The 122,504-nt window shown below is 37.6% G+C and overlaps 1 protein-coding gene across 16 annotated transcripts; it reads right to left on the bottom strand.

The window, feature by feature from the left end:
- Positions 1 to 1,878: 1,878 nt before the first annotated feature.
- Positions 1,879 to 102,763, bottom strand: AFDN (afadin, adherens junction formation factor). 16 transcript variants are annotated; one of them, XM_081940888.1, is made up of 35 exons: positions 102,244 to 102,763; positions 84,843 to 85,038; positions 73,095 to 73,210; positions 69,849 to 70,006; positions 68,891 to 69,051; positions 68,605 to 68,762; positions 67,607 to 67,718; positions 66,331 to 66,489; positions 61,080 to 61,124; positions 51,085 to 51,179; positions 49,152 to 49,411; positions 47,498 to 47,567; positions 46,939 to 47,051; positions 45,426 to 45,481; positions 43,234 to 43,439; positions 40,529 to 40,549; positions 39,666 to 39,811; positions 37,410 to 37,504; positions 36,114 to 36,379; positions 35,260 to 35,403; positions 33,562 to 33,760; positions 31,917 to 32,020; positions 31,530 to 31,616; positions 21,098 to 21,163; positions 20,893 to 20,966; positions 18,457 to 18,575; positions 17,330 to 17,524; positions 16,746 to 16,837; positions 16,462 to 16,650; positions 14,190 to 15,212; positions 12,863 to 12,898; positions 10,837 to 10,971; positions 7,953 to 8,466; positions 4,551 to 4,632; positions 1,879 to 4,060 (listed from the first exon to the last, which is right to left on the bottom strand). In XM_081940888.1, exons 1-35 carry the CDS (start codon positions 102,373 to 102,375, stop codon positions 3,916 to 3,918), a joined length of 5,769 nt encoding a protein of 1,922 aa, XP_081797014.1. In that variant the 5' UTR covers positions 102,376 to 102,763; the 3' UTR covers positions 1,879 to 3,915. The 16 variants fall into 16 exon arrangements, with proteins under 16 accessions (XP_081797014.1, XP_081797016.1, XP_081797005.1 ...); XM_081940890.1 differs by having other exon boundaries at positions 73,095 to 73,207; XM_081940879.1 differs by having other exon boundaries at positions 69,849 to 70,009; positions 102,244 to 102,762.
- Positions 102,764 to 122,504: the final 19,741 nt, after the last annotated feature.

Below are 122,504 nucleotides of genomic sequence, written 5' to 3'. Positions count from 1 at the left end.
GGGAAATAGCCATTAAATTGCAATTAAATGTATTACTACTCTACAGGGGGAAGTTATTTTAATTTTTTTGTCATACAGTATGCCTTATTTTAATTGTGATGCTTCTGACATGAATAAGCAAACAAACTCTACAGGTGGGATACACAAAGGTTTTTGCATTAAGTGCTGCACTTTGAGGGTAAACTTCCCCAAATAGATGAGGCTAGAACAACCTCCATATTTAACATCTAATTTAACGCCATGCATACAGTTACTCATACGCACACCCACATACGCACACACTATAGTTCTATATATTTAATATTTTTTCTGCTTTGGTACATAAAAATTACTTGCCAATTTGTTTGAGAGCCAGAGCTGCTCTTAAAAGACTTTCACATGCCTGAAGAAGCTGATTACAAGCATTTTGTTACAATCTCCCCTCCCCCCACTTCCCACCCCCTCCATCATCTTCTCGGAGGGCTGACTTGGAAAATACCTCTGAATAATTTCTGTAATATCACAAAGGACTTTATAGCAATAGAAATATGTGATTTCTTGTTTCCTCTAAGCAAATCACTAAAAGGTCAAGCAACTTTATTTAAGGTTACAGTACAAGCTGATTTTTCTCATGTCTGAACACAGCCAAACATGCACATATACACCACAAAATTCAAGTTGGGAAATTTAAAGAGAAGACATTATTTGGCACCTGCTGTTTGTAACGACTTTAGTAAGGTTTGTATTGTGTATATAAAATATTGGTTGTGGTAAAGAAGCAAGTAGTAATCACTATCAGAAATGTAAATAAAACAAACATTAAATTTGAAGCTAGAAACAGAATGGTTAGACAAAGTTTTGAACTTTTTAAAATAGGCATAAAATTATGAACATTTTACAATGTGGAGGAAGGTGTGTACTCTATAATAGGAGGGTTTACTAATTTAAGAAATTAAGAAAAGTTGATATTCATTACTTGTATTAAACTAAGTGTACTAAATGAAGTATATTAGAAACACAACTCCATTTCTTTTCTGTTTCCAACTGTTCTTTTTTACATTATTTTATCTTAATTTTCTATCCTATCACAAGTGATTATAGTCGGAAGCATGAAAACTGAAAATCCTATTTAAGAAGCCGGAGATATGTAGACTATTTTCCTATGCTGAAGAAATACATAGTGCATGAATGCCAGAGCTTATAAAATTCGGTTTGATAAGATTAGTAACTTATGCATCAGATATTAATTACTGTAAGGAGAGCTATCGTGCAGAAGCACTGAGACACACATTCTGGAAACTGAAGAAGCTTTTTTCCACCTTCCCAGAAATTAAGCATGATTTAAAATATGTAGTCATACATTATATTGCTGATTGTTAAATTGGTTTTAACAAGTATTGGTTTTTTGGTTTTTAATTTTAATTCATTGCCAGTAGCTATTAAATGTTATGAAACAGCTATATTTGAACTACTGAAACATTATTAGTTATTCAAGTTCAGTACATTATGTAGAATACTACATGAGAAGTATATACTTTGGATTGCCTTACAGGTCTTTAAATTGTTAGTTTTAATTTAACTTTAAATTAAAGTTTAAAGGCTTCATAGTGATTTACTTTTTTTATATTTGGCCATATTTTGTGTCTAGATGGAAGAAGATTAAATAAGGAAATAAGTTCTAATAAAGACTGTGCATTGGAAATCAAATATTTCATAAAATCTTTAGCTAAAAAAATAGTTTGTCATTTTAATTATCCATAGAATAACCAATAGCTTCAATTAAACACTGGGGTTTAATTCTCCCAGATTATAATTCCTAGCAAGTGTTAATATTGCAACAGAAAATATGTCTGAATAATATGAACAAATACTCCTGGTCAGACATTATACAGTGCAAAGTTAAATACAATACAAAGTTTATTAAAAATAGGTTGCAAGTGAAATACAGTAGAAATGGGAAACCACAGCAGTTCTTATGTTGTTTTCTCCATAATGCACCAATAGTTATGAAAAGCATTTTTATTCATATTCACATGGCTTGAATGCCCAATAAGCAGAGGTGGACAACTATGGCAACTTTACGACCTATGGACTTCAGCTCCCAGAATTCCTGGCTCAGGAATTCTGGGAGTTGAAATCCACAGGTCGTAAAGTTGCCATAGTTGCCCGCCCCAGCCCAATAGTGTTCAAATCCACTCCACAGTAAATTAATATTTTTTTCCTCAAATTCTAGCAGCAACAGTATTCCAGCCACAGAATATCTAGTGTTCTCAAGATAAATTGGGGGACACCTCCTTTTTCCCTGAATAACAGACATAACAAGCATGCGATCCTTCATTAACACTTTCAACCAATTTAATCTCCTACTTCATATTTAACAGGTGAACATTAAAAGAACACTTTCAAATAAGAAACCTGAACTATGTAAAAAAAATATTTACACTCCAATTTTATCATTAACTTGCATTTATTTTTTTATCATACAACTCTTATTAAAAGTGATTTCTAAGGCAGTAAAGTCTACCCTCTGCATTTGGAAGTGTGCATAATTCCCTAAATATATATTTATAAGAGAACATATTATACAGAAAAATCATCTAAAACCCAATTAAGGACTTTATCAAATAGAAAATTTGTTTAGAATCACAATATATTGTTTTAAGCATCACACAATGCGAAAACAAACTAAGATGAGGTCTTTATTCTTAACATCAGCTATACATATAGCTGAAAGATCAGCGGGTGAAACAGATTTCAACCATTTAAAAATTAAATAATCCTGCAACATAGTATGTAAAATAGCTTGAACTGCCAACATCTTCTACAATTCTACAATATAAAGAAAAAGAATAATAGCTAACTAGAGGTACCTTGACCAGCACTTTTCTATACAAATGTCTGACATGCCATCAGAATATTGCCAGGTTCCCTCAAAGGAAATTCTTAATGAAAGGCAATTTTTCTTTCCTTTTGCAGCTACAAGTAACCACATTTCCCCTGCGTGTAGTGCTTAATTTCCTGCTACTGATAATTGACATATTTAGTCCATTTGTGAATATTTAACTTTGGTTTTATCTTGGCTATAATGGAGCTACCACTTGAAGTTTATTCCATATTGCTAGTGTAACATTTCAGAATAGCTTTAAAACAATACATACGCACACACGCACACACCACCATACCCAGTGTCCAATATTACTTATTTTTTAAATTCTTATCAATGTTTCAAAACTCAAGTTTTAGAAGTGATTAATACTTCAGTGTAAGATAAGACAGTGGGAAAAATAGGACGCATATCTTGTTACATTGCTGGACTGCCATCAAAACCAGTCAAGTATTTAATGTCCCAAATCTAGGTGTACATAGAATACTCTATGTGGCTTAGTATGGACATGATAATGGAGCCCTTTTACTTCTAATAATCAAGTGTGTTTATAGCAAGGGTTTATCTATAGAAATTGGACCCCTAATACTAGTGTTCTCTATTATGCTACTAATCTGAAAGACTAGCTCCCAAGATCTCTTAAAAGTTTGTAATACCTTACACTTGTATCAAACCCACAGTGCAACAAGCAATGGTAGTTAGGCAGTTCAAGCTACATCCACTCTTTCTGCTTAACAGATGTTTACATGTTTTGTAAAAGACTAGGAAGCAACAATTCCAGACAGTTCCAAAAGCAGCTGAAGGACAATGATGTGGAAAAGGACATGACATTTGATTTATTTAATTAAAATATATTTTACAGTGCCTCAATTGTATAAACCACAAGCACTTGGCAAATAATTGATTTTCTTGCTATTGCAACATATAGTTTTGAAAGAAATAGTCCAGATGGAAAAGAATGATCTCATTTGGTATGAGATTCTTCTCCTCCTTGAACTGCCCAACTCTGGTTCCATAGAGATTTTCTGATTTTTTGATATGGTGACGTTATCCTACTTTGTATTTAATTCATTTTCCAATTCTGTTAATTTCCTAGATGCCTTTACTTTGTTAGACACATCTTGACCCTGTGAAAAGAGTCTTTGTCGCTCCCGGAAAGTCAAGTTCTCTGGTGCACCAGGTATATCTGTATCTTGACTGCAGGAAATATAAAAAATATTCAATGTTATGAAAATACCTTATATTTTAAGTGCAGCTATTCTGTTTTTCTCATTAGCTTTGGTCTATAACATTCACATCCTTTTATTTAAAATCAGATATATTAATTACTAAATAAACATTAAAAATGGACAAATAAACAAATAGCAATTTTTCATCATTAAATAGTTCATATAATTAGAGCATTTGTTAAACATTAGTGTAGCTATTAGGAAACCTAAAATATTTTATATAGGGTGGATTCACATTCCAGATGATTCCAATGCCCTGCTTCTGGAGTTCTACATATAAACTATCATTACTCTAAAATATTTCAATATTTTCTAAACATTCTTACTGGATGCATTGCTATGTTTCAAAATATTTTAGATCCTTAAAAACCTTTAATTACTAAACATCAACCAGGAGTATATGTTAATATCTCCTACAAATAGAGCAGTATTTAAAAGCAAAGTTATTTCCATTTTACCATTTCAATTTCTTCTCTCTTGAGTCTGAATAAGGTTCCTGTAAACCTGCAAGTGCTCCAGTAGATCCAGTGTAGTTTGAGCCTTTGTAAAAAGAAAGTAAAATAACAATAACCATTTTTTTTTCTCAAAAGGTGCAGTGCTTAAAATGGATCTAACACTATACTTTCAGGTCAAATCTCCTAACACTACCAGCTCCCTTATAAGAAAGGGAAAATTATTGAAAACTGAATATAACGGCAAATATTTCTATCAAATGACAACTTTTCATCATGGACAATATAAATGAAATCAAATGCATATGAAATAAATATCTAAACTTGCCAAATCTTGCATATACAGATTGCCAAAATTCCAGTGATTTAAATGAAATTTAAGCAGCTTGCATGAATAATTGCAAAATAAGCTTTAGCCTTCCTGTTTATAAGACTGGATGAAAACATCCAGTAACATCAGGAACTATTGCCTTTATATTTCCCAAATTATAGATTATAAGATATTAAGAATGTGCAGAACTTGAATATATATGTAGTTTTATGACAACTTTCCAATATATTCTTTTAACTGCAGAGTCCACAATGAATCTTTAACTCTACAATGCCTATTTAGAAATGCTATTTTTAAAATGTCTATTTTGTATACATTTTGCAGCACTGCACCTTTATACATTGCTCTCATATGAACAAACACAATAGCAAAAACAGCAAACCCTTTACACTACCAATGAATCTTCCCCAAAGGCCACAAGATTAAACACATCATTTGCATTTGAAATAGCAACTCATCCCCCACATTTCATAGATTCTCACTTCTGCTGTTTGTACTGGTTAAGTAAAACCATCTCTTCTGCCCACAAAACATCTGCGTTTTCAAGTAATATTTTTCAAGTAATATTTTTAGTTTTTAAATACTGCATGTGTTTTTCTTGTATGCCTTGTTCACAAAAGCAGATTATATATATATTCCTTCCATTAGTAGTCTTCATTTAGTTATTCAACTTAAATATTTTACAGATTTCAGCTGTATAAAGCTGTATTTAATATCAGACTGGTGCCCAACAATTAGTTAAAGAGAACTTAATGCATAGATACTTCTAAGACATCTCAACTGAATTTAGTGAGCTTATGAATTTAGTGAATTAAGTGTGAAACTGAATTAATGAGGTAAACATCTAGGGAAACACTAGGAATCTACTCGGAATATTAATAATATGTTAGTTAGAAATTCATTTTGCTTTATGTCCAATTTTAAGATTATCTTCTTTATGTTGAAAAGTTTATCTAAACATAGAACCTCATCCACATTAGTATTAGTTATAGTTGCTCACATTTTATTCCCAAATTGAGGAGTGCCAGTCTTCTAAAGTAATCCCAACAATCTAATGGAAGGAGCTGGGAAAGTTTAATTTCGCAGAAGCAGAGTTTGCCATACATTTGTTTAAGGACAGCAATATGAGCGTTAATGAGATGAAGAGAGAAGCTGCGTAGTGATTTTGCATTATGTGCAAAGAGCTTTTTACTTTAGGCAGACATCCTTCACAGAAGAGTGAAAGTTCAAATGGAATATGTGACCTGTTTATAAACTTAAATTTTTTTAAATAGTTATAATGGGATGTTATAGACTGTATACTGAGGACAGATGAAACATCAAATTATATGGCATTTTTGAATAACAACCCTTAGCTTGTTTATATATCTTAATAAGGATTATTAGGTACAGAAGCACAGAATCATAGTAGGAAGAGACTTTGGGGACAATCTAGTACAATGCTTTGCCCAGTGCACGATGTGATAGATAACCATTTATTTTCTAGTTGAAGACCTCTGGTGAAGGTCTTCATCTAGTAGCCCATTCCACTAACTGACAGCTTGTACAAATGTGCCTTGCATTTTTCCTACTGAAAGGGATTTTTTAAATTTCTCTGTCAAATTCCATCTACTCATTTCAGCAAAATGCTCAATCTTTCTAGACCATTTTTAAAAATGTTTTCAACTATATCTAAAGTATTAGATGCTTCTCATCGCTTTGTGTCATCATCAAAAAAATTTAAGAGTCTCCTCAGCATCCTCATCCAAGCCACTATTCAAAGTGTTGGTCATGATGGGGCCCAGGACAGAGTCTGCCATTCAAATACTTCCAAGCTGAAGTGGAGCAACAAATAAGCACTTCTGGGTGCATTCAGCTGTTGGTTTATTTAACAGTGATGATGTCATATTGCACTGTTTTATACACATATTTATAATATAGCATTTCCAAAATATAAAGATTGGCAAAATCTGGGGAGACATTATATTTAGGAAGTGAATGTTAATTCTGAAGTTTCTCATCTTAACTATAATAACAACAGCATTATTATCTGCTTTGTTTTATTATAGAAAGAGCAATTGTCTGCTATAACCCATTTTAGATTACAGCCTTTTTCCATGATTCCTTGACTACCTTTAGAAGGAACTGATCAAACAGGGAAATCCTATAGCTGTTTGTGGAACTTCCTTTAAGCCAGGATCAAACTAGGGTCCATTTTGAGAATTTTTGATTATTACTGAACTTTTTTTTTGCTTAAGTGTCTACTTCTATACAGGAAAACAAAACAAGCAGCTGAAAAATAGCAAGCTTCCCAAAACTCACTAATGCTCCACCTTCTTCCAAAAATGTGTCAAAGTATAAACCAGCTATGACCTAAAGCTTTGTAATTCTTTGACATCAGAGTTCTAGTGGATCTACTTGTGGCCAATGTTATTCAGTTACATATTTTATGATGAAGGGAAAAGAAGAAAGTGAGGCATGTAAATACGATAAAGCAAAACAACATGAATAATGGAGAGAAAGTTACTTCAGTACTGAGCAATGTGTAGTAGAAACCTCACAAAAAAGTATACTATATCTATCTGCTGTTTGCTTTTTCTAAAACATACAGGTAGCATTTCACTTCAAATGTAATTGTTGGTTTATATACTTTCAAAGCCTTTTGCACACTGCTTACATGGCAAGTAATAAGCAAAAGCCCATTGCTTCCCACAGTGAATAAATATCCTTATTGCAGGAAACATGTACCTCAGGAATGTGAAAGCACCATGGACCAATGAATAATAGTAATTTAAAAAATGGTGAATGAAAGAGGTGTAGATCAAAAGCCAAACCCAACAGTACTTTTAGTGAAATTTTGAGAATCATTTGCTTTCAGTATATGAAAGTAAGAATGATAGAATTTGATAAAGAAATGGAAAGACCACAGGTTTAAAATAAAATTTATAGCAACAAATCAGATTGAGAGTTGGATCACCACGCCCAAGATTGTGATTCAAGTAAGAAAAAATCATGAGAGTGATTTTGTTCAGAAGAGTACTTCAGTGGGAAATTTGTAGAGTTTTCAGAGAGATTGTAAATTAAAATATTCCGTCTACCTTTTGTGTTGCTGGGATTGATGAAACTTGGCTTGTGTGGCGGGGGAGGGGGTTGGCTCATTTTGTTAGCAGTACTGTTGGCATTGACAGCGGAGGGCTGACATGAGTTGGACAGACAGAGGCCATCTGAGACTGGGCGTGGCTGGCGGGAGGGCTGCTGTGGCTTAGGGGGGACAGGAGGAAGGTCACTGCAAGACTTTCTTGTACTGGTGTACTTATCCTGACCTGTTGCTAGACAGGAGTCCTCCTCCTCCTCATCATTGTATGCAACAAACTTGGCAGTATAAATCGTGTCAGGAGAGAGGACCTGAGTTTTGAGGTAAGAAGTGTTTCGTTGAGGTGGGGGAGGAGGAGCATTAGATGAAAGGGGTGGGGAGGGGAATTCATATTCCCGTGGAAGCGGAGGTCTGTACAGACCAGGCTCATCAGGCTCCAGCAATTGCCGTTCTGCTTCATCATGCTGGCGGCGTCTCTCTGCTTCCAAGCGATTATAATATTCTTCCTCCTGTCGCCTCTGTTGAACCAAAGGGAATAAAAGGATGTCAGCAAATGTCAAATACCAAACGCACAAATGGAAATTTCCACACTAGAAAAGATTTGGTTAACTTTTTCTTTTTATCTAGGAAGAAAATCACACTTCCTGCTCTAAAATACTGGTTAACTTCTGAACTTTGGGTGATGTAGACTTTGAGAGCAAGAGTGGGACAGAATGGAAGAAATCAAGCAGAACCCTTCCTGTTTTGATGTCAGCACAGCCATCTTTAGAAGAGAATATTTCTGGCTCAGGTTGAATTGGGGGTTCAGGGTTGAAATACAGCATCAAGGAAACCACAAAATTATTTTTGGATTCTTGTTCAGTGATAAGGTACATATTTACACTGAAAAAGGTAAACTTGCAATAAATTATTAAAGTTTCAAGGAATATCAAGAAGAAAGTGAAAAGAAAGAACGAAATGTGAAATTCAAACTTGCAAATGAAATACAGGACTTATGACAAATGAACCCAACATTTCTGTTGTTAAGGGAGCCATTTGTTAAGTGAGTTTTGCCCCATTTTATGACTTTTCTTGCCTCTGTTGAAAAGTTAGTAACTTGGTTGTTAAGTGTATCTGGCTTCCCCACTGACTGCTTGTCAGGTCACAAAAAGTGATCATATGATCTTGGGACACAGCAACTGTCATAAATATGAATTAGTTGCCAAGCATTTAAAATTTTGATCACGTGATGCTGCAAAGGTTGTAACTGAAAAATGGTCAATCACTTTTTTCAGTGTCATTGTAACTTTGAACAGTCCACTAAATGAACTGTTATAAATCAAAGATTACCTGTATGCTGCTATTAAAACAAGGGATATTCAATACCAACAACTTCATAAACTTTCTTGTACTGAATGCCAGGATGCATTAAACTCTCAATTACAGTTTAATGTCTGAAATTACATGAATGTACATCCATCTCCCTCTTAGCATTATAAATACAATGCAGAAAGGGTTGCACAGAGAAAGAATATAGTCAGGCTTAGCTCAGCTTTTATATGTAATTTTACCCAACATGCAGAGCAGAGATAATGACAATCGTTTTGTTGTTGTTTTGCTTTCCTTAAAAGGGACATAGGAGTTTATGCACAGACAGACACCACTGAAGGATCACTCCTATAGAATGATTCTTAAACCATGTCTTGACTTATATCCAATTTTTTCCCTAAAAGGGGGCTAGGCATTTTTTAAGCCATAAAGCATATTTACAATAGCAACCACCCTAAAAAAATTGAAGCTATGGTGCCCATTACTAGACATAGGATGTCAATTTACTAAAACGATGAAGCTGTACTCCATCACTACCTCTAAGGGGAGAAAAAAAAACATTTTTCAACCCTGCTTACCTTTGCTTTTCTTGGTAGCCAGTAGTCTATTTCCATACAAAACACAAGCAATTCCATTTTTTATTTTCAAGCAATGCCATTTCTTCACTTTTCTTTAAATTAAAAGAATACTGGTAGGGACTCTGAAGGATAGTGAAGTTCAGTATGTTGCCTAACCATAGTTTCATTCATTAATATTAACCTTTTATTTTTTTTTCAAAAATTTATCATTTGGAACAAATGGATGAGATTTCAATCATTAGAATGGTATCACACAATATCATATATTTTTGAAATGGGAGGGACATGGAAAATTAACAATGGTATTGGTAGGAAGATGAACTACAATCAATATTATATGTTAATATTTTTCTTGGGATTCCTTCATGTTTAAAATTTTTCCTAACAACCAAAACATCTCATGATCAGACTATCCATTCCCCTCTGTTTGTTTAATGAACAGAGGGGATTTTTAAATTATTATTTAAACCCACTTAGTGCCATTGCTTAATTGGATATGGTTTCTTCTTAATTAAGTTCTTAATGGTTCTAAATCTGATAGCTTTTCTTTCTACCTTTTTTAAAATAGGATTTCAAAACTTATTCTTATTGCTTTAAAAATAATTTTATCCCTTTAGACTTAATTCCTGGAGGGGATTTCATTTTGAATTTTTTTCATTATGCTTAATATCTGAGGTCTTTATATTTTTCTTGTACTCTCCCAGCTTCATATAAACTTTCATTTTATTTGGATTTCATTTACTAGTTTATATACTGCTGCTTCTCAAAGCCTCTTGAAGAATAATGAAATATATTTTTCTTTTCCTTAAATTGCAAATCTACAAATAGGGTCAGCTTGGCTTTTTATTTTAAGTAGTGTACAGAATCCCATACAGTACATGTTAAGAGCCACAAAACCCACTGTAGACAATTCTATCCCTCCCTTTGTTGAAGACTTAGTAATACCAGCGGGTCAAACCAATTTAAATGAAGTATACAAAGTTATAGAAGACTGAGTGAAACCTTTTGCTCAGCCTCTCGCTTTGTCCGCTCCTCCTCTTGGCGACAACGCTCTTCTTCTTGCCTGGCCCTATCTTCTGCTTCCCGTTTGCGCATTTCCTCCAATTGCTGCTGCCGTCTACGCTCCTCATCCTGTAACTAATGAAGATTTTCTTGTGTTTTATCTCAGATCCTTTCGAAGACAGAAATAATATTTCATGAAGAAAAATACCCATTACTGTTCAAAAGAGACTTTTAAAAAAAGTTTGGTTTTTTTGCCTTTTGGGGGGAAAAAATCTTATAAAGAAAATTAAAAAAAGAAATGTATTTTCCCCTGAAGAAATGCTATTTATCAGGGCTGTCCAATCCGTGGTCCATGGGCTGAATGCAGACCTGAACAGCTAGTAATGTGGCCCCACAAGATTGTAAATTTTAACCTTATGTGATTTATATGCATTAACTATATTGTATATTTTATATGCAGCCAAGACCATTCCTCTTCACTCAATACAGCCCAGGCAAGCTAAAAAGTTGGATACCCATGCTATAGATTTTGTAGTAATTTCTGTTCTGAGACATTGTTTTTATAGTTCAAACTCTTATGTTTTACCATTGTTCTTCTGGGAAGATGCACAAACTATGGCCAATGATAAGCTTCTATTCTTTTCCCACTAGATAACATTTCTCTGATCTTGACAGTAAACCCAACATATCAGTTATTTAAGCTGCCCATGATTTCTTTTTTTCATATAGTAATGTTTTTTTTTACTGCAAAGGAGCATTTGGAATCTCTGTAAAATAGGAAAAGTAATGAAAATCCATGCTTCAAAGTGCAAATATTTAATCACATTAAATAAGGATCTCTAGCTGCTTCAAATAATCTTAAATTATCAAACATCTTAAACAGTTCCAGAAAAGTGTTCCTCAAAAAATGACTATCATCTCCTTTAAACACCTGTGAGAAGAAGTGTTACAAAAGAATAAAGGAGAACTACTGGACTCTGTCCCACATTTTTTAAAACAGCTAAAATTATACTGTAATTCCAAACATTGCACCAAGTGGTGTTATTTTAAAGGGGGGGAAATCTAAATTAGTATTTTTTATAAAAGGGAAGGAGGTAAAATCTTTAATTATAATCCCATTTGATAGGTTTCTTGTGTCATGATTCAACTGCACTTTTAAATATATTGAGTTCAGTAAGTATGAATTAGACACTGAAAACTTTACGTTGTTGAATTGTAATATCTATGGTTTGCAGTTTAATACTCAAAATGATTAGTTTTAAGAAAGGGAAATTGAATATTGCACTATTTACTCAGATCTGATTCCTTTAACATCTGTCATAATAATAATAGATTAATAAAACTTATAAGTACATCTTATTTTGAGTTAATAAAATAGCTAAAACATATGAAATTATTATAAAACTATTCATATATATATTTATGCTTTTAGTGTAACATACAGTTTTACTCTTCCATCAATATAGGTAACAGCAATGAGTGTGAAATAATTTTTTTTGTAAAAATATTTTAAATCATCTAAGTTCAAAGGTTTAACCCTAAAGTTCTATTCCAAAAACTAAATCATTAAAACTAACTATAAATGTCAAATTATCACAAGCTTAAATAAGAAGAAAAGTAATATATTAGAATGCTAAAATACATTAAAATATATGATTTAGAGAAATCTTTTTTTTTTAAAAAAAGCATGGGGAAATGAACAATGGAAACTCACCTGTACAAAATGTTTTCAAATTACTGATATATGTTAAATTGTTAATATATGGTTCATTTAATTAGTAGTTCACAAGTAAAATATGCAAACAGAATACAACTTTAAAACAAAAGTAGGAGAAAAAAATTAGGAGCATTTCTCAAGCATTAGGTAAGTGTCTCTTGCTTACCACTAATTTAATATATTAGTTCTTGCCCTAAAGCACTCTAAAGATAAACAAATATCCAATGCACATTGGATTATCATTAATTAAAAAGAAAAAGAAAAAAAGTATTAAGGAAAGGCATCGAAGAGAAAGAAATAAGAACATACCAAATCTAGAACAGAGATTGCTGGCAAAGCAGTCTGCTGCAGGTAATAAGAGAAGGAAAAAGAAAGATGCACAGTGAAAATAAGGATAAATTTAGGTTGCACTATGCCAAAATCATTTTCTTTGATTCGTTACTACAACTGAATAAAAATAAAAGTCAGTGTGACAGTCTAATATGCTAGCAAATCTCTCTAAATCAGAAAAGGAGATTTTTAAAAAATATATTTTCTGTACACTCTGTTAATTCATCTATTTTTGCTTAAAGATTTACATGATATCAAGAGAACAGAGTATTGTGGAAAAATGGCCAACTGGTTGTATTATTTTAAATTATCAGTAATAAGGAGCAGATCTAATGGGAGTTCTAAAACTCTGCAAAACAAATACAAACTATATTTTGCAACTATTTAGAAAAAGTTTAACAAAGCATATGGTGCAAATTTGATAATAGTAATGTCAAGCTGCTCAATAATGAAGATAACATGTTTTAAAATTATACGGTATGTAGATTTTTATCCATACAGTTAGGTTAAAAAGCTGAATGGCAACATTAGAACTAGCAACAATTTCATGGATAGTTGTTACATTCATTTTATCTATCTAATTTTCAGTATAGAAAAGAAAAGAAATAAATAAAAACAAAACTGCATTTAGCAAGAAAATGTGTTAAAAGCAGCAATGGAAAGTAAAGCTTTTAAAAACAGGAAAAGAAGCATAACGTAGAAAGTAACATTGTTGTAAAAAACAACACCCAAGTTGCTGAAGTCAAGTTGCTGTTATAATTTGATCATTTATCAATGTTATTTATATAGCCCCTGATACTTTTTTTTTAAAAAAAGTATTGGATTGTTTTTGAAGCTGTATTCTTAAAAGCAGATTTGAAAGCTATTTTTCCTGATACAGACAACATTATTACTCTTGGAATGAAAATTCCAAATCCTATTATGCTATGGACTAACAGATGAAACGTAAATTTAAAACAGCTTTTAGTGGTCAAAGATTTAAAAAGCTACACTAATGTTCTGGAATATTACATATGCATCACACAAATTAAGATTATAAAAAAATAAGAATAGGGATTTTGTTTTTGAAAAAAAGGGAACTTGAAAGCTGGTTACCTCCCCTTAGCAATTTCTATGTAATAGCTTGCAACACCACTTATTTGACAAATCAGAGTAGTCAACTTCATTATATGCAATGAAAGACAGGGACATTATGAGAGTCCAGTCCTCCTTTATCCTATAAAGAGAACTAATTTATATTTTTGCTAGCAATATGCAGGAATTTTAGCCAATAAAATGCATTTTTAAACGGATTCTCTCGTTTTACCCTCACTCTTCTCTCAGCTTCTAGTCGTTGCATAATCAGCATAGTATCAATGTCATCATCTTCTTCCTCATCTTCATCCTCATCTTTTTGCTTTGACTCTTGAAGTCGTTTCTGGAATTGCCACTCCAGCATGAGCTTGCGCAGGCGGTCATTTTCTTCGCCTGTTCGATCTGGCTTATTTTGAAGTTCTTGAATCTCTTTGCTTAGCATATCCACAATATGCATCTGCTGCTGCTTCTCCAGCTTCTCCTTAGCATCTCTTTTCCAGGGATCAGGAGACAGACTATCACTAGAGGACAGCTCTTCTTTGCTTATGGTGATATATTGGAGATCTCTTCGTTCAATGGTTCGGGGTTGTTGTTGGGGCTGCAATTCTCTAATGACTGTCTCATGAGACCTCTGCAGTGTTGAAGGCTTCTCCGGTTTCCCCTGCTGAAGAGGAGGAAGCAATGATTGAGCTGGCATTACTGGCTGAGCACGCATTTGCCCCAGTTTTCTTTCCTGCTCTCGACGTTTTCTATCTCGTTCTTCCTCCAAGCGTGCTTTTTCTTTTTCATACCATCTCTGATGTTCTTCTCTCTTTTTGCGCTCTGCAGCAGCAGCAACCTGAGACGACTGTGGCCCCAACTGATTTGCAGGTGGAGGTGGTGGTGGGAGAGGTAAATCCATTTGCAGTCCGTCAAAGTCAGCTACATAGTGCATTGGTGGGGGAGGGGGAGGGGGAGGTAGGTCTGTCCTTGTGGACTGAGAAACTGCCAGCAACATTGGTTGAGTAATTATAGGTGTTTTCCAACGGCCAGGTCCACTTTTGGTTAAAGAAGATCCAGAGGGGATACATTTAGAGGAACTGTTTAGATGCTCCTGGCTTGATGTGCTAGAATCCACAGAAGAATTCATCCATGGATCGCTATCTGATTTTCTATCAATATACCCCATATCTTTTTGCATGGCAACTTCTAATTGATTCCTTTCTGCCTGATAAATGTTATCATCCCGTAGTTCCTCTTGAGAACGGGTTACACGCTTTAAAAAAATAAAGAATATAACATTAGTTTCCACATATTAATAGGCCATACAGCAAGAACCAAATGGCAGCTTATTACTTTTGAACAATGATTATGAAATGTTGATTCATTTGTTTCTAAAATCAGCATTTTAACAAGTGGTAATACATTACAAGTTTGAAGCCTTACATTCAGCTTTTCTTTCCAATCAAGTTAAACAAACTCTATAACAGCCTGAGACAAGATTTTGAAACTATCTTGGCATATGTTCAACATAAGCAGAATCTATGCTGTATACTTTTCCTCAGAATAAGGCCAAGCTATTATCATTTTTACATCTTGTGCTCCCAGAAATATTTAGGTCTAAGAGCTTACATAAATAACTAACATGTCATTCCTCCCACTGCTTTGGCAACTTTTATTAAAATTATAGACACACACCAATATTGCAAAGAAAAAGGAACTATTTGTTCATACACACACACATTTGTTGTTAATTTCCTGTTCATTTTTTTACCTTCTGCAATGCTGAAAGTTATTTAAATGAAGCACAAATTCCTTATTAAATGCTCCAATGCCAAAAATACTATGCTGCTAACTTCAAAGATTCTGCAGTACTAAATACAAAATAAAACTGCTGTATAGAAATGTAATAATAATATACCACATACCTGAAAATTTCTAATCTGTTTATAAGCTTTGCAAACTTTGCTGTGTACTTCCACAATTATTTTAAATACAAAACAGACCCAATAGAAGAGCTGGCAGCTATGAACAAAAGCAACATGTCTCTACTTCTCTTTCAAAGACCTTAATTATGACCTAAAATGCTTTGTTTTCAATGAATGCATTTATTATGCTCTATTAGTCCAAAAGCACTGAATACAATGCACATATTAAAATTCATTGACAGATTAGTGATGTCTTACACATTTAAAATAAAATAAAAATAAACCAGGCATTCTATATTTTGTAAAGCTCTAAATGTGATTTTTTTTAAAAAAAAATCAGACATGCATTTCAACCATCAACTCCAAATATAAATTGACAGCTTTTCAAACACAATACAAGCAAGCTGCAGATTTCAAATACAATATAAATGAGTGCAGGATTGTAGTCTAGAAGCTGGCCAAATATTTTAGGTATAGCAAAATATAATAAAATATGAAGGTATTTTTATAACAAAATACTTGACCAGTCCTAGTTATAATTCTTATTCTATTTACAATCTCCAAACTACTAATATGATGAAGCAAATTATTTCTAACCTGATTTGCATTATTGATGTAGTGATTATTTTCAGTGGGAATTTGGGGCTTTTCTTCATAACTTGCCCATTGATTCTGAACGGGACCCATTCGATCCTGAGACCTGGAGGCTGGGAATGTGAAATACTCTCTGGTATAAGTTTGTGTTGGAATTGGATATGCTTCAGGTCTAGCTGGTAGTACCTGTTCCTGTGTAAATATGGAAAGATCAGTTATACATGTCAAAAATAATATCAAACATTTTTATAAATATTGACAGGTATTTTTTTTTTACTACTTCTAACCTCTGTGCAAAGGTTTCCAGTAGACACTGAAGTTATCTTATTTGTAGTTCCTCCAGTATAAGCCTTTTTGGTCCCTGGACTCGGAGGCTGATCTATTGAGAGCAAGGAGATTTAAATGTTAACAAATGCAAAATCAACATTCAAATAAGGAAAACAAGACACACGGGATTTACTAGCTCTTTTTTAGCGATGTTTTCCACTGTGGTGCCAACCCTTTGGAACAGTCTCCCCAATAAGATGTAGCTGACCCTCCCCCTGTCAGTCTTCAGAAGGGCAGTAAAATTTAGATTTTTTTCCCCTTGGGCTTTGAGCTCCTGTGTGTTTGTTTGTGGGAGGGTGGTATGAATGTAATTACTCATCTAAATTTGTTCCCAAGTCTAGTATATTGGGAATACCGATGTACTAGCCAGGGTCAGTGTTTGAGTGCTGCATATATAAATATAGATTATTTAAATAATTAATAAGAAAATAAATTTCATTTTTACTAATTTAATTTATATGATAATTAGCTATATAAATTCCAATGTTTAGACTTATTTCAGGTGTAAATTCACAGAAACAGTTGTAAGCCGGTGCTTGCTTACTTGCTACATTGGGACTAGATCGGTGATCGGCTCGATTCTTCAGCAGTCTATCATCCCCTGGTAATTTCTTTGGTTCATTATATTCTGTCCAAGGCAGCTGAGGGCTTTCAGGTGATCCATTCTGAGCAGAATTGTTATATAGCTCAAAACCTTCACTCTTTGGTCGGGGTTTACCTGAGCCACGACGATCTGAAACTGAACAATAATGTGTGTGAGAGAGAGAGAGAAAAAAAGGGGGGGGGGAGAGACAAAGACATAACAATTCTTCTGGTCTGCAATGAAGAGGCAAAAAAAAAATAGTTGCAAATTTGCTTGCATTTCCTGGTCCTATAGAACTCAAATGGAATGCTCTTGACTTTCTCCCGTCTATACTACGTACATAATGCTCCAGATTATATTCATAGTTTCTCTACTAAAATTACAACCATGTTCTATAGTTGAAAAATATCATTGCTTGAGAGTTTCAAGAACAGCTAAAATTCACTAACAGTAGCATATTACGCAGATTGTCTTCAGATGGATTTTACACAGGCCAAATAATATCATTAGAAAAAACAGACCTCTTAACATTCAAATTGCTTTACAACACAAATCTCTGCTTTTTCATCAGATCATTATAATGAGAAAGAAGTGTTGATATTATTCTGAGGATATAAATCCCACTCAGTTAAGAGGGCAATCCTACATGGAATGCTAAATATCCCATTGAATTAAGACTAAGCATCCCATTGAACTCAGTAAGATTTTAAGAGTAAACAATAAGATGCTTGCATAGTAATACTTGCAAGTCCTGCCATGGATACTCAAAAGCAGGTACTAGCAGGTTAATCCTGAAAAAGCTTTCCAGGATTAAAACTTGTTTGTATCAAATGCAGACCACTGGAAAATTCTACAGCAGTACACTAATATGGAATGTTGAAAAAACATCTTAGAGAAAAGGAAGCGGCAAGCCAATTCAATGTTATTGCTTAGAGCAGAACCTAACTGGTTCTTTACATTTTAGCCTTCTTGAGGGAGAGAGCAATTAGCATATCACATCACATATATAGGTACTTGAATATCCCTTATTTTTATACTAATTTTTAATGTAGATTTTATATGTGGACAAATGTATTTTAGTTGTTTACCTCTTTGCATCATTGGAGATGGTTGATTTAACAATGTTGCTAAACCATGGTAAATTGCTCCTTGTTTTGCCACTTCTAATGTGACTACTGTTCCTGTTCTTGTCATCAGTTCTGCGGCTCTGAGTAAAATTTGGAAATACAATGATGAGTTTGCAAGAACTAGTAATAAGAAACTATTATAGAGCACATTCAAAGCATTTAGTCAGTAGGAAAATATACACAATGAATATAAATAAACTATTTATGAGAATCCAATAGAACCATTTACAAAATAGAAAAGAAATACAAGAAACACATCAAATCCTTGAAACTATTTTTGTAATTTTAGCAAATAATTTCTATCTGGCTAAGTTTAGCAGGAAAAAACATCAGAATGTTTTTGTTGCTTTGGCTGAAGTAAAACATTCAAGGACCCTGGAATAATTTTGGCAAGTAAGTACAAAGCATACTTTCTCTCACTTCTGTTGCTTAGATTATTACACTAGCCTGTGCATCTCTTGATCTTCCCTCTCTTTCTTGTCTCCCTCTCTTTCCTGTCTGCCTTCAGCTATAGTTACTGATGCCTTTGGCATTTTTCTGTTCCCTTCCCTTCGGCCTCAAAAATTCTGCCTGAAACAATTGCAGTTTGGTCTACAATTGAAACAAAAAGCCCTGTTCCATTCCATATCTAAATAAAATATTGTAATATTTGATTTAGGTACAAACCACCTGAAATCAAATGTTACTTTTTTGTTTATTTCCCATAATTATGTGCATAAGACTCATTTATAAACAATGATATTTGCATATTAGGAACAAGAACTGATTTTTTTTGGCACTGTTTGAGTTCTAGTGAGGCCCTTTGGATTCTATAAGGAATATCATAATAAAAAAAACAAGTGGATTATGCCATATCTTTTTCACAACCCAGCAAAAATAATTTAATTATATACTACTAAAATATCTGTTGTATCTGTTTTGTAACTTTGAACTGGGCTACATGCTCTTTGGAAGGGAAGGGAAAGTTCTGATGCTTATTGCCAGCTTCCCACAAGGAATATCAATGGGGACGTCGACAGGAAGTCAGAAGTTGATCCCATTCTGTATTTTTGCCCACATGTGGTCATTCTGTCCTCTTTGTTAGGTAAGAAAATGAAACAATGATCCAGTAAGTTACAAGTTGTTTAATTCTCCTTAAAATTCAAATAGTGGTACTAAATTCTGCAATACAATGCTCAAGTATACTACTCAATTATATTATCTCTTACTCAAAAGATGGACAGAGATGAGAGGTAGTTATGGATATGCTTCACACATTTTATAACTTCCAGAAATACTGGAAGCTACAATAATGCTTAAAACGTTTGTGTACCCTTTTGCTATTTATTTCTTCATAAATATGACCTCTGACCTTGTGTTCCCACTCAAGTCCTAAGAGTCACCATCAGAAGAACACTGGACAACAATAGTGTGCATGGCAGTGCTGCAAGGGTGTTACTGTTCTAAAAAAGGAACACTGCTACTTGCCTACAGTTTGTGAAAGACAAGAAAAGCTATGGATGGATGAGATCAAAACATAACTTTTTGGCTTAAATAAAAAGCATCATGTTTGGCAAAAGATAGACATAGTATTCCAGCATAAGAAATTTAACTCCATGTGTAAAACATAGTGGCAGTATCAAAGCAGTTTATGCCTGCTTTGCTACCCCTGGGCAGGGATGGCTTGCCATCATTGATGGGATATAAATTTTGAAATGTACCAGCAAATTCTATTGGAATCTTAATGTAGTGATTAAGGTGATTAAAAGACACTGGAGGCAATAAGCTGCTGCCCACATACTTTTGCCAGACACAAATATGTAACTTTGGACCATTTTCCATAATGAATAAATGAAGAAGTATAATTTGAAAAATCAAAAGAGTTAACTAACTTTTAAGGACTACCATATATGGAATGGGACAATTCACTGCAGCCATTTCACGGCCATCTCACTGTGGCCAAATCACCACAGGATAACTCGCTGCAGGAAATTCCACATGAGATAACTCGCTACCATAAATGTTATCCTCCATTGTTTTTTTGACATTATTTCCATGGAAATAATGTCAAAGGAACAGTGGTGGATAACATTTATGGCATTGAGTTATCCCACATGGAATTTGCTGTGGCGAATTGTCACGTAGTGAGTTGGCCATAGCAAGATGGGCACAACAAAATGGATGCGGCAAGTTGTCCTAGGCCCCACCATATATTTATCTATATATCTATACTAAAAAAGGTCTGGGTGAAAATGATGCATTTCAGCCTTTATGGTATGTGCAATAATAAATTGAGCTATGATGGAGAAACATAAAATAGGTAGGAAGAAAAAATACAGAAAACAAACAAGGCACACCTGTTTTACATAATGCTATGTAAATATCTGCTATGTTTACAATTTCCAGAGTATGATATACCTTTCTTGAGAAAGTCCAACCAAACTGCGCCCATCCACACTAAGCAACTGATCCCCTGCAGCCAATCGACCATCCTAGTTACATATTTGACAAAGTAATAGTTTTATTATTTCACAAAAGATGAAAATAGATTTCATGCAGTTTAAAAATATTTGAAATTAAAACACAAAATATTTTTTTTACAATAATTATAAATAATACTAACCACATCTGCAGCACCACCTTTTACCACAGATTTGACATAAATGCCAAGTTTATCTTGACCAGCACCCTAAAAAAATATAAAGCAATTTTTCTTTTAAAAAATGCTAAGGCTATAATCATAAGGACATTTTATAAGAGAGTGGTCTAACTGATTTAGATCCCCTTATTTACAAATATCCATACAATGGCTCACAATGTAAGTTTTTAAAGAGTTGTAGCAGTCTTAGGAAATATATTTAACTATAAATATATTGTAGAATATAATGCATTTACTGTAATACACTACAGAAGACAACACAGTTTTAGCAACAAAATAAAATAAGTAGCATTGCTTAATAATGAGAGATGGTGGGAATTCAAGCTAGCAACCTCTGGAGAGTTTATTCCTTCCAGCAATATTTTACACACTTCTATGAAATTTACCATCATCTTATGCATCACCTCAGTGTCAGTAATAAAGCCATCTCAACTATCATATGTATAAAACATTTTACAGACTTTTAAGAATTCTAACAAGGATAGCCACTACTGCTGTTTTTGTATTTCAGACTGGAATGGAAGAAATTGCATATCTGGAAGTCAGTCTATAAAGTTGAAGGTAAATTGTTCCTAAAAGAAAAGGTAAAGGTTTCCCCTGTCCAGTCATGTTCAACTCTAGGAGGCAGTGTTTACTTCCATTTCTTAGCTGAGGGAGCCAACGTTGTCCAAGACATTACCATGATCATGTAGCCAACAGGACTATCTGCTCTTAATTCAGACCGTCGGCAACTAACTGTACTATAATTTTTTATTGTTTTGGTTATGGATATCAATTATGAGAAATTTCCTTTACAGAAACTGGGGTGCAAGTAGTAGCATTTGCAATAGTTGCTTCTTGCTCCAGTAGAAGCCAATGCAAACACTTAATTCCTGTACAGTCTAAGGAACTTTTTGACAATTTATGTACGTTTTCAACAATGTTCCTAAGTAAAAAAAACTCTGAATGCATTTAGTCTAAAAATGGTATACGTTGTCTGTGATGATTGTCTTTTTCCACTGATTATATAGCTTGGGGAAAGACACAGGTGCAATGGTAGAGAAGAAAGGGAGCAGGTAAATCACCTGAACCAACTCTGATGATAAATGGGTTGACCATTTTCACAGAGAAATTGCTCACAGCCACTAAATTAATGTATCATTAAAGGTTTCCTAACAGCTGTTACCACTGGAATATATCAACTCCCATCATGATTTGTAGATTCACATTTCATTTAAAATAATGTTCAGTAAGAATATGATTCTGCTTTCCTTAAATATTTTGACATTTCAAGTGAGTACAATAAAAAGATGATTCTTCAGAATTACACAACACTCTGTATTTAATAAGCATTTAAGGGGAAAAGAGTTCCCTCTAGCACTGAAGATCAGTGAAGAACATCTCTGCAATACATTAGAAATAGGTAGCGTTTTGTATTTGAACAGTGGTGTATCACAACAATCCTGGTAAAGCTCACAGTACTTTAAAGAGTTGCTGATAAGGCAAGTACACAAGCACCTCTGCACGCTACAAAATGATTTTTGTCATCAAATCCGAAGTACAATACTGCACAAGCTTAGCATGCAACAGCCATATCCCTTTCATTGGAAATATTGCAAGGTAAACTTTGATTAACTCAGTTGCAGTGGAATGGTCAGAGTAGAACAAGATTTCATAAGTAGAAATCTGATGTGTAACATTTGAGATGAATTCCAACTAGCTTGTAGGTTAATAGCCAGAGGAATGTTTTAATATTGCAATGAAAAAAAAATCATGAACACTCAGCAATTCAAGTGACAGAAAAATCAGTTCAAAGGATTTTTAAAAATTACTCCCTCCAGAACTAAACTAGAAAAAGATATAACTCCGCTACTTTTATAAGGCCTTATGTATCCCAAAACATAATAAAGTATGAAGATTCCTAATAGCTCCTTATAAATGGTAAAGATTCTTCTATTAGATGTCATTTGATTAATTTCCCAATTTCCTCCTAAAAATCTGTACAGTAGAAGTAGTTTTCAGATGATGCAAGGGAGTACAGAGGAAGCAATTCCAGTGAAAATGGCCTGCCTCCTCTCTCTGGTGAGCGGTTGTTACAAATTTTAAGGAAAACCTTATTTCTCTCTAATGAATTTATCTGCTTTCCCCAAGTGTGTGTACAATGGTTACTTATCTGAGTTAAAAACCAAGTGATTAAATACTAATTTCCAGCTTCTATATATTATTTGAGAGAGGATAATAAACAGAATGCAATATTAACTGAAAATTTTAAGTTAAGACAAGTTGAAAGGAAAAGTAAGACAAATCTCAGGATTAAAAAAAAATCAAATGTGATCAAGAACTTTAAAAAGAGGGAAGGTTTACAAGTTAAGTGCAATTGTATCTTTCTTATGAATTGGAATAAAAATAGGGTTTCAGCTGTAAGTATTAAACACAATTATTGTGGATATACATACACATGCCTACAAATAAGCATGCCTAACATTATGCTGTTTCCTAGTTATGCTGTTCCATACATAAAAATACACATGGAGACAGATAGACATCTGCACACACATACATACACTCACACACATATAACATAGATAAGGTCTTTTTGAGATTATTTAATATAAAATATTTTTCAAGTTTCCCACTGAATTTTCCCCCTGGTTTTCTTTACAATTTCAATCATTTTAAACTGATTTTTCTTTTTTCTTCACTTTCTTTGTAAAAGCAACTGAAAACAAAGAATAGCAAATGTGATCAGATAAAATTGGTTGTTGTCAATCTATTAAATAACCTGTTAAGACATTTTAAAATAATTTGGTTGTCTAACATCAGAATCAAATGATGCCAACATTTATTTTACTTAGATGAAAATTTATGAAATGGGAACGTTTGCAAAGTCTGTTAATTATTTTGCTTATTAATGTCAAATTATTCAAATTTTGTATGTCCAGGATTTAAATGTACTTCCATTTTATCAAGTAACATGAAAAGTGCTTAAATTAGACCTGGTTTTTCAACACTTAATACAATAATAGTTACTTACAAATTATAGAAATTAAACCCTGCAACTGTACTTTTCATTTAATATCAAATAATAGGAACAAGCTTTATATTCAATTCATTTGCTTTTTTAATGCCATAGCTTCAAATAGATAGTAATGTTATAAAAGCAGTGCTCCAAATTCATTTGCCAAACAATTTTGGATTAAATGGAAGATTAGCAGGAATATTAAAACTATAAATTTATAAGGAAACTTTCCCTGTAGAGACTTACCAAGGATTCTGTTCTTCCAACGACTGAAAACCACATTGTAACTCCAGAAAATATAACTCCTCACTTGTTTCTTAGACTTTAACCACAACTTTCAGTCTGCTAGATTTTCCAAAACACCCAGCAGGATAATTTGGCCAGGAACTGATGCTGCATAACATCTATCAACACTAGCTACGATCGATATAATAGTCCAACTCATACACAGCTTTGCTACTCTGATTTTCATTTAAAAGCTTTATTAAAAAGATACTGCCTAGAAAAAAAATCAATCACTCTATTGTACAAGATATAGAAAATCCAAATTAAACAGGAAGTAAAGTGCTGGCTCTTAGATTTGAAGAAATCAAATGCTAGCTCCTCCCCTCCCTCCCTCCTCCTCCAAGTGATATATTTCTAAAGTAAACTGCATGCAAACACTGCTTCCAACTCATCTGGATTTCATAAAATGTAACCATAGTGTGGTTGGAAGTTAAGCAGCATTTAACATCAAAACATATTTTAGACATAATACTACTAAATTTTGGCCTCACTCTCAGAGCATTATTATCCCTGAACCCCAAATAAGAAAATTTCTGCCACCCAAAATGTGCTTCTTGGTACTATTATGGGTAAGCAACCATCTATGTGTCAGCATCTAGTTTGCCGCTGGAAATCATCACAGCAACAGTAGGAAATCACTCAGAACACACTGGAATTAAAGCTATTGCCCTTCAGCTCAGAATGGCTATACTCATATAGAATGCCAATGTTGTAAACAATATCCTAACATAAACATAGTTGTCCTTTTAGACATTTGATCCAATACCACATCCTTGTCATTCGCTATAAATGACAGTTTTAGTTAATCCCCTGTTAACTGAAAAGTGATCGGATATTGTAGTTATTATTTCAGGCATATTATGAATTAGAAGTATAGTCTTCTTTAGCAGTAAAGTCAGTGGAATCTCACTATTCCAAACATGAAAGTGATGTAGTGATTGAATTGATTTAAAGTTGGTTAGTTCAGAAATTAGTTTTAAAGAGCAGACAACAATTTGCACGAAGTCAACAATTTCAAATTGCCAGATATTTCTGAATTGCTAAAATGCCATTACAGAATATATTAAGACCAATGACATCCCTTTGCAATTTTCTCCTTCTTTAATTTTAGATAATAGCACCTAAAAGTACCATCTCTTTAGCAGAAAGTCTGATATTTATCAACTCTTTATTACAGACATTTAAGAGGCATTTAAAATACTTAAGATGGTTATACATTAATCCCATTAAAATTATAAAAATGTACTTCTCGTCTACTAAGGCTACTTTAACTAAGTTTTAATTCTCTACTAGAGGAATTTTGCCTACAAGAGAAAAACAGTCCTGGTTCCCTGTTGATACTTTCCCAAAACCTGCTTCTTAATAAATAAACAAAAATGTATCAATGTGATCAGATTAATAGAAATTTTAGGAGCCTAGAACAGAATAATATATCAAACTTATAAAACGGTAGTGAAAATGTTCACTTGTTAATAAATTATTCTAGGAACTCTTCAAAACCAAACACTTCTAGAAGTCAGAGATAACCTTACAATGTATTCTGTTTGCATCTTAATGCAAAATGTTCAGTGAGTTAATAGTTTTTGAGACGAAAAACAGCAAATTCATTTCAGTGGTGCAATATTACTGCCAGAATAACATTTAGAAATTAGTTACATACTATTTAAGAGAAATAAATATCAGACCAACATCCATGTGAACTCTTCTTTGAAAATCAATAACAAGAAATTTCATTTGTTCATTTGCTATTTATGTATTTCTTTCCTTATTAGATTTATATCCCATCTTTCCTCTGAGTGCTAAACATTGTATACATAAAACTTAGGATATAGTTCCATAAATAAAAATACATTTACAGAATAATCTAAAAACACCAAGTTTCAAACAGTATGTTGCATTAGGGGGTGCTTTATTTTTAGTTACATGAATTTAGTATTTTTCAATTCTGGAGCAGTGCACCATCTGCTGGGTGAAAACTGTTGAGTCAAGGATTTACTTTAGATTACACTCAGGTTGCTACAAATTTGAAAATCAATAAGCAAGTTTTTCTTGCTTGGACAATATAGATGTATAGCCAATGAAATATTTTAAAAGTAAAGCCTCTAATAATCTGAATACAACCTGATGATTTCATGAACATATTCATATAGTTTTCTTGACAACAATATGTAACTAGTTTGTTGTTGTATTCTTCCTGATTTTTGGGTGTGTGTGTGTGTGTGTGTGTGTGTGTGGAGTTTCTAATCTATAACCATCCATATTTTAGCTAAATTGACCAGGATTTCAACTTCTAGCTGTGACATCAGCAAAAACTGTCTCTAATTCAAAAGCTAGGGGCAGTGGAAAGAAGAAAGACAAAACAGATATTTGTCTGTGAGAAAAGTGTTGATCTTAACCAAGTGTCCAAACAATCCTGTTGTGTTGAGTTTAGACACCTGGAATCTTGGGAAGCCCAAGTATGTGCCCATTCACCTGAACAGCGATTTTGCATATTTAACTGATTTTCAGCTTTTGGGATTCTACCTTTAGTCATCTGTGAGGTAAAGAATGACAGTTGGTCTTACCTGAACTGTTGTTTTAGGAGGTTTTGCAGGATTAGCCAGGATTGGGTATTGTTATGTCCAATTGGCCTCGAGACAGAGTTAATTTGAAGCCACACCTCTGTGCTCCTTGCTTCTGGTTCCCAGTTTCAATGAGTCAAGCCCACTGCAAAACACCTGAAAACAAGTCATAAGGGAACACACCCTACTCAGATTTGTGGCAAACAGGTCTACCTCCGGATGGCCGAACCTGGAGCAGATGGCCTGGAACAGTTTCAGAGAAAGGCTCCGCTCCCCATGGTCAACTGTGGCCCAACTGAGCCAGTGGGCTTGATGGTTGTCCACTCCTGTGATGTGCTCCGCCCTGAGCGATTGAAGATGCCTCTCTGCCCAGGCGCCAAGTGCCATCGCCTCAGTTCGAAGAGCCCTGGAGTGTGTGCTGCCCTGTTGGTTGACGTGGGCCTTTGCCGCCACGTTGTCAGGCAGCACCAAGACGTCTCGATCCTGAACCAGAAGTGCCGCAATGCCAAGTGAATCACTCGCAGTTCCAGCCAATTTATATTGTGTTGGAGGTCCAACCAGGTCCAAAGCCCCTGCGCCATCTGGGAGTTCAAGAGAGCTCCCCACCAGAGCAAGCTGGTATCTGTTGTCAGGATGAGGTGCTCGGCTCCCTGAACTCGCAGCCCTCGTGTAGCGCTGGGGAGAGCCACCACCTCAATGAACAACTGCATCTGTGGTGTCACTGGAACCTTTTCCTCGGAATTGCTGGAGTTTGACCTCTGATGTGGCAGGAGACGCCATTGGAGCGGCTTCGTGTGTAGACGAGCCCAAGGCACCACGTCTATGCAAGAAATGAATTTCCCCAGCAAGCTGGAGAGCACTACTACAGGAACAAAACATTGACTTCTAACTTGTCTAACTAAGGCTAACAAACTAACTTTACGGTCATGGGACAGGAACACCTTCCCCAGCTTAGAGTCTATCATGGTCCCCAGGTGATGAATCCTGTTGGCGGGAGCAAGGGAACTCTTATCTAGGTTAACCGAAAAACCTAACTGCTGTAGTGTGGATACCACCAACGAAATATCCTCCCTCGCCCCCTCAAACGATGCTGCTTGGACTAAGATGTCAAGATAGCATTGGACCCTGACAGAGCGCTCGCGGAGGTAAGCCGCCACTATGGCTAGGACCTTAGTGAAGGCCTGTGGCGCCGACACCAAGCCAAATGGTAGGGCCCTATACTGTAGTGGCTACCTAAATAGGAGAACCTGAGATACTTACGATGGCCAGGGAAGACGGGGATATAGAGGTAAGCCTCCGTCAGGTCGATGGAGGCCATGAAGTCATTGCGCCTGACCCCCGCCAAGATGGATTTAAGCGATGCCATCTTGAATCTTCTATAGACTAAGTGAAAATTTAGCAGTTTAAGATCCAGAATCGCCCTCCATCCCCCCGAACTCTTCGGAACGACAAAGCGGTTGGAATAGAAACCTGACCCCACTTGGTCCGATGGAACTGGTTCCACCGCCCTAATCTCTAGGAGGTGTCAGATCGCCTGCCTCATGAGAAAGCATTTATCTTTACTCTTGGCAACCGAAACGTCTAAAAGTGGTTTAGCGGAATGGAGAGAAACTCTAGGCACAGGCCAAATCTGATGGTATTCAGAACCCAAGCGTCAGTGGTAATCTCAGCCCAGGCGTCGGCAAACAGAAGCAGTCTGCCGCCTATGGGTGGGGTCGCTATTGACCTATCTGCCCCAGCGGTAGGGACGGCCACCTCCCCCTGAAAGAGCCTCTTCCCCTGGGGTTGGAACCTAGGCCTATCCCTCGTGTAGTGCTTATCCGACTGCCTATCTGATCTCGGAAAATACCTGCTGTGCTGTGCCTCCTGATCTGACTGACAATAGGACTGCTTCCAAAAGTAAGGCACAGATTTTTGCTCTGACTTCTTTGCGAGCATAGGCATGACCTTTTTATTCTTGTCCTCAACAAGGATTGGGTCCAATGGGGTACTGAAAAGGGGTCCCCCGGAATAAGACGATGATGGCAGGTGCCACTTTGCCTTGTTCTCCGCTTGCCACCCCCTCAGCCACAGGAGACGTTGGGAGGTCACCGAGGCTGCCATTGCCCGTGAGGCATACTTCATAGCATGCAGAGTGGCGTCCGCAGAGAATTGTGCAACAGCAACCAGCTTGTTGAGATCTTGATGAGTACGCATCTCCTCAGGCGGAATCCGTTCCTGCATCTCTTGTAGCCAAAGGATAGCCGTGCGGCTGAAGAATGACGCAGAGGCAGCTGCCTTGATGGCCCACGTAGATGACCTCAGCTCCACCTTCTTATCCTCGGCCTTCAAGTAATCAGCCACATCACCAGACACTACCGTTGACGTGGATGCCAGTGCCACCACTGGAGGGTCCACTGTGGGCACCTGCAACGCCTCAGAGAAACTAGGTTCCATGTTAAAGAACCTCCTATCACTGCTGCTGGGGTTGGGAAATGTTCCTGGCTTTTCCCACTGCTTTTGAACTACCTTTAGGAACAACTTAGGGGCAGGGATGTCTTCCTTCGCTGGAGGAGTAAACTCGATCCTCTGGCTTTTTCTCCAGACCACACTCCTTGGCACCCGACTTGGCACCTTCCGTCTCACCCAGTTGCGCTGTGGCCCTAGCCTTGTGCAACAATGACTTGAACAAATCCGGAGGAAACAGACCAGAGAATGCTGGTGCCTCAGGTTTTGAGGGATCCTCATCATCAGACATATCTACCTCTCAATGAACCTGATCCCCCGCCATGGAACCCTCGCTAGCCAGATAAGGAGAAACAGGCGGGCACACCTCCAAGGAGATAGGCCTCAGCCTGCCTGAGCAGAGGCACCTCCCCCAGGGACCTTTGCTACCATTGCGGGTCGCACAGACCCCTTCTGTTATCCAGCAGAAATTCCATGTGAAATTGCAGAGGAAATAAACCTCTGAATGCTTGCTAGAAGCTGCTCCATGTCTCTAACGAAGGAATCCTCCTCCTCCTCTTGTGCACAGCCTTCAAACTGTGCAGCCAACGATGACCTGATGGGACTATCCCTCCTGCCCCCCCTGCACTGAAAAGGATCCCTTAGATAGGGGCCCTGTTCCACCATGGAGAGTGGGGTGGGGGAAAGGTGAAAAGTCCCTGAGATACACTGGGGAAGCCCTCCTGTGAGGAGACCTAGACCTGGATCTAATGGGCGATCTAGACCTCAAGTGAGAACTAGGCTTACCCCTCTGTTCAGCCCTGGACACCTGCTTTTCCAGGGCCCTGTGCCTCCTTTCCTCATCCTTCTGCAAGGCCTTGGAGAATTTTCCAGCTGCTGCAATTTTTCACAGTCTCACAGAGGCTGTGGGCCTCATTCAGGCCCCACTGGAGGTCCCCTCCCCAGGGGACAATGGGGGGAGGGGATTCCAGCCTCTCCTCTGCATCAGCCATGGCACCAGGTCAGGGCTCCACCAGGCTCAGCCCATCAGAAACAGCAGCGACCAAAAAACAGCTTCCCCCAATCACTCACGGCCTCCATGCGACAAAATCAGCCTCTGGTAGACCTTTCCTGCCCCTTTTGCAAGCCGCGCGGCTGTCGGCAGCACCATGCGGACCTCGCTGTCCCGGGCCGCTCCAGGCCGTTTGCTGTCGATCTGGGCCTGCAGGGCCTTGCCGCTGCTGTAGAAAGGATGGCCACCCAGGAAGGCAGGGATGAAAATGAGGCTTCATAGTACCCTCTGCCCCAGCCCATGCGGCCCACAGGAATTGAGCCCCCAAAATGGCCGTCATAATGGCATCCTGCCTCTAAAGCCCCAAAAAGCAACTTTTAAATCCCTTACTGGCGGCCGGGAGCAAGCCACACCAAGGGGAGGATTCCAGGTATCAGATGGAGGCAAGGGGAAGAAGGCAGGGAGAAGGAATTTGGAGGATGGCACTGGATTGTGTTTGGAAGAATCAGGAACCAAAAGCAACCTGTCTTTCTTCAGCCAGCCAGAGTTGAAACTGGGAACCAGAAGCAAGGAGCAGAGGTGTGGGTTCAAATTAACTCTGTCTCGAGGCCAATTGGACATCACAATACCCAATCCTGGCTAATCCTGCAAAATTCCTCTAGAAAACCAGTTGGTCTGCAAGTGTCTCAGGATTAAGAAAGGCTATTTTCATGTAGAAAAAAATATGCCATACAATATATGGCACTTATTTTTTCCACATGGGAAATGCCGTTTCTCTCATACTAACAGATTTCAGTTACATCTAACAGAAAAATCTACTGAGATTGCATTGCCTTTTATCTTTAAAAAGCAAGAAATATCATGATGGACATCACCATCTGCTCCCATATCATCCAGCCTCCTTATTAAGATAAAGTAGAGACACCTCTTGTGTCTCATCTGTGGAGAAAGCAGCTGCCCAAAAAATGAAATATTTTTTTAAAAACTAATCAAATAAGTTTTTTAAACTTTCTGTTACTCTTATGACTGCTTCCAATATTTATTCACATTAAGCTACACATGATCTGTTGTTATCACTTCAAATAATAAGTTTCATATCAATAAATAATTTAGTACCTTAGCAGCAACTATGCTTAGTCCCATCCCGTTTTGTTTCTTAAGTGTTACAGTAATTATTTCAGGTTCTTTCCTCAGTGGCTGAGCCTGATGAAACAAAATAAAGAGAAAATATTGAAAACCGGCTAGAGCACTTCCTGAGAAATACCTTCCTGATTTTTTTAAAAAAACGTTGTTATCCTGCCATCTTAATTATTCCAATACTAAAGGGTAATAAAAAAGCAACGATGACTTATTAGGGAAATGCTTTTTTTTCCACTATAAGAAAAAGTTGGGGAATCCTACATTCTAATGTTTAAATATTTTCACATTAGTACAAATGTCATATTTAATAGCATAGTTTAATGTATCTATTTCTGTTGTCTTTCCTGTAATATGAATACTTGCCAAATCTGCATTGTCTTGTAACAGATGGCTCTCATAATCTGCACCTTCAAAATATATTGTCCAAGTTCCTGGTGAGCGTGGATGAGATGTTAACCTGCAAAAAGCTAAATGAAAATGTTAATGGATAACAAGATTTTTCTTTATGCTCAAATAAGTTAAATAGAACACTAGAGAGACCTCCAAAAAGTTACTCCATAAAAGATTCATTAATAAAAAAATATTGGCCATCACTTTGATAAATACATGTATTTAAAATGCAGTTATTATAACCTACACCAGTAATGGCAAACCTTTTTTGGCTGCTGTGCCAAAAGTGGGGGGAGCACAGGGGGGTCGTGCACTGGCGTGCCACACACATAATGATGTGCGCGCATGCCCACCAGCGTACGAGCACGATCAGTGACACACACCCCCGCTTTTGCTGCAGTTTTTTCGCCTTCCCCAGGCTCCAGAGACTTTCTAGGAGCCTGGGGAGGGTGAAAACAGCTTTCCCCCTCCCCCCCGATTCCCTCCAGAGGCCTCAGGAGCTTCCCTAAAGCTTCTGGAGGGCAAAAAATGGACCTACGGGGAACCTGGAAGTTCAGGAATGATGACTTCCGGTTTGTCCATAGGGCCAGTTTTTGCTCTCTGGAGCCTTCAGGGAAGCTTCCTGAAGGCCCCTGAAGGCTCCAGAGATCAAAAATTCGTCCTACGGACAAACTGGGAGTCACAATTCCCAAACTTCCGGGTTCCCCATAGGGCTGATTTTCGACCTCCGGAGTCTTCATGGGCCTTCAGGAGGCTTCCCTGAAGGCTCCAGAGGATAAAAAATGGCCCTACGAGCAAACCAGAAGTGACTTCCAGTTTGTCCGTAGGGCCGTTTTTCGACCTCCGGAGCCTTCCCTGAAAGCTCTGGAGGGTGAAAAACGGTCCTATGAGCAAACCAGAAGTCCGTTCCCGAACTTTCAGTTTGCCCATAGGGCTGGTTTTTCATGCTTTGGAGGCTTCAGGGAAGCCTCCGGAGTGCGAAAAACAGCCTCAAAAGAAGGCTGAAGTCAGCTGACCAGCGTGTGCATGCTTGCTGGCCAGCTGACAGGGCAACGCCTTACGCGCCCTGACAAATGGCTCCGAATGCCACTTGTGGCACGTGTGCCATAGGTTTGCCATCACAGACCTACACCAAACCATAGATTCTGGATCGTGTACATCAGCGTAATAAGAATATTGGACAAAACAGAAACTAAAAGTATAAACAAATTACTTTATTGTGGCCATTTAGCAGCACAAGAAACTAAAACTGTATAAAGATGGGCCTCAAAATGACATAAAACAATCATTGCACTAAAGCAGATTGGGTAATGGAATGTGTGGATGACTGAGGAGGACGAAATAAAGAGATGCTACCTAGGAAACATTCAGACAAAAGGGGAAGGAGCCTGCAATTGTTTAATGGTCAGTGAAAGAAACTTAGGAAGAACCTGCCCTAATTGATCAGACTATTAAAAGTGATGGTGGAAAGTTTGTAGCTTTAGACTAGCAAGGTTCTGTTAGTGTAGCTTTTAAAGAAAGTAGATTTAGCTCTCATCTAGTCATGTTACCTGTCTAGTTTACCTGGGAGGGCTGACATGTAATTTCTACATAAATGCAAGCTTTAAAAAAAGCTAACCTCTTTGGCAGAGTGGATCTAAAAATTCCTGTAATCCATTTGGAATGTTTCGGACAACATCACATGAGTAACCATCTTCTGGGAGAAGAAAAGGAAGCTGAAGATCAGGGTCCTCTTCTAACTGTACTTCTCTACCATCACTACGAGCTAGTTCGTCAGCAGTATTTTCTGCAACAGCTACCACATTTTCTATTAATTCCTGGTGGAAAGAAGAAAAATATGCAGCATTATACATGGAAATCAAGGCAAGGGAATTCTACATTTTTGCTGTCTGGAGTTAGTCATATTATTAATTGATTCAGAGACCAATGCAGATATTCATTGTTTGGTTAAGAAGAATAATTCATTTGGTAAGATATATTTAAGGAATATTAAATATCAGGAAGAAAATATTTAGGCTATAATCACTGTTCCAGTGATTGTTCAAGGAAACGGATAAGCTAAATACAGATAGTCTGTGCTTAATGACCCTTGGGATCAGAATTTTCATTGTTATTAAAGCAGTTGTTAGGCAAAATATCAGGTGACTGTATAACTTAGTGATGGCAATTCCAGTAGCCTGGCTGCGGTTGTTATGCCAGAACTGCACTGTGTCCAGTGAGGACCCCACACATCTTCTGGCAGTAATCCTGTGATCACAGGGGCAGGGCAATGGCTTTAACTTTGAGGACTTTGTGATCAGTTTGTTCAATTTGTTCGATGCCATTGCAACTTCAAACAACAGCTGAACAAATGGTTAAGTGAGGATATCAGTGTCAGGAAATACAAGCCAAAAAATATGCATTGGATCGTTACGTAAGAGATAAAATCACAAATCTGAGAACCATAAGATCTTCTGAAGAGAGAATAGCCATCTAATCAACAAAAGCTAGCAGAACTAGAATAATAAATAACAGGACTATGGAGAAATCTTTATTTAGCACAGAATACACATTCAAGTTGGATGTAACAGATGCTCTAGAACATCTCCCCAAATAGCTCTAAATTTTGTACATATTTAAAAGGTTTCTGACCTTGTTAAATGTATCATGGTGAATAATAATTCAGAGACAAGCATTTAGATTTATTTTACGGGTAGTCTTCATTTACTGACCACCTGTTCAGTGCCTGTTCAAAGCTACAACAGTAAAAAGGTAGACTTATGACTTGCCCTTATGACTTGAATGCTGTGGCCACTGTAGCATCCCTGAGGTCATGTGATTGCTATTTGGACAATTGGCAAGCCATCCACATTTACTATGTTTGCAGCATCCTTCAATCACACGATTACCATTTGTGACCTTCACAGCCGGCTCCCAACAAACAAAGTCAGTGGGGAAGTCGGCAGGAAGTCACAACTTGTGATCAGATGGCAGTGCACTTAAGGACCCATGGTGATTGGCTTAATGACAGCAGCTGGAATGGATGTTTTAAGTCAGTGACATCTCATGACATTTCATTTAACATCTCCACTACTTAGTGACAGAATTGCCAACCCCAATTGCAATGAGACCTACCGATATATTCTTTGTAAAAAGTACCATGCACACAATAAAAAACCTCACTAATTTAAAACTATGTTTTCAACTTTAGTATTAGCTTCCTTAAGTAAAAACGTTTTCATTCACTGCCATATAATTTCCACTGTTTTACATAAACTTATATTGATCATCAATCACCCAGCCACCCACCTCAAATTTAAAAATAAGATTAACTTACTGGTGGAATAAATGGCTCATCTGGGGCACAGTGATAGTTTTGTAGCAATGCATGCAGTTGTAAAGAATTGAGTTTAAAACAGGTACTATTAATATTAGGAATGTCTTCAGGAGAATACTTATCCATAGTAAGTAATGTAGTTGCCTGGGGGAGGAAAGATGATTATAAGTAGATCCACTTTGATATGAACATACATAGCAGTGAACACTGTAACATAGATAAATGCTTCTGATTTAGTACTACTTAAGTTCATCAGAAAATACTGAAACAGTGCAATTTTCATTTTTGAGTATGTTTTGTCTCATTCTTTTTCTTCAATCAATCAGGATACCATAATCACTGGACAAACTTAAAATATAGCTTGATTTTGTCTTGTCATGGATTGGTTTAACATTACACATTACAAACCTAATCACCAAAAATGCTAGAGTTTTGTTTGTTCCCCACCATTTGCGTTTGTTTAGGAATGAACTGCAAGATATACATTATATATTCATTTCAAGCTAAATTCAAATAGTGTATCACCATATTTCTATGGGAAGTTTCCAGGCAAATTTATACTGAAAACTGTTTTAAGGAAATTTTTATAAACCAAGTAACTCCAACTTTGCACGTAGTTCACATTTATGCTTTAAAAAAATCTCTTTTCATCCAAAGGCTAGTTAATGAAAGTAAAACAGATTATGGTACAGAAACTGGGTCAATACTATGGCAGAACTGAACAAAAATTATGGTGATTTCCTAATTTCCTAAAACTGTTTATTAAAATGTATTAAATACTGCTTTATACAACTCGATGTAGGTGCCTCAAAAACTGTGAATTTATTTATTTTCTAATATACTCAAATACCTACTTGTACGATCCGACTGAGATGACAATCAGCAGCCAGCTCCAAGCCCTGTTTTTCTGCCCAGGCTTCTATATGACCCAACTGTTGACGAATAATAGCTCCCCAATAATGTGAACACAGTCCTGAATCTGGATCTGTAACCAATCTGTTAAAAAGCCACATGTTGATAAAATGAAATAGCTGGGAGAAGAGCTGTATTGTCAGTGCTGCATTCACTCTACATCGTCGCAACAGGGACATGGCTCCAGTTAATGTATGTAAGACATCATCTACAAGAAAAAAGTTGCACATGACATTTTACTCAGCAATAAATTCTAAATTGAACTATGCATCTATTTTAAAATCAAAAGCTAAAGTCTAAATGGAAATCTTTATTACAGAAAGATAACTCTGAACACCTTACATTACTTTATAATATATCACATTATATTGTAAACTTTTAATATTAATGTAATATATAATTAATATAAATATATGGATATGGATAAAAATAAGTTTTTTTTATTATTTTAATCCTTTACTGTTTTCCCTGCCTCTCTCCCTCTTTGACTCTCAGAAACAAAAACAAGCAGTTGGCTATTACTATTATATTATTGGCAAGCTGCCAAATCGGTTACCTTAGTTGTAACATAAACAGCATGTAAACATGGGGACAGCAGTCTTTTTCTTATTTGCAGCTACAATCTATAATAAATTAAAGGCCACATGTTTCCCCATTTAAGCCACAAACAAGATAATTAAGGAATCCACTGGTGATTTATAGTTATTACTTCCCAATACAGTTTTATTGTTGGGTATTCCAAAACTGTACTTTTTGGGCATTCCATCCTGTCAATCTTTGGCTGAATTTCTTCTAAATGTTACACATTTTTTTAGTAATGCTACCATCTAAATCCTACTCAATAGTATTTTAGTATTCCACTATTACAGTTTCAGTAAAATAATATAAACCATTGAGGTTTATGTAAAGTTTATTTTCTCCACAATGAAGTTACATATGACTTTACCATAAGACTCTATTAGAGCATAATTTAATATTCATTTACACCTCCACAGGTATGTATTTACATTAACAAGTACATTCTAATATCACACAAACAGTACTATAATGGATAACTTGGTTTTCAGTAAGTGACCAGGTTTCTTCAATAAATAAATGTCTTTATTTGTAGGTAAATAAAATATTTATTATTGCATGTGAATATACTCATCAGGGTTTCCTAGCATATGCCCGTTATGCTATCACAGTCTTGTTAAGATAACATACATTGTAATTAATATAATGTAAAATATTCTAACCTATTTTAGGTCTTTGAGGATTATTCTCTTCTGGATCATCAAGGAATGCAGGCATGTAGTTATTAAGCTCTGACTGAAGACAGTGGACCAGGTATCTGAAAAAGTAAATTGTGTGAAACTAGTGAATAGTAGGCAAATAAGTTCAAGCTTGTAGTACTATGAAAAATAATTTCATTACAAACACAGAAAATGTAGATCTCCCAGATGTTCCCTTTATGTACCAACTCAAAAATAAGTCCCGTTGTTCTGTGGTGTTTATTTTCAAACAAATATACTAGTAGGCTACAAATCATATACATGCATACATATACATACATACATACATACATACATACATACATACATACAAAATGTGTGTGTGTGGGTAGCCTACACATACATACAGCATACATGTTCACAAGGTGAGCGGTATCTGCTATATTATTTCCAAGAAATAGAAATATTCTGGCACTAAAATTTAATCAAAATATAAAAATTTGGCCATCACAAACTTATAAAAATTTAACCAGTATCTCAAATTACCGTATATACTTGAGTATAAGCCGACTCAAGTATAAGCCGAGACCCCTAATTTTACCCCAAAAAACTGGAAAAAGTTATTGACTCGAGTATAAGCCGAGGCTGGGAAATGCAGCAGCTCACGGTAAATTTCAAAAATAAAAATACAGGTAGATAACAATAAAATTGCTAAAAGTGTGTGTGTGTGTGTGAGTGAGACAGACAGACAGAGGAACAGAGAGAGGGAGAGAGAGAGGGAATCAGAGAGAGACTGACAGAGACGAATCAGAGACGTACTTTTAACTACCTGGCAGCGGCGTTTTGCCTTGGGGGGCTCCTCAGAACATCCCAAGACTTCGGAGGGAAGTTTACAGCCCTCCCTCAGAACGCTTCGGAGGGAAGCTTCTGCAAAGGCGAGTGACAACAAGTCTCCCAGGCTTTAATTTGCCGAGCTGTGCGCACGCGCCTGTTTTCCACGGCGTGGAGCAGCGGCGAGATTCTGCGCGGTGAGCGATGATTCCAGGGGCCATCCGGGAAGATGAGGAACGCGAGAGGAGACCCTGCCCCCCCACTGATGGCCCCCGGAATCATCGCTCGCCGTGCAGAATCTCGCCGCTGCTCCACGCTGTGGAAAACAGGCGCGCGCGTACAGCTCGGCAAATTACAGCCTGGGAGACTTGTCACTCGCCGGGGTTATGCAGAAGCTTCCCTCCGAAGCCCGAGAGGAGGGAGGGGAGCGGGCGCTCTTTACACATTTTAATGCGGCTCTTCAGTGTGCCGGGCGCCCGCTCCCCTCCCTCCTCTCGGGCTTCGGAGGGAAGCTTCTGCAAAAGCCGAGTGACAAGTCTCCCAGGCTGTAATTTTCCGAGCTGTGCGCACGCGCCTGTTTTCCACAGCGTGGAGCAGCGGCGAGATTCTGCGCGGCGAGCGATGATTCCAGGGGCCATCCGGGAAGATGAGGAACGCGAGAGGAGACCCTGCCCCCCACTGATGGCCCCCGGAATCATCGCTCGCCGCGCAGAATCTCGCCGCTGCTCCACGCCGTGGAAAACAGGCGCGCGCATACAGCTCGGCAAATTACAGCCTGGGAGACTTGTCACTCGCCGGGGTTATGCAGAAGCTTCCCTCCGAAGCCCAAGAGGAGGGAGGGAAGCGGGCGCCCGGCACACAGAAGAGCCGCATTAAAATGTTTAAAGAGCCACATTTTTTTTTTGTTCACTGGAGTATAAGCCGAAGTGGATTTTTCAGCCCAAAAAGTGGGCTGAAAAATTCGGCTTATACTCAAGTATATATGGTACTTATTTTATGGCACTACTATTTTTCTGGAGGGACTCACTGATTGGTTTCCCTACTTAACAAATTAGGAAAGGTGGACAGTGTATAGGAATTTCATATATTTAACATTTTTTTCTGATTTTTATTTTTGGGAGATGGGAAGGGATCTTAAATTTCAGGTTGTCTTTGGGGTTGGGGGGCTATCTTAATTTTAAAATACAGTGCTAATCCAATATTCCTAAATACTCCTTAGAGCTCCATACTGAATGTTTCTTTTATAACCATAGAATAATTTAGTTTTTCAGAATAAATATAGTAACTGTCATATATATATTACTATATTTTAAAAAATAGAAGAATACACCTACTTTTAGAAACACATATTACTTTGTTTCCAAACAGATTTAGAATTCAATCAAAATAAACAACTGCTCATTAAGAAAAACTAAAACGGATCCCCAAGCATAAATTAGTTTTCCTTACTTAAATGCCATCTGAACTAGGTGTGCCAAAACATCTTGCGCATCTAATGTGATTCGGCTTAAGTCTCGATCCTGCTTAATAAAGTTTAGCAACTCAGATGCATTTGCCATCCAAAAAGCAAGTGCCCCAGCAATATTCTTCTGTTTCTGCAAATATTGAAAAATGGCTGTAAACATCAACATAAATTCATCCTGTATTTCAGCTTTCATTCTGTCAAAGGCTCTGTTAGATAGACCAGTACCAACTAATAACCAAACATATCTCAGTTACCAGATACTTGCAAAGAATTTATATGAAACTGCAAATAATATATAGTGCGTGTTACAACTGCTTTAAATTGTAAGTTGAATGATAAAATATTAAATTTTCCAAATGCTGTTAATGAAATGGACTTAGCATGTTGTCATGAAATGCTGAAAGCTTAGATGTATGCATTATCTGGTAATCTGTATGTGTGTGAGCACACATTCATTAATACACACTGTCACCCAGATACTGCCTAGTCACTGGCTTTGAAACCAAGCAGTATCAAGTACTGATCTATCTCACCCTTTCCCGACCACAAATGCTAGGCCAGGCAACCTCAGATGAGATCCAAAGAACAGAACCACAGACAAAATAAACAAAAAAGGAAGGAAAAGAACTTTTGTCATTACATCTCTGTACTGAAGTGCGTTAAGCAGAAATTATGAAATGCTGATAGGCTGCGCAGTCAAAAAAGGATTTTAGTACTGCATGTTCCAGTTGCTGAATGAGTGTTATGTTCAATCCAGCTGTAGAAATATTGTATTTTACATGGAAGCAGCATGAGAAACTGAGCTAAGCCAACATAGCTAGGATCAGTTCCCAGCAATATATCCTACCTGATCAACCTGGTCTACCTCCTGGAGAAAAACGAAGGAAATCAAACAGAAGAAAGAAACTTGTGAACAATCATGACAATTTTAGAAATGAAACACTAAAATATGAAAGCACAAGACTTATGCTCTGTCACATTAAAACATTTCACTGGGGGAACATGATATAACTGAGAAATTAAAAGATATATAGATATATATACACATGAGAAACGTTTTAGAGGAAGTCCAAATTTTCCTCTAGACAATCTATATATATGCATTAATACCAACGGTATAATCCTGCATGGAATAATGTCTAAATCTGTCCATGGAAGCCAGTAAAGTCTTTATCTTGGCAATTCTTCACCATACTACTGTAAGTTAGTAACAGTATTGTTAGAAAAAAGAAAAGAAAACCTCTGCAAAACAAAATAATGCATTTGTTCAAAACTTTATTCTTTTTGTTTCTCTAGCCTTTGAATCTAGGAGTTCCTAAGTTACTCTTGTATTATTCTCTATCGTCTCACTTATTTTTTCTCACTGAAAGTCATTTTTTATGCCTCCAAATAATACTTCCAAACCACTGAAACAATGCTTCACAGCAAGATCAGAGACTTAAGACCACACAAATATTCAGGGTAAGCCACGAGAAGTGCTGTAGGAAGAGGAGGAGCAGTGGCTTAGCAGCTCACCTTGGCCTCAGCTGACAGGCTTCCTGGCCAAGTGGGCTCTGGTCAGCCAAGGCTACACACACCACACACACGGTGAATCTCCTATCAAGCAATACAAATCACTGGGGAAAAAAATAATGAAACTGAAATTGCGCAAGAAAGGGAAAGAGGTGGCTAAGAGGGGACAGGTTGATCCACCCTACAACAGTATCTGTTGGGTAAGAACTTAGACAACAAACAAATTTTCCTTTCTAGGCAAAAGAAGTCTCAAGCAGGGAAGGGAAGAGAATGGAAAGCAAAAAAGGAACAATATTTTTGCTCAGCAACAAATGAGAGGAAATGGGCAGGATTTTTGTACTCATATTGGAATGGGTCCCCCATAATCCATCATTGTAGATACAATTTTAAAAAACAAAATTACATACCAAGCCAATCATAAAATAAAATATTAGGTTTTGGTTAATGAAAAATCTTGCCAGTTAAATGACCAAACTGAATAGGCCCCATTTGTAGGGTTTTTTTTTCAAGTGGTTCTGCTTCACAGTAAAGTTATTTTAATTTATTTTTGTTTAAAAGAATATTTGTGACATTCATGATTTTTTTCATTTTTGACTACTACAGGTTTTTTAAATAAAAAATCTTAGTGCTATAACTTGTTTTCCTGTGGTATTCATGCAATCTAAATTTTCAGGAGAAAATAGAAATGTACTTGGTTGTATGTCATAAAATAATGATGTTATTAATTTGAATATACTTACTGGGGATAAACGAGGGAGTTTCTTTTTCTTACTTTTTATATTATTTTCTTGTATTAGTTTTATATGTATAATACAATTCTTAATAAAATTATTGAAACAATAATTATAGGTCATTATTATGCAAAAATAGTTACCTATATTTTAAAACTATGTATAAAAGATTAATAAGAACTAATTCAGGCAATCACAAGAAGTCAAAGACTGACTCAAAGTCACACATATAGACACAATGCGTGTCTCAAAGAGGATGAGGCAGTGCAGCCTAGCCTGCTAAATAAGGTGGCAGTCCGTTGTGAGAAGTGTTCTACTGGCTTCTATTAAACAGTTTTTGCACATTAGTCCTTGCAGAATCATACTTCAAATCTACAGCATCATTAAAGTAACAGGAGACATGTGAACACAGAAACAGGACAATTTAAAAGAAAATGAAAATTGAAACACTTAATAAATTGGCTGCATAACTAGGAATATGTTGTTCATGTAAATGGAATTATTTGGACATAGAATATAAAAACTGAGTGATGCTCAAGTTATGGCACCACTTTATATTTAAAAGCTTGCCATGTTTATTTATAATTATTATCAATAATAATTTATTGTCCCTGCATAGATGGGTAATAGTTTGGATCCAGACTGTTGCATAAACAGAAGTAATCTTATTGAAATCTTGCTGAAGAAAAGGACACAGTTCACAATCTATCTCCTCCCCACCGCTGCCACCCACATCTTTTCATCTTCTCACCAACTTTCTATACAGTTTTTCTGGAGAAATGACCACCAGCCCACATTTTGAAGAAATTACCCACCCACAACCATCAGCAGAAACATCTGCGAACAGAGTTTTATTCACTGCAACTTCCATTAAAAAGACAGAATACAATATACAATAGGGTTGTAACATGATTACCATCATATTTCATAAAACTGGGCCAATATTGATAATTCAAACAAAATTTGAAGATAATTTGAAATATCGGTAGATTTTAGATATCTACCAATAAAACATATGAATATTAACACTATAACAGATTGTTTGTACCTCTTGTTCACCATTCCATATCAAGAAGTATCACTGCTTTTAAAAACATTTTCAATATTTTTGTAGGTTCATTACAAATGTCTGACTGCAGTTTGGTCACAACAAGAGTTATTTCATACACAATTACAAATGGTATTATGATATCCAAACAATCTGTGCTTATGATCTCTAATACAAATGCAACTTGGTAAAAACAATCCTGCAAAAGCAGTATTTTTTGTGGATATAAAACATTTAGTAGGTTCTTAGACTGAAACTCACTTGTATAACTCCTTCCATCATTTTCACCATCTTGTTGACTATTGCAATTACTTTGTGAGTTCGTTCAGGAGGACTGATGTCAGGTCTGTACTGGCTTGATAATACATACCGACATGTCATGTACAGAACATAAGTAGGCGACAGCTTAAAATGAACTGTTGAGCTATTAGTGTAATTGATGATGGCAGACAAAAAAGCATCCTCAGCTGAAGAACAAAAAACAAAAAAGTAACAAGCTAACTTAATTGAAAAATCTAAGAAGCAATAGTAAACACCACTTCAGGAAAAAAACCAAATTAAATTATTGGGATCACTTTCATGAATCAAACATTAACACCAAAATATTTTTACAAGATTAAATTGCTGAAAATTAAATAGTAAAGGGCAACAACAGGCAAGTAAAACAAAATACAAAAAGAAGTTTAATAAATCTGTATCAGAGAACTCTACATAATGTCTATACCCGTGATGGCGAACCTATGGCACGCGTGCCACAAGTGGCATGCGGAGCCATTTGTCAGGGCACACTGAGTTCACCTTTTTAAAAGCTATTTTTCGCCTTCCCCAGGCTCCAGAGGCTTTATAGGAGCCTGGGGAGGGTGAAAAGAGCCCCCCCGCCCCCCCCAGAGGCTTCAAGGACCGTCCGGAGGCTTCCCTGAAGTGACTTCCGGGTTGCTCGGAGGGTCGTTTTAAGCGTTCCGAAGGCTTCAGGGACCGTCCGGACGGCGGAGGGAGGGGGGACTCTATAGCCTTCCTGCCATGTGTACCGCACAGGAATCCGTCCCCTCGGGGCTTTGCGCGGGCATTGCAAGGATTAAGCCGAAAGGGAGGGGGAGGGGGAAAGTGAAGGGGGCTTTGTTGTCCTCCTTCTCCTCCTTTCCCCCTCCGGCTCGAATGCGGCGCCAGGGCCCGGCAGGCAGCAAACGAGTCGGAACCTGCCGACTGGAGGAAGAGGGTGAGAGGCGGGTCCTGTGAACGGCGGCAGCAGCGGCGGCAATAGTCGCAACTCGGCGGCAGGCCGCCCCGGCTGGGAGACAAAGGAAGGGAAAGGCGGCAGGCAGCCGAGTTGCAACTATTGAGCACGATGCGGCGCGGTGCCTCACGAGGCCGGGATTGAGGCAGCTGCGCAGCCTGCCTGGCGTGGCGCGGCTAGAGGGGGAGGAGGAGGAGGAGGAGGAGAGGGCGGCGTGGCAGAGGCCCGACAGACTTCCCTTTGGCCGAGGCCATCCTGGCGGCGGCGGCAATGTGAAGGCCGGGCCCTGGTGAGCGCTGGGCGGAGTGGCGCAAGGACGCTGGGCCCGAGGCGCCGTGCGGCGGAGGCGATCCGGGCCCGGGCGATGGAGACGCACGTCTCGTGCCTGTTCAGGGACCGTCCCGAGGCTTCCTGAAGCCTTCGGAGTGCTTAAAACCACGCCTCCGGACGTTCCCTGAAGCCTCCGGAGGGCCTCCGGGGGGCGGGGGAGGCTCTTTTCACCCTCCCCAGGCTCCTATAAAGCCTCTGGAGCCTGGGGAGGGCGAAAAAAGCATGTAAAAATGGGCACATTGTGCGTGCATGCGCACTGGGGGGGATGTTGCATTATGGGTGTGGCACGCCCGCACACGACCCCCTGGCGCTCCCCCCACTTGTGGCACACGAGCCAAAAAAGGTTCGCCATCACTGGTCTATACCAATAATTTAAATGAATTTTCTCACCATTAACCTAAAACATGGCAAGTAATTTAGTAACGTTTCTGATTAATTTTATAAATGGATTTGGAGTTATTCTTGTCTTAATGAGATAGTCAAAACCATGCATTTTGCCTTAAGTATTTGATGCCCATGATCACTGCTAGCAACATTGGCAAAATCGCTGCAGATTAATCCATTTCCTCTTTCTTGGGCTGCTGCTTTCTAAAATATTTAACACAGTAGACTTATCTTAAATTAGAAAGTTCATTCTTGTTAACTAAAGCAGATCTGAATAACTGGGGGCTCTAATAAAATTCAGGACAAAACTAGTACTTTTAAACTGGATTTTATCTCTCACATCATCTGGAATCAGAAATTTGCTTACAGAAATGAATTTAAGCACTGATTATTTTATATCATTACTGTAGACAGTCAATTTCTATTTTCAATACTATCAAAAAAAGACATTTTGTAATAAAAATTGTTGTTACTCTTTATTTTTTAAACAAAAATATATACTTACAGTTTTCTCTGAATTCAACGCTTGCAGGTAGTATCAATTCTGGACCATCCTGTAGTCTAGGGGCAGAAAGCAGATCTTCAGTAATCCAGTTTAAAGAGAACAAATTAATTTCATTTTCAAGAAATAAATATTTTTCCAAAGGTTTTTTTTAATGGTTGTATACATTTTTGTATAGATATGAAATACAAAAATGTGGGAAATATATCTTGTTACTTTCCTGCTCTTACTATTAGATTCACTGAGGTTACATTTGCTGAAAGCCTACTTGAACTGAAGGTCTGCATTATTAATGCATTTACAGCACACAATGTATTGTTCAAGACAATTAGTCATCTCCTGTAATTAGATCATGTTACTTAAACTTAGAAATAGGAAAACAAAATGAAGAAGAGGCTACTTTATAAACTATATTATAAAAGTGTTACATAAAGGAGAGGTGTTGATCAGATAGCTCATTCAAGAGTAATCATCTGATAGATTTCAATATGCCGCAGTACCAAGAAGTAAAGGTTCAGATTGTATGGGTAGAAAACGAGAAAGAATCTCAAAATATGAAGTTTTGAGATTAAGTCAGCACTTTTAGTTTGGCTGAGTAATAAGTTATGAGCCGTTGAAAATAATAAATACTGGTATTATATGATTATGTCTATTTTTAAATTTATTGCCTTGACTGATTTCAGAAATACAATCTGCAAGTGAATAGATTACTGTATTTACAGAAATATTAAATCCTGAATAGTGTTTGCTAGCTATAATTAATTTCTCACATAATACTAGATTTAGCATGGCTTAAAAGGAGCCCCCCCCCCCCCCCCCCCCCCGTTGCTTCAAGCATGTAACAAAACAAATGTGCCTGGAATGTTTCAAATTAGTTGTTCATGGAGATGATCAATCATGTAGGTCACGGTTGTCTCAAAGGTGCTTTACAAAAGACAACTGGACTTTCTTGTTTTTCTCCCTGAAAACATTTCACTTCTCATCAAAGAAGCTTCTTTAGTTTGGAAAGCCATAGTAACTGAAGAAGCTTCTTGGATGAGAAGTGAAACATTTTCAAGGGAAAAAACAAGGAAGTCCAGTTGCCTTTTGAAAAGCACTTTGGGATTTCAAATTAGTTGTGATCCAAGAAATAAAACCTTGACCACCCCAAGACAATAGTTCCACCACTAAGAACTGAACACAAGCCGTTTGCTCCCCTTTCACCATATGACTTCAAATCCAAGAAGAGTTGGGAACTGTCCAGAATGTTAGGTAAGTATGAACAAATTGTAACAAGTAAAAAAAAGGTACTCTACAGAACCTGTGGCACACTATGGTTTGCAATGGCTGTAACATAAAATTAAAAAAGCACTAGTATCTTAATAAAAGATTTAACCTATTATTTGGGAAGACCTTTCAAAGTATTAGTTTTCTCTATAAAAATACATACAGCTTCCTTCTCAAACCTGCCTATTGTGTTTTTTTAATTTAAAAATAATGTTCTGTAAATTTTAGTCACAAAATTAAGAAACAGTACCTGCCATCCTGCTTGTGATAATCTTGCTGTTCTATTCTGATCATTGGTTTCACCATGCTTCGTTCAGCTGTGCTAGAAGTTGACATTCTGTCACAGTCCAATCTATTGATGCTCTGCTCCATACAACACATATCCAAAAAGTTGTTTTAGTGGATTTAAACTTACTTTCATATAAAATGTGTGAATCCTCACAAGTTTCTTCAAAATCCGCACAATCTCACAAATTAAATCTAGTAATAATGAACATGCTTTCTGAAACCCATCAGTCTTTCTAAAACCAAATAAGCAAATGTTTCCTCTGAAAGTGCCCTTTCCATTCCCATAAGGCATTCCAACAAATCTCCTCCCAATATTTTGCACAAATTCCATGAAAACGTTATTTGATAAATCAATGTGAAAAGGACTGCCTGAACTTTAAAAAGAAATCATCAAATCATTCAAAGCACTAGAAAGAAAACTGAATCGTTATACTGAGATGTTCTTGTGTTCTTAAATATATTTAAAGTGCCAACTGTTAAATCTGATAGTAGTCATGCTATTTAGACTAATAATCTGTTACCTTGCTTGTAGATAATCCTGTTACACTTTGGATGTCTCCTTCCAAATCAAAAGTAGTTTCTTGTACACCTCTGAGAAGCAATATACATTCAAAAACTAGATGATTAGGAACATTCAGTAAACATAAGCATATATAATAAAAGCAATTCTTACATAATTGTTCAATAATTCTCATAAGCAAATTCACTGTGTATTTGATTCACATAAAAGTATAAAGTATCTGAAAATCTTAAGATGGGGTGTCACATTTCAGTTCAAACTATTTTGAGCATGTAATTTCACATTTCAAGTTTGTAAAATGTCTTGGGCATTCTGAAAGTATCTGGATCAAACAGAGCTGACCCTAGCTCAAAACAACAGATTCACATTTGTAGTGTAAACCTCTACATGCTCAATATGATTCAAAATAAAATGTGTTCAAGTCCTTCCTATCTACTTAAATGTAGGCAACCTTTTATTTTTTCAGTCTTGGATATAGTGCAGAAATGCTGTACAAAATGTTTTAACTAGCGTATCGTGGCATCTCTCATTCTGAAATCTGATTTTAGATAATATAAAATACCATGAAATACTTTACTTCTGAATTTATTTCAGTTTTTTTTTCAAATGGATTGAATAAAAAACTAACAGTCATACTTCCAGTGGATTTGCTAACAATGATTATTATTTATTGATTTCAGGACATAAATGCTATGATGCTACTTTTAAAGATCTAAAATACTTAATTAGCAATTGTCAATAGATGATTCTTTTCTTCCATTGTTATAAACTGAATTTTAATACTGCATATTATTATAATATAAAAATATTCTGAAAGAATTCAAATTAATGTATTTAAAAAAATTAAATGTATGTATATTTGCTTATTTGATCATAATATAGAGTACTGATACTTTTTGTTTATGTTAGTATTTCTTATAAAAATAAATTAGCAGACCCAGTAGACTTTAGGTACAGGTATATGATTGAAACAGCTTTTGTCATCCTAGAATATGATCTACATTGGAATCTAAACAGGAGTATAGTATTCTAATTGAATGACTGAACTTTACAGCAAAAAAGTATCCTTCTTAGACAAGGATGAACTTCAGAAATACCAGACATAGGTGAAGTGCCAATCAATCTCAAAAGATGATAAACAGGGTAGGTCTTATGTTGATGAAAATAGCCTTTTTGGGGAGTACACTTATATTATATAACTCTGTACTTTAGAAAGTAGGTGACTTCCTACCACTCAGATGACCTTTTTTCATCAGTTACTTAAGACCCCCTCTATGATGGTACTAGTTTCAGTATCCAAATAAACTCCATTTTAATTACTACATTTCCCTCTATTATAACTTTTCTTTGTAACTTTTAATAGCATTACCTTATATTGCTTTAGTTGTCATTAGTTGCCTAAATAGTCCATAAGAAGGATAAAACATAAACGTATAAATTGATTTCTGCTAATGTATGGTATTATTAAAATCCTAAGATTTATTCTATTCATGAAGATGTGTGAATTGCAGAAAAGTTCATACAATGGAGAACAATTACTGGTGAGCAGATTAACATAATTATTAGTTGGCACATTACATAAAACATTGATACATCTTCACCATGTTAAATAATTTTCTAAATTTGGGATTACTTCTTAAAAACTGTGGATTTACCCAGATTTGAGACGTGAACTTTTGACCATGTGACCTGCATCTAGACGTCCTTTAGGAATATGATCTTGAATGGGATCCACAAATTTAAATACATGAGAGGTCCCAAACTGAACTTTCATACCACTCTGCAGCATAGTGGTCTCAGAGATCCGTTGACCTTCTACGTAGGTTTCAGCATCAATGCTTCTGGGAGTCACTGTAACAACTCCATCCATGTTAGTAAGGTCACAGTGATGTGACTGAATTCCTGGACCAAACAACTGAACATAGAAATAGTCAAATCAAAAGCAAAAATAATAATAATCAGGATTTAAAAATAAATATACTAAATATGCAATCATCTATATAACTCAAAGAGACATCTATTTTCTATTAAACCACAAATTGTTGCAAATTGATGGCACATAACCAATCATCAATCAAATATTATGTAAGCAGCAGAGTTGTTAGACTGTAATGGGATCAACAATTAATTAATGATCAATTCCTTTCCAATAATAATGCTCTTATTGTAGAAAGTTACATTGTTTTAATATGTAGCCTATTTCAATATACCACAATTTGCACCTTTTAACTACTAACATGTAGCAGTAAAATTCATTTTTTTTAAAAAAATATTTATTTTTATTATGTTTTATCTTGTTGAAGCAAACTGAGAACATTTGTTACTAAGTGATTGCAAAGTTGAAATGAGATCTGTTCCAGGGCATGTTTCCAACCAATTTTATGCTTTTATTTACTAAGATGTGTTGAACTGATAATTTTATCACTCAATAATTCCTGCCTAAATGTGTCCTTTATTATTTCTGTGGTTGTGAATTATTTTCAGAAGTAATTATTGTAAAATGTTTTAATAAATACAGAAACTAAAATTGACAAAATCTATGAACACAGAACAAAATGATAAGAAAATATTTTAGAAATCATTGATGAAACAGAAACAAAATTATATTTTGCATTTATTCAAATTTAATCTAAGCCATGATTAACTAATACAACATAGTGCTTTAGGTTTGTGAGGACCTTTATCCTCTCAATATTCATTTGCCACATTAGGAATCCAATACTTCTGGATCCAGTTTAAAATATATCACAAGTGCCATCAGATCAGAATACCAAGAATATGGATCAAGAGACAAATGCTAATTTGCAAATCCACATTTTTTTTGCAGACCATTATTTGGTGGGCTTTTTACAAATAGCAATAGCACTTAGGCTTATATACTGCATCACAGTGCTTTACAGCCTTCTCTAAGCGGTTTACAGAGTTAGCATATTGCCCCCAACAATCTAGATCCTCATTTTACTAACCTTGGAAGCTGAGTAAACCTTGTGCTAGTGAGTGATCAAAACTTCCCATACAAGGAAAGTTAAAACATAAAGCCAAGATCCATATGGCTCATTTCAAAATGACAGAACACACACCTGTATTACCATTGAACAGTCTCTAAGATTGTCTTCTCTTTTCCCACCTACTGAATATACAGTTGTTTATAATTTAAAATTGGACTTTTCTTCAGGTACCTACTTTTACTAAAACTATATACTCAAATCAGTATAGTGTATGGTTATGAGAAGGATTTGACAATGACTTGGAACCATTTTAAAATACTGCTCAAATTTGTGTTATTAATTTAAAATTTTAGCATGTAATTGCCTTTCTCCAGCATCACTCTAACATCTTCTTCAAATATTCCAATAGACCTTTGTGCATTGTAATGTTACAGAAGGGTTCCCATCGTATGCCCTGTCTCACTTGGAAATTTTGCATTGCGCATGTTACAAAAATATCTTGGCCTCCCAACTGTATTTTGCAACAAATTACATTTTTGTTCAAATATGCTAAATGTGACTTACAAACATAATTCTTTAATACTCTGAAACTTGAACACAACTCTTATGGAATTATTTGTCCCAAAATAGTATTGCTCACCTGAATGGAGTTGTCCTCAAATTTTTCTGTACCAACTTCTGTCACACTTAGTTGCAAACGATAGAGTTTTGGTTTATCTCTGGAATCAGAACCATCTGTAGCAACAGATAATTTTATCATGAAACTAAGCAAGAGACACTGATTTTTTTAGACATAAGCATGTAAAGTAGTCCTTGACTTAATGACCCATAGCTTAGTGTCTGTTACCGTGGTCTCTTCCAGGACTGCTTATGACCCGGCTTCACACACATACACACGATGAAACATTTTAATGTAACAATATTGCATATGAATTCTCAAATTATCACTTATAAGATGGGAACTGGTTACATTTATTCATCCTGAACTGTGTAAAGATGCCTTATATCAATAAAGTCTATCATTTGACTGACTGTGCACAGTTACAAAATATAATTATCCTAAAAGAACAGAAGCATTATGTGATTTTGGCATGTGATCCCAAATATACAAACTATTTCTCTAAATGCCAAATATTTATTCTGGATGCTCAATTATTGTGTTTCACAAATTATTTTTATTTGAACATTTGCATAGGTATGGCAATATCCATGTCAATAATTTCTATGAAATAATGTTTAGAAAACAATACTGTAATACGTACTCCACAGTGTTGTAACTTCTATTTAACGTTAAATTATTACTTCAGTCTAACAACAAATCAAAATAGTAATCCTAAACAGAATTCTAATTTGCATTGAAATAAAAAAGTAGGACATATGCTGAATGCCCAGATAAACCAACCAATTAATTAGGCCCAATTCTGTTAAAAGTAACTGAATACTAAGCAGAAGTGCCTCTGACCAGATTTATGCCTCTCTATGCCTGTTTGTCTATAGATCAATATTATTGATTCCATTGACTTGCAGGAGGAGCTATTAATTGCTAACATAACAAATACAGTTAAATTGGGCCATGGGAATATATTTAATGTCAAGAAAAATCTAAAACCAATGTAATGGATGGATGGATGACAGACATACAGCAGAGACAGAACTGTTATTGAAATCTGATTTTCTCCAAAACTATGCTGACCGTTCTTCCAGATAATGTTGCTCAATTGCTACAGCTTGCCTTTTTAATAGTGACCTTAAGATAGCAAGAGTTAATGTAGCACGTTACCCAAGAGATGGAAGTTTAAGAACCTTTTAAACCTTTATTTGAAATCCCATTTCTCGAATAAATCAAAATGAGTTTAGATACACATTCTATATTTCTTTTTTTTCCAAACATATAACATTAACAAACATGTAAGATACACACACACAAAACTTAGGCGTACACATTTACACAATGCAATACAAACAGGAGCTTCCTGTTCTTTCTAATAGCAATTATCAATCAATACCACTCACCTTATATTATTCCCCCTTATATTGTATTTCATTTGGATTTCACCATTCTTACTCTCTTATTTTACTCATAACTATTATTTTTGAGTTTTGTTATATTCCTTCATTGATTCTTGTTTCTTTCCTCCATCCACCTATACCAGTGGTGGGCAACCTTTTTTTTCAACTGAGCCAAATCTCGCCAAAACCACGATTGAAATTTATTTGGAGAGCCGCATTTTTAAAACCGAAAATACATAGGATGGTACACTGTTTTTAGTTTCAATAAGTTTTTATTGAGAATATTCCGCATGCAAGTATCCACATAGGTCGGGAGGATACAAATAACACAACTAATAAAATAAAAACTTTAGAACGATATTATTTATCGATAACGTTAAATTCCGTAAAATTTGCCTTACAATGTAGAGAAAATTGCATCCTGACAATGACTGACAAAGTCACAACCACTAATGTGAACATTGGCCTTGCATTTCCTTGGATAGTTTGAGTAAGTCAGGTTTGTATGTTGTTGCTTTTAATTTCATCTCCCTCTCCCACTTTCTTTCTTTTTTTTTCTTTTTCTTTCTCTCTCTCTCTCTGGCTCTTTGTCTCTCTCTCCCTCCCTCCCTCTCTGTCTCCCTCTGTCATTTTCTCTGGGTGTCTATCTGTCTGTCTCTCTCTCTCTCTGTATCTCTGTCTCTCTCTCCTCCTTCCCCCATCTCTGTCACTCTGTGTGTGTGTGTGTGTGTGTGTGTCTCACTCACTCTGTGTGTGTGTGTGTCTGTCTCTGTCTCTCCCTCTGTCTCTCTCCCCTCCCTCTCTCTCTGTCACTCTGTGTATGTGGGTGTGTCTGTCTCTCACTCATTCACTTAATCACTCACTCTGTGTGTGTGTCTCTCTCTGTCTGTCTATCTTTCTCTCCCTCCCTCCCCCTCTGTGTGTGTGTGTGTGTGTCTGTCAGTCTCTCTCTGATTCCCTCCCTCCCTCACTCTCTGTCTGTCTGTCTCATTCACACACACACACACACACACGCGCACACACACACACACACACACACACACTGTGGTCACCTTGTTGAGTGTTTCAATCACATTTGAAATGTGATTGGAACACTCAACAAGGTGACCACAGTGTGTGTGTGTGTGAATGAGACAGACAGACAGAGAGAGGGAGTGAGAGAGGGAATCAGAGAGAGACTGACAGAGACGAATCAGAGAGGTACTTTTAACTACCTGGCAGCGGCGTTTTGGCTTGGGGGGCTCCTCAGAACTTCCCAAGACTTCGGAGGGAAGTTTACAGCCCTCCCTCGGAACGCTTCGGAGGGAAGCTTCTTCAAAAGCCCTGGCGAGTGACAAGAAGTCTCCCAGGCTTTAATTTGCCGAGCTGTGCGCACGCGCCTGTTTTCCACGGCGTGGAGCAGCGGCGAAATTCTGGGCGGCGAGCGATGATTCTGGGGGCCATCCGGGAAGATGAGGAACGCGAGGGGGGACCCTGCCCCCCCACTGATGGCCCCCGGAATCATCGCTCGCCGCCCAGAATCTCGCCGCTGCTCCACACCGTGGAAAACAGGCGCGCGCGTACAGCTCGGCAAATTACAGCCTGGGAGACTTGTCTCGCCGGGGTTTTGCAGAAGCTTCCCTCCGAAGCCCGAGAGGAGGGAGGGAAGTGGGCGCCCGGCACACAGAAGAGCCAGATTAAAATGTTTAAAGAGCCGCATTTGGCTCGCGAGCCGCGGCTTGCCGACCACTGACCTATACCATTTATCCCATATCTGGTAGAATTCTGAGTCTTCTTTTCCCTGAATTTCTTTAGTTAGTTTGTCCATTTCAGCACAATCCATAACCTTTCTTATTATTTCATCTTCGCTTGGAGTTAATTTGTTTTCCATTTCTGGGCAAAGGCAATCCTTTCCGCCGTAATTATATGTAGTATTAAATACTGGATTTCTTTTTTGTATTTCGCAGACATTATTCCTAATAAAAAAATTTCAGGTTTCCATTCTATTTTAACCCCTGTTATTGCCTCCAGCCAATTTTTGATCTTTTTCCAAAACTTTTTAGCCTCCTCACAGGTCCACCAAAATGGTTATATGTTCCGTGTATTGATTCGCATTTCCAACATTTTGGGGAGGTATTAAGATTTTAGCTAACCTTGTTGGTGCCAGGTGCCATCTATAAAACATTTTGTACTGGTTTTCCTTGTATGCAACTGATAATGTCATTTTTAAGTTTGTTCCCCAAAATTTTTCCCATTTGTCTAATTCAATATTATAGCCAAAGTTCTACGCCCATTTTATCATTGTTCTTTCACAATTTCCTCTTCCATTTTATACTTCAGGAAAAATTTATATATTCTCCCTATCATCTTTTTTTTAAAGCCTCCAGTGCATTTGGGTCTGGTTATTTGTAGTCTTGCTTGTTTCTAATTCTTGCTGCCTACCTAGAAAGGTTGATTCAACTGATATACTGTGGAACCCATTGCTTATGGAATCCAGAAACATGCCTTCTTTTGTTACTATGCCTGCCCTTTGAAACAATATTCTCTCTGGGATTTGGATGGTCTCAATCTTGCTTGCTTTTCCACAGACAATATAACTTCTTTTTCCCCCAGGCAGGTCTTGTGAGCCCATCTTAAGAGATTATTTTTGATTGTTTAAAACAATGTGTTTTTGTTATATTGTATTATCCTTTATTTTTGCAACCTTTTTTTGCTAGTTTTATTTTTTAATGGCATGCACAGCCTTGTGCTGAATGTTGAGTGAATGCCTGTATAAAAAATATTGTCAGGTAAATTAAGCTAATATTTTTTCTTAATTTCAGTTTCTGTCTATCCTAAGACCTTTGCTCCTATTATTAAGGAGAAAGGCCTGCCTTTTTGTATCATGTTCTGTTTTTTCCATCAGCACTCAGAGGAGAGACTGGCTTAATAAAGCAGCTATCTGATCTGTTGAGTAGCAGAATTCTTTCAACTCTACCTTTAATGATACTTTAGAGAAGGAACAAATACCGGATCAATTAGAATTGCCATCTTCCTTTTGCTAAGGCATTTATCTTTATTTCTGTTTAATATTTAGTACAAGAAATAGTTCAGAAAGAACTGGTGACAAGCAAGCATGGATCCCCTAATTAATTTACAATGGGGATTGTTTTCAGCTATTGGAGATTATTGGAAATGACAGTAGAACGTAATGATAGACACATGATCATGGGAAGTGAATCGAGGGTCTAAAAATAAGGGATATGTCTTACTCCTTATTCTACCATCTGTCTCCCTTCCTATAGGATTAAAAATAACTCCTACAGATTGGTGTGCAAAGTTACAGATCTTTCTTGTTGTTTCAAAATTTCACTTTGATGGTTCTGCTTGGTGGAATGAATCAGCGGGTAGCTTATTTATAGCTCAGCCTGGCCTTTGCGGTTGCCACAGATAGTTGGGGTAGGTTACAGCAATTTTGAATTTGATAGCAACTCCCAAATCTAATTTTTCAGAACTATCCTCCTAAAAACATTTAGGATTCTGCAGGACTGGAAGTTGACTAAGTTACTAAAACTCAGCATCTTCTAAGATTCTCTCCTGGTGTTCTCAATCCCAGCTTCCTCTGATTACACAGATGCAAACAATGTAAAAAATGTACCTCTAACAGATGGAACAGACACATCATGAGGGAGATGGGATGATCACTGCTCAAGTGACAGATTCCAAAGAAGCTGCAGGACTCAGTTAGCACCCAATCAGCCATCAAACTGATCCTGCTACAGGTTTTCCAGATTGCCACCAAGCACGTAACAGTAGGTACCATCTATTCCACTGGGCAAATATTCACTGCTGCATAAGTACTTGCAACCACTCTTCCACCATTTTGCAGCTTAGCACCAAGCAGCTGATTGGCAGTACTTCCAAGTAAACAAATGTAATTGTTCAACAGCTGATCAGCAGTATCACAGTTGCTGCTGCTAAATGGGTATAGCCACTTCATATCTTCTCCAGCTGCTAGACTGATTTTGACATCTCTGAAATCCTACTTTTTGCAGGGCTACTCTTCACCAGCCATTTTGGCAGCACTGATTACTCCAGCCTCCACTACTATTGTTGTCAAAGTTCTTAAAAGTTGCCAACAGTTCCAGTAGCACTAGAAGAGTTTTCACTCTTTCCATAGCCATTATCTTCAACCTTCTTAAACATACAAACAACCTAAATTCTGGTTTCACAGACTATCAACCTTGTAGTTTATGAATAAGCAATAACTCCCCAGCGTGCTCTTTTATTATGTTTTTCCTCACTGACACTGACTCAAAAAAAGAATATTTTTTAATGAATCTTAAGCTGACTGATTAGTTTGCTTGTACTATCTCCATAAAAACGAGTTTGAAACACAAACAACAATCATTCTACATGTACTCAAAATGATTCTTGTAGACTTAACTTAACAAAACTCTACAAGAAAATGTTTAGATTTTCCGTATATAATGGATAGGTTGGTGCTATTTTAGAATTATTCTTTTTTTAAAAAGCAGACAAATTATTACAGGCAATGTTGTTCCCATATAATCAGGACAAATTATACTACCAACCTATTTTTGTTTTGCAAATTAGGGAATATATAACAGTCAGCATGAACTACTACCCCATTTAATCTTATAGCCCAGGGATGTCAAACTGGCAGCCCACGGGCCGGATGTGTCACGCGCAGGCCACACCAACCCCAGGTCCATGAAGGGAAAAAACATTGTGATACATCACATGATGCGGCGAGTTTGACACCAGTGTTGTAGACCTAACATAAAAAGCATAAATAAAATAATTTTTTCTCACTAATATTACTTTTTATGGCTATAGCATTCTAAAGTTTTTGAATTTTTGTTCCATCAATGGTTTCAGCTGGGGCTGTTGGTCTTGACTGAAAATAGTCATTCTTAGTTTTTAACTGTAATTATAGTAGAAATGAATAATATACGGATTCAAATATTAGGCCCAAACTAAATACTTTTGATTAACAGAAGGTAGATTAGAACCCAATGTATCTTCTGTAGATCCAACATAAGCTGGTCCTTCTCAGTTAATTACCATGACAGCAAATTCTCCTAGATGCTGGAATATGATCACAATGCAGTCAAACTTAGTACTGTTCTGACTGGTTCTCTCATCAATGTTATGCTATCAAAGTCAAAGACTAAATCCTAGGGTAGCACTAAATATCATTATGTGAGCTCCAAGTAAACAAGCAGATTGACAAGACAATTAGATCCACAATATAGTAAGGGTATTCTATGTCAAGGTAGTATGCAGACAAAGCTTACCTGGGATGCAAACTGCCTCTATAAATCAGCAAAGAGCCATAGGGGAGAAAGAGAAGACTAGGAGGGCAAATCAGCCAAATTCTCTGTTAAAAATGTTAATGCAAATGAAACAGAGTGCAAGCTTAGGAAGCACAAAAACATTCCAGTTTCCCTCCAGGCTATGGTAATCTAACTTCCGGGAAACTGCTATTCTTCAGTTGTTCTCTGGAATGTTCCATTCTTGGAATGCATGTTATACACATATAAAAGTGAACAGCTCAGCAAAGTTTGTTACAAGTCTGAGAAAAGACTTACAGCTTGGGATTAGGCACCAAAAATAAAAAAATTTGTTTTGCACCAGTCAGCTCTTATTACTTAGACATATTTTTTTGGTTTCAGTTCAGATAAAGTCTGCTCCCACAGTAGCAGCTCCTGCTTCAGACCAAATCAGCTCTCAATTTTATTTTAGTTATAGTAATAAAACATATAAGAAAAAGGGGTGGGAGCGGGGAAGTGTGTATGTATGTGCATGTGTGTGTGTGCGCGTGCATGTCTACACCAGTGAAGTGCAGTCAGATGAGGCAAGTGAGGCACAGCCTCACCTCTCATCATGAAAAGAAAAAAAATGTATAAGGAAAAAATAAATTAAATACTTGTATTTATCTACTGATCTGTACCATAAAGTTATTTTCCATTTAACATCATCAGTTTTACATTATTTGGTATTAAAATTGCAGAATTTTCACATTTACCGTTCAACTAATCAGGCAAGAGCTTGCGGTGAGGCTGAGCTAGCTGCTGCCTCACCCTGGATGACTTTGCTTAACTGTTTAAAAAAAGCCTCTAAAAAAAGTGTCCTCTACAATGAGGCAGGAGAACTGCCTGCCTCACCTAGTCTGACTTTTTAGACGTTTTATGATTGCTCAGCACAAGCAGAGTTAAGCAGAGGCTTAAAAGCCTAAAAAGTTAGTCTAGGTGAGGCACGCAGTTCTCCTGACTCATAGTAGAGGGCGCTCATACTTCCTGTGACTCAGCGGCAGCAGAGTAAGTGACAGCCGTTCCATGATGGCGTGGCCATGCCCCCATACTGATACGCTCCCCTGCCCTGCAGCCCATTTGCAAGGCGCTTCTCAAAGAGAAGGAAATGAGGGTGGGGCTTCTTCAGAGGACCCGAGGCAAGAGCAGAGTTGAAGTCCTCTCTGAAGCAGCTGGAAAAGGTACGTGTGGGTCGGAGGGAGGGGGAGGAATTCAAACTTCATCCTCCTGGTGCTGTGCGGCGTTTTGGGCAAAGGCTGGAGGGAAGGACCGTGGCTCGCTTGTGCTCTCCCTCTCCAACTGTAGTTTGATTAAAGGCGGAGCCACATTGCCTTTTCAAACCTGTAATCAGTGAAGCTGGGCTGAAGCATAGTGGATCCTTCCGGGGCTGGGGGAAAGTGTGTGTGCTACAGCATGGCTCTTTGCCTGGCTTCCTGCCTCCTCCTGTGGTCTCCTCAGTGCTCGCTGGTGCTCTCCCTCCCCAAGTGTAGTGACTTCCTCCCCAAGCCCCCATCCATTTCTCTCTCTCTCTCTCTCTCTCTCTCTCTCTCTCTCACACACACACACACACACACACACACACAGCTGGATAAAACTATATAAAAATCCAGCCCAGCTTCACTGATTACAAGTTTGAAAAGGCAAAGTGGCTCCGCCTGCAATCAAACTACACTTGAGGAGGGAGAGCACAAGCGAGCACTGAGGAGACCAGAGGAGGCAGGAAACCAGGCAAAGAGCCATGCTGTAGCACACACACTTTCCCCCAGCCTCTTTCTTTTGGAAGGCTTGGATCGGCTCCCCTCCGGCTTCTCTGCCTCTCTTCTCACCCCAGCCTACCAGCAGGAGGTGAGTGGGTGGGCTTTATTGCGAGCATTTCCCACCCAGACAGCAGGCTGCATTTGTGTTTGGGGAAGGCAGCAAGGGAATGGGGGTGGGGGATGGCAGAGGAGCTGCTTTCAAGCCATTGGAAAAGATATCCAATCCAACTTCTGTGTGTATGTGTGTGTGTGAGAGAGAGAGAGTGAGTGAGAGAGAGAGTGAGTGAGAGAGGGAAGGGGGTAGGAGAGATAGTCCAATCCAACTTTTGTGTGTGTGTGTGTTTGAGGAGGGAGGGAGGGAGAGAGGGAGGAAGGAGGGGAAGGGAGAAGAAAAAGAAAAAGAAAGAAGGAAACTTCTTTTGCAAAGGAGAAAAACAAATGCTGTCGCTTTAAATCGGAACTGAGCATGCCTGGCTGTGGAATTCTGGGAGTTGAACTCTACAAGTCTTAAGAATTTTAAATTGAAAAGGTGCAGGAAAGAACAAATTGGCTATATGGTTATATGTTATATGGTTTTATGTTTTTGAAGTTTTGGGGTTTGTGCAATATGAGCATTGTGTTTTTCTAAAAGGTTTGTGAATGGAGCCAAACTTTCTCTAGGGTAATTATCTCATTATTTCTATCTGGCAGGCATGTGGAATGAGCCTCAGGCAGGTTTCTTTGTCAGCAGGAAGAAAGAAAATCAGCACAGCAATTTAGGGCTAGAAGGCTACTAGGAGGTCATCTAGTCCAACCGCCTGCTGCAGCAGGAAACTTTACATTGTATGGATTATTTTGGTGCCTCTAACGGAGAGGAAAATTGCCAGAAAGGAGAAATAGTTTACTAGGACAAGGCTGCCATGCAGAGGAAGGCAGAGATAGTCCTTGACTTATGACTACAATTGAGCCCAAAATTTTGGTTGCTAAGCAAGAGCATTGTTAAGTGAGCTTCACCACATTTTACCCAATCCATGACATCTCCTGGTGAATGACATCAAGTTGGACACTCCCACTCAGTCACATGACTGCCAAACCACTCCCACAAAACAGGCCACACCTACAGAATAGGTTCTTTAAAAAATTGAAACGCACCACTGCATCAGTGCCTCACCAGCCATAAACCTCACCGCACGTCACTGGTATACACATACACAAAGACATATATACACAAACAGAAACAGTCTCTCCAAAATGTGTGCTTTTTTATATTTGTAAGGAATTCATTGTTGGTAAAATTTATGATACAAAAGACTGAAATCACTGGTTGTGGACACTCTATTTATTGTTTTTTAAAAAGTTAATAGCCCAAGTCCCAAATACATTGAAATTATCAATGACAAATAGGAAAACCATAATCTTTCAAAAGTCGTATTTCCTGACCATGTTTTGGTATGAGAAAGAAAGCAATTTTATTTTATTATTTATCAATAAAAGAAGGAAAACAAGAGATTTGGTATCAAAATGGACAGCAGCTTTTTTTGTGAACAAAATTTTAGTGATTAGTGAGAAACAGCAGTATTAAATTATAGAATTACCTTCATAATTGGGATAGTTGTAGTAGGCAAAATGATTCCTTCTCCCTGGGATTAGAAACACATGCACAGGACCCAGGTGAAGGCAGCATCAGCAGGACAGATACCATGCAGAACATGCGGAGGAGGGCAGCGAAAAGAAAAGATAGGAAAGAGTGAAACCGTAGGCCACCAACACTTACTGAAGTTAAAAGGATGCAGTGCGTTTAATACTTTCAACTTTAAAAACTGCACAGAATATATAGACATTGGTGTTGTGGATGGATTAATATGATTAAGTAGTTGGCAACAAGCTGCTAGAAGAAAGCACAGAAAATCACCAAATGAAGTAAAAAGGTCACAAATTGATTGTATACACATAAGAAAATAATTTATGTTAGTTGTTTTATTATACTCACTGTTCTCTCTTTCATTTATTTTTTACAACTATATCAGGATAAGATAATACACATTTAAGCAAAGTCTTGTAACTATATATTCACCAAAGATTTATTTTTTCCAGTTATAGATATAACAAAATATCAGAATGTTGTCATATGTGATGTACATTATATTGAAAAGTATGTCTTATACAGAGAAAACTTGCTCATGTCCTATCATATTTGACATATATATATATATATATATATATATATATATATATATATATATATATATATATATATATATATATATATATATATATATATATATATATATATATATATATATATATATATATATATATATATATATATATATATATATATATATATATATATATATATATATATATATATATATATATATATATATATATATATATATTCTGCTTTCAGTAGTATACTGACAAAGATATGAACTATGGAACTCACTGAGCAACTTTGGCCTAGTCAATTTTTCATGACAGCCTAAATTATTTATTTCTATGAGAATGAATTGAGGAAATATATCTATCATACTTTAAGCTACCAGGAGAAAGGCAATGTATAAATGCAATAAATAAATAGGGCATGGAACATAGCAACTAACAGTTAGCATACTGATGGTAATATAAAAGCTATATCCTATTCCCTCTATTCCAGTTCACCAATAATTCCATGCATTAAAAATATTGAAAATTTAAAAGTATCTTTGCTGATATAATGTCCTCAATTCCCTAGCCCTCAATTATAGAGGGACAACTCAAACTAAGATCAATGTATAAAATTATAGCTTTATTAATTAATTCTATTAATAATTATATTAAAATAATAAATAAAATCAATAATGCTCGATAGAATAACAATGCCAAATCCAATCTGATCATCTGGCTGATTGTGCAATGAACCATTAAAAATGAATTAGACAATTTTTTAAACAAATTGTTATTTTTAATATAATTTAATATAATTTTTTCTATAAAAAGATAAATATGCTTGGATAAAATTCCTTTTCAATAAATTAACTTACATATTGTCAATCAATAATCAATAAATTATGCCCTACATAACTCTTAAGGGACAGAAAAATTGCAGTAGAATTCGAACTGGTAGCTAACGCTATATCTTCTATTCTAAAAATCTTAGAACTAGTATACTGTTTGACCAAATTTCTATTAAAAACTATTAATTTAGTCACACAACATAATCTATGTAAAAGAAAGTTTACTAACTAAACATTTTTAATCTATAGTATAATTCAATCCATAATGAAAGCTATCAAATTAAATACATAATTGCTCCTACTAAAAGACTAAAAACTATTTTTCTTTCTCTTTTCAATTGAAAAAAAATCAGAACTTACAAACATAATAGCAATAAAAAAGGAAGACAGTGACAGTGATTAATGATAAAATACCAAAGCAAAAATAAAAATAGGGCTAAAGGAAAGTTAAAACCTTCATCCAGTGATTAGAATAAATCTTAATGAATATAAGACAACTTACCTGTGAGGAAAATATTCTAGCTTGCAGGCCATACCCCACCTAAGAATCTTTAAAATCCTAATATTCCCCTCCCCCACCCCCGTGACATATAATTCTTACTTTAGTCAAAAAGTTAACTTTACTCACGCGGAGGATGTCTAAAAGAGCATTAATTTGGTTTAAAGATGTTTCAAATTGCCCCATTAAAAATCAAATTGCCCTCCTCTGAGGCCTGGGGCCCACGTTGGGAACCACTAGTTTATAGTATTTTGGAACAGACCAGAAACCAATGCAGTTGTAAACTCAGTTCTGGAAAAAGAAAATTTCAATTATGTGGTCTCAGCAACTTAGCAGATACAGTACATGTTCAGCAGTGGTGGGTTCCAGATCCCATTCCAACCGGTACGGTTTGAATGGGGCCTGACATCGGCCACATGGACATGCGCAGCGAGCACACACATGCATGCATTGTAGCTGCCAGCGATGCTTCCGTAAGCCTCCATGGCTCAGAGGCTGTACGTGCCATGCATGTGCGTGGAAGCGCCAAAGGCTTTAAAGGACAGGTAAAGAGCTCGGGCGGGAGGATGGGTCCTCTGGAGCACTGTACCAGAACGGTACCCGGTGCTCCGGGCAGGCTCCGGTACACCCGTACTGGGGCACACCGCCTGCAACCCACTACTGATGTTCAGTTAACTAAAGTTTTAAGGAAATCATCAAGTAAACCTAAAAATTCAAATGATTAGTTTTCTTTTTGCCATTTGTCTACATTTCCTAATCAGAAACATTAAAAAGTCATTTCCTTAAGCAAAGAAAGTACTATACAACAGCGGTCCCCAACCTTTTGGATACCAGGGACTGGTTCCATGGAGGGAGGTTTTTCCATGAAACAGAGGGGGTGTGGTTTCATGTGCTGCCCGTGCCCATGGATGGGGCTTTACTTGTTTGTGCAGCCTGGTTTGTGGAATGCCACAGAATAGTGCCAGTACATGGACTGAAGGTTGGGAACCCCTGCTATACAGTATATTAAGTAGATTTTAAGCATATTATAGGAAAAGGGTTCAATTAAAATCCTGGTATCAATACATACTTACTAAAATGTGGAGGTCAAGAAAAGTTGAATGACGATATACATCATAATGTGTATATAATACATGTACGTGTTAATATATGCATATGCATCTCTATGTATATAAAAATGAATAGGAAAAGAATCTAGATTTTTTTTTTACTCTTAAACTTTTCAACATTTCAAAAAACTTTTCAACATTGTGCAATGCTGCTTTTTGCTTTCAATAGGTTTTCCTATTGCAGAAATAAAATGCTAAAGTCTCATGAATAATCTTTATTTCAAATGAAGTTTTTCATCTAATATGAAGGTAAAACTAGAGAGAATGATTGAAAAGTAGAAGTAGTGACTAGGAGTAGCATCATCACATTGTCTTCTGGTAAAAGGGTAGTTTATAATTGACCATAGTCATCACCGCAAGCTATAAAGTGGGAGCCCTATAACATGCAGAGCATTTCAAATGTCACCCAGTAATAAAAGTCTCCTGATGTAGGCTGACAATTTGTGACTGGCCAAATTTGTAGCTAGTCCAAGGTGAGTTTACTGATGAAAAACATCCAAGTCCATTACTATTCATGATGTCACAAAGTTTTTTAAATAATACTGATCATTCCCACATGCTATAGCACAGTGATCCATAATCTTTCTTGCTCCATTGTCTGGCAGCAGCAACTGGGGGAGGGGATGGTTTTGCACACGCAACCTACAGTAGCTCTCACACATGTGCAAATGAAGCTTCATGCCATTGCCCATTGCTTGTACAGCCTGGTTCCCAATAGGCTGTGGACTGGTACCGGTCTGTGGATCAGGGATTGGGGACCCCTGAATGCAGTACTACAGGCTACCTCTGCTGACTGCCAGCTGCCTGAATTTGGCAGGTTGAATCTCACCAGGCTCAAGGTTGACTCAACCTTCCATCCTTCCAAGGTAGGTAAAATGAGATTGTTGGGGGCAACATGCTGACTCTGTAAACCACTTAGAAAGGGCTGCAAAGCACTGTGAAGTGGTATATAAGTCTAAATGCTATTGCTATAGCCTCAATAATCTTTAAAACTATGCACCATTATATATTTAATGCTTTATAAAAGAATCATTCTGTACTTTTGTTATTAAAATGTAGGGTTCTGAAGACCACATCATTCATATAGAATCTCTCATGTACTTTCCCTTTTCAGTCCCCTGCTCTTATCTCCTTAAAATTAATCCCTTCATTTTTAATGGATTTTGCCACATTTCTGCTGTAACCATGTCAAATATGCCTGATGAACATTCATAGAAGAATCGTTCTTCAGAATCATCTTTCAACAAACCAAGCATTAAATCAATAAATCAAGACACGGTACTTGCTCCACTTTAATTAGAAGTTATGTTCATATCAGTGATCATGCACAAATAAATGAGTACAATCAATTATCAATTAATAAACTATAAATGCAAGAATTTAGAAGTATAGAAGTGACATGCTGCTCTAATGTTACAAAGGAAATAATTTAATATTTCAAGTAGCATCTTATGAAACAATGACTAAAATGTAATGGTAGTTGACTGCATCTGAAAGCAATGTTCTATTCTACAATGGTTCATGTGAAAAGTAAACATAAAATAATGGGGAGGGGGGAAGGGTATGAAACTAGTAACTTTTATAAAAGAGAAAGTTCTTTCACTGTACATATTTCACTACTTATTCCCACTATATGAATTCTTGTACAATTTAGAGTATCTTAGAAATAGCTGTTTTTCTTCTGATGATAATCTTTGAAAGTATCCCAGTATTTAGATTATGAACAAAATATTTGACTAGACAACTAGAGCATAAAACTATAAAATAAATGCATGCATGTAGCTCTCTGAGTCATGCTTTCTGTCCCCCAAATCATTTTTGGCCCACAAGCTCATTTTGTAGGCATTAAAGATGCTTCTCAGCAAGGCATGGGCACACTGGATCATGCGATGCCCTCCAGGAAAACCAGCGGCCTGTCCACTAGACTTTAAGGAAATTATTTCACTATTGCTATACTTCAGAAACACAAAGATTGTAGACCAAATATGTGTAACAATTCTTATTCTGGTTCTGTGTAGATATAGTTTATCTAAAATATTTAACATTATGCAAAAAAGCTCCAATGGCTTTCTCTGGCTAATACAGAAAAACACAAATAATATCCTCTATCTCTCTTCTTTTCTGTCAAGGTGTGCAAATCACATACATACACCCCAGACTGGAAGTCTCAGAAATTGTCAAGAGTAATTCTGAAAGTCAATCACTCCAAACACAAATAACATTTTAATAACATAATTCTTACCTGGACTTAGTTCAACCAGGTAAGGTAGTTTCTCAGGTGGAAGAGAAGAGCCATAACCAGATCTTTCCTTTCCTTTTAATAGTTTTACATCAACTTGCTTTTTCAGCTTCGTTGGGACATAATCAGGTGGCCGTCTTTTTAACTGAAAGACTAATATTCCTAAAATACAGAATCATAAACAGATCATTTGAATGTGACCTAGAAAAATAGAAGCATAAATTAATTACACTAAATAGCCAATGGCAGTCATATTGTCTATTAAAAGTTACAAAATTAAAATTAATTCTCTATCACATGCAGCTTCATTAGAAAATCCAAATTCTTAGAAAGGCTACAAGAGGTGAGATTCTGGGGACACAAAGGGGGCAAACATTAAAATATAAGGACAAAGAGATAGCCATCCTGAAACAGATCCCGAAGAAAGTAAGAGATAAAAGGAAAAAATATTCTTCTTTAGCAAAAAAATTATTTGATAAGGATTTCTGGTTTAGGTGGCTATTGCCAGAAGGTATGTTGATTTTTTGGGAGGGCAGTAGAGTTAGAATTAATACAGTTATGGAGGCGGAGGCCTTCATGGAAAAAAACAAAGCACTCCTAGACAAAGCGGAGGACAGTACACAAGATATGAAGGAGGGAGGGGCCGAGGCTTTGCTGGCAGGTGGGGGGGAGGAGGCAACAATGAGAAAACTCAGATCACAAAAGTAAGTTGGAAAAATATTGCAATTGTTGATACAATGAACTGTTTATTAGACACAAAGTAAATGATTGAAACTATTGAAAGATACAATGTAAAAATAAGCTGTCAAGAGTTAGTTAAGCAATAATATCTTGTTTACTATTTTGTAAAGGTTATGAGACTTGGGGGGAATACCATTTTCTGCACGATGTAGCTGTCAAAATTTTTATCCATACCTATTACCCTAACCCCTAAAATCCTGTAAAACCAATAAAAAATTTTTTTCATTACAAAATCCAATTCCATTCAGATGTACTACCAATTTTTATTTAGTACTACATAATGGGCCTACACAAACTACACTATACAGTCCTTCTCTTTTTTAAGTCATATAAACACTTTGGACTGTTTGACTGTTCAGTCACTGAGGAACTTACAATATCTCAGTTCCGATTCAGGTGCTTCAAGAAAGTCTTTTGTTATTTATCCAAAAGTCTGGGCACTAATCTCAGTCCCTTTCGATTTGTTTATAACTCACTAATGGTACTGTGTCAAAATAATCACTAAGTTACAATGCATACTTTAAAAAACTAAAGTTACCTTTATCACTTGGCCATTCCCTGAATATTTGAAGTGGACACTCGTCATCATCAAGGATAGATTCTTTAGCTCCGCTATCATCAGAATGTTGAGCACCAGGAGGAAGCATGACCTAAAGAAAAGGCAGGGTATAAGTAACATAGAAAATTTCCATATTATTTGTAATAATATCATGCTTTAATCTACACCCTTATGCTTCAATTTAATTTGCTACTCAAGGACAATGTTTTAAGCATAACTCTTACTTCCAAGTTTCAGTATTACAAAGTAGAAAAGAGAGAACAGATATAATATAGCTGAAGTATGATGAACACCAATCAACAGACAGTCGAGAATTAGCTCTTTCTAATAATCCCAGGTGAGGACACTATGCATCTTTTTACTAAGTAAAACAGAGCAGTAAGGTCCTTCTTCCTACATATATCTCATGTTAAAGCAAAATTCATATTTGGGATCATCTGAGAAATATATAAGATTCTGAGAGGGAAAAGAGACACAAAGATGGAGAAAAGCAAATGAATTAATTTTTTGTTAAGTATAAATGTGTTTGTACAACTCCTTAATGTCTACAGAGCTACCTCCTCCATAATGCAAATTGAACATGGATCCTGCAAAAACTTTATAAAGGTCATTTCAAAACAATTATGTTGAAAATAGTTTATTTTTATATATCTATTCCATTGTGTTGCTTTATTAAAGTTGCTCTGGGAGTCATGGAGAAATTATAGCAAAGAAAAACAAATCATTTAACTAATTTAACTAGTCCAGAATAATTCTTATGTTAAATTACTACTTGACTACTAATAACCAAATCAAATCAGAGAGACAAAACATTTACTGTGTTAACACTGTGTATTGGATAAGAAACAAAAGTGTTCTCTTGTCAGTAATAATGTAAAATAGCAGATATAAAACTCAAATGAAATAGCATTGAAAGACTGCAAATGTTCATAGAAAGTAAATTAGTTTGACACTATTTTCTTTATTAATTTACTCACACGAGCAATACAATAATCCTTGGGATTTTCCTTTTCTAGGCTGTACTTCTCCAAGGCCTCAATAACTGCAAAATCTGCAGTATCTGTAGTAGACAGTAGGATTGTCTTGTATGGTATATTTGGTTTCAAACTATCTGCATAAATTCTTAGTGTTCCACCTAAAAATAAATTATTAATTCAAGTTATATGTACCATATATCATTTGATTTATTTCATAAATTTCATGCAATACTCCTGCTAGACATCCAAACATCAAATAAATTCCTTTTTTAATCTAAACTTCCACCTGAATCTGGCCTGCCATCAGAACTCCGAAATTCTTGCATTCTTTTTTCTAGCTTCTGTTGTCTCCGCCGTTTCATTACCACTTCTGGGTTGGATATTGTTCGAGTGAAACTGGTCTCAGGCATATCTTTGTAGACTTCTGCTGCAAGACGCGAATTTTCACTGCCAAAAGAAATTTCAAGAATTATTCAAAATATGCAAGTACATATTAGTTTCCCTTAAAAACAGTAATATAAAACATACTTTCTATACTGGTGTGTGTGTGAGAGAGAGAGATATTGTATGTAATATAAACATTAATGTGAAGTCAATAGCCCAAGGGCTGTGTATGTACCTGTTATTTAAAGGTACTTTATCCACTGGCCAGATAAGCAGTGATTTATTGTAGTTATTAATGGACAAAACCAGTTATCTATATACCAAACCAGCTTATCATGTTATCAACCATAATAATTTTGGTGACAAATAGTTCTAGGATTCTAGCAATATAAAATGGGTCACCAAGAGATAAGAGTAAACCTGCTTGCTTTCCATTTCCCCCCAGAATTCTGCTTAAAGTAATTCCAAGAATATTGACAGATGAGGATAATGCATGGAGTTTTTTTGCATATTAAGAGCACACATGTGGAAACTTAGTACAAAATAAGGCACTCATAATTCTTAATCTCTGGTTACATATTAAAAGAATCAAAAGTATGGGTAGTTCTCAACTTACAACCATTTGTTTACCATTTGAAGTTACAACAGCACTGACAGTTCTTCACATTTACAACTGTTGCAGCATCCCCATGATCATGTGATCAAAATTCAGATGCTTGACAAAAGTATTTATGAATAGAAGTGCTGTTCTGCACATAAAAAAACTTTTTATCAACAAGTTATGTGGTAAAAACCAATCAGTAAAGTAATTTTTTAAAAACATTTTAATAATTCCTGTAATTTTATGATTCGAGACTCACATATCATCTCCATGAAATGGTCCATGATTGTCTAAAGTTTGTTGCTGTGCTTCTTTTTCTCGCCTCTTTTTTTCTTTTTTTTCTTTCTTTGATAGGGTCCTCTTGAAGTTTTGGATCACTCCTTCTTTTTCTTGTTTTTCAGGGCCATTGCTCTGAGCCTTCTGAAACATGTCAATTTTATTAGTAATTTGATTCATTTATATTATTCTCCAAACCAACAACATTCAATTGTAAATATCAATGGTAATAATAATTGTAATGTATGTATTTGGCAAAGAATCAGTAAAATTATCTCAACATTTGACCAAGATGATTAACACATAATGGTTACAATTCATTTACAATGCTGAACCAAAGCTTATTCCTATGTGATACAGTTTCATGTGTCTTTAAAATGACTTCTTTTACACTGACTAGAGAGTGACTATTTTTACTTTGACAAAATTCAGCTTCAGTGCCATCTTTCAATCAAAGATTCTCGTTTAAAAGTTCTGGTTATTTTAACAAACCAATTTCATTAATCTCGACCTAGAATTGATTTCAAACAAGAATTTTTGATCGGAGTGGAGTTTCTGTAGAAGTTAAATTATCAAAGAGGTATAAGGTAAAGGTTTCCTGTCATGTCCAACTCTAGGGGCCAATGCTTATCTCTGTTTTTTAGCTGAGGGACCCAGTCATGCACACACAGAATGCTGTTACCTTCCCACCAAAGTGGCACCTATTTATCTACTTGCATTTTCATGCTTTCAAACTGCTAGGTGGGCAGGAGTTGGGGCAAGAATGGGAGCTCACCCTATGATGCTCAGGTCTTGAACCTGGTTGTCAGTTTTCCAGCTAACAAACTCAGCATCTTTAACCACTGAGCCATTGTGCCCTCAAAGACTGTGCATAAGCCTAATAAAGGTAGTCCTCAACTTACAACCCCGATTGAGCCCAAAATGTCTGTTGCTAAACAAGACATTTGTTAGGTAGTTTTCCCCCATTTTCTTGCCCGAGTCATTAAGTGAGTCACTATAGTTGTTAAGTTAGTAACACAGTTGTTAAGTGAATCTACCTTCCCCATTGACTTTGCTGGTCAGAAGGTCACAAAAGGGGATCATATGACCCCAGGACACTGCAATAATCATAAATATGAACCAGTTGCCAAGCATTTGAATTTTGTTCACTGACCTTGGGGGTGCTGCAATGGACATAGGTGTGAAAAACAGTCACAACTCACTTTTTTCAGTGCCATATTGGCGGAGCCAATCTGCCTGGACATTCAGGACCCCTGAGATGTCTTCTGCTTTGAGGGATGCTAGATGGGATTCCACCCAGAGACATAACAGATTGGCCTCCCTCATGAGAGCCCAGGACTGGGTCCCCTCCTGTCTATTGACATGAGCCTTGGTGGTAGTGTTGTCGGTCAGTACTAATATGTGGGCGTCCCTGACGAAGTCCTGAAACTGTAATAGGACCGCCACATTCGAGCCAGTTTATGCTGTTTTGGCGCTCGTTTGCTGACCACTGGCCCTAGGCTCTAAAGTTCTGCAAGTGTGCCCCCCATCCTACCAGGCTGGCATCGGTCGTTAGGGTGAGGCGTGTCGGGTCCCTGAACAGTGTCCCCTGCGACATGGCAGGGGATCTCCACCACTTGAGATCTTTTCACTTCCTGGGGAACTAGGACCCGGTGAGGGGAGCATTTCCTGTTAGATTTCTGATGGGGGAGCAGGAACCACTGTAGTGGCCTGCTGTGGAGCCGTGCCCAAGGAATTATGCCAAAGCAGGAATAGAAAGTTAGCGAATGAAGAGGCAGTACTATTTGATGCCTCTGGGCTTTGCCCGTGAGCCAGGAGAGATGCTAGGGAAGCCCGTGCGTTGGCTGGCAGATGGTAAGAAGCGCTCCAGAGCGAACTCATGGGTGTTGCTTCCTTGTAGCCTCGTAGCCAAAGGCCTATCCACTTGGCCCAGGACCGCTGGGAAGTCCCCTGCTCGATCCGATGTTGGGGGAGATCAGTCAGACTAGGTTCCTAACCAATTTAAAGGAAAAAATATTTTTGAAAAATTCCAATTAAGAAGAGTTTCGGAAAAAAATTGAGGAGAGACCAATTCTCACATCTAGTCCTAATTATATTGAGTCTAAAGCTGGGTGAAGCCACCAGTGCACGATGACATCACAGATTGTAGACTCAGTCCAATTGGATACTAGACAGAGTAAACCCAGTCTGGCTGCTATCTCCACCAACTGGGAGAATACTCCCAATCAACTGTTCCAGGCTGCACGGATTGCCACACACCATCGCTGCCTCCATGCCTCATGTTTTTGGTCTCTGGTGGGTGGGGCTACATTCGGTGTATAAGATGCACCCAAATTTTAACCCTTTTGGGGGGGGAAGGTCTTTTACTCCAAAAATACGGTGCATAAATCTTCTACTTATGTAACAGACGGAAGATAGAAGCTTGAGGAATGGAAGGAAGAAACACAACTACGATGTCAGATAAAATAACTTTAAATCCAGGGGGGAAATGAAATCTGGGAAAACACCTCAGACAGGATCCTCTATAATTCTCATGAAGATAAAGGGAGGGATCAAGTAAGCATATCTATGCTTTCAAGATGTTACTGTAGCCTTATAATAAAAGCAGTTTTAGCATTTATAAATGTGGCTTCCTATTATGGTCAACCTTAAATGGCTAGCAACTTGCAACAATGAAAAAAAATTCCTTAACTGAGTGTTAAGCATTACCACTGGTCATAAAGTTCCTTTTTTGAGCTGAAATATAATGAAAATCCTCAGAAGCACTTAAAGCAGAATACTAAGAATATTGATTTTTAAATAACAAATGAATTGGACTTTACACACAAACATTTAGTATTTTGTCATAAACATAATATTTGTAATCACTGACCACCTTTCCACATATCTATAGCACTATTTAACATTTCCATTTCCGAAAAAAATACTGGTTAAAACCAGTATTTGAATCACCATTAACTGCCTAATTTGAAAAGTTAAGCTAATATAAACTAAATGAAATGGAAATCACACATTCTGCCTAACACAACTGTGCCATCATGCATAAGACTACATGTAAAGGCACATTCATTGACTATAAATGGAGAATTACAAAAAAAATCTATAATACAAAGACAATTTTTATAAACAGAAAATTCAAGATATACAAAGTTTATTTTTATAAACATAGAAAACTCAGATATACAGCTCAAATATATACACATGTATACAGAACATTACTTCTTTTTACCTTTGGAGGAAGTGCATCATTTTCATTCTTAAGCACAAATCTTCCTTCACGATCATCTTTGTTCCAATTTAATTGTACAACTAGAGGCTTCTCATCTATATCCAATCTTCTTTCTTCTTCAAAATAAGAGAAAAAACACAAGATCAAACAATGCAGAATGTTGACAATTAACATAGCAGCCAAGAAATGACACAGCAAATACATTTAGTTAATAGACTGCTCTTGTATCATAACCGAAGACTATCAAGTCTTTCAGTTTATCAAAATGAATAAACTGCCCGTAACTGAAATTTGAACCAACCATTTCTCATCTGACACTTATCAGGTGTGTTAGGACTACAATTTCCAAAATTTCTAGGAGGCACTATTTTTGGATGACAATTCCGAGTGCACTCTTAGTACAATATAAAAAGCATCTTATTTTAAAAAATATTGCTTTGAACATTTAAAGTCTGCCCATGAGCTTCAAAAGTCATCTAAAAACCAAACATGTAATGAAATGTTTAAATATATCAGCATGTACATATACAATTTAAAATTATCTTCAATACATGGAGGGGGATCACTCCTTTTTTAACTTACTAGCCTTTTATCACCATAACCTTAAGAAAAATCTCCCTCTTTGACAACATAAGTTAATATTGTCAAGGGGTTCATTTTGTTTTTAGTCATTCATCTATTAAAAAGTAATCAACCAAATAATATATAATTATGAACCAATCAGATTTAATAAGAACAAGATTTATAATTAAGAATAAATACAAGTTGTTTGCAAGTTTCTAAAAAGTTCTTAAGCTAATGGGATATAAAACAATGCTTGCTCTAATCCTAGCTGATGCAACTATGTAAACTTCAATTTACTAATTTTTATTCAAGTAATTACTGCAGTATAGCATCTATTGATTAATATTCAAAAGACATGTTCCTAAACCAACCATGAACTAAATAAAGAGCTTCATTATCAGTATTTAATAGTGTCAGAGATCAGAGAACATCTCATTGTCATACATACATACATACCTATATACGAGAGTCAGGAAGCTACAGTATGGACAGACTATGGATGGCAAAGTAGGGAATCAAGGCTTACACTCTCCCCTTAGTTATACAACCCATATAATGAATATATATTAAAGAAAGCTTGATTGGAAGAAGGTGTTTTATCTTTTTTAAATTTGGAGGAAAAACATCAATAATCTGTGTTATGCTTATGACACCACAGGTATTCAACTTACTACTAAGTAATTGATCGATCAATTCAGTCAATATTTGATCTATGATCCGTTACATTCAAAAGAAAACAAACAAAAATGACCTAGCGAATGTCCAAAGTTAGGACTGACCTCAAAAAAGGGACTTACAATCTGGATCCAATGTTCTAACAGTTGCCCCTCCCATTGGTCACATGACTGAATTATGAATGCTTGGCAACATAGGAATATTTATGGCCATTTGCAGCATCCCATGAGCATGTGACTGTAATTCACAACAGTTTTGCCCCCCCAAAACGACTAAAATCAAGTATAAGCCAACCAAATGAATAACATCAAGTACAACAACCATCGTTTGAGATGCTAATGAAGATACTGAAGTGACAGATAGCTTCTGCCTTTTAGGCACAATAGTAAAAAAACATGAAGTCAACAAATACACAGCAGATTAGCACTTAGCAAAGCAGTCATGAAAAGATATTCATGCCATGCTGTATCTCTACCTACAATAATCAGAATAATGCAAGCACTGAGTCTACATTTAAGATGTCATTGAGCCCGTGTGACTCCTCCCCAGTTTCAGATGAAGGAAAACTGTAGACTCAAATGAGAATTGTGAGCAAAAAGTGAAAGTCCATAGTCAATGTATCTCTCTCTCTCTCTCCTCCGCAAAAGGAATTCCCTCACGTGACCCATACCAGGCGGGGCTGGCTGCTGTCTCTACTCTAGCAGAAAATGAGCGTATCAGGTAAGAACCAACGCCCATTTTCCTGTTATCATAGAGACAGCAGCCAGACTGGGACGTACCGAAGACTGGGCTGTCCACTAGGGTGGGAAATTGTAAAAAAGGTCCGTTAGGGCACAAACACTTGTTGTAGCACCCTGCACCCAAAAGCAGCGTCAGTCAACGCGTACTTGTCCAACTTGTAATGACGTATGAAGACTGTGGGAGACGCTCAGGTGGCCACCTGGCAGACTTCTTCCAATGTGGCTTGAGTGGACCAAGCCACAGATGTCGCAGCGCTGCGTGTAGAGTGAGCTGTAATGTTTGCAGGGACCTGTATGGATTGAAGTTCATAAGACAGTTTAATACAGGCTCTTATCCAGCACCCCAGACTAGACGATAAAGCCTTGGTATCCAAGGAGGCCTGGTGAAAGGAGATGAAGAGAGCTTCCGAGTGGCGGAACTAGGCGGTGCGGGTGATGTAGATCTTGAGGGCATGACGTACGTTAAGAGTGTGCCACTTGCACTCCCTCTCGTGACGGGGAGACGGGCAGAAATCAGGTAAGGTCAACTCCTGACCTGGGTGGAAACAGCTATTGACTTTCAGTATGAATGTCGGGTCCAGTCTTAAGACAACTCAGTCTGGATGGAACACACACAAGTCATGCCTGACTGAAAGAACAGCCAAATCAGAAATATGTCTGGCTGAGGTTACAGCCACCAAAAACAGCGTTTTAAAGGACAACAGTTTCAAAGAAGTGGATCTCATAGGTTCAAAGGGCGCGGAAATCAAAGCTTCTAGGACACGAGGCAAGTCCCAAGTCGGATATCTATGTATGGCAGGGGGACGCAGGTTGGACGCTCCACGGAGAAATCTCCGGATCAAGGGGTGAGAAGGCAGATGTTCGGATGCCAGGCCATCCAGAACAGAGGCCAGAGTGGCCACCCGTTAGCGTAGCGTGTTAGGGGTAAGTCCCTGATCAAGCCCCCTCTGCAGGAAGTCCAATATCTGCGGAATGGATGCCCTAAGTGGGTCAACAGTCTGGATGGAACACCACAGAGCAAAAGTCCACCACGTGGCATCATAAATGCAGTTAGTAGACCTTCTGTGTGATGCCCGAATGGTAGCAATGACGTTGAGGGAGATATTATTGGCTGTTAAGGCTTGCCGCCCAATCGCCATGGGGTTAACTGCAGCCACTAGGGGTCTAGATGACAAACTGACCCTTGATGTAGAGACAGGAGAGACTGTGGGATGTGCCATGGGGTGGAGATTGACAGAGTCACTAGGTCAGCATACCAAGGCAGGCGTGGCCAATTCGGCACTAGCAGCAACAGTTCTGCCTCCTGCTCCAGAATTTTTTGAATTACCCTCTGAATGAGGGGAAGGGGAGGAAATGAGTACAGGAGACCCCTGGGCCACTGGCATCTGAGAGCGTCTACTCCTTCTGCCAAGGGGTCCATGAATCTCGAGTAATACCTGGGTACCTGGTTGTTGTCTGCCGTCGCGAACAAGTCTAGGACTGGGAGGGCGAACCGTAGTGTCAGTCAATGGAAGATGCTCGGATAGATGGTCCACTCCGCCTGATCTATCATTGTCCGGCTCAGCCAGTCTGCTTGGACGTTGGAGACCCGAGATGTGTTCTGCCCTGAGAGATGATAGGTGAGATTCCGCCCACTGGCACAACAGGTTGGATTCCTGCATCAGGGACCAGGAATGAGTTCTCCTCTGTCTGTTTATGGGTGCCTTCATCGTGGTATTGTCCGTGAGGACTAATATGTGACGGGCCTGAACTCTGTGGTGGAAGTGTCTGAGGGCGAGGCAAACCTCCCGCAATTCTAGCCAATTTATGCTGTTTTGGCTCACTTCGAGGGACCACTGACCCTGAGCCACTAGGTCCTGCATGTGTGCCCCCATCCTGTCAGACTTGCGTCCATCGTACATGTGAGATGGCATGGCTCTCTGAACAAGGTCCCTTGCAAAATCGCCGGGGACTGCCACCATTTGAGAGAGTGTAATACCTGTCTGGGAAGGGGGACTCTGAGAGGAGAGCTGCTCCTGTCGGCCTTTGATGTGGAAGCATGAACCATTGAAGGCTCCTGCTGTGAAACGGGACAATCCCGAAGCAGGATACCATCTTGCCCAAGACTTGGGAGAGAAGAAGGGATGCCTTGCATAGACATAGCACCTTCCTGACGAGTTCCCTCAGACTAAGAATGCGGTCTTTGGATAGGAACACCCTCTCCGCCATGGTGTCTATCAAGACCCCAAGGTGGAGAAGGCAAGTGCTGGGAACGAGGTGACTCTTTTTGAGATTCACCCCAAACCCGTGATTCCGCAAGGTGTGAATGGTGAGGGCAAGATCTCTTTCTGCCTGAACCGGAGACCTGGACAACAAGAGGATGTTGTCCAGGTAACAGAGAATCCGAACTGGGGGTTACCTGATGTGGGCGGCTAGTGCTGTCAGTACCTTTGTGAATACCCTGGGGGTAGAGTATAGACCGAACGGAAGAGCTCGGTACTGGAAGTGCCTCCCCCCATAGGAGAAGTGGAGATATTTTTGGTGTTCTATGAAGATGGGGATATGAAGGTAAGCTTTGGTCAAGTCTACCGACATGAGGAAGTCGCCTTTCCTGACCGCCTGGAGGATAGTGTGCAGAGAATGCATTTTGAACCACTGATAGACAATGTGGCGGTTCGATGCTTTTAGACCTAAAATTGCTCTCAAGGACCTTCTACCTGTGCTCTTCTGCCCTGGTAGTCACTTTAGAGACCTTGGGTTTACTCCTGAGGAAGGGTCCTCTTTGGCTTGCCTCTTCCTGCTGCTCTTTGCCCCTGATGGCTCTGCCTCCTCTAATCCTGCATTCGTATCCATAGCTAGATTAGCCATTTCCCCAAACATAAATCAACACCCCAATTAAATAGGCAACGGTCTCATCCGTTTGCTGGACAGGCACTCCTGATCCAGTCCACCTGGGGTAATCCTGCATTGCTAGGCACTCCAAATGGCTGCTGTTGAGTTCGCACCTTTTTTAAAGCATCCAAAATGGCCAACTTTTTTTCTCTGAGGCTTTTCCGAGCCTCAAAATAGCCGCCGCTATCTTCGCGGGCTTTTCTGACCCGCAAAATGGCCACCGATACTAAGTGTGGCCAGGAGATCTGCAGAATGGCCAGCAGACTCGCCTGGAACCGCTGCGCGCAAAACAGCCAGTCGCGCATCCCTCCGAGTGCCCACAATCAAGGAGCACCGTGGGGAAACAGCCATAGAGCCGTAGCTCGTGAGCTGCCCGATCTGATTGCAAGGCAGGCTTCCTGAGCGAACTCATTGCCGCAGGCAATCAGACGGCTGAGGAGAGGCAGCCAGAGATCAGTTTCGAATTTCCCTCCAATTTGTACAATAAAGGATTATTTAAGGAACCAATTTAAAGGAACATTTTTTTTTTGAAAAATTCACCAATTAAAGATATAATTAAATAATTTGGGGGAGAGATCAATTCTCACAGCCAGTCCAAATTGGACTGAGTCTGAAACTGGGGAGGGCCCGGTGACATCATAAGTGTACACTCAGTCCGATTGGTTAATGGACGGAGCATACCCAGTCTGGCTGCTGTCTCTACGATATAAGGAAAATAATGCAAGCACTTTTCCCTGTGATACTCTATGGCAGTGAAAGTTGGACTTCGAAGAAACAAGATGGAATATTGATTCTTTTGAATTTTAGTGATGGTTAACTACTCAATCCAGAGTTTTTTTCGATTCAAACTACTCAATCCACAGTTTTTATTTAAAGTACAAATGACCAGACCCAAATTATCTTACTTTGGACACATTATGCAAAGACATAGCTTTCTACCAAAGGTTCTAATGCTGGGAAGAAGAACAACCACCAAGAACAAGATGGATAGACTCTGGTACAGTAGCAATGGGTACTGTAGATCAGGTTAGTAACAGATTATCATGGAGAAGTTCTATATGATCAGTAAAAGTTGACAATGACCCAAAATTAGTCAACCAGTGTCAAATACAGGGTAGCAGATCACTCACTATAAATCACCGTAATCTCTTTAAAGCATAAAAAGATCACTCAGCTAAATAATAAACCAGTAAAACAAGAATTTCTTCTTGGTTGCTGTTACCTGGGTGCACATCAACCTGAACTTTTTCTATTAAAACAAGACACAAAAAATAATGAAACTGGTTTTTTTGCCCCTGTAAAAATACCATATTCTACTTAGAAACACTGCCAAATTTTATGTCAATAAGGCATTACATTAGAAACTCATCTAATAGAATATAGATTATATTATAAAAATCCTGTGGAATTGTCTTGTATCATTTTATTACGCTACAAAAATATGTATGGAGATCAAATAGTAGTAAGAAAACTATGAAAAGCATGTAAGATTAATGAAAAGTTTCCCTATATCAAGAGCAAACCTTCTGTTGCAGCAAAAAACAGGTAGAAAACTCCAAATCGCTGATCAAAGGATTCAAGTCTGGGACAAATCTGTTTTTTTGCTTAGTAGATTGTAGGAGATTGGTAGTCACATCCTATGGGCTTCAGACTGAGTTGAGAAACTGAAAGCAGTTGAGCCAAGGAGGTGTGGCCAAAGCTCTTAAAAAAACTCAGTCACTGGGCAGATAGACAGAAGTTGAACCCACACTTGGATTCTCCAAGCAGCGCACAGGAGAATAAGAAAAAGCAACATGATAACAGGAGTGCAATTTGGCTATTTTATTATAGAAGAAATAAGTTTTACAATATTTGTCTTCCTACTGTTGGAGATGAGGCTACTAACTTCTGGTCCTTTTTAAAAGTCTAGGATAAGATGTGGCCTGTTCCCCAAATGTTCATCTTCCAGAGAGTAAGCAGCAGAACAGCAAGAAAAAAATCCCATATGCACATGCACATCTGCTCACTTAATATTGTATTTAGGCCATCATTGGGTATTTGACTCTTTGACATATTAACTTGTTTTGGAAACTAGTTATATTCTCTGCGTTATTTGATGAAATGGAAAAGTAACACCTGCATTCCTAATTATAGGTGTAGCCTCTGAGTTTCTGTGCTGACTAAAGGAGGTAAAATGGAAAAAGTTTATGCACACTGGAACTGCTTTTAGAAAGGATTCCCCAGACTGTCCTATTAAACTGCACTCAGCATAGCTTCAGAATCATCAAACCTAAGTCAAACCTGTTTCTCCAAATACTCTCTTTTTACTTATGAATTAGCTGATCAGTCTCCACAATATAATGAAGAAAGTAAAATGCTCTGCTTTAATTCTTAGATATGTATTTGTCAGTCTTTTATCTTTACATTTCTAGACATTAGGAGGGAAAAATGAAAACAGCAGCAAAAAAAACCTGTTTAAAAATGAATGAATGAATAAATATGGTAAGATAAAGCAAAAAGATGTGAAAGAATAAGGAAAACATGGCTAAATGCAAAATTGAAAACTAAATTGGTTAAAATGCTAAAATTTTAAATCAGAGAAATATCATCTACGCTGAAGAAGCCCATAATCAATTTCACTGAGATGTCCAGAAAAAAAATTCAAAACACAACATCCTTGCCTTTTCTCCAAATGTTGACTATATTGATGGCTTTGGAGTATAAGTTCAGTATCAAATGTGGCACAGTGCTCATTATGTGCCTCAATTTGCTTCTCTGAAGTGACATCATCATGCTGCTTCAATTACACAATGTAATTTGCTTCAGTTGAGTTACTTTGAGTATATATATTTTAGATACAACACACTGATGGGAATACTGAATATCCCCATTAATCTGTTAATAAGAGATTTTATGTAAAATAAATGTAAATATTCTAAAAGAGAAAAGCATCGTGAATTAAACATTTTAGAAATTACAGTCTGCACGCTATAAAAGTATTTATGATCTGTATGTTGTTACACCTGAAGAAAAGCGGGGAGGAGAAAGACATTTTAAAAAGAAACACATAGAGTCTGGCTTAAGGTTAACTACTTTCAGTACCAAATATTAATGCATCTTTCTGAAAAGTCTATAGAAAGTTTCTGTTTTCTTATGATAATATTGAGGCCTACATACTATTCTTATGTTCAAATATGCCTTTTCTTTGTGTTTACCACAAAGCTGATTATTCTATTTTAATGTTTTATTTCTTCCTGCTCACAAATTGAGAAACAGTATTTATATAAGAATGTAGTAGCATTGAGCATTTCATCTATTTATCAGCAAAGTATTACATAAGATCCACCAGTTTTATTTTATCACACACATACTGAATAAAAGTACTTTTTAAAAAAAATTCTCAAGAGTCTCTTTACAAAAGCAAAGAGGCAATCTTCCCTCTCTGCCCAAGGAACCAGATTTTTTTCTCCTATACAGAAAAGTGGACCCAGAGCAGGGAGCTACTGCTCTTCCATTTCCATCTACAAGTCAAAAGGGCCTATTACAGATGTGGATAAGATAGTCCATATAGAAATTAAATCATTACACTTATTTAAATATTAATTAAACTTGTATAACTGCCCATTCCACTGGAGGTGACTTTCGGCAGCAAACAACAATCAGATAATAAAATAAAATAAAAACAAAATAGACAATATTTATTATTAATTAATATCCTTAATAATTCATGTCATAAAAGTGAAAGATACAAACCAAAAGACAGCAGGGATAAAAATGGCCATTTCCTACCCACAACTGTCACCTACTCCTTGAGCAGGAGTCATGCATTTAGGAGAACTCTCAGAATGCACTTTGGATATCACTGCATACTGAAATCCCATTCAGTAGCACAGATGGCAAAATCCTGGAGCCCCAAACCAAAGCCAAAAATTATCCAATAAAGTGGGTTCCAGCAATGGCTTCTTAAGGAGGAGCAAACCACAGTCTCTTTATGAGATAAAGAAACAACCCATCTCTCCCTCAAAAAAAAAAAAATTCAGAATCTATTTCAGGGAAGGCATATTAAAATCCTGTAAAACCATAAGTGCTATATTTTTCAGAGTATAAGACTCACCAAGGTTTTGAAGAGGCATTTTTTAAAAAAAGTAGGTAGATAGAGGGAGAGAGAAAAACAGTAGGTAGATAGAGGGAGAGAGAAAAACAGTAGGTAGGTAAGGAGAGAGAGAGTAGTTAGGTAGGTAGGTAGGTAGATAAAGGGAGAGAGAGGGGAGAGAGGGAGGGGGAGGGAGGGAGGGAGGGAGAGAAATACAGTAGGTACGGAGGGGGAGAGAGAGAGAGTAGGTAGGTAGGTAGGTAGATGTTTCCAGGTGTATTTACCCATGTGCTGGAGAAGGAAATAGCTGACAATCTGCAGCACCTAAGACTTTGTTTCTGCTGGCACAGCACTTGATCAATGTAATTCTCATCAATCAGTTAAAGAGCTTTCCAAAAGGAAAAAAAAAGTTTTTGCAAACCTCCCAAAAACTTTTTTCAAAAAAAGAGGCATGAATAGCCTTGGGGAGGCTTGCAGAGTGCTCCTGATTTTTTGGGGTGAGGAGGGCAAACTCTCTGCTTGTTTTTTGTGAAAACGGGCCTTTTTTGTCAAAAAAATTGATGCATAGCCTTATGGAGGCTTATAAAGTACTATTGAGGGCTAGGGGGGTGCAAAAACAGCCTTTTTGGTGAAGGGGCGGGGTTTCTGGGGGCAAAAAAATGATGTATAAGACGCACCCAGATTTTCAGCCTCTTTTCTGAGGAAAAAAGGTGCGCCTTATACTCCGAAAAATTCAGTAAGTTTCTTAATCCAGAAATGGGAGTCAAGCAGCTCAGGTAGGGAGGTTGCTAAGAAGCAGAGAGTTTTGTACAATAGCAACAGTCTCAACTGATTCCCAGAGCCAAACTTAATAAGCTGGGTCTCACAACTGGGGACATATGGGGAAGGGCCAGTTTATAAATATCTGTATATATTCTTTTGCCAAAACATATTTCTCACCAAATGCATAGAAAACCATTTATTCTCTTAACTGAATAACTATTCTTGCTCTTTCTTTTTGAAACTAAAGAAAAACATGAAATCTTATATAAATGTCTATATCAGTGATGGTGAACCTTTTTGGAACTGAGTGCCCAAACCAGAATGCACATACATGCACGTGCCGGAGCACCAGAAACCCAAAGACCAGCTGGCTGGCGCGTGCATGTTTTGGCTGTTTTTCGGGCGGTTTTCAGGCCTTTATCTGGGCCAATTTAGGCCATTTTTCAGGATGTTTTCTGGCACTCTGGCACCCGCGAAGACCGTGCATGCTGAAAACCAGAAGAGCAGCTGGCGACGGCGCGCGTGCCCCGTGTGCTGTGTGCCACCTCTGGCACACGTGACATAGGTTTGCCATCGTAGATCTGTATCATGCAACTCTCCACAACCAGCTTTAACCTACTACCCATAAATTGCAATCTACTGTTTCCAACTGGAATCGTGGAAGCATTCATTTAATCATTGTCCTCCTCAAAATCAGATAATGAAACTAAATCAGATATATCACAAGAACTATACAGTTATCTCAAGTTATCTCTTATTTAAGCTAATTAAACTGCACCAATATTCTTGATCTCAGAGGAATAAAAATACCAATTTATTTTTAAAAAATCCACAATGTAGATAATATCAAATGTGAAAGACCCAAATTAAAACTTGCAGAATAGAAGAGCAAAGATTATTTTTTCCACAATAAAGTGATAAGACAATAAGGATAAATATTTTGTTTTTAGCTCATGAATTTTAATGTCATGCCAATATTTTTTATCTTTTTGAAATCTAAAGATTGTCATTTAGAATCCAAAATAATAACAAAATTCTATCATCAATCATTTGTTTCAATTATGATCTTACTACAATGATTAAGAAAGCAATCTGAAAATCCAGTTTTATTTTTTATAATCCAATTTCACCTACCTGAGGAAAAGTGCTTTGAAGGCGGCTCCATTTGAAATGATATAAAATAAAACGGCTCATTCTGGAGCACTACCTCTAACTCTGCTAACCTTGGATTACAGTGTTTTATAAAAATATTGTTATCCTGAATGGTTTCTCAAAATAAATTGAAGCTGTAAGAAAACTTACTGCACATGAGCCTTTCCTGATTCCTGTTAGGAGGAAGGTTATCATATTCTGTGCCACCTGAAAATTCCAGACTATTTTCAAGAACATGACTTCAGATGGTGATAATGTTTAAATATCATCCCATCTTATTATATATAATTCAAGGAGGCAAACTTGTGTACTATTCCTTCCTTTTATTTTTCCCACAACAGCAAAGCTATGAGGTGAGGTTGAGAGCGAAAGGCTGGTCCAAAGTCATCTAGCAGGCTTTCAAATGTAAAAGAAGCCTAAAGTTCAGACAATTGGTTTCTTGGCCAGCACCTTACTTATTATACTAAACCTGACTCTCTATACATGACTATTACAGTATAATCATTCAGATGATCATTGCACTATTACTGTACATTCATGAACTGCAATGGCTCCTTTAGAAAAAAAAAGTGTTCATAGCCACAATCCCAATATTCCAGGCACATTTCCTAAAGTGACCCAACTCTGAACAAGGTTCCAGTCCTTCAAAACTTCATGTAAGATTTACATCAATGAAATATGCTGAGATTTTGTTTGAGCCCACAAACTTACTAAGGTATTGGAATGTTCTGATTGTACACATTTTTACTGGTAACATATTTTGACATTCTTAAGTTTTAGTATGTCAGCTAGCAATTTCTTTTTCTCAAATGTTAACTGCTGAAACTGAGTGAAACAAGGAACTTTATGAAGCCTATTTTTTTCACTCCTGCTATTATTTCTTTTTTAAGAGCCCAAATAGAATACACTAACCTCCACTGACGTGCACCTCATAAAGTGAATATTTTGGGGATGATAACATTCGCATATCTGGCCGGAATTTTTCTGCAAGTGTTTCTATCACATCCTGAGTTGTGGCAGTGCTAGACACGCGGATACATTTTGTTGCAAAATTTCCAGCTGCTTTGTCTTGAAAATAAAACCTCATAACTCCATGGAATTCCAGATCCTGCAATGAAATAAACAGAGTCAATTTGATTCATTTTGATTAAAATAAGCTTAAATATTATGTTTAACTGCATTACATTAAATAGAAAAAGTATATTAATATAGGGGATGTTCTACTTGTACTACATGTACAAGAATATTAAATTTGAAAACTTTCACATGAAATGGGGTAGATCACTATAACAGGCAAAGGATAAACTAAAACTTCTGGGAGACTTTCATGTTTTACATTTCTGTGTTTTTATGGAAAATATATTTAGCTCTTTGAAGAACCAGTGGAAGTATGAATTATATAATACTGGTAAATTTTACTAATGCTTTCCAATTGTAGTGGTACTATAAAAAAAGAAATGCTTGCTCAAAATAAAAGTTGAAAAGTTAAATTTGAGAACACTTATCTTAACATCAAAAAAACCAGGAACAATAATCTGTTAATGTTTTTAGCTTTGTATATTTTTTCAAGAAATTTCTTTGTATTACATTTCCAGTGAGATGTTTTAATTAGTGCTGATCACAGAAAGTTGGTGCAATTTATCAAGTTAACTAATCATCCTAAAAGATGCATGACTCCCATAAGCCAGAAGTGAACAACCACTTGACAAAATGGGTGCTGGTGGAAACCTGGTGAAATTTGGATATGGAAAAGTGAGGAACAGGACCTAGTAATCCTGGCTGCTTCCCAAATGCCTTATTCCTAATTCTCATGAAGAAAAATTGGTCTGTGAATGACACCGTTGTTCCTGTTGAAGTCATGGAAAATTGGAAAAGTTGAAGCTTTGCTCAAGGTTTAATGGGCCAGAGCTTCTATTCTCTGTGTTATTCTGTAAAATTGAGCATAGATAAATCAGATTTCGGAAAATTAATACTTCGAATGTATTAATTCTAGGAAAATTGCAGCATTACTATTTTAACAGCCTTATAAAATTGTTTTCAGTTTTTATAATTGTTTAATTTAAGCAGTCAAACTGACTGCACTTTAAATTCTAATAGAACATAATTCAAATTTTTGGACCAAATAGACCTTTTGTTGTGATAACGTCTTATAGACTCTGATAATTTAATTTTGCCTAAGCAGTTAAGTAGCATAACAACCATGAACAAATCTCAAGCCTTTACTAAATTAAACTATTTTAATCAATAAATAATTTTAACCAAATATTCAAGTATGTAAACGGTGTTCACCAAATAATTATTTGGCTTTTCCATGTTAATATAATCAAAGTGGTTTTTACTATGAGAGGCAGTCAGTTTTTAAAACAATTATGTGAAACCTTAGGATTGGAACTAGGAGCACTATAATAGCCCTAAGATAATGTTATAAAATATACCCAACCAATTATATCAGAGTATTTTAACTCAATGCAATATTTAGGCTAACAATGTAAAATAATACATCTATTGACTGCAATTTGATGTGCACATAAATAATTTCATTCTCTACTTCTCCCAGCAGATGCTAAATTTGACAAGTATTAACTACAGCAACAAATGCAAAATAAAAAGGCTTCAACAAATGTAACATAAACTGCAGTTTTAGGAACGTTATGAATAGCTTTACTAAACAAAGCAACAACAAATAGAAGTTTTAAAACATTTTCTTCACCAAATGAAATGCTATTAGAGCTTTGAAGATGTTCTACATGGAAAAAGCAGAAGTGTTAGCAATCCTTTTATAATAAACACACTATAACAATTAGACCATGGGTCGTCAACCTGGTCCCTACCGCCCACTAGTGGGCGTTTTGGGATTCCAGGTGGGCAGTGGGGATTTCGGAGGTTAAAACCTCCTTTTGAACTAACACGCGCGAGAAGCACCGTCCCATCGCCAGGGAAACAGTGAGGTGAATCACATGGTTGCTCAGATCACACGGGCACAGCCCAAGAAGACATTTCTGAGAAGAGAAACTTCTCCGGTCGCGCCTGAGCTGGTGAAGTGCTAGAAGGGGGGGGGGGGGGGAGGAGCAGAAAAGACAAAAAGGAGAATGAAAGGGAGAAAGAGGAGGTGGGGGATAGTGGAATCCTTGCTGCTTTCTGAGCTTGGGGGGGGGGGAAGGAGCAGAAAAGACAAAAAGGAGAATGAAAGGGAGAAAGAGGAGGTGGGGGATAGGGGATCCTTGCTGCTTTCTGAGCTGGGGGGGGGGAGGAGCAGAAAAGACAAAAAGGAGAATGAAAGGGAGAAAGAGGAGGCGGGGGATAGGGGATCCTTGCTGCTTTCTGAGCTTGGGAGGGGAAAGGAGCAGAAAAGACAAAAAGGAGAATGAAAAGGAGAAAGGGGAGGTGGGGGATAGGGGATCCTTGCTGCTTTCTGAGCTTGGGGGGGGGGGGAGCAGAAAAGACAAAAAGGAGAATGAAAGGGAGAAAGAGGAGGTGGGGGATAGGGGATCCTTGCTGCTTTCTGAGCTGGGGGGGGGGAAGGAGCAAAAAAGACAAAAAGGAGAATGAAAGGGAGAAAGAGGAGGTTGGGGATAGGGGATCCTTGCTGCTTTCTGAGCTTGGGGGGGGAGGAGCAGAAAAGACAAAAAGGAGAATGAACGGGAGAAAGAGGAGGTGGGGGATAGAGGATCCTTGCTGCTTTCTGAGCTTGGTGGTTTTCTTACAGACATTTCATTGCCAAACTAGGTAACATCATCACTGCTAGAAGGGGGTGGGGTGGGGAAGGAGCAGAAAAGACAAAAAAGAGAATGAAAGGGAGAAAGAGGTGGGGGATAGGGGATCCTTGCTGCTTTCTGAGCTTGGTGGTTTTGTTACAGACATTTCATTACCAAACTAGGTAACATCATCACTGCTAAAAGGGAGTGGGGTTGTGGGGAAAGGAGGAGGAGGAGAAGTCGAGTAGAAACTGATAGCAGGGACAGGCAGAAGCGGAGCAGAGCAGTTGCAAAATAGGAGAAAGAAAAGGAAGGAGAGAATTGTTGTTGGCTAATAATAATAAGTGGGCTAACTAGCTCAGCCTTACTTTTGTACATAGCCCTAAGGAAGATTAAAAAAAGGAGATAAAAAGGAAAAGCACCGAAAGAGGAGACCTTCGTTTGTTCCTTACGAAAATCGAACCAGATATCAAATATTTAGTCTCGCAGCATCAGCCTCAAAGATCTCATTAATCACTAGTAAAGCTAATTTCAATTTACTTTATTGTTTTCTAATTAAACTTTATAAAGTTAAAAACATTATAAACATGCATAAAGTAGAAATAAAAAGATAAATGTATGTACATTTCTTTTTTTAAAAAAACACCCTCCTTTCTAAAAAATATTCTGCACTTGCGCAAAAACTGGTGGGCAGTAAGGAAATTTTTCCATTAAGAAAGATCCATTAGTGGGCGGTAGGTAGAAAAAGGTTGACTACCACTGAATTAGGCTGACAAAAAGTGGAAAGGTTACTGGTTAAACAAGCCCTCAACAAGCAACATTGTGACTGCTGTAGCTTGGAAACAAAGAACTTAGAAAAAATGCAGCAGCAATTTGATACTTTCCAGTAGCACTATCAAATTGAGATGCTCACGAAGGTACATTACATTGGTACTTTCTTATCCTAATATTTTAGATTAATAATCTGCTCAAAAGTAAAATGGACTTGTTGTCAAGTACAATCCAATTTATTAAAGAGCATGTGCCCATAAAGCAGTGGTTCTCAACCTTCCCAATGCCGCAACCCTTTAATACAGTTCCTCATGTTGTGGTGACCCCCTACCATAAAATTGATGTCTCGGTTCCTAAGACCATCGAAAATATGTGTTTTCCGATGGTCTTAGGCGACCCCTGTGAAAAGGTCGTTCGACCCCCTGCCATAAAGGGGGGAAAATCCTGCCTCAGTAATGACAGCCCAAACTTCTTGCTGAAAAGAATAGTTTTCAAAGATACAAATGGATACCTCCTCAAATATTTAGATTCAATAATAGAGATTCTTGAATTAAACAATCTCTAAAAAATGACTAGAAAGCAAGTATATGTTTTTTTAAAAACCCATTAACTGCTCATCCCAACTCATTCCTCAATATTTTATCACTAAGCACATTCAATTTGCATTCTCCTCTCCCCTTGCTCACCCAGAATTGCCCACTTCAGCCTGCTCCCAAATCAAGCAACAGTTCCACTCAACCACCCCAAAAAAGACAGTCACATGGCCCATTTCTATGTACTTTACGTATGCAACTATTTATCAAAAATCATTCCAAAGATATATCGTGCACAGAAACATATTTCCTATTTCTTTTCTAGCAGAAGCAGGAAAGGTAAAGGTTCTCCTCGCACATACCATGTTTCCCTGAAAATACGACCTGTCTGAAACTAAAGCCTTGCCACATATTTCGGGTGGGCAAAAATATTAGCCCCCCCCAAAAAATAAGCCCCCTGGACAATCCCCCTCTCCAGCCATGCAAAGCCCCATTCACTCACCTAGGGGCATTCTGAAGACGCCGAGCTGCGGAAGGCGGAGGGCGGCGAACAGGCGCTCGCGTTGCTTGGTGTCTTCCGGGTACCGCTAGGTCAGTCAGTGGCGCTGTGCTCAGCTGGAAAGGGGGGTTGCCGGGTGGCTGCTTGCGAGCGTGGTCACCTCATGGCTGCTGTGTTGCTGCTGCGACAGCGCAACACAGCCATTCAACCTTGAGGCTGTGCCCAGCTCTTCACGAGCCCGGTCTCAAGGGAGCAGCCGCCCGGCAACCCAAAAACAATAAGCCCTACCCTTTAGTAAGTCCAAGGCCATATTTCGTGGGTCAAAAAAATATAAGACCCTGTCGTATTTTCGGGGAAACATGGTATGTGCTAGTCATTCCCAACTCTAGGGGGCAATGCTCATCTCTGTTTCAAAGCCAAAGAGCCAGAGCTGTCCAAAGACTTCTCTGTGGTCATGTGGCTGGCATGACTAAATGCTGAAGGTGCACGGAACGCTGTTACCTTCCCAAAGGTGGTTCCTATTTTTTCTACTTGCATTTTTACATGCTTTCAAAGTGTTAGGTTGGCAGAAGCTGGGACAAGTAATGGGAGCTTCACTCCGTCATATAGTGCTAGGGATTTAAATCACCGAACTGCGGACCTTTTTGATCAACAAGTTCAGTGTCTTAGCCACTGAGCCACCACATTCCTTATTTAAGCATTAAGAGATGCTTAAAATCCACAAGCCATCAACTCCCTTCAACTGACAGTTCATTTTCAATGGTCTTCAATGATTTTCACTTCCTTCTACTATGTGTTTTTAATAGCAGTATCTCCTCAGCCAATAAGACAACCACCCTCCTCTTATTCACAGGTAATTATGGGGATGGAGAAGAGAGAGCTTGTTTTGTTTAGGTAGGATTAGTATCTGGGTGAACATACTTAGCATAGATTCCTTAGCACTCAAAGCTCCATGAAGAATAAAAATACTGAAATATAGCAAAAGTAAAACTAGATTTTCATATACACTTACAAACTAAAAAAAACAAATTCAAAGACAATATGAAGTTAACTATGCTAATAATTCCATGACATTTTTATCAGTGGCACCAGTAAATCTATTATATGAACTATCATTTTAGAGAAATACATAGTTTTCCCTATTATTTTGTTTTGCTAAATCATAAAATTTCAAGTTTGGGATTTTTAACTTCAAAAGTAATTCTACAGAGTTTTTTGAATAACAGTTATAGTTTATTAAAACTGTAATTTTATAGAATAAATATGGAAATAGTTTTCCTGCTTTTAAAAAAAGCTGTTTTAATTCTACAAAGCCACTTCTCCAGTGATTCTAGCAGGTACACTGTAAGCACAGTTAAGAGAAGTTAATGCATATATTCTTCATTGAACAAACTTCTTTCCTATTATAAGTTTTTAGAATACATTTACAATAATCTGCAAGTATTTTTTTTAAAGATTTAAGATTAGATCCTCCACATCCAAAATAGTTTGGGATCAAGTATTTAATGTAGGAATACACAATCTATATTTTATTCATCTGTTTAAATGTTTCTATGAGCACACTAAAAAAAAAAACAATTCCTCATTTCCTCCTGATTTTGAAGTTGGGAACACATGAAAATGGTAAATAAGCCTTAAAGGAGTTTAACAAAACTATTATTCCCAAAGAGCCCCCTCCTAAATAAAAAAATATGCTGTTGGCCACATATATGATGCTTTTCCACTAATTTTAAACACAACCCTCCTCATTCACTCAAACAAATATTAGGTATAGCCTACGTTTAAATACTAAAATATTCCCAGCCTCTAATTTAAAGCATTCATTTTTAACAGATAATCACACATACTTCTGTAATCATAAAAGGTATCTCTTTAATCATTCTAAAATCTAGATTATCCAGTATCGCATCATATCAATAGAGGAGCCCATCTCTCTGCAGTAAATAGAAAATATTTAGTGGCAGCCCTAATCTTGAATAGATCAATATCAAGCATATATTGATATCAATATCAATATATGCTTGCATATTTATGTTCCCTTGAATACTCTATTGTTCTTCAGAACCATTTGTAACTGAGGCATATGGAGAGTCCTTGGCAAAGGGCAACTGATCCCAAATAAAATTTATGTAACCTGTCAGCAGTACTAAAATGAAGGAGTTACTTACTCCTGCCCCTGTGGTAAATAGGATTATATAGCATAAAGTCCTACTTATTTTCAAAGGAAAAGATCAATTGTTTATGCACTTAGCTTTAATTTCAACTAGACAACCAATGACCCTTGGGTCACACTTTCAAGATATATTTCCTTACCAGATTCCTTGCTACCTTCAACAACGATAGAGCTTCTAATGTACTAATGTACAGTGGAAAAGCCTATTCAGAAAATATCTGCCTTGAAAATAAATGCCTTGAAAATATCCCATATTGAACTATGTAGCAAACATCAGCACATTTAAAGACATTTTTTATTATGTCACAAACTGTTTTATGATAATTTTATGTGATAAAATATTTTATAAAATTTGCAAATTTCAATTCCAGCTAGAGTCGTGTGTCCCAGATTTTGGAAACATTCTGTAGATCAGATAGTTGAGGTCCCTTGGTTCAAAGGGTTTTGACCAAGTTGTACTGTTTTACCCAGTTAAATGTTACAGGAAAGAGTGTATTAATATATATAGATATATTTAATATATACAGTAGATAAATGTACACAATGTATTAATGAAGCATCTCTTTTTGGTAATTTCTCTGTATCATCTAAATCATCAGGATCAGCCTACGGAAATGAAGGTGAGCTAAATGAAGAACAATAACTAAACTGAAACCCAGTAAATTAGAGACACTGTGAATGGTTAAGTCTTTCATTCAATAATTAGGGAAGTAATTAGGGAAGGAAGGCTGTACAGTGCTTTGCATTCAAAGAGAAGAGAGGTCTCTGAAGCTCATGGAGCACACACCTCATATTTAGTTTCTTAAATATCAGATGTATCTTTTTCCAGGGCCAGAAGTTGCAGTAAAATCCTAGGAAAAATCTCACTTGGCCTTAAGAACTGCTGATAATACACATTTGCCTTCAAATTTGAAGCTCTACAAAAGTATGGAGGAAATGTACCTTTGATATAATAGAACAGGGTCATAATCTGCTGGTATTTATAGACTAGCTGTAGGAAATCTACAATGCTTAGGTCCTGTTTAGGACCCTACTGCCCTATTTTTCATGTACCTTCCACCAAATTTCTGTATGGTAACAAGAGGGAGGCCATTCTTGATACACATGACCAGGTAAGAGGATGCTCTCCAGTTGAGTTTCAGCTGACACCATTTTCATTTGATACTGGTGTTCCACATCACATAATTTTAAGATGTTTATGTCTTTAGAAATGTTAACTTATTGTAATTAAGTGGAAATTGGGGTTTTAAATGGATGTAATCCCAATGTAAGTTTTTTTCCAAAAAGAAAGATCAGGATATAAATGTTATGGTAAAAGAATATTTTGAAGCTGGACTTTGTCCACCACAAAAGTCCTACATGTCCATCAAATAGACATGCCCTCAAAATTCCAGTTGTGCAACTAACTGATTCTTTTTTGTAGATCTAACTTCACAATTACTTATCACTTGAGGTACTATCTCACAAAATGTTCAGATACAGTAATTATTTATTACTGACATATTCAATAGATAAAAGTTTCAGAATACACAACAGCATATTCACTATGGTGATGAGACATTCTGAGTCAGAGGGCAATAGAGATAATTTTTTAAATTTTGCATATCTGTATAAAGACAGATATGAATCCCATCAAATCTCACATATGATATAATATATTATGGACACATTTTGACCTCTAACTCTATTCACTGCTGAAATATTTTTCCATAATACATTGTATACATATTACATAAAAACTGTGGTGGCGCTCTGGTTTCATGCAGTACTGCAGGCTAGTTCTGCTGCCTTCTGGCTGCCTGCAATTTGACAGTTCAAATCTCACAAGGCTCAAGGTTGACTCAGCCTTCCATTCTTCCAAGGTCGGTAAAATGAGGACCCAGATTTTTGGGGACAATATGCTGACTCTGAAAACCGCTTAGAGTACTTTAAAGCATTGTGAAGCGGTATATAAGTCTAAATGCTATTGCTCTTGCTATATTTTGACATGAAAACATTTTTGTTTGATAATGTAGTACAGATTAATGATAAAGTATCCAAAGTTCAGAATTCATGTTTATACTGGACTCTATTTTGAAAAATTATCATTCATATCATGAATAGTTCTAGTGGAAACAATGATATTCAGTTCAAAAAGGCTACAACATCATTCATTTTACTTATTCATTTAATATATATAGTCAATTTCATTATGCAATTAACTGATATTTATCTTTTTGTTAATTGCAATTTCAACTAAAACTTGACATGGCAAAGAGTATTACTATGTTCAATTAAATAGAATTTCAAAATAATATCAGAAGCCCTGTCAATATATTTACCATCTTCACAATTCCCTTGATTTATTCTTTTGCAAACCCCCATAAATATCTTAATGAGATTTCTTGGCAAATGATTTGGACACAGTTCAAAGTTTTCACACTGAAAGCTCAGAACAAAACAATACTACATATCTGTTCTTTCTGCTCTCCCCCAGCTATTTTACATATCACTTCTTTCAATCAACTCTTGTATATAATGTGAGAGTCATAAACTACCAATTAAACCTTTAGACCCATGATGATGAGCCTATGGCACGTGTGCCGGAAGTGGCACGCAGAGCCATCTCTCTGGACACAAGAGCCATCACCCATTGCTCTTCGGGGTTCCAGCACACTGGCCAGCTGGTCCTCATGCGCCAGAAACTGAGCGCCATCCGCCCCGTCAGCTGGTCCTGCTGCCACAAGGGTGAGGAGCCGCCATCAGGGAAATGAGCTGCCCCAGGAGGGCCAGAGAATAGAGCAAGCATGGAGATGCTGCCAAAGGGTAAGAGGCACACCAGGCTGGCTGGGAAATGGGAAGCCGCCATGGAGGGAGCTCTACTGCCTGCTGGGCCCCCAAGACAAACCCTAGAAACAATGATGTCCCTTATCTCCAAGGCCAGGAAGGGGGTCCGGATTTCCAGTGGAGGGAGGTAGCATTCCCCATCCTACTTTCTCTCCCTGTCCTGGACGAGAAATGGGGACCAGAGGGATGGGCAGAGAGGCACAAGGACCCCTGAAAGGCAAGGTGGAGCCGGCACATGCACACCAGACAGCTGGTCTTTGTGCACACATGCTCGCCAAACTGGGAGACCAGGTGGTGTGCCGGAAACTGGAAGATAATCTGCTTTTCCAATTCCCAGCATGCGCGCGTATGTACAATCTCATATTTAAGCACTTGTTGCCAAAAAAGTTCATGCGCTCTCCGTTTTGGCACTCGGTGACGAAAAGGTTTGCCAACACTGCTTTAGACTGTCAGTTTGCATCAGTCCACAATTACATTTCAAATATGTTCTTTTACATAAATTTCAAGTAATATCAGTAAGAAAGTGACAGCGTCAGAAGTGCCCCTTCAATTATTACAAATGCTGCCAACAATATGTTCTTGATTGACAACATATTAATATAACAGAATTTACAACTTATTCCTGTATATATTAAGAACTGCAGTTTTTTTTAAATTAATCATATAGTTTTAAATAGTAGAAACAATTATCAAAAAGCTATGAGACAGTGGATATCTTGGTCTGCTGAGAGTCTTTACGGAATCTTTATCCCTACAACTATGTGCATCAGTCTACAGCCCTCCTGTCCTTAATGAGGAAATATATCTCAGTCCTAAAACAATGTCAACAAAATACATTTCTCACCAAAAGCTTCACTTGGATATAGTTTGAGTTTGCCAGGAGACGAGGAAACAGTTTAAAATACAAAGAGCTTCACTAAATAACAGTGGAGGTAAGAAACACAATTATAGTTCCTCCTATTTTCAGTCAATCATGTTGCCCTTTCTAATAGTACTATTTCTCATGGTCAGTTTTGTTGTTGCCTGATGAAAACTGAAAAGGATGTTGGCTTTCTATCCACAATGGCAGGCTGAAAGTATTTTTTTCCAATATATACCTTGCTGCCACACATCTCTCATGCTACTGCTGAGTGCCTGTTACAGTAGTAATACTACTTACCAATAGCAATAGCTCAACACTTCTATATCTCCTTTACAGCACTCTCTGAGCGATTTACAGCATCAGCATATTGCCCCCCAAAATCTGGGCCCTCATTTTATTGACCTTGGAAGCCTGGAAGGCTGAGTCAACCTTGAGCCTGTCAGGATCGAACTCCTGGCACTGGGCAGAGTTTGCCTGAAATATTGCATTCTAACCACTCTGCCACCACACAGTGGTTAGAACGCAGTATATAAATGGATATGGAATTCCTGTCCCCAACTACCTAAATTACAGAGAATGTTAGTCAGCTATGAAGGTTATCTAATGCTGAAATGCTGCTTAATTTGACTGGCTAATCTGTTTAACAGGGTTGCAGTTAGACAGCAAGCCTTCTCTTGCTGAAAACTTTCTGAAAGAGAACTCCATTTTATTTTGATCTCCTGCCCTTAGGCTGTTTGGGGAAGTGAAGACTGGCCATGAAAGCCAACTGGGTGACCTTGGGTTAATCAGTTTGGCCTAATGGTTAAGACACTAGGCTAGAAAGTGGGACACTATGAGTTCATGTTTCACCTTAGTCATGAAAAAGAGCTGGGTGACCTTGAATCAGTCACTCTCTCTCAGCCCAGCTCACTTCACAGGGTTGTTGTGGAGAAAATAGGAGGCGAAAGGTATGTTGGATATGTTCACTGCCTTGAGTTATTTGTAAAAATAATTTTAAAAAGCAGGATACAAACAAACAAATAAATAAAAATATAACTGAAAATGTAATATGTATGAAAGTCTGCTGATGGAATTTAAAAAAACTCAAATTAGCTACAGCTCTGCTTGGAGGATGAGCAATTCCAACTATTGCTAGCATAGTCTACATGTCAATTTAGAACAATAATTATCAAAGAATAGATAGCAAAGGTCTACATATGATTCTCTACAGTATCTCGACATCCACAGATGAAAACATGTTTGCTGCCCAAGTAACACTTTCTTTCAAACATCAACTTTAGCTAGGGAGAGGGGTACTGATATGTCAATGCTCTACCTTTCTGTATGCAGCAGCAGTAGATGGCTCATGAGAAGGAAACAATGATTGAAAACTAGTTCTCCAAAGTGTACAATTGATAGGACAAACAGTAAAAGAAAATAAATTTCAACTATAGTTATGGACTGTGAGCCTCAATATTAAGTGGAACTAGAACATCACAAAGGCAACACAAGAAAAGCACAGTTAAAAATATACTACAATGGAATATCATTAGGCTTCTAGTCCTTTGAGCCTCAGATATTTTTACTGAAGAACATCATTTACTGAAGCACATACAGCAAGTTTATGCTAAGAATTATTATTACAGCATGAAGTACAAAAAAGTTATAGTAAATATTTGTCTTTCTTTTTCTTTTGGTTAAAATTTTGTTTAAAAAGACCTTTACAATGAAAGGAATGAGAAGGCATATACAAATGTAATTATAATCATTATATGTCAACGAATAAAATAACCCATGCTTATAGAAATGAAAATATTGGGAAAGGGTATACATGTAGCCTTCAACTTATGACCTGTCTTTTCACAATTCATAGTCATGACTGCCTTGGAATGGGAGCTTTACAGCCCATAAAGCACTTCTGGGCAACATAAAAAATTGTGCAGATTCTCCTTCACCACCCACCACCCGATCATATGGCCACATTTCCAGCACTTAGCAACCTGTCTGCATTTATAATGTGCTGCCTACTGCCCTGTGATCATGTGATCACCATCTTCTGTGCCAGTTTCCTCAGAAAGTCAATGGGGAAGCCGACAGGGAAGGTTGCAAGTGGAGGGGACAATGGATTAGAATTCCATTCTCCCAGCATGCCAAGGAATTTCTTCTCCACTCCATACAGGGAGCAGTAATATTTCCATGTGCTGGAAGAATGGACCTTAACTCTGGGAAAAACACTATTGTGTTTTTTTTTCCCTGTAAGTTTTTTTCCTAACATTAAATTGATCTTTTTACTCTCCACCTTTCTTGTAACTTAAGCAATAAATATTGTGGCTAATAGATGAATGATGGTGTTCTTCTATATGAAAAAAAACTTCTTTAAAAGTGCAATGTTAATTCTGTAAGTTTTCTGAAGACGAAAATATTATATTCATTGCCTTTCTTCACAGTTTTTGGTCTTCACTCTTTTAACCATCATCTCTAAAATTGTTCCAACTGGAATACTGGGTACAATATTTGATAAGGGCCCTGATCAGTAGTACAGGTAAGAATAAACATTAAATATAGAGTTCTGCTTTCCTGTGCCTGTAAAACAATCTGAAAAAGTAAGAATGATCATTCTGTTGCTTGAACTTGCTAAGCAGCAAGGATGGTAGTCCATACTTAATGCTACCTGCCATTCAGCTTACAAAAACATATAGCTAGAACAGGGCTGTCAAACCTGTGGACCATGGGCCAGATGCATCATGTGCTGGCCATGCCACCACCCGGTTTAGCAAGGGGGGGGAGTCACGTGACAACACCGTGATGATGTGAGTTTGACACTCCTGAGATAGAGGATGAAAATCTAAAGTAAAACATTTTAAAATTGTACCTCAATAATATCTGGAAAGTTATACTTTCCTCTCACTTGTTTTAAAAAATTTATTAGTCATTTTTTTGTTCTGAGTCAGTTATCTTTCCTGTAAAAATATAAAAATTCAATTAATCAATGAACCTCCTAAGAAATACTTTATAAAAGTTTTTAATTTCAACTTCTATAAGATTAATATATAATTATGCTTTCTAGAACATATTAAGAATCACCAAGAAAAACATCAATACAACGAATAAAATTTGGAATACTTGAAAATCTCAATGTGAAATATAAAAGCTTGTCTTGATTTTTGTAAAATGAATAATTCAGCATCATTCAGTACTGTATTTAATTGTGAAGCTCTTTTAAAAGTAGCTTGTATGTTTTGTTCCTTAAGAAAGCACTGTGCTATGTCAGTAATAGTATAACACTGGGATAGGTAAGAATCAATAGCATCCCACATATTGTTAACCTACAATCGTGACCAGCCCAACAAGTATAACTAAAATGCTGGAAGTTGCAGTTCAGCAACATTCAGAATGCCACACATTGCGTACATTGTACTATGCTTTTTACAACATACATTCACTGCCTGTAATAAATAAAAATGCTGGAGAATGAAGGTCAAGTGAATTGTAATAGATAGGACAGAACTGCTGGGGGAAGAGAAAGATTAGGTAAAGGCAAGCTATGCCACAGAGAGCCTGTGCTTTAGAGTCCTTATTAGGTGTGGCATATTGCAAGGGATTCTGAAGTGTACATTCTTTGCCAGGGCTTCTCACCTATGGGACTACAGGTAGTCTTCGAATTACAACCATTTGTTTAGTGACTATTCAAAATTACAATTCCAATGAAAAAAGTGACTCATGCCCGTTTTCCACACTTACAACCATTGCAGCACCGTAATGGTCAGGTGATCAAAATTCAGATGCTCGGCAACTGACTCATATTTATGACAGTTGCAGCATCCTAGGGTCAGGTGATCATATTTTGCAATGTCCTGACAAGTAAAATCAATACAATACAATAGCAAAGTTGGAAGGGATCTTGGAGATCTTCTAGTCCAACCCCGACTAGGCAGGGAGCCAGATTCACTTAACAACTTGTTACAAACTTAACAACTAAAGTGATTCAGTTAACAATTGCTGCAAGAAAGGTCACAAATAGGGTAAAATTTACTTAACAATTGCCTTACTTAGTAAGAGAAAATTTGGCTTAATTGTAGTTGTAAGTCAAGGACTACCTGTAGTTACTAATACAGCACTTGGGATATATGGGTGTTGCTTCTTTTATTTTGTTAACTGTTACTGTTGTTATCAATTACCTGTGTGTGTCTGTGTGTGTGTTGTTCAAAATATTGTCAATAAGTGCATATTGCTTATATGCACTTATAATAAATAAATAAAAATGATGATCCAGGAACATAATTTATGCATGTATGAATGAGGTACAACAGAAATGAAGTCATGAAGTCTGTGCAAGACAGAAAACAGGAAATAACTTGGTTACCATGACAATACAGGTGTTTCTCCACTTTCACGTTAAAGAAAGTAAGTTCAGCATAGCTTAAGTTTAAAGAAATTCCATTAGATAAAATGTTGAAATGGTTATATGTTGCTAAGTGTATTCTTTTAAAAATACAAGCATGCAAAGACCACTACAATCAAAAGAATGGTGGCCAGTTACAGAAGTAATCACACATATTGCATTAGGTAAGCATTTGGCAAAACAAATATACAAGATGACTTATACAGAAGAATTAAAAGCATTGTTCTGCTCTACAAAAGCAAAACAAAATCAAATTGCACAAATATTGGAGTTTTAGGAAAAAGGCAACCAGGAAACCTAAAAATTATTTTATTTACTGTGCATCATTAAATGTAACTATTAATAAGAACTTAAGTTCTCCAAAGACTGCACCCTTGCCTGTGATATTTCTTTAGACAATGACAACTTATGTACCTGTGCCAAATGTATTAACTTGAAAAAAACATTTTGAGCAGGCATTATCGTAATAAAATTTGAACTGCTAATCTAAAACACAGTTTTCTGTTTGTAAACTGAAAGCTCTAACCTACTTATAGTGAGGAAGAAATAAACAATGCACACGATCTGTATTTAAAATAAACAAGTGTTTTCCCTCCAAAACAACCAGATTCAGCTGTCTATATGCTTACTTAAAAATCTCTCTCTCTCTCTCTCGATAAATACAATTTAAATAGTAACTGAACAGATCACATAGATGTATATGCAAGAACATTTGCTTTTTTGAAGATGACCTATTTATTAAAAATAAATAAATCTAACATATTAGATATTATTTATCAGAAGGCTCCTATTAACAACTGAAGCCCAACCAGTCAAATGCAAATTTCATTTGTTATCTTGGGAACAGGCATGTGACAAATCTCTCTACTCAATAAGCAGGCATCATAGTCCTGTTTTGCCCAAGGAAAAAACAGCTTTCAAAATTCTTGACTACATCATCTGTCATATCAGACGTGTACACGCTCACAACTTGTTAAAAATATAACAGCACCAGCAATTAGGTGTGGCTTTAAAATTATTTTTAAAGTTTCTCTATTTAAACAGAGATTTAAACAAATTTATCCACTGAGCTTTCCAATAAAACATTTTTTTCAATATTTTGAAAGAATCTCTTTAAAAATTTGAAGCAAATTAGTTTTTATATATAGGATAATATTTTAAACACATTAAATGTTTTCAGTGTTTATCTATACACACAAATAATCAGTATAGAAACCAATTGGTTGTCAAAATTATGTACAAAATAAATGTACTCCATGAAACTGTTTAAGTGTCTAAAAGATCCTGATATAATTTCTATTTATCCTAATCTGAGATTTCTAAAAAGAAATAAGAACTCTGTTATGCGCACTTTCTTAAATCATGCTTCTATGGAAATTAGAACACAGTACTCAGAAAGGGTGGCAATATTGGGGCTCAGCCAGGTAATAGTCCTAAACAACAGTATGTTTAGTGACATTTCAAAGTTACAATGGCACTGAAAAAAGTGACTTATGTGATTGTTTTTCACGCAACCATTACAGCACCCCCTTGGTTACATGATAAAAATTCAGACATTTGGCTGATTCATATTTATGATGGTTGCAGCATCCTGGGCTCATGTGATCCCTTTTGCGACCTTCTGATGAGCAAAATCAGTGGGGAAGTCAGATTCACTTAACAACCATGTTACTAACAACTACAGTGATTCACTTAACAACTGTGACAAGAAACGTCATAAAATGGGGCAAAAGTCACTTAACAAATGTCTCACTTAGCAACAGAAATTTTGGGCTACAATATGATGGTAAGTAGAGCACTACCTGTATTGGAAAAAGTGCAGGGGGAAGGGAGTCAGGAAGTACGAGTTGGGGAATCACTGAAATGAAATACAAGGTTGATCCGGGGATTGCAGTGGCTGGACAAGGCCTGTAACATGAACGGCAAAGGTGGAGGGGAGGGGGGAACCTGGGGAATGTGGTGGTGGGGTGTGTGCCTGGAGAATCACGACCACGGGGGTCCTTGGGGGAAGTGGTAAAGCCAGGGCACGGTGTCCTTCTCTTTACAACCCGAAATCCCTTCCTCGCCGGGTGGAAATGACGATGGCTGGCAAGCATTTTGCAAGCATTAAGACGCAGGGTCAGGTACAAACAGATTATTCCCTGCCGAGAACGACCGAGGCCCTCACAGTAGAGGCCGGTCACTTTCTAATCAAAAAAGGTAACGCCAGCAAAACCCAGACTCTCCCCACCCCACCCCTCCGTCCCTCCTGCACCCCAACGCGCCGGCACAATGTACGCGAAGGAAAGGGGAGCTCTTTCCCGGGAAGCCGCCGCCGGGTCTCTCACCTCGGGAAGGGGCGGAGTTTCCCCTCGGCGAGGATGGTGGCGTCCGCAGGACGGGAAGATGGGGGGGGGGAGTTGGGACATGTGTGGTTGTTGAGGGTGGGGGAAGCGGCCAGCAACAACAGCGGTTTACCTCTCCACCTCCTGGGGCAGAAAAGAGCGGAGGAAAGCGGGGGGGGGGGAGGCGTGAGGGAAAAAACAACCTTACTCGTATTTCTCCGTCTCTCTCTCTCTCTCTCTCTCTCTCACCTCAGTAGGGGGACTAATCTCAAACAGGTCCAGCCGGTTCGCGTTCCAGTGGTTGATGATATCGGCCAGCTTGCGCCGTTCCTCCTCGCGGCTACCTCCTCCAACGCCGCCGCCGCCGCCGCCGCCCGACATCCTTCTCGGCCGTCCTCCGGGTTTCTGGCAGCCACCGACACGACGGGGGGGCCCGTGACGGCCCGGCAACGGAGTTCCCGGTGAATATGTCGGAGTGGTTTTATTTCCCCCCACAAACAAACAAAAAAAAGGAAAAGGAAAAGCGGTGTGTGTGAAGGAAAGGCAAGCAGGGGCAAACAGTTCTGGTGCCGCCCCTCGCCGAGCAAATCCTCCTCCTTCACGAAGCCCAGACTTTGCCCCCTTCGCTTCAAGCGTAGGGCACCCGGAGAGGCTCTGAGGTTTTGGTGGCGGCGCTTCCTGTTCGGCAGTGTCTCTCCTTTGCCTCACGGAACAACGACGCCGCCGCCGCCTCACTCCCCGCCCCGGTTGTCTCCTTTCCTTCCTCCCCGCCTTTTCTCAGAGAGAGAGACGCTCACAGACACCGTTTCGTGCGCGCGGCCGCTGCGCCGTTCTATCACGAGCGCGTCACAAACGCCGCTCACCTCCTCTCCTCCTCCTCCCTTCCTCCCCCCCCCACCTCGCCGGTCCTTTGCGCGCGCACCTCCAGGAAAGCATCCGCGCGCCGATGTCAGGTCAAAAGCGGGCGAGGGCGCGCTGGGAAAGCAGCTGTAACGCCTATCGTTCCCACCTCCCTCCTTCCCATAGCGTCGGGGTTGTATGTGCGCGTGTCTCTGTGTAAGAGGAGGAATTAGCACTTTGAGGGCGTTGAGTTTTGAATCCGCGTGGACAAGGGAGAGTCGCGCGGTAGCCGGGCCAGGCTGCAAGGAACAATGAAGGGTGGCGACTGAAAAGGGGCTGGGTCTGCATGGAGGACGAGGTTGCGGATAAGCGCTTGGGAGTTTACGTTCGCGTTTATTTTTGTTTTCAAGTTCTATAAAGGGCTGCTTGCAAACAACCTGCCGTGAGTTGCTGAAGAATAAAACAGCCACAATGTGGAGAACCGGACGGCGCTGGACTTGAGTTTATAGTAGTCTTTTTAATTGTGCTGGAACCTTGTTCAGAGTTGGGCAAGTCTCAAAAAATTTTTTTACACAAGAAAAATCTAGACGGTGGAATGAAGTTTCTTGGCGACGTGCCTCACTACACCTGTCCGGTTAACCCGGTTGAATTTAGTGAGGTCTGTTGCTGAATACGTGCTTTTAATGTCCCAGGATTTAATTCCATTGAACTCAAGATAGGTCGGGGAAGTTCTGACGGTCATAGATGTTACTTTTTTCTCTTGTTCAAGCCTATTCTCCCTACAACAACAGAAAGAATTTCAGAGAAAATGCAGGAAATCCTACATGAAAAAATATATATGCAGTTTTGGAATGAGATTATTATAAAGTGTAAAATAGCTATAGCAGTTAGATTTATATACCACTTCACAGTGCTTTACAAGTTTACAGTGTCAGCATATTGTTCCCAACAATTGAACCTCATTACCAACTTAACATTATTATATGAGTAAATAAGCTTGGTCTACAAAGTGGAAAATACTCCAAATTTCCTAATATATATAGAATAAACTGATAAGGTACTTCATATTGATTAATTTCAGAAAGCTTATTTTATTCTTACTGTGGGAAATAAGGATAGACGGCAGGTGCTTTGGGCCAAAAAAACCCTGAATAAAGTTTTATGTTCACAGATGTTCAAGCAATATAATATAAAAAGCAGCTGAGGGACTGACTTTTGAAGTTGCATACATGCTTATCCATTAGCTACCTAATGAATGAGCATGTATATAAGCAAGATGATATACATGCCCTTCCTCTAGGCATGTTTGTAGAATGAGTCATCACCTTGAACAGTAAATGAGAGAGAGTAGAGAAACTTATAGTCATTTGTACACAATTTAATTTTACATTTGTTTAAAGGGCAGATTGACAGTCCAAATGATTAAATTGCTTAACAGAGTAATCAGTGGTAGGTTTAAGTTAACTATGATCTTTCTTGAGGTATGACTTGGAATTCTGAGTTTCAGTCACTTCTGTCCTTGTTCTGGGTCTATATCTTTAAGTACTGAGTAATTAAAGTCTGTTGATATAAAGTCAGGTTCAAGAATGCCAACTCATTTGATTATTTGATTGTTATCAAATTAATACATGGTTATACAAATATAGAAAAGTTAAGAATGGATTTCTCTAAGCAAAAAGCCTGGCCAAATTCCAGGAATGCTTGTGTTTTCAAAGAGTTCCATCTGTGCACCAATTGTTCATCAATTAATAATGAATTTAGTTCTATGTTATTGTGACTTGGAGAAATATATATGTTTTTCCCAATGTTGCAAATTTATGTTGCAATTATAAACTTTAAGATTACCGTATTTTTCAGTGTATAAGACATACTCCCTCCCCCCCCCCAAAAAAGTGGGTGGAAATGTCTGTGTGTCTTATATAATGAATGTTCCCAAAGCCCTGCCTACCCGCTGGCCCCCAACCTTTGGCCTCTGCCTCCCAGCAATTTGCCTCCTTGCAGCAAACAGCCTGATTTAGCACGAGCAGCTGATTGGCGGTTGGATCGGCCTCCTAGAATACTGCCTATCAGCTGTTCCAGGCCACGGGGATCGTCATCGCTGTCACTGCAAATCACCATTGCCGCCTTTGCACACCCCATTTTCAGCCTCCGCATGTCCCTTTTCAGCCTCCGCATGCTTCATTTGACTTCCAGGTGTCCCATTTTCGGCCTCCAAGCATCCTATTTTCAGCCTCGGCGGCCTGTTCCAGGCGGGAATCACCGCTGCCACCTATCCCCACTACTTGGAACGAGCCAAAAATGGAGCCTGCAGAGGCCGAAAACAGGATGCATGGAGGCCGAAAATGGGTGTGTGGAGGTGGCGATGGGTGGCGACAGTGGCTATGGGCAGTGGCTATCCCCACAACCTGGAACAGCTGATAGGTGGTATTCCGGGATGCTGATCCAACTGCCAATCAGCTGCTCATGCTGAATAAGGCTATGCTGAAGCCGACCAGGCTATTTGCTGTTTGGTGCAAAGAGGCAAATTGCTGGGAGGAAGAGACAGAAGCAGATTTTTTTTCTTATTTTCCTCCAGAAAAGCTACTGTAGTCCTATAGTCCGGAGCATCTTATAGTCCAAAAAATACAGGATGTGTTCCGGGATGTAGAGACCTGTAAGGCATTGATTTTGGAAAGCATTATCCTGAGAGCTTTTTACATAATAAATTGCAAAGAATTCATTTATAGATGCACAGAATTTATTTCCAATTTCTTGATAATTGTCCTTTTGTCTTCTGTTAAGGTTGTGCTTCTGATAGTGACTCATTTCTTTCCCATAAAATAAATGCTCGGTCATCATTTTAAAAAGACTTTTCATAGATTCCCTCCTATACTGGATTGTAAAACTAATCATTTTTTTAAATTGGACAAAGTGGTGGCAAAGATTTGATACAAAGATGGACATCCAACAATTGAAAGAAGCTGTGTTTGACAGGGTAGCATGGAGAGCACCTGTCTATAACGTCGTTAAGAGTCAGACCTAGCTAAATGATTAAAATAATAACGGTGGCAAAGATATCTCACCAATTAATCTTCTGCCTTCTTTCTCATCTAAATACATTTGAAGATGTTGGGATTTTATTGTAAAGATATCAAAAAAGTTAATATTCAGTATTGTGTTGACTGCATTGTTGCTTAATACGTTTAAGTGTTTTCACTGTATTTTTAATCATATGTCAGGTACATCAAACTCCCTTTGACTCAAAGCTGAATAAATTGGTTCCACTGCAACCCTCCACATGAGTCAGGGCAGGGGAGAGTTTTGCCTGAGGGCTATGCTTAAGAACTTGGCATGCAGTCATATGCCTTTGAAGAGGCCACAACAAGGTATTTACCATGTATTTTCACATAACCAGCCAGAATGAAAGAGCTCAAGTGCATCGCATTCATATAATAGCTAGATACATACGTTGTTATCAACATAAGCTACCAGTTCCAGCTAAATGCTAGTGGCGTGCACCTTATCTTTACGCTTGTTATGACTATATTTTCTCTCAGATCCTTGGAAAATAAGGAAAATCTAAACCTAGAAATAGCAACTTTGCAGATGATGATGATCAGAACTGTGAAAAAAGCAAGACCTTTCCATTTTAAATGCAGCAGAGAAAAGATCCTTATTGCTTGAAAGCAACTATTCACTATCGCTTGAAAGTGAAAAGTCTACATTGATTTACACAAATCCCATAAGAGTTCCCTGTAATCTAATTAATTTCCTCTCTTAAATTATTGTACAGGAAAATTAAATGTTTGCTGAATACTGCTAAGTAGTTAAAATTGTATTTGATTTGGGATAAGATTAGTCAAAAATCCTTTACCAATGAAGGCATTCTAATTATATTTTAAACCTTTAGTAACAGTTTTACAAGTAAGTCACTCTTAGAAACTGTGAGATGTTTATAATCTTGTATCTTATTTTTCTTAAAATGAATGTTCAAATAATAGGACATTGTCAAAGGAAGAGCATAGTTATGCTTTATCTTTTAACCCAGTCATCTGCTTATACATTGACAGGAAGTGAATGGTAACGGGAAATTATATTGATAGACATTAGCAGTATCTAATAGACTCCTATAGTAATTTTGCCTGATGATAACAATCTAATAGCTATGCTATCTTTAAAAAACCTGTATTTGTTTCATGCACATTTAACAATATTTATTGTTAAAATGAATATTCTCCAACACACTAAAAAGCTCTAAGGCAGGGATGTCAAACTCATGTCGTCATGACAGCATCACATGATGTGTCGTGACTTTTCCCCCCTTGGCTAAACTGTGTGGGCGTGGCCAGTGCATGACATATCTGACCCGCGGGCTGTGAGTTTGACAGCTGTGCTCTGAGGTGTATCAATTGATGGTTTTATGTGATAGAAAGTACTTGGGCATATTAGAATATCCTAATTTTGATCAATCACAACCCCTTAAAACCACCATTCTCTTCAAGTTTTTTAGTGGGCAGTGACTGAAGGGGAAGCGGAGGTAAATAGCTTTTTGGAACCAAATGGTATATGGTATAGAAAATTCTATTAGGTAGAATTACAGGGAAAACCCCTCTACCTTACAGAAATGGTTGAATTTTCTTTGTACAATTGTTTGTTTCTGCATTAAAAACTCAGAAAAGGCATTAATAACTGTCTGTTAGAAAATTCAATTCAAATAATAGATGTATCTAAAATTATTAAAACCAAAACAAATATAAACCAAGGAGCTGTCATTGTTATTATTTACATGTGTATTTATTAATTCAATTATTCCAGTGTGTTTTTAGTAAACTATTTTGCATAGGCCAGGTAGAATCATATTTAAAATACTATTATCTTTAGCCAGAGGTAGTAGATTTGTAGAACACAATATGTATTATTTTTCAAAAAGGAAATTAGTGCCATTTTCTCCTGGTTGAGAAAAATGTGATGGATTGATAGTGGGTAAAATGACCTACTTTCTGGACCTCTAACTGGTCCAAAAAGTAGATTTTTAAAAACTCAGGATCGTTTTCTGTGCCATTTATGTCATGATGCAATTTTTTTCTCAGTCTTAGGCATTCTCAAAATAATTTTTAATGTAAATTCAGCTTGCATAGGACTTATATTGTTCATTACAAATATTTGCTATTTAGTCTGAAAATTATCCAGCATCGTGCAATCAGACTAAATGTTGCAGATAAGGAACGCTGATATTTAGAATTTTAGCTGACATCAAAATTTAGGTGTCTGGGTCACTGAATTTTAGGCCTTTAATACTATATTCTAAATCTATCTTTGGAAAACAAAACCGAAAAGAACAGAAACAACCCTACTACTTGTGGAACAGGTTTTTCTGGAATAAATTTAGCAGTATGCTTAAAATAGCTTACAAATTTTTAATTCATTTCTTAGTGCCAGTGTACTTAGGTCTGTGGTCTTTCACATAGCATATCATATGCATATAGGATGTCAGTTTGTTGATATTGTTAGCTTTACTGAACCTTCTCTTCTTTAAAAAAAAAAATTATCCTCAAATTCTCCTCTTTTTTTTTTTACCAGAGTCTGAACTTTTTCTGATATGCAGTTGTTGTTCCTAACACATTTTCTTACCCATATTTGGCAATACGATTTCCCCTCTTTTCATCTTTACCTTTTCCTATCATATGAGGCAAAAATAGATCTCTGGTGGAGTCCGTGAATGATTGGCATTGCTTTGGGAAATTACTTCTGTATTACAAAGTAAGCCTAGCCCAGCAATAGAATTTAATTTTATATAGTCTTTAAAAAATTAAGTTTTTATTTTATAATATTTAGGATGGTGTAACATTTTGGATTCAATGTTTTGAAAATGCTTCAGAATTCATCTGATCTATACACAAACCTGTCTGCAGCTCTTTATAGCAGTCATGTCTTTCTGGAACAAGCTTACGCGTACTTACTGTAAAGTAAACGTAATTGAAAGCAGTGAGATTTACTTCTGAGTAGGCACAAGATTTTACCAATTTCCCTTATTTAAAAAAAAGGAAAATCTGTATGTTCCTTTGCAAAATGATCCCAGAATTTGTGAATCAATGCCATCAAACTTGGAAACCGACTCACATCTATTGAGCAAAACAACAACTTCATTCTACTCAAGCTGTAACATTAATATTGTTCTAAACAACTTGTGGTGAGAAGTTAAATATATATTTTCATGCTTTTCAAATTGCACACTATGACTAATAGATACCAGATAAATCAGTAAACTCTAAAAATAAGCCATGAATAGCAGATTGAGTATTAACTAAAAAAAAGAAATAAACACCCTCATAAATGTGTAAGCACTATTCCTACAGATTCTAAACTGACTATCTAAAAGCCCATAGCTATATCATATATACATGGGGGCAAGTATTTTTTTTGCACCACAATCAAGAAAGTGAGAATTTAAAGATCATTTAGTCTCTCATTAAAGAAATCTATACATTCAAGGTATAAACAGCAAAAGATAAATTATTTGGAGATTGAAGCAGACAAATCCCTCAGCCATCTCTCCTTACTCAACAGTAAACATTTACTGATCTTTCTTCAGATTATATCAGTCTTTTTCATTTTATATCAAGATCATAAATATTCCATAAAATTACTAACACATTGCTGTTTTTCCATAGTTCCAAAATATTATCTACCTAAAGCTGGTGACTCACCCTGTAATGGATTAATGAACAGATATAGCATTTATCTACTTTGAATCACTAGTGATTTATTGGAGATTATGGGAATCCTAATACAACATTTAGAGGGAGTACCAAATTGTGGAATTTTTCGTAACATCCACTTAGTAGCAGCACAATTCTGTACGTCATAAAATCACCTTCTCACTGTTAACAACCCAGTATAGGGATGTATTAAAATATTTGATCAAATATATTTGTTTGTGCTCTTTACAAATATCTGGGGACAGAGTCATAATGCATATTTTCATTCTTGGAGGAAAAGATTCCCAGGATTCCTTTCTCTGGCTAAAGAAAGTCTACACTTGCTTGGAATATGTATTGTTATTAAAGGGTGTGGTAATTTTGGAAGATGATATACAGCAGTCTTCTAAAATAAATGACCTGGTAATCCAAGTCTGTGTTAACAAAAATAAGATATTATTTCATTTCACATGGTAATTTACATGGCCCAAAAGCAATATCCTTCCTTCCTAATATTTATAACTCTGGCTATCTTATGCAACATAATCTTGAGCAGCTCATAATAAAACAGGAAAAAAGAAAAGAAAAATCAACATAGAATCTTTCAGTGCTCCCAAACACAACACATCCCTATGTACCTCTCAACAACTTTACTTGGCTTCAGTTTCAGACTACCCAAAACTTGTGGGAAAAGCCAGATCATCAAGGATTTTCAGAAAGCTAGGAAGGTAGAGGCCTGTTAGATCTTGGGGAAGTGGAGAGATCATTACTGAGAAGTTGTGGTGCCTAGTTCTCACTAAATGGTAGTTTTTAAGAGGAAGAATCTAGAAAGGACCTATCCTAGCTGACCTAGTGGAACAAGCAGATACCCCCGAGGAGAGGTAGCCCTGCAAATAATTTGCCCTGTGCCGTTCAAGCTTTAAAAGTGATAACCAGAACATTGAATCATAGCTGAAAGAAACTGAAAGTCAATGCAGTTAACACAGTAGTGGTCTAACTTGAGCCCCACTTTTCTGAATTGTCTTCAAGGCTGACTCCATGCAGAGGTGCCAACACTTCCCCCCCCCCCAACATCCCCTGTCCACTCAAGGAGATATAGCCCATGTAGGACTAGTGTTCTCATAGTCTTTCCTTTCTCGAAAAGATGTGTGTTAAGAAATATTAAGAAAATAATGTCTCCACAGGCTTGAAACTTCTCTCTAATTTTCATGCCAATGTCAGGTACTACATATATAGTATGTGAAGCAACAAGAAGACGATACTTTTCGCTTGGTTTTGTGCAAACATGGCCAAACAATTCCTAGAAATCTAGGGTTATGTGCGTGGATTAAAGCTCAGAAACCAAGGCTGGAAAATATTCTCAATTAAGAACTATATCAGTTTTCGTTGAGGAGTCATTGAAAGCAATATAATCACTTCAAGTAGCTCTGTTCTCTTTAAGACACTATAGTAATTACCTATTATTTCTGAATTTTTGAGCAATGTGTGTCAGTTTGAAGAATTGGATTTTAAATATATTGTCTGATGATTATTTATGGGGCAGCAATTAAGACACTGGGCTTGTCAGCTGGAAAGCCGCCAACCCAGTTCAAGACCTAAGCTCCATGTGAAAGGGTGAGTTCCCAAATTTGCCCCAGCTCCTGGCAACCTAGCAGTTCGAAACCATACAAATGCAAGTAGATAAATAGGTACCACTTAGGTGGGAAGGTAACAGTGTTCCTGATGTCATGCTGGCCACGTAATCATGGAAATGTGTTCAGAGAATGCTGGCTCAATGGCCTTGAAAGGGAGATGAGCACCTCCCCCTATTGTTGGCAACAATTAGCAGAATAAAATTCGTAGAGAGATCCTTTGCCTTTACCTTCTTTACTTTTATTTATAGGATTCAGATTTGAGTCTAGACTCTAATATTTTAGTGGAAGAGCGTACTAAAGAAGGAATCACACCATCATAGAGTTAGAAGTGACTCTATGAATCCAACTCTTAGCTCAAGGGAATTCCAATTTAAAGCCAGCCCAACAGAAAGTGGTCTATCTTCTGAAACAGTGAGATTTACTGTCTCCCATAATAATTGGCTTCACTATCAAACTCTGCATGCTGTGGGGATTTTAACATTTGAATGGGAATCTGCCTTCTTGTAATTCAAAGCCAGAATTCTATATTTGCACTCTGGCATGCTTCGATATGTCATCCCTTCAATTGTTTGAATAGTGCTACCATAACCCTCTCAGTCATTTTCTTTTCGTGAACATTAATTAATCAATCCCAACTCCCTCGGTCTCTCCTGATGAAGCTTGGTTTCCAGGACACTGTTTTGCTAAGATCAAGGGATTTATCACCCAATCCCAGTGATAAAAATATTGGGGGGGGGGGCACATCTTGGCAAGACTAAGCTGTTAAAAATGTTCTGCAGCCTTCTAGTAATCTTTGCACTGTTTTCATAAAGATCAAACCTCTTTATGATTTACTTTAGACTCTTCCCAGGTATTGACATTACATTTACAGTATTGCTGTGATTTCTCCTTTTCCCCATTAGAAGGTAGGGGCAACAGTTGTCTTTCCTTCAATTGTCTCATACAGTACTTCTCTCAGCCAGTCTAGGCCAGACCTGGTAGGAACAAAGGGAGCCAGGACACGCACTCAAACACGGCAAAACTCTGCTTTAATCGCTGCTTTAATCGCTGTCGGGAATGGTCTAGTGGGTGGCATGTGGCCGCCACAGAACACCACCAGGACTGGTCAGCTGGATAGTGCAGGTTCGGAAGGGAATGCTGCAACCGTGCAGCGTCGTCAAAGGTGGCCCCTCTACCAGGGAGCCACTGCCTCACTAGTTGCATCCCCCCTCACGTATGGCAAGTCCCGGGCCGGGACTCAACAAGTTCATTGATCTCCTGAATTTCTTAAAGATAACAGATGAGGCTTCATCAGATCATCATCAAACTGTACATACACAGATAGTCCTCAACAACTGTTAACAACAGTTCATTAAGTGATTGTTCAAAGTTACAACAGGACTGAAAAATGTTACTTGTGACAATTGTTCATAATTATGACCTTTTCAGCATCCTTATAATCATGTGATCAAGATGCTTGGCAACTGGTTCAACTGTATGACCTTTGCCATGTACCAGGATCACGTGATTCCGTTTTGTGACCTGACAAGCAAAGTCAATGGGGAAGCCACGTTCACTTAATAACCAGGTTACTAAGTTATCAACTGCAGTGGTTCACTTAACAACTGTGGCAAGAAAAATCATAAAATGGGGCAAAACTCACTTAAATGTTTCACTTGACAACAGATATTTTATGCTCAATTCTGATATCGCAAGCCGAGTTCAATGTGTCATACAAATGCAGAAAAAAATGGGAATGAATAAATCAGGTTAGGTTAAGGAAATAATAGATTTAATGTGTCATACAGATATAACTTTTATTGTGCAAACAGAGCCAATATGGTTAATTTATAGTGTGCTATAGACTCCAGATATTTTTGTGTATCTATGTGCTTTCTGATAACTGGCTGGTGAACTTGCCAACATCTTGTCCTCCACTAAGTTTATTAGAAGGAATGGGTGTTTTCAATGTGGGCAGATGCCTGTGTATGATTTATATTCATTAAACAGGATGCCAAATGTTCTATTCCAACCTACTGGTCAATTGTAGTATTTGTGGAGAAAGTAAAATATTCCCACTGAAAATAAACTACAACCACAGGAACCGAAAACATTTTTCTATTTTTGCTCACCACCATTGGCTCTATTGACACGCAAAGGTATAACCACAAGCTAGGTAGTCTTCCATGCCTCCAAATATTGTGACAGATCAGAAATTCCCAGCTTATACAGAAAATAAAATAATGCATTTTATACTTAAACTGGTATTTTAAGGTAAAATCTTTAAAAAGCAAATCATTTGATTGATATAACAGCTGACCTATTAAATGAAGATAAGCAAAATTAGCATAATTCTGTGTACAGGTAGTCCTTGTTTAATACAATTGAGATCAGCAAGTTTGTCACTAAGTGGAAATGTCATTATTTGAAACTGCTATGTTGTTTTATGACCTACTTCACCTTTTCGTTACTTTACAGACCTATAAAGGTCATAAAGGTGTGGATTAGTCACAAAGATATATTTTCCCATCACCATCATAATAGCAAATTCAAAAAGCCAGTCGCTAAACAAGCATTTCCTGTGCTGTCCATAATAACATCATGCTAGGTGATGTTAGGAAGACATTAGGAAGCCTTTGTGAGGACTGGCTCCAGGTCCCGGTAACACTGTCCCATTTCTGGAGCAGCCAATAGCTTATAGAGATATGACAACATGCTTACTCATGATTCACTGAATGAGCCAATTTTTATGAGTTCACACAACATGCCTATTAGGCCAGAAGGTCGCTTGTTAAGCTATAATTTATTGTATGCAACTACACCCTTATCTTTGTTGAAAGCCAAGCCAAAGATAAAGAACAAAAGTCCCAGCAAAAGGTAAGAAACACTGTCCAAGTCAGTCTTAGGGGTAGGAGCAGTTTTCCAAAATTCAAGGTTGGAAGGGTTAAGTGATTTGTGGACAAATATTTGAGTTCATTTTGAGGATGTGAATGTGAGCCCTCCTCTACAAATACTGCATACTTTAAATCAGGGGTGTCCCACCACCACCACCACTTGTGCAATTTGACCTGCATGTGTACTATTCCGCAGCTCACACACATGTGCCGCCTCACTGCTCGTGCGACCCGGTTCCCCTCTCCCCCTCAGCTGAGCCGCCAAGCTTCAAATCTTGAGGTCTGCTGCTTTAAACAATATTTGATTCCCCCCTCAAAAAAAATCTCCAAGACAGATCAAGGAATGAAGTATATGGGCCATTTTGAGTAGTGTATATGTTTCTTTCCCTTGTTATTTCTTTTATGTATTTGTTTTTATTTGTTTGTTGCCCAGAGGTATTATTGAGCTGGGTGGCCTTATTCATCTAAAATGTAAATATAAAAGATAGTATGTGTCATTACCATAAGTGATAATTACGTTTTCATGATCAGATCAGATCATTGGAATCATATAGGCTATGGTGACCTCTTAAAATGTTAATACACCTATTTTATCATACACTAAGGAAAGGGGATATTTGAGTTAGTTGTGCCTCCCCCACCCCCTCCCCCAAATTGATATTTGACCAAAGTTTTCATAATTGCTATAACAGATGCATCTTGTAATTAATCTTGCATTAACCTATAATACATTAGATCCACTATTGTGGTCTGTGAGTTGCTTAACGACTTCCTTGATACTTTTCAATTCGAGGCACTGAGTGAAAACAAAAAGCTTTCTTCGATTTTGGGGGGGATATATTTCAGTTCCTGGATAAATTTGTTTGATAAATTATATTTTTCTCACTGTTGAATGCTTAAGAATACCATTCATTTCCTATTATGTAGTCCATTTCTTTCTGTACTTTTCCACTGTTTATCAATGCCCCCGATCTTCTCTGATATCATGTACCTACTGTATATGCTAATTAAAACATTGACATTAGTATTACTTAGAAAGGATGAGTGAAACAAAACCTGAAGTTTGGAAGGAAAGGTAATATACTTAAATAGACTTTAGATGGGCAAGTGATGGTAACAGGACATGATAAATAGGCTGTGCTCTCTCTTAGTTTCCCATTGCCTGATTTGCATGGTCTAGCTCGGTTTATATAACCAACCATTATCTTGCAGGCTTTCTGTAATACTCAAGGTTTGGCTCTAAGCAGCTGTTTATACATCCAGTGAAAACCTGCCTATTGTTTTGATTATATGCACTCTTCAGAAGGTACCAAATGTAAAACTCTGTTATTAGTGTAGACACAAGTCAAAGGAATGGTTTAAACGTTTCATTCTTAAAATGGTAGTGTAATTTGTGGAGAGAGTTTATTATGACCTTCTATGAATCCAAATGGCATTGTGTCACTTATGTAAAAGCTGTGCAAGAGAGGCCTTTACGAAACCTTTGCCTTGCCGTCTCTATTCTGTTTGGCTCCAGACAAACTATTTATTTGTTAAGTCCTTTCCTCTTTAATTCCATCACCTACCCCACCCCTTCAAAAGATTACACACTTCCAGCAGTGGTCATGAAATAATACAATACAATAATACAATACAATAGTAGAGTTGGAAGGGACCTTGGATGTCTTCTAGTCCAACCCCCCACCTAGGCAGGAAACCCTATACCGTTTCAGACAGATGGCTAATTTAAATAATTAAAATAAACTAAAAATAAATTAAACTAAAATATTTTTTTATAATTAAAATAAACTAAAAATAAATTAAAATAAACTAAAAATAAATTAAAATAAAATAATTTTTATCTTTAATCAAGTCATTTAGAAACTTTGCTCATTTGTGGTTTGCATGAGAGGTACAGCTTAATAATGTTATTGAGAGTAAGCTCTTGTTTTCCTCTGTGTAATGCATGATGCTTTTATATCAAACCAGGCAGAACTTGAGTTACAATGTAGCTCCTCAGAACTACTTACAACCTGGTTTTAAAGTTCCGGTGGCTGCCCCCCTCCCCCAGTCACATGATAGCATTTTGGGAGCTTGATAACTCTGCCACATTTATGGCTGTTTGCCAGTTTCATGCCTGTGATTTATTATGTTTTTACTCCCAGTTTCTGACAAAAAATGTCCATTGTATACAATGGGTTTGTTTAACGTCTGTAGTGTTTGCTTACCCACCATGGCATTTGCTTAACAACCGCTGTAAAAAAAAAGGTTGCAAAACTGACTGCAGTTACGTAGTGAACCGCTTAATGACTGGCAAGATTTACGACCATAATTCTGAGCTCAGTTATGGCCTTAAGTCTAGGATTACCTGTACATGCTAAAGAAACTGTTCCATTGACATAATACATTTCTCATTCACAAGTCATTCTAAGACAACACACCACAGCCAACTCATCATGGCCAACCCGCCATGGCTCCAGGACAACTTGGCGAGGGACAAAAGTTACTTAATATGAAGAAATTGTAAAACAGAATGAGAAAAGATGCAAAAAGAGGGGGGAAATGAAATGCGAATGACAAAAATTAAAATAATGAAATAAAATGGTTGAATTGGTCTGTGAGTTTTCCCATGGCAAATTGGCCACGGTGAACTATTCCGTGGTGTGTTGGCCATGGCAAATTAGGTTGTCCCATTCCCACAGTGGCACGCTAAATAATTTTTTAAGACATTTGAGTTGGTGATACTTGTTTGACAAAAGAATCACTGTGCTATTTTTCTAACAATACTGCTATATTTTCAATGGAAAACATATAACAAATACAAAATATTGGAAAATATTAAGAGTCTTTATAAGCTCAGGATTGTTCTCTGTTTCTGGAAAGTTAATGGGATCATTTTTGTTCATTGCTGAAACAAACCAGCTTATGACAATAAACAATAACCACTTCATTTTGCCAAGATTTGAAAAGGACTGCACTTCATTTGATCCAATGCAGTAAATAAATATTTATGCTTACATTAATGTGATAATCTCTAACTCAGGGGTTCCCATTCCCTGGGCCATGTACTGGCACCGGTCAGCAGCCCTCCAGGAACCAGACTGTGCAAGCTAGCGAAGCTCCATCCATGCACACATCATATCCAGGCAGCATGCACCGCCCCAGTCTCTGGGGAAGCTGCCCTCCATGGAACTGGTCCTGGCGCCCAAAAGGTTGGGGGGCTGCTGGTGTAAAGTACCAGAAGATCTCTTGTTTTTTGTTCTAACAGAGGAACACAACTGCTGCCCTGGAATTTCTTATAATTGTTTCACTGAAGGTTAGAGCTATTTATTATGTGAATCTTGCACGTGGATATACTATATTATGCTGTGCAGTATTTAGTGGTGTCTTCTCCCTTGTGTTGAGGCCCATAACTATCCTCATATGTCCTCAGCTTGGTGCTTTGTTTTGTTTTTTGGCTTCATGAACTACTTTATTATGTCTCACAACAATCCAGACACCATGTATTACTTTTCCATTTGATAAGTTCCACTTTTGTTCCGTTTACCACTGTTGCCTTTTCAGTTGTAGAAAACAATTCCAGCATGAATTGCACACTCAGCCTCCCCCCCCCCCCCCCCAACTTGGCTCTCTGTTCTCCATTCACCCATCTTTTCGGTTATCCTATTGATGTACTATTCTCGTGTTTCTTCATCATTGTTTACATTATTGTTCTACTATTTTACTCCTATTTACACTCATTTCATTTTTCTTCATTTTTCTTATTGTTAAGCCACCTAGAGTAGACCCATGGCGAGATAGGTGGCAAATAAATTTAACAAATAATAAAATAAATAAAAAATGAAATATGTTGTTCCAGTTGCTGATCTTGTCTTACCTCTACTGCAATCTAGGTAATGTGCTGAAAAGAGAACACCAAAGCCAGGTTTATGCACAATTTTGCAAACAGTTTGGAAAATTAGAATTTGCTGAGTATAGTGGTCTCAGGTGATAATATTGTCAAAATCGGCTTTTTAATTTTAATTTTCCCAGGGATGAACTAAAATGCATTGATATCAGCTTTGGTTCTACTTTAGTACATATTTTGTTTTCAATTAATAAACATAGATTCAAGAATTTTGAGTGTTATTAATATTCATAAATAGCCACATTATTAAAATATAAGGAAAGAGTATTTTTTTAAACACTCATTGATGATTTTTTTCCACATGACCGAGAGACCTAGATTAGATGCTTTATCACTACAATTTCTTCAAAATAGGTGACTGAAGGAGAGATCTTCCTTTGATGCCTATATATTTAATCTTTTTCTGCTTAAACAAGTTTTGTAAGATTCTGTATTGGTTAAAAAGAAGCTGTTTAACCTGTGTGGCCACTCCTGACAGGCAACAAAATTATAGATTCTGTGTGTATATAGGTGTATATATCCACACTCTTGCAGAGGCACAGTCCTTAAAAAGAAAAAATGTCTTAAGCAAACAAATTGAGAAGCCATCTGATTTCAGTAAATATTTCTCCCAAATTGTCCTTACATTCACATTCTGAAATGAATAAATATGAGATTATTTCTACTTTGAACCGGGTTGTTTTAAAGTGTCAGGTAAACACAGTCACTAAAACCACAACATAGTTTCAGGATATTATTCAGTAACATACATTATGATCTAAACACCCCCCTTTTCCCTTACTCTAAAGGAAACTTTCCTATATCTTATAAGATTGTTAGTACAGAATCAAACATTTCCAAACTCCTTTTTTCTTGGTGCTATTTGATTACTTCTTCAGATTAGGATCTATTTTTCAAAGTTCATTCTAATAATGTGATGCCATTTAAAAATGGCCATCTTTAGGCAATATTACATTGGTTTTTGTATTGGCTGCTTCTGCAGCTTTAAAGGTAAAACATCTTCATTTAGTGTAAAATTGCCTTATGGGACTTTAAATGTCTTTTTTAATTAAAATGATTCTGGAATACAGTGATAATTGCACTTTTAAACCTATACAGTTTAAAATATATGTATTTCCAGATGTGATTCATAGGACTGAAATAATTTTCCTGCAATACTTCCAATAAAACTTGATCAGATATATGAGCTTCTTGAAAACAAACAAACAAACAAAAGTTCTTTGAAGCCTTTTTAAATGAAGGGGTGAATTGACCGGTCATTGAGCAGGGATTCCATAGAAGAGAGACTACTGTATTGCTGAAAAACTCCTGTTCTTTGCACCATCTAATCTGCCAATCTGATTTCTCTTGAGAGATTACATTGATATATAACCTCCTGTTTGGTGAAGTGGTTAAGGCACCAGGCAAGAAAACAGGAAACTTGAATGCTATTCCCATTTTAGGCATGAAGCCATCGGGATGACCTTGGGTCTGAAACTATCTCAGTCCTAGGAAGGAGTCAATGGCAAACCACTTCTGAAAATCTTGCCAAGAAAACTGCAGGAACCTGTCCAGGCAATTACCAGGAGCCAAGGCTGACTCACAGGAAAACCTTTTCCCCCACCCCCACTTTCTCCAAAGCAAATTAGCCTCCTGATATTGGTATCTGGTTTTTATTTCTGCACCCAGCTCACTTGGGCCAAATTAGTTTTATTCATAAAACTCTTGACACAAAGGAGGAGACCCAAGTTTATCAGTTTCCTATAATTAACGCAGAAGCACATTCAAATTAGAACAGTAAAAGGTTTAACTTGCAAATCAACTTGTCATCTCATTGTTTCTAATTTCTCAGCTGTAATGATGTGACAGGAATGGTATGAAACTATTCACTTATCACTGACCGACAAGAGATAAGGTTTTCATGAAATACTCCCAAAATTAATCCTTAGTCTTGCCATCTCTCTTTTGCTTTTAAACCATCCCAGTGCAAACACTGACTTTAAAGTCTACTGTTTAGCTACATTGTATTTAATGTTTCTGGGAGAAAGCTGTCTCTGTTATTCTTAATTGTTGCTTTTGTTTTATTGAGCATCATTAAACATAAGCACAATCTTTCTCTTCAGCAAGGACTTCTGGAATTACCAAAAAACATTTCATCAAGTTTATTTGAGAAATTCATAGCCCAAGAAAGAATCTCTCAGCTGGGTGTAAAAGTTCCATTTTGCTGTAGATGAGAAATACCACAACTTGAAGTATTCATCAGAATTCATAGAATCAAATGGATTTGCCTTTTTTTGTGTGTGTTTCTTATTTGATCAGCTGTTGCTGTGCTCCTTTCAAATGGAAACACACCCTGCTCTTCCATATTCATCTGATACCAATTGCATACAGAATATATCTGTGGGAAGTATACCTATAAAACCATCCCACTAGCGTTTGCGGCAGCAAATTCCTAAAGAATAAAGTACAGCACTGTATCCTTCAATGCTGATGTATCCATATTGGAAAGCTACAGCTTAATACAGAGGTCTCCAACCCCTGATCTGTGGAACAGCACAGGACCGCAGCATGTTAGAAACTGGGCCATGCAAACAAGCGAAGCCCCATCTGCGGGATACAGGCAGTACATGAAACCACACCCCCTCCAATCCGGTTGGTTATTATATTGGTTATGCATGCATGTGCCAGGTGCTACACAGAGCAATAGCGATGTTCTAGTGCTTGCTGAGATTGCACATGTCCATACGGAGCTACTCTGAATAAAATATTCCTCTCACTTACCTCCCAGGACCTATGATTTTGTGGCCCAGATTTTCAGGCTATAACTACTATACCTACATCTATTACACCTACATTTTAAAATCAAGCACATTATGTGATAGGTTAGGAACTCAAAACTATTCTCATATACACCCTTAAATTCCTGGTTTTACATCCCACATACATCATTAATCTATATTGACTTGGGTTCATTACAGCCAAATACAGTAAAGTATAATAAAATTCTCCTAGATTCTTTAACAGGCCAGAGATGAATGCAATCTTTATAGACTTTAAAGCAGATTTCTCAACCTTGCAACTTTTAAGTGTGTGGATTGGGGAATTATGGGAGCTGAAGTCCATTCATCTTAAAGTTGTCAAGGTTGAGAATCACTGATTTAGTGTTTAGGTAGTGCTACTATCAGGCTATACTGGGTGCTATATATATCTCTGTTTACATTCTCCATACCACTTAGGACAAAGAAAAAAAAAACCCAGCTGATTCTACATTGATCCACCATGCCCTTGTATTACAAAAAGTTAATGTTTTGCTCAGCCATTATGTAAACAGAAACTTGCTATGGCAGGAAGGTTATATAACCATAAAACTGATATTTGTATTTGCATATATTTAGGACTCAGGCCAGCAAATTCTTAGTGTTATTTAAATCCAGTTCAGCTAATCAGGTCTTAAAGCAGTTGTGGTTTCCTCTCATTCCACTGTTTCCGAGATCTTGATTATTTTTGGGAATGGAAAACTCATTGTGCTCTAGCCAAGTCTGAGCTCCTACTTTCAGAAGCCACAGCCACCCAGCCAAAGATCAGGAATAATAGGAGTCAGGAACACTATCTGGAAAGCTATAGATGCCCTCTGCCTGGGTTACACTAAGAATCCAATAATGTTTATGGTTGATTAAAACAAGTGCCATTGAATGCGGTACCTCAATTATGGAATTAACTTTTAGGCAAGAATAGACTACCCCTTATATATACACATATACGCATATTAGCTAGTTTCAGACAAAAAAAACACATTTCACCCAGCAACAATTCTCATATGATCAAACTTCAAATTAGTTTTCACGTTAATTAATGCATTTTACTTTTGCTAAATGGTTTCATTTATTTTAATGAGTTCCTTCTGGGCCATCTTAGAATGAAGACTGATATGCAGATATTAGCATTAATCACCACTATTATATGTGCAGAAATGGGCAAGAAATATGTTGGTGGACTGCATCCTCTCAACCACCATTGACCAGGTTGCTTAGCTCTGCTGGGAATTGCAGTATAATTCTAATTCCACATGCTGCTCACCCATCTTATGCAATAAACGGAGCATATCATAGAAAATATCAAACGTTTTCTTTATCATAGAAAATATCAAACGTTCCTCTAGTTCAGGGATGTCAAACTTGAGTTCATTGGGGACCACATCAGGGTTAACCTCAAGGGGCCTCGGTGGGCATGGCCTGGGTGGGTGTGGCCAGTATGACATCACTCATGTTGGGGGTGACTGTGGGTGGCCCAAGTCCTCTGCCACAAAATCCTGAGCTCTCTTTTCACTGGCAGAAGGCTGCAGGAGGCCGTCGCAGCCAAAAACGGAGTCTGGGATGGCCATACACTGTCCCCCCGAGCTCCATTTTTGCTGACAGAGCCACCGCAGACCTGTCCTATTGCTGTTTCCATGGTAGCCCCATGGCCCAGATCTAAGCACCCCATGGCCAGATCCAGCTCACGGGACTTGAATTTGACAAGCCTGCTCTAGTTCAATTGTTATTAATTCTACATTTGTACTTAGTTCATGTCTTATAAAAACAATCTGCAAACAGGTTCCTTTCTTAACCCACTGAAGTAAACA

This window comes from Natrix helvetica, assembly GCF_964273705.1.
Source record: "Natrix helvetica genome assembly, chromosome: 2".
In the NCBI taxonomy this organism is placed as follows: Eukaryota; Metazoa; Chordata; class Lepidosauria; order Squamata; family Natricidae; genus Natrix; species Natrix helvetica.
This window is presented reverse-complemented; position numbering and strand designations above follow the sequence as displayed.

Bases quoted from the DNA above. Each gene is read 5' to 3' on its own strand.
- AFDN (XM_081940879.1), bottom strand. From the start codon at position 102,375: ATGTCGGGCGGCGGCGGCGGCGGCGGCGTTGGAGGAGGTAGCCGCGAG. The intron at 37,505-39,665 runs GTAAGGAAAACT...TTACTTTTTCAG, and splicing joins CTAGTTCAGATGGCATTTAA to ATACCTGGTCCACTGTCTTC. The intron at 35,404-36,113 runs GTAGGTATTTGA...TTCCTCCCCCAG, and splicing joins ATCTCAGTCGGATCGTACAA to GCAACTACATTACTTACTAT.